The 114,239-nt window shown below is 39.3% G+C and overlaps 1 protein-coding gene across 5 annotated transcripts; it reads right to left on the reverse strand.

The window, feature by feature from the left end:
* Window positions 1-702: 702 nt before the first annotated feature.
* FBLN1 (fibulin 1) lies at window positions 703-82,478 on the reverse strand. 5 transcript variants are annotated; one of them, XM_055711634.1, is made up of 17 exons: window positions 81,739-82,474; window positions 68,107-68,206; window positions 60,256-60,391; window positions 53,987-54,158; window positions 51,402-51,461; window positions 49,084-49,185; window positions 47,631-47,768; window positions 45,216-45,353; window positions 42,934-43,077; window positions 42,002-42,130; window positions 41,371-41,496; window positions 40,677-40,796; window positions 39,716-39,847; window positions 38,858-38,981; window positions 25,345-25,487; window positions 23,225-23,356; window positions 703-3,102 (listed from the first exon to the last, which is right to left on the reverse strand). In XM_055711634.1, the coding sequence occupies exons 1-17, from the start codon at window positions 81,812-81,814 to the stop codon at window positions 2,963-2,965; spliced, it is 2,112 nt and encodes a 703-aa protein (XP_055567609.1). In that variant the 5' UTR covers window positions 81,815-82,474; the 3' UTR covers window positions 703-2,962. The 5 variants fall into 5 exon arrangements, with proteins under 5 accessions (XP_055567609.1, XP_014135477.1, XP_027661344.1 ...); XM_014280002.3 differs by lacking the exon at window positions 81,739-82,474 and adding an exon at window positions 80,889-80,975; XM_027805543.2 differs by lacking the exon at window positions 81,739-82,474 and adding an exon at window positions 69,213-69,335.
* Window positions 82,479-114,239: the final 31,761 nt, after the last annotated feature.

Genomic DNA, 114,239 nt, shown 5'->3' on the forward strand with positions numbered 1-114,239 from the left:
TTTCCTGCCAGAAGGCTTGTCCTAGGAGCAGTCCCTGAAGCACACAAGAAGTCTTCCCATCTTTGCAGGATGCCTGGTTTTTAGCAGAACAACCTGAGACCTGCTGCTCCCCTTGTCAGGAATCTGGCTAGCACCTGTGAGCCTTTGCTTATTCAAGTGATTTTTGTCTCTCCATATTCATCTAGTGTCAAATAAGATAGTGTATCAGGTAATTTGATCCTATGTATCATCTGTACTTGTGTGGTATTATTACTTATTCTTTTAATGGTGTATGACTTTTTCCAAGGCGTGTGGTATCATTCTGTGTACAACTGAGCAGATCACTCTTAAAAAGCAGACTACTGAACACTCAGCAGTCTGTGCTTGTTCTTGTCGTTTTCTTCTAAATGCTCATTTACTTGTGATTCTGTTCCCCCACAATTAGAATGATTTGAACTTAGAACTAATCAATCTGTAGAGAGCACAGCAAAAGAAAAGCTCTCAAAGTGAGTGGATCTTGCTGTCAATTTCATAAGCACATTCTCCCACTTGAACAGCTTTAATGATTTGCCAAGAAAAATTGCAGTTTTACTTTGTCCCCCCTGCAACAAATGAAACATTATTGTCACAGGTTTGGATGAAAGAAATATTTAATATTTCCTATAATTACTAAATTATCTAGTTTTCCTGTACTGATCTATTAAAAGTCAAGACACGTCACAGTGACCATGGCACTAAGCACTCTTTAATTTATTATACACAAACCATGAAATAATCTACTGGATCAATGTTCTCATATGACATCAGGACTATTTAAAAAGCTGCTTGCAATTTTCAAAGATTACTTGGGACAATGTAGGAAAACAGTTTTCCAGGAAGTAGTGGTAATCATGCTGTATGCCATTTTTACCCAAAAATGCAGACAGAAGAAGGGGAGAGGTGTGTGTCTGTGGTGGTATGTAGTTTCTCCTTTACAGAAAGGAGAAGTTTGTGAATTAGTTTGTTCATCAGTTTGATCCTAAAATTAGATTTCTGCTGTCCCTAAGTTCTTTTCACTGCAACTAAATACCACTTACAGAGGAACTAAAGAATCAAAAATTACAGTCTAGAAAATCAGATGGAAACATTTTTTGTATTTTTGGTACTGAGGCTACTCACTTTTCCCACACTGGCAAGAAAAAGAACGTGATGATATCAGGAGAGTCTTTCATCCTCCTCTTCTTGGAGTCTGTTAGCGTAATAAAATGTTTTACTTTCCAGTCTAAATCAGACTTATATAGGCTACAAATTCCTGAAGTCAACAGTATCTCCTGTAATCTGGAGTTTTCCAAAATCTCCATCAGTTATTTGAATGATGGAAGGTCACCTGCTACAAATACATCTGCTTCACATCATTTTTCCACAGAAATATGGTAATTATTCATTGAAATTTTAAGGACTGTAGAGGAAGCCACTGACAGCACTGAACACTTTTTAAGCTGATGGGGCTTAAAACCAGGCTGTGGGGCTGGAATGCTCTGTGTGAGGGGAACAAATACCGTCATGAGGGTATCCTTTAGTCAAATTTTATTTATGAGAGTCTGTTATCATAAAATCTTAATTTAAGAAGTAAGGATGCTGCAGGCAAAGAAGTATCCCTGCCACAGAGAACAGAATGAAGACTTCTGTACATATACAGTAAAGTTGCTATGGTCTTTTGGACCATAAAGTTGCAATGGATCAGAGAGGATAATCTTTATTATTCCTATTCAAAGATCATACCTGTAAATGGAGAGATTCTCTTAAACTTCAGGGGCTTCTGTATAAAAGGAAGAGACAAATGCCTAGTGCCAATAATGACCAATGAAATGGGAATCTGTATATATATATATATATAACTGATTTGTTTACAAGAGATATATCACACAATTTTTCTGGCAAGCAGAAACCATAGCTTACTTCTTAGTATTTCCCATCTGTCTTACTTTATTTCCTCATATCTTAACAAACTGAAAATGGAGCTATTTATTTTCTGTTCTGTATTAAAAAAGATGCGTTAACTTTGATACCCAGATAACACATTAAACATTCATTTATTTGTGAGAGTTTCATTATATTATTACATATGCCTTGATTTGGTGCATAGGAAGTGTAAAGTTTAACATGCTGATTTTATTACCAATTTTAAGAAGTTGTGGAGCTTTACTCTATAATAGACAGGAGATATAGGTCTGAGTTTCCCATGTATTCCTGGGTACAGATGAGACTGGAATTTAAGCAATATGCCTTATCCTTGTAACAGGTTAATTTCAATGAGAGGTACTTGTTTAATTAGAACCAAACATAATCTTACAATCAAATAGTAAGTACAAAAAAAGGAGTAATTTTTTAATATGTGCAATAGCTTGTTAGCCTGTTATTGTTTCTAATTCCTTTTGCACTTCCTCTTGTAGCCATAGCTTTTTAAGTATCTAGGCTAAACTTTTCAGAAATTATTAGCAATTCTGGGCGCCTATTCAGAGTTAACCTATTGGGGCCCAAAAGCGAATGTTTAGCACTTTCTGTGATTCCTTCAAGGTAGTTAATATTAAGGCAAAATTACTAATCCTTACCAAACTTCTCCCATCCAAAGATACCAAATGTTCATCCCAGTGAACTCTGACATCTATTTCATTCCACATCCTCAGTCACTCTGGTTATCTGGCCAAGGAGCAATAGTTAAGGTCTGCCTAAACATTTAGAGAAGTTTTAAATTTCACTAGGTAGCTGGGCACTTTTACACGCTACTTATTTATACAGACTACATCAGGCTCATTTAATTTGCTCCACCCTATGTCTAATCAACATAATAGCTTGTTATTTGTCTTAAACTATAAACCAAATATTTCAAAATAAAACAACAAAAAAACCAGTATTGGGTTTTACAAACAAGTATATGACATAATAATTTGTGGTAATGATTTAGGTTGGAGCAGCTTGCTTGTCTGGGATTTTAAATGCTCTCTTAGAACCAGTACTCAGAGACAAAGATGTGAACATTGACGATGTTACGATGAGATACCACTCCACCCATGACGTAGTTCATCTCCAGTTTCAGGATGGCATGGAAAGGTCCAACAATGGGCCTCACTTGGCGAACTACACCTGTTGGGATAGAAATAGGAGAATCAGATGGGTTTGGATGAACTGCACTCCCCTTCATTTTTAGTATAGCTGATTGAAAGTTATTTTATCTATTGGTTCTATAAATAGCTTGCAAGAAAGCTTGCAAAATAAGAATAAAATATAACTTTTCAACCAAAATACATTGAAGAATATTTAGAAAGAACACTAAAATGCTAATGGTGGAAAAACTATATATGCTGAAATTACTAAATTATTTTTTTTTACCTTTTATTGAGAGACATAAATTCTGTAAGCAGTCTCTGACCCTGCTTTTTAAGCAGAACATCAGGAGACTTTCCTTAGGTAAACCAGCACACATTGCCCTGAGGAGTACATGAGGATGCACACCTGGGAATGCTGTGCAATTTCTGGTACCATGTTGAAATCTGATTTTCATTTGGAACAGTAGAAATTATTTGTAATGCAGTCAAATCAACACTTTCCCTATAAACATCAGACAACACTAATCTGTAAATTGTTAGCGTACCATATCATGGATGGACAACCCCACTGGAAGCAATGAGAATAAAAGCAGGGGAGTTTAAGGAGCAAAGGGGGACTATCACAGCATCTGTTCCTGTGTCATTCCTCACATGAATGCTGGCCATTCCATCACCAGCATCAGGGCTTGATAATGAGGAAGGAAGTGGCAAGGGAGAAGTGAGCCGTGTCATCCAGGGCTCTAGTCCTTTGGTTTGTTTTACATGGAGGAGCCCCAGTGCCAGGACACAGCAGGATGGGGACTGCTGGGGGCTGAGAGTGGTGGGGTCCTCAGACAGGGCAGGGCTTCTCCAGACAGACAGGACGGGGGGCAGCCAGGTTCAACCAAGGGCCCAAATCACCAGGCAAAGTCATGGTAATGATGCTGCACCGAAGTCCGACCGTGGAGTCAATGTGTAGGTCAATCAAAGACCTACAACTTGATGGAGCTGGAGACCACCCCTCTTTCAGCACTGCTCAGGCAGGGACTGAAGCTGAAATGGGGCTCCTGGACTCTGGGCGGGGTGTAGAAGAGGACCTCAGGGAGGCCCATTTGGGCCATGAGGTCTTATCGGTGCCTTGACATTAAGTGGCTAAACAGAATAGCATTACAGCTTCAGACCTACACAAAAGAAAGTCAACAGGAGCTTTGCCATTGACCCCGAAGGCTCAAGATTAGATCATAAACGTGTTCTCACTTTGTGGTTATTTTCTAGATCCGGTGTACAGAGCAGGGAGCTACCAAACAGCTCTCATTGGAAAGGATGTATCCAAAATGTCAAACTCATGTGAACCCAAGGTCATCCAGCAGGCACAGGGAATCTGGTGGAGACACCCCCCCTCAGACACCTCCTGCTGACAACTGACTTACCTAGCAGGGTGTTTGATTCAGAAGGAAATACACAATTTAAGAAAGGCTTATTTAGATGTATCCCTTCTGCATGCTGGGGGTTATGTTTCATGAGCCTGCAGCACACCAGCGCCTTCCCAGAGTCCCAGCCAAACTCCTATAGCAGTCCCCTACAAACACATCAGCTTGAAATCTTATAGGAGGGATATACATTTGCTTATGCAGGCTGTCAGCACCTTCTTCTAAGGCAGTGGTGACATTACAGTTTTGTCCTGTTTAAACACTAGTATCTTCATTATGCAGTGAAATTGCAAACTCTTCACCACATTCACTTTGCTTTCCATATTTAATACACTTTTAAAGCATCCTTCTTCCTACAATTTATATGTACATACATACATAAATACATACATACATAAATATATATGTGTGCTTATGTTATTAATTTTTTTTTAGTTCTCTGGGCTACTCTCCTGCCCCTTATAAAAATGACTGGGCTTGGCAGATGATATATTGAAAAGAAAAGCTGTGATAAAATCACCCTCTCTTTAGGGTAGCATTTAAAGCATTTTGCTAACAACACGTCACATCATTGCAGGCACTTTTTCAACTGACAACCACAGAAACAGGCAGCATTGGAATCACTCAGTGCTGGCAAGCTGTTTCACTGCTAGCAGCTCATGAAGTGATCACCAAGCCTCGGATGGCGAAGGTTGCTGTTTCCATTCAGCAGCCTTTTGTAGTGTTGTCTACACTTTATTGCTATACTCTACTACCCTCTAGTCTAGAAGTGGGATTGCAATTTGGTTTTTTTCTGATGTGACGCAATTCTACTCATGATGGCTTATGCCACAGTACGGCATCTACCCGTTCATTGTTGATGTAGCATTCAAAGCAATTAGTAACTTTCTCATTCTTGCTTGGATGCGTTCTGCTAATAGGCAGAAAAAATGGAACATTTACTTTTAAGGTGGAACAGGCAAACACACTGTGATCCACGTGGCAGTACTTTTCCACACAGTTCTCTTGCTGCAGATCTAAAATCAAACCTAATAACGGTCTGAAAAGCAAATGCTGCACATTCTAAGACAGCTATACTGAAGCAAGAAATGGAAGAAATGTACAAAGAAACACAATACTCTTGTTATATTTATTTATCCTGTTTGTTGTGCCAATGTCCTAGATGGTCCTGAAATGACCACCAGTGCAAAAGAACTATTTCCTTTCCTCCCCTATAAAATAAATAGGGTGATGCAGTCAGATGGGTTTGTGCTACAGCATGTGTAGGATTGTAGGATGCAATTGTTCTAAATGGGCAGAAGGGGGTGGGGGGTGTGTGTGGGGGACGGGGGCAGGAAGAGTAAGGAAAAAACCTTGAAATGTTCTACTAGACAAAAGCATATGACAGGTTTCCAGCTCTTGGCAGATTTACTCATTGAGAGCTTTCCAAAGTTTTTTGGTGAAAAGCGCTAAAATATAAAACCTGGCTATTGTTTTCCACCAAAATGAATGACAAATGTGAGTGGAAGCCATGCAATAGCGAAGCTGCTCAAAGCCTGAAACCTGGCTACACGCTTATCCAACTCCCAGTGATCGATCCTGTTGCAGTGGTCCTAGGATTTGTCTCAGAAATGCTGTTAAAGGCTACCCGCTACAATGTGTCACTGCCTTTTGATGCTACCTGTGTCTGATTCTCTAATGTCTTGCACCTTTCATGTCAGGTACATAGGAGATGCAGCTATTTCAAACTCCAACAAGGCCAGCAGTTCCATATCTAATAATTCTGGATGTTTTTAAGTGACATGAATTTATCAGTTACTGAAACATTTGCATAAACATGTTCCTTTTGGCAGACTAATGCTGGGTCCAGATTTGTGGTCTGGCATCCTTCAGCATTTAGAGCTGAATATTAAGTATAAAACCATACTTCATAGAAATAGGAAGGTTACAATTTTTAAATGTACTGAAAAATCAAAAAATGTAGAAATTAAGCAGTTGCTTTTGATCTCTTTTTTACCAGTCTAAATCAAAAAAAGCTGGATGGCGCCACTCAGATTTGACATAGGGATAACTGCAGACAGGAACCTGGTCCTGGACCACTGTAGCAGTGCACACTGTCCTGTGAGTCACACTATAGAATATCAGGAGAACAATGGTGGTGTTGCTCATTGAATGACCTTAAAACAGAGGGCTTTCAAATACCACCATCAGCTGGCCCTCTCTGCGACCAAAGCTGCAGACTCTACAGTTGGTAAATGTGGTCAGTTTATTTAAGCAAGTTCACCCAAATCTTTTTCCAACAAAGTTGGATTTCAGTTAGGTTAGCATTTTGCACAAAAAAAAAACCCACAGGAGAACATTTGTCTATATTAAACCAGGGTAAATCATTGATAATAAATAAACAAGGAGATCCGCACTTTTGCTGAATTCCACGTGCCAGGTAATCCTGAGCGTCTGGGTTGTCTTGCCTTACAGGCACCTCTGTGCAAGCAGGTGCTGTTACCCTCCAGTCTGATGTGCTGCTGTTGCTGTTTATACTCTTCAGTTCACAACCTGTGACCCAAACACAGACTCAACCTACAGAAAACCCTATGTGTCACAGGCCAGGCAGACTACTTTCCATCAGTTCACCTTTGTTTGGTTTTGCTTTTTTGTTAACTGAGCAGAGGTGTTATTACATGTCCCAAATCTGCCTGGGTATCTTCATGGTTTGCTGACCTCCTTTTAGAAAACAACAGTAAGACTTCTTTTTTTGCACACTTTGCCCTTATTGTAAACACGGTCTACACCCGTCCTTTTCATCTGCTATCTGTGTAAGCAAACAGCCCTGGCTTGAGAGGCAGTAAGTTTTTGGATGTCACAGTTATTTCTGCAGTGGTAAGTCTGACCATGGCCCAGAACTTTTAAAACTGTGTACTTAATACACAGAGATATACATTACATCATTATATAATATTTATATAATTACATAGTACATGTTATTATATATAATAATTATTATATTATAATTAGACATCATCATAATATATTGGTGATATATATTCAATATATTACAAGATATATTAATATCTTGTAATTCATACACAAGCGCTGTTCTCTTGCCCTGTTTCTTCTTCTTTCATGTTTCATATTTAAATTTTGTCTAACGTAAAAGTATGTCACCATGTGTAGTGAAGACATTAACCTAAATAATATATAACACTTATTTTGAAGTGAGAATATTGACAACAACCAACAGTCTTAGAGCCACGGTCACTGGATTACTGAGGCTTTGCTCACCAAAGAAGATGGAATAAGTAAGACAGCAAGGTTAATATTGTTAATCTTCCTAAGCTTTCAGCAGAATTTCTATTATTGTAATCAGATGCCACAGGTATTCCTTGGCTTGTCTATACCTCTTTAAGATATCATTACATTTCTCTGCTTTGAAATATGTGAGACCCTCAGGCAATTCACCTCTGTGTCTCGTTTCTGCTTGTATTTTTGCATTAGGCAGCCAATTTGCTAAGAAGCTGGATTTTGAACTTAGGAGACACACTGCTGTTTTGTTACCACATTAAACCACTCTGGATGACAAGTCCCCATGTTATAATGCATTAACATTCTGTCTCCAGAAATCCAGACTCCTGATCCTGACTCCCGTTCTATGCTCACTGCCCAGTATGCTGAAGGAGCATTTGCAAACTCTATAAAATACTTTTTAAAAAAGCACTTTTCTTCTTTTTTTCCCACTGTTAGCCACAAAATCTGCAGCAATTACACTTGTAATGAGTCTGGGTTACTGTGCTCCTTACACCTCTTGCTGAACACTGCATTTGCATTTTCTCTAGAGAAAGTTCCTCTAACAGGGCTCTCCATGGTTTACTGGAAAGCAAAGCAGAGCCAAAGAAGCTTATTTTCACCCTGCCACTAAAAAAGGCTGTTTTGCGTTGGTAGAGGAGATGCATTATGTTATGTTTTCAGTTCCAGAGATGAAGGTTGCAGGATTTCCCACAGGGAAATCCGGGAGTGATTCTCGTCTGTCGTCAAATATTTAAATCTGTACCATCGTAAGAACATAGTACAGATGTAAGCTGCATCCATTCCTCAAAAAGAGAGCTCCAGATAACCTAAACTTTTAAGGACCCCCACAAAACCAAGCTGAGAAGAGTTAGTGGAGCAGGCAAGAAATCAGAGGCCGAAGGGAAAGGCAACAGGGCCTGCTGATTACTGGGGAGCTGTATCTGATGACTGCTGGAAGAGGGGATGTGCTGAAGTAAACCTCCCCTTGCCTTACCTGCATGTGCATATGCAGGCATATATATCTGTGTATATATAAACAATCCAAACTACGGCCAAATGAAAAGTTGTTCTTCCAAATAACCTGTGGGCTATGCTCAATAAGATACACTAAACACAGTTATCAAAAAAGCGATCAATTCCCTCAACCACATTTCAAGCTTTGTGTTAAGTAACAAGGACAAGAGTTCTTCCCCTCTCACCACCTTCCCAGCTTTCCCCCCGTACACGGGGTTACAGCTGTATCGCTTCGTTCCGCTCATCACATGCCAAAGGATAGTGGCATGTGCTGACCAAACAAAATTACTACTTCTTTTTCCTTTGCACTCACAGCAAACACACAGTCTCCTTTCTGTGATTCTTCTCAGATGGCAAGTTAACAAAGAGACATGTGGCTTTTTACTGTCAGTTGAATCCAACAGTTTTGCCCTCTTTTTCATTAGTGCAGGACTTTACACTTGACAGTACAGGTGGGTACTAATTTAGACAGTTTTTTCTGGGAACAAACAATTTATTTAGGAAAAAATGCTGGTTTTTTACATTGTAATGTTTTTTATGTTTACAGTTTTTTACATTGTTTAATTGTATGATCTATGGTCAGCTAAAAACTGACCACAAACTGCCTAAACTTGGGGTGGATGGTGAGAAGTTACTGAGAGAGCATGAGGTGGTAAAAAGAACAACCTACTTTTCTGATTCATTAATCTATAGTTAACATATTAATCCTGTCCTAAACAGAACAAAACACATCTTTTTATTCATTCTGAGACCTATTTTAAATTAAACAATCTGTAAAATGGTATCTAAAATAACAAGAATGGGATATACATTTGAAATACCACAGGCAGACAAACAAGTCTGAGCATAGCTCATTGTTCACTTTTCCTTCAAAATAAGCACACAGTGCTATTGAATTATTTTTTTCATATTTGCATTCTGGCCATGAATTATTAAAATTAATTTTCACAAATCAGAAACTAATAGGACAACTGAGAATTAGTTTTCATTCACTCTACTGCAAGCGGAACTACTGACTGTACACACACAAAAAAGAATATTTCACATTAGTTAGAATTAACAGCAACTTGGTATATGAAATATGATATAAATTATCATGTGGAATACAGTTCCACAGGAATGTTAATAGAAGCTCCATTGTAAATTACAGTCACAGACAGCAAAGGGTCTAAGGGCTGAGGAAAGCTAAAGATTCTCCTAGGATCTTCCTGGAAATTCTTATACGTGATGCTGTTTCTTTGCCCCTGATAACACAGCCTGTTTCACTGGCTGCCTCGCTCTGAGGTCCCCAGGCAATTTCTAACCAAGTACACCCCAGCAAGGCAGGCAGGACAGCAGAGTCAAAAAGCTGAGCAGGGTACGAGGCTTAACAGTTGAGAGGCAGGAACACAGACCAGGGCTGAAAAATGCATAGCTTGTTCATGCAGAATGTATGACATTTCGGTAGCAATAGGCTCATTTCTATTCTTGATGAGATAAATAAAATCCCATGTGAGGAGCATAAGAGCCCAAGCAAATCAGAATTTCCCCTAAATGTCCTAATCCTTGGGCTATGGGTCTACAGGTCTGCTTGTAAGCAAAAGCTAAAGTCCATCACAAAATGTGCCCCCTTTGAAAAAAACACAGGAAGGACTGGCAAGTGAGTGTGCTATTACATAGTGAGAGTGAGTGCCATCTATTTTCAGATGGAACTTTTGGGATGAGCTGCTAGTGACACCTACAAGAGAGATTTCAATGACACAAAAAACACCTTATAATTTTTCCTCTAGCTATTTTCCTTGTGTTTTAAATGGATTCTTGGAACATGAAATGATTAATTTGGAAAAATTCAAGTACCAGAATGTGGTAAGAGCTGTGGAACTAGAGCCTAAATTCAACTGAAACTCAGGTAATTTATTGGGCTTTATATTAACTTCCAAATAATCACAGCCTATGTTCTGAAGACCTACATTTGGCTGTTCCTTGATCTCTGTTTACCCACAAAAAAAACACTCTGGTCCTTTTTACAGCCTTGTCAGAGATGAATAGTCCTAGCTGCCACAGTGCAACAATAACTACCCTTTTTAAAGCAATGGATCTTTGGGAATCACAAAAATAGCCTTCAAATAGTCTGCTAGTCTGTGTCAGGCCACGAGTATGTATGATTATATACAAAGGATGGACATAGGCTCTCCCCTAATATTAGCGATCTTCTTTGGTGCCATGTGGATGTTGCAGTAATGAAGCCGAGGGGTTATCACCTCAGCCTCCTGGAACCTAAAGGCATTGCACAGCTATTAAAGAAAAGTAGCCCAAAACACTGGCACGCTAGCAGTAATGTGTGGTGAACAACTTTTTGTAGGGGAAAAGCATGCTGAGTTTCCCTTAAGCAATACAAGAAGACCAATCTTCTCATGTTAATGCAAGATCCTGGACTATAATTCAGTAATTTCAAGTTTGCTTTTCTCCTCAAGGCCTCTTCCTTTATACTGCTGGCCAAGATTTTCAAAATTACGAATAAACATCTCAGATGCATCAGTGTTTCTTAAGAGCCTAGTCATAGTTTCAAAAGAGATGTTCAGGCAATTAGGAAGTTTAGGACCAGGGAAATGATCATTGCAGTGGCTATTTTAAAAGGTAAAGTTGATACAATCATTCCAGAAATGAACAAGAGGAAAAAAAAAAAAAAAAGCAAAAAAAAAGCCATGAATAAATGCTTCCTTGGATCAAACCATAGACAATGAGTTGCAGGTTAGGCTTGAATACCAGACTATTCCAGTCTACAACATGTAAATACATATCTATAGCATGAAGCCAAAACTATATAGCCAAATTGGGTTTTGGCTCTGTAGCCCTCAACTCAAACTAGTCATGTTAAGATTTGCAATAAAAAAGTTATTTCTTTTTCAGTACTCATTACAAATATACAAAGTTCATCAACAAGGTTGAAAAATAATTCACATCCTGGTCACAAACAGAAAAAATATATTTTAGGCTCTTTTATCAATTTTTTTCTGTAAAAAGCTTTGGGGCTTTGCATATGTTAAAGTTTAATTAAATTCCTTTCCCAAAGGCTGCTCTTTATTCCAAAATGTTATGTCAAAGTAATGATTCTTAATGTTTAAATTGCTCTGCCAGCATAGTTACTAGAGTACTTACTGACCTATACCATGCCAGGGGAGATGGGAAGTGAATAAACTGTTGGATAATTCCACAATGTATCCTAGCTTTGAAAAGATAGTCCTTCAAACATTGCACATTAGGGAATGTCTTACTACATTTGGTAGAGTGAAAGCTGCAAAGTTTCCCCTTTAGTAGCAATCCAGTCCTGTCATGTTTTCAACGTCATTGCAAACCAGTATCAGAACCACATAATAGTTGAGGCAGGAAGCACCTCTGAAGACCGTCTGTACAAGCCCTTGCTCAAAGCAGAGTCACCAAGAGCATGTTGGTCTGGGCTCTGTTCACTCTGGGTTTGAGTATCTCTAGGGATGGAGATTCTACAGCTCCAGGCAACATGTTCCAGTGTTCAACCACATTTAAATAAAGTTTTTTCATATGTTTAAATGGAATGGCTGGTATTTCAGTTTGTGCCCTTCGACTCTTGTCCTTTCCACACCGCTGAGAAGAGTCTGTCTCTGTCTTCTTTATTCTGTCCCATTAAATTGATCAGATTCCTTGAGCCTCCTCCAGGCTGAACAGTCCCAGCTCTCAGCCTCTCCTCAAATGACAGATGCTCCAGTACCTTAATCATCTTAATTGCCGTCTTCTCTCCACTCTGTCCACGTCGTTCTTACACCAGGAAGCCCAGAGCTGGACACAGCACTCAGTGGTGACCTCACCAGTGCTGGTAGAGGGGACGGATGACCCCCTTGAGCCTGCTGGCAACACTCTTCCTAATGCAGCCCACTGGCTGCTTTTGGCACAAGGGCATGTCATCAGTTCATGATCAACTTAGTATCCACCAGGATCCCCACGTCTTCCTCTGCAGAGCTGCCTTCCAGCTGGTAAGCCTCCAGTGTGTACTGGTACACAGGGTTATTGCTGCCCTGGGGCAGGACTCTGTATTTCCCTTTGCTGAACTTCATGAGGTTCCTGTCAGACCATTACTCCAGACAGCTGAGGTCCCTCTGAATGGCAGTACAACCCTTCAGTGTATCAGCCACTCAGCACAGTTCTGTTTCCTCTTCAAACCTGGTAAGGTGCACTCTATCCCATCATCCAGGCCATTAACGAAGAAACTGGGCCCAGTATCGATCCTCTAGATACACCACTGGTGACTGGCTGCCAGCTGTGCTTCTGTTCACAACGCTTGCAGCCTGGCAGTTCAGTGTTTTCAGTTTACCTCACAGTTCATTTACCAGGCTGCCTCTAAGGACATTAAGGAAAACGGGTGTTGAAAGCCTTACTACAGTCAAGATAAGCGACATCCGCTCTTCTCTCATCCACTAATCCAGTCACCTCTTTGCAGAAGGCTGAGAGGTTGGTCAGGCATGATTTCCCCATCATTAATCCTTGCTGACTACTCCCAGTCACCTCCTTGTCCTTAACATATTTGGAAATGGTTTCCAGGCAGATTTGCTCCATCACCTTCCCAGGGACTGATGTGAGGCTGACCAGCCTGTAGTTCCCTAGGTCCTCTCTCTTGGCCTTCCTGAAGAGTGCAGTGACATTTGCCTTCTCCCAGTCCATGGGAACTTCTGATCACAACCTTTCAAAGATAACTGAGAGTGGCCTTGCAATGACATTGGCTAGTTCCCTCAGTGCTTGTGGTGGCCCACCTCAGCTCCCATGAACTTGGGTATGTCCAGCTTGCTTAAATGTTCCCTAACCTGATCCTCCTCCCCCCAGGGTAAGTATTTCTTGCTCCAGAGCTTCCTGTTGCCCTGAGGGCCTCAGGACTCCTGAAGGCCAGTCTTATCAGTAAAGAATGAGACAGAGGCGGCACTGAATACTTCAGTTTTTTCCATGTCTTTTGACACCAGGTCTCCTGCCCCATTCAGAAGCAGGTCCACATTTTTCCCAGTCTTCCTTTTGCTGTTGATGTGCTTGTAGAAGCCCTTCTTTTTGCTCTTCACAGCAGTGGACTGCGCCTCCACAGGCAGTCTCACAGGCATTATGTTCCTCCAGTCCTCCTCAGTTCATGACTGTGCCTAAAGGCACAATCTAGCTGTCAAACTGCAGGCATTTCCCAGACCACCAGATGTCTGATGACTTCAGAAAGTTAATGTACACCTTAGATTCTTCCATCTCTCAAAAGCTAAACAGTCATCTTCATTTTTTTTTCTCTCTCTTTTTTTTTGTGCAAGCTATCTATATTTCTCTCAATTATTTGTGACAATAACAACACAGGCTCCTGCTATGTGGTGCTCTATAGTTTCTGATATAATCTGTTTTATTAATAAGTGGCTGCTCTTTGGAAAATGAAATATATCTTGGTAATCATCACTGCAGGCATCATATCATATACAGAAAAATAGCTCTGAAGATATCATTAATCCTTGAGCTGCCACACTTGACAAAAATAAATACGGTTAAAGGATTCAGAAAACTCATTAATCAAAATACAAGTAGTGAAATAGATTTCCTCTTGCTTTGAAGTATATTGCCCTCATAACGTTGTGAATTAGACCTTCGTTCAAGTTTGATGGCGAACACTTCACAAAGTAACAGATTTGGAGAATCAAGTTAGAGTTGGATGTTAACAAGGTTTCTATGCTGACGGAAAACTGCTTCACAGCAGTGTGGCTGGCAATACATATCTTTGCTGAAGTACCTGGGGACAAGATTTTCAACATCATGACCTTTTCAAACATGAACCTCCCAGATCTTTATTCAAATTCCTAAGAAAATGGCCTAATTATCAACTTTTGAGCAACCAAGTGCTTATAAAAAAAAGTCAGTTTGGACACAAAAAAAATCTCACTTTCATAAGCTACATGACGTTTAGGGTGATTTCACTGTTGGTGTAAGCTGATCAAAAATAGTGGTCCTGCTATATCCTCCCCCCTTCTCTTGGATTAACAACTGAGAGAAAAGAACCAAAAATGTAGCTTGCTGCACAAGCACTAACACTGACAACAGGGAAAGGGCTGGAGCCTTTGTTCAGAGGTAGGTGGGAAAGGGGGAACTCCCTTTTGAGCACCAACAAAGCTCGAGGTCACTTAATACAACCCCAATGTTCCTGATTAGGGAACAGAAAGGCAATGGTGACTTAGGTGCTGTAACAGTGAGTATTGCACCACTGGCCTGAAGGGGACTCCTGATGCCTTGGGCCAGTTGGATTGCAGTGCTGACCACGGTGGGGTGGCATGTTATCTCAGGGAGAGACAAAAATGCCTGTGTCCCTGCAGCAATTCAGTAACCACGACCCAAAAGTGCAGCTCCAAGCTGTACTGTATCCTCCTCTGAGAGGTGTCATAGAGCAGGGGGGTAGGACAAGATGCCCCTCAGAAAAAAACAGCAGTGTAACGAGGTGGGCCTGCGCCTGCGACCATAAGCTACACTTATTGCTCAGATCCCTCCTGTGCTCAGAGGATCTATTGATCACTGTAATCATTTACAAGGCACATAAAGACAAAGCTCTCCTTTAAAGACTGTCCAAACAATTGTGTCTAAAACTCTCCAGGTACTTGTAGCCTTTGAAGTTTCAACCTAGGGTGCAAGTCTTAGTTTATATTTAGCTAAAACTGAATCTGCTTCTCTTTTTGCCTTTCCTTTCACCTCTAAAGAAAAAAAGAAAAAGGAAATTACAGCACAGGAATTACATTTCAGCATGAAAAAGGATCTTTCTGCCTTATTCAACAGATCAGAAATTTGGGATTCAATTTACTATAAATGTTACCCTTCAACCACTCAATGAAATTTAATTTTGTTAACACTTGGGCTTCTCTAGAAAGCTTTGATTGCTGAAATGCATCAAATAAAGAGGCAATAAAGAGGCCTCATGGTATTAATACAATTTTTGGCCAGAAACAAATGGTAAATATTTTCAAAGCTATTATCTGTCATGTTGGATCATATGGAGCCTTGGTATTACGAAAGAATTAAAAACAACCTTTGATTTTACTGAGGTTTGGCTAGTTTACAAATACTGTGATCTTTATTAAGGATACCAAATAACTTCAGAGAGATGTGCTCTTATCTTGGTTTGGCAAACTTGAAGTGCTTTCAGATCTCTGGTTTGCCTTCCAGCCAAACCTCGCAATGGGTTTTAATGTTGACAATGCTGCGAAATCACTCATGCCTAAAATGCAATAACTGTACTTGAAGTAGCCTCATTAAAAAATAGTTTCCACCATATATTTTTTAATCTTTCCTGTTCCACCTTTGAGAACGTGACATGCTTTATGCAGTGTAAAAATCACATATTACAAAAACAGGTGGGAAAACTTCAAGGCTGAATGTGCAAAACATGCAAAATCACATATGTCAGCCTCCTGATACTTTATTCCCACTATCTTTTTACAGGGGGTTTAGTGTCCATCGTGGTACACCATCACATACATGTTCTCTCTCCATTTAGTGAGAGTGGCTTAGTTTACCCTACCTGTCCCACAACCTCATTATTCCATTTCAGCCAAGCTTTGATACAGTAGCATATCCATGACACCTGGGCAATTAATTATTGTAACCCTAAGCATTTCTTGGCAAAAAGCTACATTATGGCACACAGCACGATATGGCTCTGTGATTCAATTTACCATGGAAGAAAAAGTACATAATCCTGAGAATTTGACATGAAAGCCTTTATATAGCTGCTCAGTCATCACCTAGAGGCGACAGCTCTGCTGGTATTGTTAGCAGAACTTCTGAAAAGGGAAGCTTTCTGAATCTTAATGTGTGTTAATCCCTGACCAAATTCTCAAAACAAGGCTGAAATAAGGGGTCACTTCACCACATTTGACCCCTTTAAAAATAAAAGTTAGGGTGGCTTTTTTGGGTTTTTTGTTTTTGTTTTTGTTTTCATTAAATTTTTTTAAGCTGTGCATCTTACTGGGAAAGATTTACGACATGCCTCGAGTCTCTTATCTTCTGTCTCTACTTTTATAGGGTGTGTAGACGCTACTGCAGGAATGATATGCTTGCTATCAACACACAAAGTCAGGAGTAGCAGCAGAAGCAGCTGAAACAGTTGCACAAATATTTCACACTTGGAGAGCCTCAGAAAAGCATGTCTCTGGCTACTCTAAACCAGGCAAAGCACCTCAGAAGGCTGAATTCACACAGACATTTCTCAGAGGAATTGCTATAGTACGGTTCTTGGTGTACTGGATTCCAAACCTGTCTTTATTTGTTCATATATGTAGTATCTCATCCCACTGTTTAAAATTAATACCAAAAATGCATGCTATGTAATCTGAACCAAGGACCTTTGCTGGTCCCCTTAGCTGTTCCCTGACTCAGTCCATTTCTTTCCTAAGTTGGCAGGTTTTATACTTCAAGTCACAGTTCACAAAACTTTGTCAAGGTTGCAGTGTGATTTATTTGTCTGCTGGCTTTATGGAAACTGTAACCAAAGGTGGTCTGTATGAATGTTTTTCTAATACGTTACACTTTCCTACCCGAGGGGTGAGATGAACATTGATCAAGGAGGAACGTTTGATTAACCAGATACTTGCAATGTGCTCAAGTGAAATTTGGCATTAGGAAGGTTGTTCCACTCGAGCACGAGACTCATTCTCACCAGAAAGGCACCTTCAGCATTTCTCGGATACAAAATGAAAATTCACCTTCTGCTCGAATTACTTGTTTGCCTCCAGAAGAGCTCTCCAGGCTGACATTTTTTCTGGAGGGGAGGGAGGGTGTTGAGAGATTTGACTACCGCACAGTGCAGTCATCAGCATCCCGAAAGGGCAGGTTCAGGCAATAAATCTAGGATCCCGTTTACCAAATGGCTTCTGGGTACCCTTGTCTCAAATGCATAGCTACTAATTTCGACAGGGCAACCTGGCATACAGAAAAACTCACAAAATATTCTTTGCTGAAGGGCTCCTCTCGTGAAAGGGGCAAGTGTAGATGAAACCAGCACAAAGATACTGAAAATAACTGTGTCTTTTTTTAATGTAAGGCTCCAAAAGCCTGTCGAAAAACCTACTGAATTATGTCCCTGCTCTGTGTGCTGACTGTGAATGACTGGACAGCACGGGTTTTGTATCACCAGACACCATTGTCATTTCATGGTAATGACATTATAGTCATAACAAAAGGTGGCTATTGTTGCTTACTTTCTAGTAGAAGTATCCACAAGGGGAGATAATGTATATGCTGAAATCTGCGCCCCAGTGAGCAGCGGAGCTCTCCTGGATGCCCTGGCTCTGCCTATACCTAGCTGCCATTTCCCCACAGAAAAGCAACTGTAGATGAACTACTTTTAGCATCACAGCTGTGCCAGGAAGCCCAAATCAGTCTGAGGATCTCATTATGCTAAACACCGTAACAAATGCACAGTAAGAGCCAGCCAGCCTCTGGCCCAAAGATAAAGAGTCTAGAGCAACAGAGGATAAGGGAGAAGCAGAGAGGAATGTGAAGCTACTTGCCCAGCACTGCAGAGTGGGTCCAGGAACACAGTTCAGAGACAAATATTTTGCAATCCAGTGACTCTGAATTCAATGTCAGACCATACAAGCATTTGCGTGGCAGACTGAAAAGACTTTGCCACACTGGGAACGGCCAAACTACTTATGAGATACAGAACTACTACCCCTGTGCTAGGGACAGGTTGCCCAAAAAGTCAAATAAACCTCCAGCCTCCTTCTCCTGCCCCCTATCAATATGGGATCCCACAAGCACCCTTTCTATGGTACCTGCTTTTGTTTACCTTCTGACCATTCTTTAAAAGTCTCTCCCTAGCCTCTGGAACATATGAATGATGATACCATAGTAGAAATTAGACTACTAATAAATCCAGTGTTGCACTATCAGTAGTTGAGATGCTTTCTGTAATGGTTCAAAGGTAAAATCATGAACTATCACATGTGTAAGAGGCTGGAAAGTCAGGACAGAGGTAGCAGTGAAATCCTTCCAAACAAAAGTGGAGATCAGTAGTACATACCTCTAAAATTATAAGCAATTGTTGACACCGTGTACTCAAGCACCAGCACCACACCCCTGAGAAGCTCTATAGGTACAAGTGAAATTTTATAATTTATTGGCTCTGGATATTTTTGGTAAGAATAGTATCAATCTGCATAAGAGGTAAGAATATATGCTTAGGTTAGTATTAAATGCAATATGGAAGATTTCAGCCTATCAAAACTACTTTTAGTAGTTTTTACATTTTTTTAGCTGTATTATGAATTTTTTTAATCTTCCTGAAGTTTTCCAGACTACAAGGTGGTATTACAGTCACCTAAGAAAATGAATGCATAGCTGAGGGGGGAAATGTTTTATAGTATCTGATAATACCCGAGGCATTGATAGGACATTTTTGTACAGGCTGAAAATGCATTCTTCATTTTTCACTGACAGCTGGTTAAAGGAGGAATGTAGTGAAAAGTCTATAAAAGCTTAAAAAAACCCACAAACCTGGGTAAGTCTGCACTTCTGTTTTTCCCCCGCCCATGCTAGTAAGTGATGTACAGTTGTTAACAGTATCTTTTGGATTCAGTGCCACCTTGGCCCATCACCACGCCAGGCAACAGAGAGTCTACAGCACTTCTTGACCCAGGGAAGAATGGGGTTTCACATGTCTTTAACACAACGGGGTACAAGTGTTGGAGGCAACTTTTGACACAATTCTTTTTCTTCAGCTTGCATGAAGTCTATGCAGTGCCACTCCAGCAGGCTGGGTTTGGTTCCTTCTCTTCCACTGGACGTTATTTTCTGTAGGTCAGCACAGCTAGTTTTGGAGCCTGTTTTTATGTCTTTTGGCTCTTCTGTGTCTGATACTGCTGATCATTGATTCCCATCTGATATATTTTCTTCCCCTGATTTTGCAATACTGTCATTGTCTCTTTCTTCTCCTACCTTTGTGCCTGCTCCTCCTTTATCTCCTTTGGGAGACTGTGTTCTTTCTTTTTCTAACATTCCCTGGGGCAGCTCTTCACTCTGTTTCTACTTTCTCTTTCCTTCCTCACAACCTGCTCCTACACACTTACCTCCTCCTATGACCTCAGCTGCTCTCTCTCCATCAACAACTCACAACCAGCCTGATCAGCCACTCTCCATCCAATCCTACCTATTTCTCATCTTCGCTAACACCTTCTCCTTGACGTCTTGGTGTCAACTTAAAGGGACAATAGCTAAAACTGATGACCTGACTCTCTCCAGTCCACAATTCTCTGTCAGTGTTGAAGTCCTCATTTCTCTTCTGCACCTCCATCTCTAGCAGCTCCTCTCACCCTCTAGACCTTTACCAAAAGAAACCTGTAGCTTATCACTCTTTTTTAGTGTTATACTTTTGAGAGCATCTTGTGCCTTCCCATTCACACAAACACAGTTTAGATGCAGGTCCTTCTTAAGGTGTCATCTCTTTTCTTGTTTGTGACAACCTAGAAAAAAACTGGTTTACTACTGAAGGACTTCCTGGAAGAGCATCCTCACTGATCTGTCCTTTCTACCCCGCTTTTCCCAGTGCTCCCTCCTTTCTTTGAATCCCTTTGTTGGTTTCCTTTGTTCTGACATTGTCAGGCTTTATTACACTCGGCACTTTCAGTAACACTGGTAAGTATTTTCCTACTTTTTTCCATATGCTCTTACACATTTCATCTCTCTCTGAGCTAGTCCAAGTCTTGCCTTTTTAAAAAACCTCTCCTATAGAGGTTTTTTACCTTTTCTTTTGTAGAGAAGATTTGTCTTGTAGAGTAAAGGTATTTGGTGATCTAATCTCCATTAGCAGACAAAATAGCTTTGATAATCCAGTCATTTCTCCTAAAATATTATAACAGAATGAAACATGCTTGTTATTCCTTTTACCCATGCATCTATGATTTATTATCAGAGTAAATGTATACTTTCCTCTCCATTATCAGCTGCAAAAAAAGATTAAAAAGTAGGCTACACAGATTCAAGAGACATGTCCATGAGTGGTCATCAAGCATGATGGTCCAGGTGTGCTCTCCCAGAAGCGTATAAACTGACTACAGCAAGTTGGAATATTATATTTGGAGAAAGATTCCTGCATACCTGTCTGTTACTGGGCCATATGTTGGACACTGGTTACTGGGCTAGTTGGGCATTTGCTCTGCTGGAATCCCTAAGTTACATCCCCACAGTTATGTTCCTATGATTCAATGGGATAACCAATAAAGCTTTCTGATAACCAATAAAGCTTTCTGTTACCATTTATGTCCTTTGTCTTTTTCCACCCTTATACAAACACTCCCCCTTTCTTTACAGAAGGGACTTACTTTGTGAACTCCTGTGGACTAGGATCCCATCTTACTTATTTGTCTTGAGAACTTCCCAGAACTTTTATGGGAACACCTAACGTTCTGATTATTAATAACAAAAAAAATGATATTATGATGAGAGCAGCAGAACTGCTGCTGGCAGAATTATTTGCAATCCTAATTTCACACATACAACATGCTGTCCTGAACCACTGCCCCTCCAGGTAATACCAACTGGGGTTTTGTTTTGTTTTTCCTTTTCCAATTCTGCTGCAGGCAACTACTTTGCAGCTTCCATCCATTAATCTCAAAGTACTTTTACATAGAGGAATTAATTAAGACACTTACATACAAGAATTAATTAAGACAGTAGTAGGCATGTTTTATCATCTCCATGTTGCACATGGGGGAACTGAGGTGAAGAAACAGTTGCCTAATTCTTTTGCAGAGCGGGGAATGTACTTGGGCATATATCATACCCTCTAAACCTGGGGTATAAAAATATGCTTTCTCTCCTAACGTTGTGAGGCAGATATCCAGTTTACCAAGTAAAATACCATTGACATGCAGTCCTATTATTCAAAATGGAAACGCTTCCCTTAGGCGAATACCTTGGCCAGTCAAATTTCTAAACACATCCTTCTTTCTTATTTCAGACAGAAAGAAGCACACAGCATGAAAAGCAAACTACTGTAACTACTGTGGGATCTGATAACATTTATACTCTTCCGAAGAATCAACCCAATACCTGAAATCTGTAATCTTACCATCCTGCTTTAACAGACTGTCCCTCTTTCTCAGCATTCACATGTATACTTCTGTGCGATAAAGAAAGAAATATAAACCTAATGACTTATGATTTTTATCTACGGTTCATAAAACCTTTGCACAGCTGTTGTGCTACCGTGCTTCCGCAATGCAACAGTGCCACCTTCAGCTCATGCTAAATATGACTTTGTCACAAACCATCAGTATTGAAGAAGCACAGCAGAGATTTTTCTTTTCATCCGGACAAGTCCTGCTAGAAAGCCCAGAAACATGTGTATAAACCTGAGCAGAACATGCACACTCAAATACGGAAGCACAAATGTTCACTGGGAACAATGGTCCTTTTTTCATAAAAAAACATTATTAAAGATCAATCAAATACTACTTTTTAATACCTGGCATTTTCATTCTCTAAACATGAGAATCACAGCACATTCCCCTGCCAACTGCATTAGCAACTCACACTGGGCAGAGCAGCCCATCAGCTGGGACCTGCTTCTGCTCACACCAGCCTTCCCATAGTTTGCCAGCTACTCCCGGGTATTTTGCGTTGCAGAGTGAGAGCCAAGCTGCAGTACACACTGGAAATATGTATCTGTATGCATGTATGTATAAATACCACATACACTCTACACATTACATACTTGATACAGTATGCATTATATCCCCTAAAAGGGCCCTGCTGTGAAGGACACCTCCCAGAAAGCACCATTGCAGGTCGTGCTGCAGCCCCTCCCTGCTACACGAGGAGATGCAGGTCTAGCGCAGACCCATATACATGCAGGTCTAGCACAGACCCATATGCACAGCTGTACCTCCTGCCCTGTCTCCTCCCTGCCAAGCTGAGACTGTAAATCAAATGGGTATGTTCCATTCTGAAGTTTCTTTTAAACCACAGCATTTGACAGATCCCTTTAACCCTCAACAGAGGTATTTATTTAAAACTGAACCACCTGTCATTAAACATTAAAACAGGCAACAGTTTCAGTAAAATCAGTCCTGCTTTAAAAAATTTGTTATTATCCAAAACCTGGTGCAATGCTGTTTAAACAAGAAAGAACAGTTAATTAAATTTACAGTCTCTTTGCTGACATACTACATATTTTATATTTGGTTTGATTATAATGGGCAAACCTCACCATTTTAAAACTAAGCCATTTGCATTTGTAATTAGAACCCGTTCTGAAAAAAGTTAAAATACTTCTCAAATTAAAGTTTAGGCCTCTGGTATTTTGAATAAAAAATTACCTGTGGTATTAGCTCAAATTACACATACAGGACTGGAGAATATTAAATCAATTCAGGTTTGAAAATCAAGGTGGGAATTAATGACTTCTTCAACCTTGTTCTACAATATTACTGAGTGAAGAAAGTAAACAGAAAATACTCTACTCACCCACTGTCATACCATCCATGTAACGCTTGATGATATCAAAGGAATCTCTTAAATTTCCTTCTGTTATGTCAAATATGATATCTGCCTGGTTGGCTGGATATGTAGGTGTGATGGCACGAAGAAAAATAATCTCTGCAAATAGAGTACCACAGAATGAACTGAGCAGTATTTGAAAACATCACTGAAGTACCTGACAGAATCTGATCCAAAATGACTTGTCCTCAAAGCTGGTGGAGGACACCACCCTCCCACACCACTCCCAGTTTGTCCTCTGAAATGGAAAGAAAGAAAATCTAGGGGAATGGAGGATTTGGACAGATTTATTTTCTTCTGCACCACCCAAGAAGCCCTGAAGCCAAAACATTATTACTTTTAGAGTCCAGAAAGACCACTCTTAGAAACCAGTCAGACTTCCAGCGTGTACTCAAAGAGGACAACACTGAGGATCCACGGGGTGGGTAGTGGAGGGGGACCAAACAGATAAACGCCTGAACTCTTGACTTCCTTAGGCAGCTTCACAAAGTATTGCTATTACAAATTACAGGGTTCTTTTGAGTATTGGAGGAAGGTTTTAGTTGTTTTTTTTTTTTAAAGTTAGACTATTTTTCAAGCCCCTTGTGAGGAAGGTAAGTATTATAGTATTCTCATTATTATCCTTGCTCCACAGATGATGAAACTAAACCATGGGGCTGTAAGAATTCACCCAAGGCCATGCACTGAATTACAGTTTAGGAACATCTTTTGGGCCTCGGTAGTACTCTCAGATCACTAGGTCTCATCTCTTTTTATTAAATCATGGGGATGGACTAATGAGGGAACGGTTTGGGAAGCATCCTGGGCCAAATCCTTAGCTCTGCTGCCAGTACACCTGGTAAAGCTGAAGGGGTGTGTATGGGAGTTGAAGTGGCTATGGGGCATTCCTCCACTCCCTGTGAAGTAGGGCCAGCCAAAGCCTGACGCAATCCAGAGCAGCTTTACGCAGCTAAGTTACTGGTGGTTAAATTGTTCCTATATGAACAACAATTGGGATGTCTCTTGCCCTACTTCTTCTGCGTGGTACAGAAGTGAAGAATCGGCTCTGGCTTTTATTTAGGACACTTTCCAGAGATCACAAGGATGAGACTCTGGGTGCATCAGAAATAGGGATTTAAGATCTTTAAAAATCCCTCCAAAATTATCTTCCTTTACTCTGTTCCCTTCTCTGTCTCTGTGCCTGTGCCACACAGTGAGCTGCTGAGTGGCTCACCCTGCACAGAAGCAGGGCTGAAGGCAGTCATCCCACCTATGCATGTGCATGCAATCCCCAGTGAAGCTGCCAGAAAATGAATACAAATGCCAAGGAGCAAAACTTGGCTTTTGATCTGTAAGTTTATACGTGAACAAAGCAAAGTGAGTGCTGTGAAACTGCAGGATTTAAAAACTCCCAAGTACTGCAGAGGCTGAAGGAGCTAAAGAAATACATGAGCACCCATGAGAGTGCAGCATCTGGGGCTGGGAACTCACTTTGCATGACTGGACAGCCACTCACTTGGATGCTTTTTCAAAATTGTAGCTCAAAAACTTTCTGTCCAGTCCTTGGAATTTTCCTTCCTTTAGCCTATATTTTAAAAAACAACACATTTTTTCCATAGGACAAAAATCAGCAAATCATAGCACTAGGTAGTATATTTAATACAATGTATTTTGTGACTAACGTTTGCTTGCAGATAAAGGCTATATTCTTGGAAGAAGCCACTTGTCAATAGTGAACAACAGACCATAAACAGATGAGAGAAATATAATCAGGACCTACTTGCTATGGCAAAATCTGCAAAAAAGGGAAGAAAAAAGTCATGGAACACACAGCTGTTATGTGAATAAATGCGGTGAATGGGAATTCAGACTCACTGTTTCCTTAGACTGGGCAGCTGTATGAGTTAGAGCTCAGAATTACTCTCTTTGCCCCATAAAATTAAAACTCCTGGATATCGAAGGTTTTAATTAAATGAATAGTACACTATAATTTGGAACCGTACAAACATTTTACTGCACCGGTAGCTAGTCTGGCTTTAGGCAAGGATTTCCGGTGGAGGTTTTATATGTTGTAGTCTATTAAATGGAACAAGGAACAAACCACTTACCTTCAGGTCTTGTAAATTCTCTGAACGTGGGCAGCGAAATGACAGTATGGGAAATTGTGTGGACCGGATCCAACACACAGCTGACATCATTTGGTCGACAAGACTTAATGCAACGGATAGTGTCTGTCTTTTCAAGTCTGACACTAAGAGAAACAAGAGAAAGACGCATATATATCCTGAAAATGAATTATTTTGTGTTTTGCAAGCTGGGGAGCCAGAAACTGTAATTGATGTAAGTGTTCATTCTTCACCTCAAACACTTAGACAAATGCAGATCATCAGAAACTGCTGGACCACTGAAAAATTTGGCTTGGCTAAGCGTTGCAGTCAAAACCCCTTCAGACCCAGTTCTTCAAGCCAGGCATGTACAAACAGGGAGAACTGTAGTGCGTAAGCTGGCATGTAAAGTCTCTTTCCAAGTACAAACAGGACCAAACCACCAGGCCCAGATCCTCAGCTGCAGTGCACTGGTGTGGTCTCACCATTTCAGTGGAGCTGCACTTCACAAGCCTTTCTCTACTCCATGTGATATCGTGGCATTATAAAGTAGAAACAATTCTTTCCATTCTGGAAATCTGGCAGGAAATATCTGAAGGGCCAACTTTCTTTCACGATTTTCAGTAGGAGCCAGAAAAGCCTCTCTTAAGCCTTTTTTTTTTTTTTTTTCACACACCCCCTTTCTATCTAAACTGAGAAAATGGAAAGGAATGGAAGCTGGGGGAGGAAAAAAGTTAACCACGTTATTAAAAACCTCAAAGATTGAATTCTGAGTTTGGGTAAATGGTAAGGGTCATTTCATATTCCATCTCAACCAGCTGCTCGTTCGTCCTTGAAAGTCTATTAAAAGTTAAATGACTTCTTCTCACCCTTGTCCACTAGAGTGAATTTAAAGTCACTTACAGTTCAAGAACTTCACACAATACCCAGTCTGTGTTCATGAGAGATGAAAGGGCTATGCTGGGACTTACAATGTGACTAAGCCCCACAAATGATCTCAACTTTGACCTGCCCATTTCTTCATATTTCTAAGTCGAAAAAAGAAAAGACTGCAGTGTCAGAGGGGGGGAATTAAAAGATTAAAAGGAAGAAAAATTCACTGAGTAAAAGGGAAACAAAAATGGAAGCTTTAGTTTGTCAGATACCTCTAGAAACAAATGGTTCTTGCTCTTTTCAAAATGTGTTACCCAAGTCCACACCTAAAAGCCATCTTTCTTCAGATGTTCAAAGGGACTTCATGGCTCTATTAATAATAAATACATCAGTAACTTCTTATTACATGCTACCCACATTTGCTCATCAAAGAAAACAAAGCCAAACATGCTGATATTGTATGAAGCTAAAATAAAGATAAAACATGAATCAACATTAAGGAAATCATGCTTCAACAGATGTGAACTGGCATAGGCCATGGGAAGGCAATGAAGCTGGGTTCATTTGCACCAGCTGAGTCTGGCTTGTTATTCTTACTCTGGAGTTGTTTTGAGACTGGCTGGGAGATACAAACCAGAAGAGACCTTTTACTTCTCACCGTTATCTGGGTACAAAATTTTGTCATTTCCTAGACATCTCACAGGGAACAGAGCTTTCTGCTGAAATGTCTCATGCTGTTCATTTTAGAACAAATGGATTCTGGATATATGGACATAACAGTCTGATCTACAATAACAGGTTCCATCTTCTTACTTTAAACCTCAGGTGCCAAATTAAGCAAGGACTTCCAGCTAGCTGACCCCCTCACCTGTGAAATACGGATCAGCTAAATCACCGAGTCTAGCTCCAGCGTAAAATATCCTATTTCAAAATACATAACAAACAGAACTGAGGCAAAACGTACATCATTCATATTTGTTTCCCTCTCTCCCTTTTTTTCATCCTTACTCTGTATAGTTCAGTAGAGATTTAGATCTACAGAGCTACACAAACACTGCATCCTTCCTCAGGGTCCTGCTGAGCTGGGGTCACAACAGCCAAGTCAGACTGGTTTTACTTCCAATAACGTGTTTACAAATGCTGAAAAAACTCTTTGAAAGCTTTTCTCTTTGCATTATATAACATAAATAATAACTACAGCATCATCTAAAGGATTCAGGGACACCAATGAACAGTAGCTTGCGTAACTCATTTTAGGACATTACTACTAATGAAGTACTGTTGCAATACATACAGCATCCTAAATTTTCGTAGCTGTATTTAGATAAAGGAATTTGTAGGCAAAACATTGTGGTGGGAGTGTCTAAAGGATTCAGTATTGGTCTGCAATTCCTCCTTCCAGGGAAGTGAGCTTCACTTGTGACTTCAGCTGGAACAGAATTTGACAAATACAAACATTTCTGAAATTCTCATCCAATAAAGTCATGAATTTGTTTTAAGATTAAGTCCTAAGTAAGACTTACATTCATAATTCTCACTTCCGATTCACTGGAGTAAAGCATTCTGACATGAATTAGGTACCCTGCATACAGAAACAGAGGATCACAATGACCACAAGTGGTTTGTGTTAGTTCCTAACTAAAACCAGTTTCTAGATCCATCCCACTTGTGACATACATGTGACAGAAAAATGTTTGTCAGCTCTATTTCTTTGCACCATTTCTCTCTTCTCTTACAAATCCCACTTTTTTTCTTTTTGCATGCTGTATCCACACTACTAAACTTGAGTTTGCGTTTTCATTTTCCCCTGCCTAAATTAATTCTGATCTTTCTTTTGATATCGCTAATTGCTTCAGCATATCCAAAGTGAGGTTGGTAACACTTTGTTCTCTCATTGCTTCAATGGCACATCTTTTGACATCTTCTGGCGTAATTTCTTTGACAACTAGCATATATTTCAGATCCTGATATTTGCTATTAATTATGTGCTCTGGTCTCAAAATACTTTTTAATTTTATCCTTAAACGTCATCTTTGCATTTGATCTTCTGATGAGTTGATGTTTTCCTTTTTGCTCATGTCCTCCTGTAGTGGGGACTGTACCTGACAAAAGTTTCTTCCTAAGTGCTGAGAACTTTCTTTCTTTAGGTTTTTCCTTCAAGTTTTCCCCCTCTAACAAAAATTGCAGCTTTGGAGCTGGTACCCCCTCCAGGCCTTTTTCATTTAAAAGAGAAAGATGTTAAGAAACAGCTCAGTTGCATTATTTTGCAGATAATCCTTCCCTGAATGTAATAGGTCCTTTCTTCTTGGGTCCTGGTGTCATTCCTTTTCAATTTCTCTGTTGGATTCAATCAGTAATTTTTTTGGACCAGAAGCCATGTTTTCATTTTCATTTGGAAAGAACAACACACATAAGTGTTGCTACATAATTACATACACGTTCTTGAAAGTACCCGCTACACTGCAGTATTAAAGTATCTAGATAATACAGGAGAATTTGAGCTCCATGTTCTTAAATGACTTGCTGAATGCAATTAATATGGTAGCACTTTACAATACCGAGGGCCAAATTCTCACACTCCCTCCTTTTCCTGCCAAACAAATGTATATTAATGCTTGCAATACTGAAGTTTATTTTTGAATCTTTATCCTACGTAATTATGGCCTTATAATGAACTGGTAGCCAGAGGGCATTTATATACAAGCGTCTTCTGTGGCAGTAAGAAAACCCATTAGCTCAAGTAGCATGGGCTTGTGCCTTCAATATTTAAAGCTGGGTCTCTATCCCCACTGGCAATTTCTGGCAGCTTTATAAGTATGTGTCAACAGACTTATTAAACATTGGCATTCCTCGTGAGACTTGAACTCCTGTCAGCCAGCTGGGATAAACTTTCCCTTAGGGAACATGTAATACTCTGGCAAAGTGCTGCGATCGTGCCCCAATCTAGTCCTTGTCTGATGATGAGCCTGCGCCCGCAGCTCACAGCTAACAGAGTCATTCCTTGTGTTCAGGTGATTAAGGCTTGTGATCTTGGTTTAGAAGGTTCCCAGTTCCTAAACTTGTACCTTGCCTGTGCTGTCTGTATTTACGTAGTGAAGCATTTTTTTTTTTCATATATGCATTCACATGGATTATTCCTCATTCATCTACAGACTGCCCATTCTGCCTATGTACCAGGCAGCAGAGGTATCTGAGCCCAGGATGGTGTAAAAGAACAGTAATTTTTACATCATACCTTTGTGACTGAGCTTTTAATATTTATCAATACAAGGACTGGAGAGTAAAATAAATTCTTTTCCAGCTCACAAAACAAAAGAATTCCAAAGAAATTCCAGTTATTTTGTCTATGCTGTTTTTAATTGCATAGAAGTAAAGGAAGAAAGTCATAAAAGTAAAGTAAGAAAGATTTGGATATTGGAATTCTGGCTGACCTTTTACGGCTGCCAGGGTTTGGCTGGAGTTTTTTTGAAGGTGGTGATGGGTAAAGTCTTTACAGTTACAAGTTTATCAGCTTTGATATGGAAGTTGCAGAGATAAAAATGTTACAAGACCAATTAAATGTATTTTCAAATGTTCCTGTAGACACATCTCGGGATATAGCCCGTGAAATAGAAAGGGGCTCTCTGCTAGTAGCTGAAGGCTGTTAGGAAGTGCATTGCTGTTTTCCTATCATTAGTTTTTTAATTCAGTGGAAATTCCACAGAAAGGAAGATGAAAAATCTCTAAAATAAATGTTCTTTAGAGGAGATTCTCTTCTGCACCATGCTTGAAAGTTAGAACTGGGATCTGTAACTGGTGGAAATCAGCACAAGCACAGTAGCTACAACAGAGCAATAACTAGCACAGCTTGAGAATCTGGCTCCATGCTTTTGAAGTGACTTGTGTGCTGGGGCACCTCTGATGTCCTAAGGGCCCAAGTTACCCCTGTTCAATAGATTTTCAGAAAATGCACAGTATTTGCCCCATAAGTGATGAAACTCTCTAAAGGTGTCTCAGTTGAGACAGCTCAAATTATGTACCTATTTTATTTTGAAAATTTAGAGCTAAACATATGCAGCTATATATCATCAAATGAGATCAACAACACTACTGTGTGAAGTAAATGAATGGTTTTCCAGTCCTTGGTATATTCAGGTAATAAGCTCTTGAACACCAGTTCCTGCTTTTTATAATGATGCACAGTACACCTAAGAATCTCCCCAAACTGAGACAGTCAGTTACAAGGGAAAATTGAGAACTGTAATGATGATGGCAAATAAAATGCAAGTGCAGCATGCAACAGATGAACTAAAACTTTATTAAAATTGGGGGGGGGGAAGCTACTCTTAGTAGAGAAAAAGTAGCCAATTATGCCTGTAAGTTAGGGATCAAAGCTGTGCAGAAACAAAGATAAAAAGTTTGGCAATAAATGTGTTGACAGTTCCATGGTGGGAAAGTTGCATTTGAATTGTCAGAAGAAGGTCTCTGGGCTCTGTGATTTGCCGCTGCATGACCACAATGCCACTGTGGTTGTTCACTTTTTTTGTGGTGAAAAAACCCTCCTGGTTCCCGCTGATGATGGACAGCAGAATTTTATCCCCAGGGACAGCATTGGAAGGGCCCATGCGGAAAATGTCGGTGGGTACTTGAATGTTGGTAGGAAAAGAGAGGTGATAGTAGGTTATTCTCAGAGGCAGGCTCTGGCATTCCTTATTTTCATTACAAGGCAAGCGCTCACACCGACTGCAAGAAAAGTGAGAACACAAGACAAGAGGAAGATTAGCGTACATTTAGCAAGCGTGATAGGAGAGCAAGGGCAGTGGGGGTGGAAAAAGATACGTTGGCTTGCATACTGTATCCGTTCTTCAGCCTGGCACCTCAGTCATATTGCAAAGGGACATTTATTGAATAAGGATGAATTTGTCTGTAGCTGGTGCTTTTGGAGAAGCATTGCTATTTTCAGAAGCATTGCCCTTTCCTTGCATGCACAGGTGCATTGAATCTGGCATCTCAGCGTGTGTGAGAGTTTATTTGCATTTAGATCAGCTAAGCTCTCCCTAGGGAGAACACAGGCTTCCCCCCACAGCCCCACCCCCCACCCCCAGTTTTATTCTTTGTTGATAGGACATATGTTGACTAAAGAAAGAGATCCTAAGTGGATAGTGAGTTGACTGTGTGGATGTCTGGCTGGATTTTAAGACTGAGCAAAGTATTCTGAAAACCACAAATGTACATGGAGTTGGTCTTTCTGGCAGAGAAGAGGCACTCTAGATACTGCGCTATGTATGTTCATCCTCCGGCAGCATACAGAGCAATGCAAAAATTATTTCCAACACTGCCTGCCTGTTAAGGTTTATTTGCTTTGAAGACAAACCTCCTTCCTCCTGATGTGGCAGAGTATTTCTCTGTGCTACCAGGAGAACCAGCCTAAGGCAGTCTAACACCCATCTAAGCAAGCACTGAAAACAAGATTCAACGGCCTGATGTCTCCAGCATGTGCCCTACACATTCAGTCCACTCTTACCCAGCCTCAAGTCACAGGAATGATGCTGGTGAGTCAGAATGTTGCCCTCTGCTGTTTCCTACCCTTATCACCAGGCACTGTATTACAGTGAAAAATCCAGAGAACTAGGAAGAGATCACCCATACAAGGTGAAAGTGAATAATGAACGCCAGCACTACAAATCATGATCTCCATGGAGGGAGTAATCTCCTCCCTTTCTGTTACTGAGAACAGTGAAGTCTGTCCAGCAAAATACAACACAGACAGGTATGGGCATTAAAGTCACAGCTATTAAAGAATGTTGTAGTTTACCAGCACATTAATGAAGATCTGCCAAGTCGTGATACCTGGTGGGTTTGAGAAGCATTTAAAGCATTGCATACAAGGAAAGTTTATATGAATTCCAGATTAAAGCTATACCCAAATCACCACATTCAAGTTGGTATATCTGAACATCCTCCCAAGACAAGTGCTTGGAAGTAGAGGTAGACATGACAATCTCAGATGGATGCTGACTTTGAAAAATTTGGGGATGATCAGGTTGTGCATTTACCTCCAAACCTGCCTCACGCGCAACTACGAATCAATTAAATTACATACAAGAGTCTCTCCACCCGAAAGCAATATTCAGTCCCCAGGCTGAGGTTTTGGAACCTGAACTATTTACTTCTTTACTAAGAAATGTTCCAACATGAAAGCGTGGTTTGCTTCTTACTACCTCAAGGAAATGTGAGTGGCCATTTCATTTATTTTATTTTGACGTGTAAAACTGAGCTCCTATCAGGACTATCAACAGAACTGTGGCTCATAAGCAAGCCCCACTTCATTGCCCATGTACAGTGGCCTGAATTCCAGGAACTTCTCATTATATGCAAAATAAACATTTTCAAAAAGAGTAGTTAAAAGCACCTTCAGTTCTTCAATTAATGTGTTCTATGTTTTCTTTTAATACCACTTGCAAACGAAAGTACAAAGCAATTCTTTGAAGACTTAAATGCATTCTGAGTTTTATTCATGTGTGTAAAGAGCACGCACAAGTCTTCACAGGATGGCCGGATAATTAGGTGTGGATACTCTTGGAATATGTTCAGGTGTAGTGAGTTCTGCATTCTTGTCTGAAATGTCATCAATAACTCCACTAAAGAGAATTACTTGGTTTTGTTGAAATCACGAGGCTACTTGGTTTTGCTGAAATCATGAAGCAAGTCAAGACAGTTAATTTCTTAGTTGGAAATGCCTGCTTCATGTAAATCTCTTTGGAAGCTTGTACATGCTCATGAGCACTTACATGCTCATAAAAATGCCCCGATTTATTCTTTTACAAAAGCCAAATACCTTTTATAATAATAGCCAGAAATTTCTAGGGGAACAAAATACCAATGCTCCCAGCTTCCTAAGATTTGAAAAAGGACATTCTGCTGATTCAGAAAGTTATTTGTGGAGACAGATGTGCCTGCAGCTAGGAGCTAGAATTATTCAAAATTCATCATCTTTTATCTTATTCTTTGGTGGGGCACACTACACACTGCACACTTCACTATAGGTTTTGTTAATGTGCACTAATTGTTCCATCAAATAACCACAAAGGAGAGATAGCAAATATTATTGCTTTCAAGAACCAGAGTTCATTCTGGGGTCATGCACCACAAAGGCAATAAGCAATGAGCATTTAAATCCCAATGTACTCTCTAGACCTTATTTAAACGCTTCCCTTCAGTGGGCAGAAGAAAATCATACAGCGGGGAAATACACTAACCTACTGGTAGTGAGCAGGCAGCTCAAGAGCCCAGCTGCTGCTCCAGCTCCGTGGCACCTCAGGACGGACGAGCTAGCCACACAGCTCCCGCGGCCGGGCCACCATGCCACATCGCTGTGGGAGAGAGCACGAGGGACCCGGCGGCAGAAGGGAGCGCTGAGCAGGCAGCGAGATGCTACCAGAGAAACCCAACCTGGAGGCTGATAAAACGTGCTCCGCTTTGCAGTGAGGCAGTTGTATATGCATCTTCGCAAACCTCTGCGATTAGGCGCATGGGCTAGAAAGATAGACATACACTGCTGCTGAACACTTGTTCCTGAATTTGCTTCTGATTATTTTAGCTCACTTACTACTCTGTTCTCTTATGTTTATTTAAGCAGCTGAAATACTAGTTTCAAATTACTCTACTTTGAATTTCACGTACCAAACACCAGTTACTCATAAAGGAAAACTATCAAAACTAGAGTGATTCCGTTTTTAGATGATGAATACAACCTTTCCTAATGGAGAAATGAGGAGAAAATATTTTCTGCCTTTCCTCCTGTTGATTTCTGAGCCTGGTGTTCACTCCATTGTGCTCAAAGGAGTTGAGTGGTACACAACAACTCCTCATGTACTGAAGGGAAAAGAATGTTTTATTAGCAGGATTTATGGCTTTGTAATTTACTTCATACAGGGAAACCATCTCAACACGCTGAAAAAATAACCAGGTCTTATTACCAAACTATACACCACACATCTCTGAAATTCAACCCTGTAGATTTCCAGGACTGTAGCAATCTTCTGGGCCTCTTAGAACATACACCCCTCCATGGGCACTCGCTCAGGCTATCGTTGGTGTGTACTTCTCTTCAGTCGGCTGCACCACACCTTGAGGTCCAGATGAGCCATCAGCCAGGCTGTATCACCACATCGTGGATCTCCACATGTATGGTAATACAGCAGCTGTGTAGGGAAGGAAGATTATTTTGGTCTTAAAGAGACCAGAACTTCAAGGGAATGAAACCAACTGATGGTTGGTTTTCACAGATACTTCTTAACCAGCAGAAAATCTGGAGTCCTGCTTCAGGCTCAGGCCAGAATACAGTATACAGCAGTACAGCAGACAGGGTGGACAAACACCCTGCGTATTCCTCCCGTCTGGAGCTGGAAAGTGTCAAGGAGTTTTCAAGCTACAGAAGACACAGACCAATCTTCATTTTGCCCTCAGCACCGAGCCTTTATGTCCTATCCTCGTCTCCATCTGTCTCTCCCAACCTGGCTCCTCCTTCCCATCCTCTTTCCTTGCCTACTGCCCTTCCTGTTCACTCACACGTCTGGCATCAGGACTGTCTACTCAGTCAGTGCCAAGCCTACTCTTACTCCATCCTCTCCTGGCTGACACGTGGTTCTCTCAGTTTCTACTTCACAGCCCTAGTCACAAGGCACACACCACTATCTTCAGTATCTTTATGCAGCCATCCCAAATTATTCCTTGCTCCGACGGTCTTCATCCAAACCTGGCATCAATCGCCCTTAACCATAAGCTCTTGACTCCTGTGGCTGGCTGGCTTCCCCCTTGTCTCTAAATTTTTTTACCCAATTTTACCTTCCACCCTTCAAGCATCTCACAGATTCATTCTCTGCACCTGGCCATACCTTCAGACCCTTCCCTCCCTACACCCAGCCTCCTTATCCCTACGTACGCCCTTCCTTCTTACCAAGTCGGCTCTTCTCTCACCCATGCTAGGAACAGCTTTCTTATCTGTGGAGTCTGGGTGGTCTTTGAAAGCACAGAAGAAACAGGCTCTGGGGTTGTCAGGGCTGGCGGCACCTGGCCCAAGACAGATGGGAGCTGGCATTATGGGGGAGATGTGGCTATATGTGGGAGCAGACTCAAGACAGTCTGTGGAGTTGGTACCTGCATTTTAGACCGCTTTGAAGAGCTGTAAGAAGCTCAGGTCTGCTAAATCAGAAGAGAATTGTTTGTTGCCAAAAAAGAAAGACCTTTCCACTAATATGAAGAAGTAAAATTGCACTGAGGAAGATAGTAAAACACAAAGACAGATTGCCACTGAGGCTATGAAATCCTTACTGTTCAAGGACCTGAAGTACTTAAACAAACAACTCTCAGAAACTAGTCCAGGTAGTCCTGACTGTTTTGGCAAACAGGGATAATTAAGATTACCCATCAGGGTCCTAATTTCCTAAGGTTTATGAAAAAAGGCTAAATGCAATTTTATAGTTTGTAGTTTCAGAGGGTTTTGGTAAGGATGACAAGAAGTGCAAAAGTAATCTCCTAACAAATCTCAGATTTCTGCTCCAAAACATGACAGCAAAAATAAAGAAAAAAAAAAAATCACCAAAATGTCTTAAACACAGAAAACAATGGGTTCTTCATTACCATTATTCTTGGAAATGAGTGAACTGCTTTGGATGAAATTTGCCAAAACTTAAGCCTGAGTCAGACACCTGGCACATAGATTTTCAGGTGTTTGTTACATTTTGGCAAAATTCTAAGCAGTTAAGAAGAGGTCCTAATAATGAGAAGTGACAGGCAACCTTAATAATACGCAGACGTCTAGAATATAACGATATTTGCCTATCTGGCTCAATGCAGCACACCTTTCTGACATGCCGCCATAACTGCTTCTTTATCTTTTCTACTATTTTTCTTGGCTTAAATATTACAAATGTTAGACTTCAGTGTCACATAAAAAGAATTTAATTGTTATGCAATTTGAAAACAAGAAGCGTTTGGCAAGGCAGTACAGCAAGTTAAGTCCTATTGTGAATAGCAGTAGATCTTAACTATCCTTGGAAAAATACCAAGCCTATAGGCTGATGAAGGGGGGAAAAAAAGCAGAATTTAAGCAAAAGAGGTAAGACCTTCAATAAAATTTTTATCATTAAGGTAAGTTCCAGGAACTTTGCTGGTCTTTGGGGAAGGTTACACCACCTGTTTCATCCTGAAGCTCAGAGTATACAGCATCCCAAGCTTTCAGTCTGTAGCATGGAATGATCCTGCGATTGCTTCACCTGATGACAATCGCCACTGCAACAGCCACCATGCAAAAATCTCTGCTTTAAAAGTAATGGGTAAGGAAGGTTCTGGATCACTGAGGGCTGCTGCCTTACATATGGATTTTAAGGAATAATAAGAATGAACAAACTCAGATTTGCAGGACTGAGGCCTATTAAATTATAGCTGTTCCAAAGAAAATACTGGAGAATAGGCTAAAAAATCCCATGAGGTGCCAACTTGATGGCAGTGGAAAATGTGTTGTCTTTCTTATGATGTGCCAAGTAGGTGAAAGTGGAATGCATTTTGAATAAAAAGGAGAGGAAAATGGTATCGTGATAGATACGATGTTATGAGAAGCCAACTATTTTGATTGTAGAGTCCTGGCACAAGGTTGGGTGAAAAAGTGATTTAATGTCATTATCATGCAAAATCTAACGAAGATATGCTAGCTATCAGCTATGTTGGGTTAGATATGCCAAAAATAAATGATTCAATAATATGTAAATTAGTTTGGATGTAAAATGGGTGCTAAAAGAGCTGTCTAATGAAACTGCTCTCCAATGGGCACAAGGTAATCCAGTACATACACCCTGATTCTGGCATGCTGGTGTAATACTTGTATACTGGGTACAAACGAGAGTAACTGTCTCCCCACTGAACTAACTTGGACTTTTTGCAACAAAGATAATGAACTCATATTCTCTTTGGTTTATGCAAACACATTTTTGACAATAAATTTATTAACTGTGTCTGTAGCTGTTGAGAGGGAAAAACCTAATAAATGCAACAAGATAATAACTCAAGGAATTAAAATAATTAGAACTTCACTGAGCAGGTACAGGATTTGTGTCTGACTCATAGCATAATTATAGCCCTAGCACATCAGAAGAATCTCTCCCTATGACTCTGAGTTAGGCAGAGTAAGCCATTACAGGGCCCCAACAACACAGACACAAAAAACTCGATTCAGACATTCTACTACTTCCCAAAAACACGCCTTACATCTCAAATAGCCATTAACTTCAAAACATGCATGAAAATATAGATAAGAAAGAGGATGAAATGGAATGTGTATGTAAAATGTGTATTTCATAAACTGAACTTTGCAGCTCAGAGATGTCCATAAAAATAGAAATCTGCTGTTTCTGCTTAGTTGCCCATTGCAAATGACTTTTTTTTTAATTAGGATATGAATGAACCCACAATATTACAAATAAAGAGAGTATCTGCATCACGAGGCACTGCTTGTTTCTTGATGTGATGAACACAATTTAAAATTTATTTACTATTGACAACTGTCGGAATACAAGCATATTTTATAAAGATCTGGGTTTGTACCATGAACTCCCTCTACTGCATTCTGATCAAATACATCTGCTGTGCCACTTTTATGGCATTTCACAGATTATGGTTTAAATAGAAACTAATCTCCAGGAAGTCCCTCTGATGAAGATCAGCAGTAGCTTCATTCTACCAAGGAGGCACAGAGTACTCAATTTTATCTAAAAGACAGTAAGCATATGAGCACTGACTGTGAAAAGCAATAGCAGGCTGATGACAAATGTCATTTATCAGCTTTCCTCCCTAGCTGGTGGAGCATACACTTACCTGGGTATGGGGCACATGGGGAAGACCATGGAGCAGCCTTTGGAAGAATCACTGGAGTACAGGTGGTCATAAAGCCACAGGGTGGGATGAAAAGCAGTCACCCACACCACCCATAAACTCTAGCTATGCAACTGAAATCTTGCAACAGCTTCACCACTTTGCTAGCACGACTTGATGGCTCTAAATGAGCTGCCAGCTGCCCCTCCTCCCAAAGCTGTCTCATATTTTCAATACCAGACTGCACACACTTTCTCTGAGCTAGGTTAAGAGACAGAAATATGAGCAGCAGCAGCTAACACGCCACCATTTCTAGGATATTCCCAGCTTTTTTTAACAGAGGTGAAACAGTGCTAAAAATAAGACATTCTTGCAATACTTTGTAACAGCACTGGGAAGAAGTCAGAGAGGGGAGCTAACAAGAACTCTCTCAGTGGAATGTAATAGTAATGAAAGACGATGCGTGAAAGGAAGTAAAAGTGAGAATTTTGAAGCTGAATGTAGCCTTCCTAACAGGCTGCCTGCAAGGCAGACAGGGAGAACGTCTGCTTATAGCTCTAGAGATCATTACAACACGAACCACTGGCATGTGGCATTTTTTTAAGTGAATACCTTTTTCTCAGACTGCAAGAGGAGCATGAGAAAGGGAACAGACCTGTGTGTGCAAACCATAGGGAAGGCCTACCAACAACATACAGATTTGCCAGAATCCATTATGTATTCAGTCAGCAGTGGCACGACATAAAGGAGATCACTCACCAAAAAACTGTTCAACCTTGAAAAAGAAATTACTTACGTATCTCCTGACTTGCGGTAGTTTTCTGGGCATTCCAAAGACAGACAGCGAAAGCCCCCCTGGATGTTAAAGCAGGTCTCATTGAAAGAGCAGTTATGGCTTTCTGCAACACATTCATCAATATCTGCCAAATGGAAAAAGGTGGGTGTATTAAACATAAGCCTTTCCTCTACTTGCAGGTGCCAAATGATTAAAGCAGGGGTCCTCAAACTTTTTAACCAGGGGGCCAGCGTGCAGATGAAGTGGCAGGCAGTCATCTGCGGCTGCTTGGTTTCCTCCCCAACCCCCGGCGGGGAGGGGGGGCGGGGGGGGTTCTGTAAATACCGGGGGGGTGGATTGAGGACCCTGGGGGGCCGTATCCAGCCCACGGGCCGTAGTTTGAGGACCCCTGGATTAAAGCATCATAGAGGTACTACAGAACATGGGGTGCAACTAAACATTATTACAGGACTGGAAGGGAAGGGCAGGAGAACAAAAAAGAAGAAAACTAACCCAAACAACAGGCAAGAACAGGAAAAGGAAGAGCAGCAGTGCCACTAAGTGGACAACATCTAAATATTTGCTGTAACATTTACAGCATGGTATTTCCTTTTAATAGCTAAACTAACTCATCATACCATTTCACAGTGGGAATCTTCATCTTCAGACTTACAAAGAAGTATTCGCTACTACATTCTACAGTTTATAAGAGAAATTTTCTGAATATTTATTATAAAATACTGGTTTCTTCAGATTTCAAGCTCTTCACGGCTTTACCTATAATGTTGCCGGAAAGGCATTTTTTTAAACACAAACACTTTCTAGAACTTTTTAGAAGTCCACAATCCAGTTGGGTCTCCCTGCAGTTATTGAACTCACCTTGGCAATTTCGTGCATTGGGTGCCAACCTGTAACCAGTGGAGGGGCAAGTACACTGAAAGCTCCCAGGAATATTGATACATCGAAAGGAACAGATATGCCCTCCAGTAGGTAAAGCACATTCGTCAATATCTGCAAGAAGAAAACCACCACTAACTTACTACGTGTCCAAGACATTCATCCAGGTGCATACATACAGTGTTCCCACTGCAAGCTTCAAACACGATTTCATGATTCTAATTGCTGGGCAAGGAAAAGGATCATCAGATATGTGTGGTTCTAGTCAATATAGGCAGTCAGGAATAAGGGGAAGTGTGAAGACAATTAGAAGAAATATAAGGGCCCGAGAGACAAAGTGATGGCTAAGCAATTTACAGTGACATGTACCGTAGTACTTCACAAAAAGGAGGCAGGGAAATCGTTTTATTTTCCTTCTTACAAAAAGGAAATTGAGATGAGGTGTTCTGCCCAAGGTCTTTCTGTCTAGTAAGTCCTAGAGACCTAAGTCCAAACTCAGAATCTTGCCCACGAGGTCACACCCACATCCTTGTATTTGAGGAGAACCTACTCTCACATTAGTTCAGAACCAGCCAAAAAAAGAGGATATATAAAATACTGCCTAAGTAATATTATATATTACATATGTAACATGTAAATGCATTTGTATCTTCACTTGTTGAAGTGAACTAGAAATTCTTAGTTCCTCAGAAAAAAACCACATTTCTGGCAAGTTGCAAAAGTATGCCAAGCTACAATTCAGTGTAATCAGCACAAGCAGAGATATTTCTAGACGAGGACAAGGGTGTGACACCTTCATTAAATATTGTTTCATAGTTCCACAGGAAAATACCAAAGAGAATCAAATGTTAAAATGAAACAATTACAGGTATATGGAATTGTTCACGTATGTTATGGTGAGAATAAGAAACGCTCACTCATCCATCTGTGTAACAACACTTACCTTCACATGAAATCCCATCTATGTCACTAAGTTGAAAGCCACGGCGGCAGTAACACTGATAGGAACCATACACGTTAGCACACTCTTGACTACAGGGGCTGCTCTCACATTCATTTAAATCTGAAATGCAAAATTATATACCTGAATACCAAATTTCTTGCTTTATTCATCACTCCTACTACAGGACTAATACAGAAGTTTGGAAGACCATTTTTTTAATTGAAAGAGGATGGTATGGATGTCACTGAGTAAGCTGGAAATACAGGGCTTTGGGTGCATTGCTCTCAGCAAGGTCTGGCAGTATACATTAATCTGCGCTGTGCTATCATTTCCCACTGTCCCTCAATGTGTGTGACTTGAAGGGAATCTTTAGGACCACACTTGCGTTTTTATATCTGGGTATCAGCAAGGCTGGTATTGAAGGTCTTGAATCTGGTCTAGCTGAATGACCCTTCAAAATGCAGTAAACGCAGACCCATACAGCTCTGCATGATCCAGACCAAGGGCAACATATTTGAACTGTGGGCTGCACTGGCTTTGATTAATCATAACAGCATTCATGTAATCAAAGACACCAACTGGGCTGATTTCTCATGCCATTCCAGTGCAGTCTTACAGGCTAAAATCAAACAGAAATGGCTTAACAGCAATGAGCTGTATCTCTCTATATAGCCAAGGCACATGACAGTCATACCTTCACATGACCTGCCGTCAGTCGAAAGTTTGAATCCCATAGTACAAGTGCAGTAATAGGAACCAGGAGTATTTTCACACTTGTGAGCACAAAGGCGGCCTGGATAGCGTCTGCATTCATTGATATCTGCAATGATAAATATATAGAGAGGTCTATGTATTGGCTAGCTTTACTGCAGTAGTAGTCTGAACAAGAATGTGGTCCTAAAAGTTTGATTTTTATTTTCCAGATCGAAATTTCATAATAGAGAGGGAAGGACTTGCTCAAAAGACTCATTTAGAAGCAACCCAGTGCATAATCGAATTAGATCTATAAAGAAGAAAGATGCTTTGATCTTCCAAAGGAATGTTTTGCTGTAGGTGCATATAAAAATATCACAGAAAACAATTGCACACTCTCAACATCTTAACTTTTAAAAGGGTAACAGATAAAATGTTGACAATACTAATACAGTTTCCTTTGAAGTATCAGCAGTTCTTTAATATGATATTAGATATATACAAATAATACAGTAGTCAATTTTACATTCAGATGAAAGAGGTTAGGCAGAAAGCAGTAACATTCTTTATGCAGGATCTTTTTTTAAAAATGCGATGGCTGCATGTATTTTAAATCGATAGGTGCAACTTACCGATACAAGTTCTACTGATGACATCAAAAGAATAGCCAGATTTGCACTCACAACGGTAATTGCCTGGAGCATTTATGCAAACATGTCCTTCTCCACAAGGCTGATTAGAGGATGAGCACTCATCCACATCTAGAAGAAGGAGAGAAGTGATCGAAAAGTACACTTCTGAGCATGCAAGTTGAGAAAAGAGCAACATGTTTGTGTCCCCTAGTAGTTATAAAGTGTTTTATAACAGCAAGATTTTGATCTAGCTCTCAGCTCCCACAAGACGATCAGTCACAAATCCAAACTACTCTTACCGAAGCAGGTTATTGCTCAGGTGTCCTGTTAATGTTGATGGACTTAGGAACGAAAAGAAATCAGGAAATCAGACAACCTTTGGAGGAAATCAGGTGCAAAACTGTTTTATTATGCACACTCAATATTCATGGATCAGATCTTCAGCTGATGTAAGATGCCAGAGAGCCACGGTCAGTAGTGCTTTGATAAGCCATTTACAAGAATTGAAGACACATGCAAAACATACCTCTCTTTGCAAAAGCCACTTTATTTAAAAGCCAGCCAAAGGCATATATGCCTTTCAACATTACTAGAATGGCTTCTAAGGGCATGGGCCTTGTGTTATACCTCTGTACTGAGGAGATTTGAGACTATACAGCATTGTTCCAATACACCAATATAGTCACAATGTCATGTTTTGGAGGATGATTATCATTTCTCCTCAGAATACAGGGTTTCATTAGTTATATGAAGGTCAGAGAGTGGATCCTTGTCATTCTTCACTTGTTGGGACTGCCATGAGGGAAAGAACAGAATCAAGAATTCACTGTGACAATGAGAAAAACTTGGGCAAAGCGCAAGAAACTAGTAAACAAATGATAGATGTGATTTATTTTCTTCATACTGTTTTTTTCTTCCAAACTGCTACTTACCTACACATCTTGTTCCATCTTCATTGAGATGATAACCTCGACCACAGCTGGGTGAGATTCGCTGGCAGGTATATGAACCATCAGTGTTGATACATATCTGTCCAGCTGGGCATGGCGTGTTGGTGCTGAGGCATTCATTGATATCTACAAGAGCACAACAAGTCAGTGTAACTATCTGCTGTCTGAAGATGTTTAAGGCAAGATGCTTTCCTGATGTAATCCTTCAGAGGTTTACATCCTGATGTAACCCTTCAGAGTTCAAAAAGTTCTGCCCATGGGAGAATACAACTATTCATGCCATTTAGCTTCACCAACATAACGCTTCCAGGGTGAAGATCAGGAGAAATTTCTGCCTATTGTCCAGATGTCCAGTTTGAGAGGCTCAGATCCAACTGAAAAGCAGTGGAAATTGGGCACAGAACTTGTATCTGTTTAAAAGCCTTTGAAAGTCTCCCCCAAACACACAAGAAGATGATCAACAATTCTTTTCACCAGCTCAACCAGTTATGCTGGGCTCTGTGGGTTGCGGCTCACAGTGAATGAGCTATTTGGTAGTACACGCTCACATAAGTAGTAGCTGACTCCATTTTTGCAGAGAGATAAACCACTGTTCACGGGTATTCACCACGAGTACCTTACCTTGTCTTATGGTAAGTTGTCCATGTAAATACATAAGAATGTGAATAGCTTATTTATGTATTCACAAGACTATGCAGCCCTCTACCATCCATCAAATGGATGTCTGTTTTTTTACAAACCGGACATCATACCACTTTGTGACAAAGACAACCTTTGCCTGGAAGCTCAGAAAATTTAACGAGACTAAGCTGTAATTAGTGTGATCTGGTATGGTGTATCTAGCCAAGAAGGTAAGGAACATCAGCAAAGTCCAGCTTCACCCAAATACTTCTCTGCCTCGAATTTTCCCAACTATTTCACCATCATTTTACATAGTGGTACTGTTAAGTGTTGAAGAGGTACTGCTTTCCAGTTGGTACGGTAGGGTGTTAAGTACAGCATCCAGCTTGCAAAGTGTTGGCTGCCTGGAGATGGGGCAGGGGATGTAGTATAACATGAAACTTTTCAGCCAGGCCTATCCCAGCTCACAGAGTGTACAATTCTCAAGTTACAAAGACAATGGAAAGACAGGAAAGTTACACACTTTTTCCTTCAACAGCACACAGGGCAGCATTTGGTTCAGTGTGTAAAATCAACCTGTGAAATTGTTTTGGTAAATATTTTGAGCAGATGCATTTTAGGGGATATAACTATCCCTGCTGCAAACTGATATGGCTTTCCTGATGTCAGTGAAGGCAAGCTAACTAGTAAGTGCTGTAGACCTGGCGCTAGCTATGGCAGATACAAGTCTTCAAAGGGTTTGCTGCGCATGGCCCCCCCCTTCATTTTAAAGGCTGCAATTTTGTTTTCAGTCTCAGGGCTTCCAGTGTCAGATTTCGGCACTACAGGGTACAATATGGTCAGGAGAATGGCGGTTTGACAATGAGCTAGACCTGGCAGCTGCTGCTGCTCAGCCAGTTCCACGAGTCCAAGACACGCTATGCCGATGGGGGAATTCAAAGTTAAGTTGAGACTTGAAAATACTACTCAAGGGAATAACTGATAGATTTGTAGGTCACATTAGACCATTTAGAGTCTGCTGGAAACCAGTAATTCTAACATATTTATATGAAGGTTATAATTCTGTTTTGTAGGAGATTTGGAAACAAGGCATTAGTCCAATAGATTGTAATTTGTCCTTAAAATAAAACTCCTCTCCGCAGTGTGTTGTCATACAAAGTAAGATTCTTGATAGGCTATAACTAATGGAGGACAGGTCTGGAAAGACCTACATACCTGTAAAACCACACACACTAATATCAACAAAGTGTGTTACAGAGGATGTCATAAATTACAGCTTTCTATACTAAGCTTTAGCTAAAACATTTTGGATAGAGGGAGATAAAACACATCACAATTTTTTTTACAGATTTTGTTTCAGCTAAAATACCCAAAGACTTAAGGAAAATGTTCAAATGTAGCTAAGTACCTTAGGTAACCAAATCTAATTTAAAATAGTTTTTAAGTCTTTAGGTAAATGGTTTTCGTCTGTAAATCTTACCTGTGGAACCAAGCCGGCCTTTAAAGGAGCAGAAAAAGCACATAGCAGAGCAATGCATAAATGCATGAAGAATGACTTGAGAAGCTCAGAACTCACCCAGTGAAACTACAACTTATCTCATAGGCAACACTTAAATATTCACTGAGATAAGAACACGTCTTACCAATACAGTTGCCTAGTGCATCTTGTATAAACCCATTCATGCACTGTAGCTTGGGTCGGCAACGGAAAGATCCTGGAGTATTCTGACAGATAAAATCGGGGGGGCAGTTATGAGTACCAGTCTCACATTCGTCAATATCTAGTACACCACAAAAAAAAATTGTTAGCAGGAGTTTGACAGAAGCTTTACCTTCACACGTAAAACAAACACATAAAAAATGAGACAAATAATCCTCAGCATACCTTCATGCAATTCAATGCAGTGACCCAGCACCAATCTGACCAACCACCTCAAACAGTATCTCAGTAAAACCAGGTATGATAAGTTAAGGGGGTTTTGTTGTTTCATTATTAACATTATATGTAGGGGGGTATATGTGTTTATTATGCTTTACAAGTTTAGCTCTCACAACTAAATGATTCAAACCGATTATAGATCACCTGAAGCATCATGTTCAGCCGTGTTCAGTCTCGATTCAGCAGTGCACTTATACACAGGCTCAGCTTTGAAGTCAGTGAGATTTAATTGTATGTCCATGTGCAATTTTAATTTTAACCTTAGATCCAATGCAGACATTGTTCATTTCTTTCATAAGTGAATTAATTGGCCTTGATTCTTATCCATGTTAAGGCTTGCAATATCCTTGCATTATTGTGCTTTAAAATGCACATAAACATGATTTCTCCTCACTTTAATATTCCGTTCTGGTTCGGAACAGACAATAAATACTTGTAAATAAATGATGGTTCAGATAAAGCAGACAAAGGCTAATGAGGCTTGGTTCACAAATGTAACCCTGTCCACATAAAAGCAACTGAAATTAAATGTCTGCCACCTTGCAACGGGATGAGATCTCCTAAACCTATTAAAATACAGAAACGTTCTAGCAACAGGATGCCTCAGCTTTCCCATTTATGCAGTTGGCAGAACAGTAGATGCAACTGCTTATCCCTAGAGCTTTGTGAGACATAAATAATGATTGTGGAGAGCGTTTTTAAGTTTAGGATGGGTTAATACTGAATTGGGTTCAGCAGGGTTCTACATCTTGCAAAACTCTGTCATTTTAATTGGCATTTAAAAGTCATAATGAAGATTATTCATTTTCTGTTTTAATCACTATTAACATAACATTAATAATTAACATTATTAAAATATCTTATCCAGATAAGAAATTTCTAGCATTGATGGCACGCATAATTAACTCTATGTACCCCTTTTTTTCCACCAGAGAAAGATTGTTTATACTTGCTTGTAAGCTATCTGTTGGCCTAAATCTGATGTCATTCAAATCAGCAGAAATTTTACTTCAAAGGGATCAAAGTTAGACCACGATACTTTGGAAAACGCTGTATGTTATGCAGGTTTTGCATTGGAATTTGTTCATCAGCTTTTTTTATTCAACCTATTATTCATCATTGATAAGTTCCTACAATTAAACCTTACCTAGAATTTTGGTTGAGTTAATTTACCTGGTGGAATGAAATTAATCTGTTTATAAACAATTCTAAGCTCTGGGGGAACAGACTTTCTCATAATGGAAACCAATTCCACATCAAGTGGAGTTTGCTGCTAATTCATATCTCTGCAAAGGTAGCATGTCAGGTGAAGTTCTGGATGCACACAACAGCACACTTTGAGCTAGATGCAACTTGAAATCAGTCTTTTCTTTAGTAAAAAAACCTATTACCCTTGTTTTCAAATACAGCTAGTCAAGAACGGTGCTTTTAACCTTTTTCCATTTTTAAATCCTTAAGGCTGTTGTGATTAAGAAATTAATCCCTTTGTAACAAATTTAAACCTCCTGAGGATAAAGACTTACATTTTTTTAAAGATGCATCTACTTTAGAGTTTTCAAATTTAATCACCTGGTCACTCCATTTGCCACACTTTGTTTCACCCTCTGAAGTGTGCAAAATTGATTCTTTCAGGTGAAACCAAACAATTAGGTACGCTCCAGGGGCAGGACTCAGGCACTTCACTCACTAACAAGCCACCAATTCGCAGGACCAGACTAGAGCTAGCCAGAAGTAAACGCTAAAAAAATGCGTATAGTGTGAGGCTGGGCCTTCAAAATCAACTGTTTCAGCCCCCAGGCCAGCTCCCACTGTGCAACACAACTGTGCAATACAACAAGCCACTGTCAAATAGATGTAGTTATCTCTTCTATCCTTTGTAGTATCTCTTTGTAGTACCTTTGTAATATCTCTTCTATCCTTTGTAATAGCCCACAGAGAGCCTGATCAGGTATCTACAAGGTGACAGGTGGAAAACTACTGTCCTGGAAGAATGAGCACTGTCTGTGTGTCCCTGCATAACTACAAGTGTATTTACCAAAAGTAGAAGAGCATGACGTGATGACATACTTATTTTTTCACTTGAGTATGGAAGATTGCAGCTTCTCTGCACAGGACGTACCTTTGCAACGACTGTCATCCGTTAGTTCGTAACCAGTTCCACAGCTCGTGTCCCGCTGACAGCGGAAGGATCCTAATGTATTGACACAGGTTTGTCCAATCCCACAGCTGTGTGTCCCCGTGATACACTCATTAATATCTAGAATATGCAAAATTATTTAAAAAAAAAAAAAGGGAGAATATATAAGAAATATGAAATCTCTGGGAAGATATGAAGTCAAAGGCTGCAGGCACACCTCCAACCAGTTGTTACTTTGAGCATCAGGATACAAAGACTGGTGTGGATTTGGCCTCACACTCTCAACACAGCTACTTATCTTGTGGTCAGAGTGTGAACCAGTAAAGGTATTTTGGCCCTGTTGGTAACAGGACTTACGACTGCTGATTTACTGTACTTAAGAAAGAGGAGGGAGTTGTCCTGAGTGAGAGCAAAGGGCTAACATCATCTGACTAAGTCCAGTAGCAGATGATTGTAGTGACTATACGAATAAGGCAAACTTTAACAAATCCTTCCCTTGCTCTGCCTCCCACCAACATATGGCTTAGGGACTGCCCAGGCCACAAGTTGCAAGTTTCTACTTTAGAGCTACTGGTACACATTTCTTCTGTGATTTTTTTTCATTTTCTCTTTCAGTGCATAAGAAAATTTAGCATCCATGTGTACCAAATGTAAAAGTTCTTCCTTTCTGTATTTCACACTAGGTTAGCGTTAATCTGACCAATCATCAGTATCTGTTTTACATTCTGAAGTTTGAGAGCTTCAATCTGAGCTACTTACCTAGACTCCCTTTTCAGTCAAGGACAGAAAAAGGCACTCCTGATGAGTAAAGCTTTTCATCCTGGAACAGCTACATGGAACAGGCAAGACGAACTGTGCCCTGGAAATGTTTATTGCTCTGATAGCAACAACAGCTAGGCTAACTATCTAGGAGCGAAAGACTACATTGCACATGTCTGAAGTCAAGTGTGATGAGCTCTATCCCAGCCCATTTCATTTGATGTCCCTTTAGCTCTTCTTCTGGGAGAAACTTAACAATTCTTCTCCTTTGACTATTCCCATGCTACTCATGATATCCAAAACTTTCATCCTTTCTGTCAATTGTGTCCTTAACAAGCTGAGGAATCCTACTCTCTTTCATCTGCCTTATCCATTACTACCTACTAATAAAAGGGAACCAGTATTTTAATTTGGTTTTATTCACAACAATAATTCAAGATCTTCTGCCTCTTCTTCACTGTAAATCCTCCATCTCTTCTACTGATTCCTTCCTAACTCCACCTTCCCACAACTCTCACTCCAACACTCCATTAAAACCAACTTCTTATGATCTCACCTCTTTCTCCAGCTGGCATAAGCATACTCTGATCTCTCCTGTCTGCATCTTTTTTTATTTATTCTTGCTCTTTTAAAACAGGGATGTTGATAATTGAGGCAATGGTTTTATTTCTTTTACCTTCACAGTTGACACCATCTGGCTGAAGCTGATACCCAACAAAGCACGAGCAGACGTAACTGGATCCTGTGTCTCTGCACTGTTGAGAACAGGGACCACCACCTAATTGGATATTTTAAGAAGTCTTACATAATTAAGAGGTTCTTCACCAGCACTGAAACAAACCGTTAATTTACAGGACACTTGCTGTTTTATTTTAAAAAGCAGATAGACACACACATACACAAAAGAAGGAAAGGGCTAAACACTGAAATTAGTGTTTGTAATCACTGGATTCTTTTAGTTCTAAAAATGAATACAACAAGGAAGTAAATCAAGGAGTTGTTCATAGCCCATCATTGTTAGAAGTTGAAGGGAAAATGCCGATGAGCTGAAACACCTCCTCAGGTTTTGGCTGGGAAATTAAAACTTTGTATGGTGATTACCATAAAATAAGAAAGACAAGGTGCATCACCATAAGTTAATGCAAGATTTTAACTATTAGCTGCATTAGGCTTTATTTTTAGCCCATCACTATTAGGACCATACTCCTGAATTACCTATACCATATACCATTTTCCTATTCAGCAGGCAGGAAACATGAAAGGGAGAAGGAAGAGGGTATTGTGGGTGACAAAGGCTTCAGGGAACTTGAAGGAACCAAGACTTACTACTGGGGTACTAAGGACCTAGTGCAGGAGTCACAAAGGGTGTGAAAGAGAGCTGAGGTTATTTTGGCAGACAAAGAGAGAGAATACTGTAGGAAATTTACACATCATCTGGATCATCATCAAGAAAACTTACTTTTTTCCTGATCTTATTAAAAGATATATTTATATTAAAACCATTCAATATTCTCACAATAGAGAAAAGTTTATATAGTTCCAAATGCTTTTTGTAAGAGTATTGATATTCTTAGCACAAATAGAACCTGTCATCTTCCGTTTTTCAGAATGGCTAAATAGGCATTGAACAAAAGGTCTGAGATAAGCACAATCAATGTGGGCAAATAGAGCTATAATACTTCAAATTTTTCAATGAACTAAAATATTTTTTTTTACAGTGCATGTCTCTATGAGGACAGGACCATTAAACCACCACAGAAAATCAGTTCTCTATGCAGTACTGGCAAAGACAATGACATGAGAAAGAACCATAGTTTTGAGGTTGAGATGGACAGCTACCACCTTCTGAACCTCTGCTAATCCTGTGAGCTCCTGCTGGCCACAATAAAACCTATTGTGGCAGTGCTGGAAGAACAGAATTAATTTTCTCGTATACCATGAAGGTGCTCCAAAGCAAACTGCTGGTAATTCCATTGCCTAGGAAATTGAAGTTTCCCCTGGTGAAGTTCAGAAAACCACAAGTAATTTTGACATGCCAAATTCATCAGAAAAGACACTGTAGACAGAAACTCTAATTTGTAATTAGTCATACCAATCCATCTCTTGCAGGCAGCCGATTAACTAACAAATCCAACAACTGATTACATAAAGAAATAATGCTAGGAAAATATGTAACACATTTTTCTGTGTCATCTCTTGTAATTAGCAGCTGAGACAAGGAGGAAAGCCAGTGCTGGCTTTGACTAGCTAATGACCTAGCAGACATTTCTATCCTCTCTAGAGTGTAATAGCTGTACCACATGCAGCACAGTAAATCATCTCTCAACTGGAATATAAGTCTATTAAATTGATTTTATCCTAAATACATTACTTAGTTCTGAAATGCTTGTAGAAAATAATAAATCACGGCTGTTTTAAGTTTATAGACATGTAAATCACATGTGACAAGCAATAAATCAGAATACTTAGCAGAACAATATCCCAATAACGCATTCTTCCCAGGAGGCAGAACAGCCTGACTAATGAGGACAATAGCTGCTTTTCTTCCTCTTTTTCAGGTGATGCATCTCAAAAGGAAACAAGTTTCATTTCATATTCAGTCATCCTGATCATCCCAAGAGGAGAACAAAAGAATGCACGTATTTAATATAGGATCCCCATGTTCTGAAGAATCCAAAGTAATCCACGGGTTCAATGGGTAACACCTCTGAGGTACTGCCCACTAGCAGTTAAATGAAAGTGAAATGTATAGTCTAAGCTTCAGCTGGGTAAGAAAAACTGCACTATGGGAGACAATGCCTCCCTTGTATTTGAGAACTATTAAGGCATCACACGGTGGCCTACTATTTCTTAGAAGGGATCTTCATTTTGTTATTTTTACCCATAACTAGCCTAGGCAAAAGGTTTTGGCTAATCTCTAGATCTAAATTTGCTTCACTTTTACTGCAGGCAACCACAAAAGAGCTAGCTAACAGGACTAGTCACCTGGCTTACCTCTGCAGCCATCATGCAGATAAGGATCTTCTTGGTCTAGTTCCTCCTTTGAAATTTCAACTAAAAAGAGGAGATATAGGCATTAGAGGAGAAAGCACTTTTCTTCTCACAGTAAAAAGCTGCTTGCTTGAGATGGGACTCAGAGCGGGGTTTTGGATAAACCAGGACAAAATTAAAAAGTGTTATTTACATATTTTACGGCTATTTCATACTTAAATTTGACATTCAAATGCATGTGGCCACAGGGCATTTTCCATTAGACTGATTCAATACGCAAGTCACGCTGTGATCATAGATTAAATATGGACCAACATTTTCAAATGCAGGCTCTTAACACTAGGCTTTTAACCAGAGCTTAACCTCATTTTCATAAGACACGTTGTTGAGGCATGCTTGGCTTCCACTGGCTTTATAGTAGCTTGGGGTACTCACCGTTTTAATGAAAATCAGATTAACCTCAGTTATTTATTTAGACTTTATTCCAAAAAGAACTCCACACCCAACTTCTGGGTACCTACTCATGGCATTCTTTCAAATACACTTCATATACCTTAACTCAGAGAGTTTTGATCAGCAGTACTTCTTACGTGCATGTGTCCCGAGAGCTCTTTCTCTCCACACAGAGAACATAAAAGGGCTGAACACATCCACTGCCTGACCCCACTGCTTGCCCAAAGGGCTAGCTAATGGACTTGCTCCAATCCTGCCACTCTGAATGCAGGGGAAATGGTAGGTTGACAGCGAGATGTGTAAAAACACAGTCTCAGAATACTCTGGTTACTGAACAGGAAGCTTAGCTGCATTTCAGTGATTGTCCATAAGCCTTTCCAACCAGCCATCACTTACAAGCAAATAACACATCACAGATGTGAAAGCAAGATTTTGTGCAGTGGCACAAGGCTGGGTTGGTACACTGCGTCCCTCCAGCCACAGGGGTACATTTTGGTCACACAGAAGCTAATGAAATCAGTTTGCCCAATCTAGTCTGATTTTGTAGAAGTCTCTGGGGACACTGTACCAGAGATTACATGACTAAGAAAGTGTCCTACAGGGAATCAGTCAGCTTACCGCACCCTCTGCAGCAGAATGCCTTGCGTATGTCCTGCTTGCATAACACAAACACAAGGTGTTAGTCCAAGAAGCTGCCTTACAAAATGGAGACTGATCTGCCCTTCATGACTAACAAAAGTCTATTCATGTTGCTTGCTCTGCCTTTCAACAGGCAATTTTTATTGTTGATAGGGAAATCTGACATATGTTCAACCACCTGCTTGTCTCTTAGTTTAATGATGAGAACATTGTCCTGCCCGGCTTGACACGGACCCATCTTTGCAATGCATAATGGTTATTATGTCTGCCATAACAATCACACTAGCCATATACATAATGGTTATTTGTGTGCCACTTGCCCACAAGGGCAGATGGGGAAATACTGTACACTGTGCTCATAGTTCTGGATTTTCAGGTGCTGATATATTTCCCACATCATGCAGATACACCGAGTCTGCAAATTTTTTGTCATTAGCACAGTGGTCTAAGTAAAAGGTATGTACCAGTCCAGTCAGTCCAACCAGTGCTACTGGACAGGGGAATGCCCCTGCTAAACCACAAAGGAATTGGCAGGGCATTTCTAAATGTTACTCGATACACTGACATAAACCAGGTTTTGGAAGACCTGAAGCAAGTCCGATAACACACTGGCTCAAGCAGACCAACACAAGCTGTTATGGTGGGGGTTAAGTTTAAGTGATTGGTCAGGATGACATCTCCCAAAATCTGTCACTGGTGATCTCCAAGTCAGACTCTGTGTTTTCAGGGCTCAACTGCCCATGAAGGAGGCAACACTACACAGCATGACTCCTCTGCAGTTTCAGATCTGCCTGCTAACTGAAAAAGGCAAAAAACCCACCACACCCAGGTCTGTAAGGGTCAGTATGTCCACGCTCGTTCTCTTCAGCTCTGTGGACTAGGTATGGAGAAGGGTATCAGGAGCTGCTGCCATCTAGATGCCCCTTTCTTTTGATAATATTGAAAGAAATAAAGATACCATGCTTCCTAGAAATGTTCAGTTCTCCCAGACAGTCCAGGCATTTCAAACGCCCTCAGTTCGTGAGCATTTGCCTCTCACACAAAAAGCAATATTCGAATTCTGCTGAGCTGGAAAAGGCCACCTGGCTTTTAAATCCAATTAAAAGAACTGGTCGTTGATTTTCTGTTTAATTAAGGCTGTGGGCAAAATAATTACATTTTAATTATTGTGTTTATTTATAGATATTTTGATATTAAAATAAGCTATTAAAATTAATACTCAGTTTCTAAGACAAGACCATTAGTGGACAAAATAATCTGTCTTACAGTTAAGTTCTGACACCATGAACTGAGTGACCACTTTCCAGCTCTTTTAGCCTCCTGTGGTATGCAGTGTTACAGCTATCATTATAAAAAAAACCGAGCTCCAAAACATACATTATTGAATTACTCAGAGGAGATCTCAAGTTAGAAGAATTCCAACAGCAACAACCTAAAGTACAAGCACTCCTTGTATCCCATATCATTTTGTGTATCAAACTTGCAACATAAAATACCTTGCTCCTTTTTAGGAGCATCATCGCTGATGGACATATCAAGGCCTTCTTGACCCTTCACACAGCAAGCTCTGAATACAATTCCACACTGGTATCCTATCTTCAGGCTGGGCTCACAACTCTGTCCTTGAATTTGGGCAGCCTTTCCCAGCAAGCAACAGTAACAACATGTCTGTTAAGAAAAAAAAAAAAGAAGTCAAATCCTAGCCTTGAACAAATCAATGCAAATGTCAGCAGTCAAAAGTGTTATCTCACTTTGGTGAACTGATGGAAAACTTTCCGCAAACTCTTTAAGAATTCCTGGTATACTTAAGCTCAGGCATTTTAATCTGTAGTTGAGTTCAGTGAGCTCTGCATCTGGCCTACATAGAGCCCAGCACAAAACCTGCATCCAGTTCTCACAGATATTGCATACGTGTGAATGTGTGTGCAAAGTGAAGTGGAGGACCAGAATGGTCCACACATGTATATGAAATTTCACTGCTCCCTGCCTGCATAGCCCAGTTTCAAACACCAGCAAACAGTAAGAATTGTTAGCACCTCTGCTTCCCCTTTGTGTCCAGGTCAATTAAAATGGAACACGATCAATGAATGCGTAATTCAGTTTATAATTAAACTGCCTACTCAACTTCCCAGCAAAAAAATACCCGTCTGAGCTAACAGACAAACAAGCCAGAAAACATGATTCATCCAAGGGTAGTGTTAACAGGTCATAAAGAGAAGCTATTCTGCTCTGAAAAACAAGACTAATAGTCAAACATTATTTAAAAGCATCACAGTCCTGACATGGCTTTCAGCAACAGAACACGACCTGCCTCTTCCAGACCTGCTGAACTATGGCCTGGGAATACACCACAGTAGTGAACACAGGTCAGGTCAACCCCATGGAGGTTACCTTCAGTTTTAAATAGCGGGGACACTGCTGATTTATTCAGTTTTCCTCCTTGCTGTTAGAAAGCAGTGAAGATGATTGGTTCTATGGAACTGGTGTCTGCCAGCTGCTGCTGTCATGTAAAAGCAGATTTAAGCTTTTATTGTTAATTTTATTATTCCTTCAGACTCTTTTTTTGCTTGAAGAAGATAGCCTGTGCCATTAAACAGAGCAGATGGAATATGAAATAACTAACCATTGAACTAAATTCCTGTAATTTGGTGTTTTAAGCACCCCATCTATTGAAAAGAAAGCAACTATTAAATTTCTTTCATTATTCTGAGATGTATACCCTTGCCTATATTCTAAGTTTCCCCTTATAAGCTATTATATACGTTTCTCTCTGTACTGCTGTGAATTTTAAAACTGCAGTTTTAAAACATAGAGCAGTGTGAATGTAAAATAATAAAATCCTTTTTCTTGTTTCTTCAATATTTTTTTTTTTTTTACTTTACATCAGTTTGAAGTATTTAAGCATGCTTTGTACTTTGTCTTTAAATACACAACTGAATCCTTGCCCTGCTGCAGAAAGCTGTACGGCAGGAACTCTCCCCTTCTGGCCACTGCTGAGGTCTTGTTTTCATGTCCACCATAACATTAAGATACATGTTTTCCCTTATCAACTACTGTTTGGTGGGATGGTTCCTCACTACTTTTCTTACTTGGTTCTTGAAATACTTCCATTCAGTGGTGGATGCTCTGCTTTCATCACTATTACATCTGGGATATTTCCATCTTTTCTGGCTTTTCTGGATCACTTTAGAAACAGATACTCGATTGCTTCCAAGAACTGCAACATTTCTGAATATTTATTGTGTCTAATGTATCTAATATTTTCCCGAGACATCCTTCTCAAAGTTTTTAACATCTGTCTATAATTTCATTAGATTTCCAATTTTCACAATCATAAATTAGAAGACAGAAATTAAAACTGAGCTGAAGATTCGTTGTTGCACTTAGGCTTGCATATTTTTGACATCCAAATATTATTCAAGTTACTGAATACAGAAGATACCTTGCCTAATTTTGACATTATATACTTATGGATATCCTCACTGGCTTCTACTGTTAGGCATATGAATTGACGCAATGTATTTCTTCATCTTGTCACACGATGCTCAAATTGGTAGTTACAGAGTTTCTCTGCATTTTTTTGTAAAGACTGATCATTAACCTTGCCATTCTTGACATGCCGAATAACATTATGTTCTTTAATTCTTCCAGGTTGAGCCACCACTTGAAAGATCTCCGTCTCCAGCTAATATGAATATTCAAGTAGAGAGCTTGTTAAGTCTTGCAATGACTGTAAGAAACTTTATCTTCATTTAACATAATTGTATGCACTGAACCATTTGTTCCAACCTATATTTATTCTAACCATGCATGATGCATCTTGATTAACATCTTGATAATGATAATAACTTATGTTGCTATACCACAGCCAAAATGGTCTAGAGATGGAAAGTGTCAAATGTTTTCTTAACCGATGTTTATGGTAACTGGGTTTTAATATCGACCCTAGATGATTCTGCACTGGCAGTCCTAAAGGCTAACATTTCCTATTCAACTAAAGAAAAAAGATGGAGAAGGTGATGAATAGCCTTGTGCCCAGAGCACTCCCAGGACTTTGTAGACCTGCATATGTCTCCACACATTTCACATGTGAACTTGCAAAGTCACCTTTTCTTTCAGCTCTCCCACTGTGGAATGGTACTCATATAGCAGTGATAAAGCTAGTTTAACTGACGGTCATGGAGCACTCCGGTATTCTGAGACACAAAGCACTATGTCATTGTAACGATCGCTGTCCTGGTAGGATTAATCTCAACATTTCTTTTTTCACTCTCACCGTTTCAGGGTTGTTAGCCTGTTCTGAAAGTTTGGATCCTTTCGTCCTGCGTGCAGTCTAGACTCCCTGCCAATTCAGTTCTTGATGTGTTTGCAGCCCTTTTCACCAGGTTGCCAAATGCCCCGAGGCATGCTGCGATGGCCCGTTTGCTAGAACCATCGCTGCCTTCAGGGGTAGTACAACCTATATTACATACTTTCCTGTAAGCGTGCATTACACACTTACTGCCTGTAAGCCTTTGCTGCTTAGTGATTCCAATAATAATCTCAAACATTTTTTTCTTTTGCCTCTCCCCTGTTATTAACAAAAGCCCATGCAAGCTTCAAAGCCATGCCTTTATTTTCGTGTTTGGATAGGAAGCTGTGTCCTACTTGAAGTCCTCTGATCCCTTGACTGCTCTTACACCTTGCCTTTTCACAGAAAGGAATAAAGATGGAAGGCGTAAAGGAATTAAATAGTTACATGTGAGAAACTTGAAGATTTATTTTTGCTGTGATTAGGAAACACCTGGAATTACTTTCATCGTTAAGCTCTCTTAATCAGTTAAATTTTATAATTGTTCTTTATTACTTGTATCGCCATTTAAGTTACCAGATTTGAAAGGGTGAACCATGCATTAAGACTGCTTTTGCCTATCTGTCCACAAGAGGTCTCTCCCTTGCTTAAATCCAGACTAACTAGTAGATGCTATGAAAAACACTGAAAAAAATACAAATAATTCAGTGCAATTTTTCAGAACTTTTGAAGATCTAAACAAAACAAAACAAAAAAATGCTCAACACCCGAAGCACTGAAACTTTTGTGCTTGCCTAAGATACACAACAAAGTATTCTTGACAAAACTGGGGAGATAAGGCAGTACCTTGATCTTTGGAAAAAGAAAGTGCCTATGACAAATTTTTGGGAAAATATCCAAGCGCCTTAAAGAAGGTCAAATTTCTACAAGCTTCTCTCTTCTGCAGGGCTACTGTGGTAGAAACTTTCAGAAAAGCATTTCTACATCCCTGTATCAGCAACAAATCTGGAAATGGATCACTGTCTTTTGATGAAGATTTTAAAGATTAATATGTAGTTTTGCATCCTTTTTTTCAGGGCAAGAAAAGCTACGCTTCCAAAAATTGGAGTAAAACTATGCTCATCGTTACCTATGTCTACCGCCTTTAAGTATGAAAGCTGAGGCAAGTGTTTTCAAAATATGGTCTTTTTATCTTCTTTCCAATCACAAGTTTTGGATTCAAAAGAAAGATTAGCTGCCTCATTTGCTGCAAAGTGCTGTGATTAATCCTCTTAATTGCATTACTAAATTACTAAATCGCTCTTTCTGCTTCCTTGAAGGAGACAAAGAAGATCCAAAAGATTTCCTATGCTACGCTAAACAAAAATGGACTAACTCGGGCAAAATGAGATTCAAATGAGACAGGTTTGCCACCAATGTAAAAGTTTGTTTACCAGAGCATGGCACAATTGCCAGATACATTGTATGTCTCAGGGTCATCAGATTCAGAATGTACTCAACCAAAGAAACTATGAATTGTTCACTAATACTAGATCATGAAGCACCTGTGTCCATCATGGATCAAAGAGATTACCTGCAAAAATACTCTTACACCTACCTTGGTACAGTTATTAAGTGTAGGATATTCCTATATTCCTGGGGGGAGGGCAGAACATAGCTCACAAAGATTAAGTAACACCGACTGTGTTTGTACCAGTAAATTAAACAGGGACAGAATATGGGCTCAGGCGTTGTCCCACAATCGTGCGTAATGTTTAAATATTAGCAAGCTCTAATGGCAACTAACATCCTCCCAGACAATGCTGGAGCATATTTTGGGGTTAGCACAGGCCAGGGAGCATTCCCAACGCCCCCCCCCCCCCCCCCCCGCACTGTGTTTTACAGGGGAAAGACATCAGTGATGTGACATGAGCTGTGCTGAGACATTTATTCTCAGGGTCAGAGATCAAGGCCTAACCCATTTTGTTTAATAATACAGCTGTCACCATGAAAACTTGCCATCTATAAAGAAGTCTGGCTATTTAAAAAACCCCACCATCATTAACTGTTCTTCCTCATGCTGACAAGCCCACATAGGGAAACATCAGCCAATTGATGGGAAATGGGGTTTCCTTAAACAGTTGCATTCTGTTTTAGAGTTGTCCCATGACAGGTGTTTTAAAATAGCGTTGCTGTTATAAACCTGTCTCTGGTAGCAAGCACTTGAATCTGCACAGCACTCGCCATCACAGTCCTTGTTCATCTGTTCACAGCCCTTCAAAGCACTGACACAGGGCGCTAAATATTTTTTCATGCCACATTCAGATTGAGGTGGACAGGTTTCCTAATGGAAAAAGCTGCACAGAGGTATCTCCATGCTAGGAGCAAGGCATACCCTGGACATGGCCAATAGGTGACCTATGTCCCCTCTGGGGGACACACTCCGCTGTGGGACAAAATCATGCTGCACTTGCAGACAAGTTTATGACAACCCAACAATGCCAGCCTCATCAGCATGTGTTACCTTTCTTCTGCCCACAGCAAGAACATGGATTACTTCACAGCCCTGGCACCAGCAGCATCCTACTGCCAGGAACATGATCAAGCCAGCATTTTTAAGAGGTAGAACTTGTGAGTCAGACATTGTCTGCCATCTTCTGTTATATAGACTTTTTAAACTGTATGAACCAAAACATTCAGCTTCGAGCTGTGGGAAGAATTAAAATCACTCTCATCTATTTCCACCACCACTGGAAGAAATGTGTTAATGGGTCAAAGCTGTTCATGACTGGGTCATTGTCAAGGTCACTATCTTACTGGTGGAACTTTCTTCCAAAACCACTGCACAGCGGTATGGATATGCTCCTTTTCAGAAAATGAGGGACAAAATAATAAAGGTGGAGGGCAGGGCACAGATTAGCTAAAGATGCCAACAACAGGCATTTTTTAGTCTAATATGAAATGCTATTATCACAAGCTAACAGATGTCTTCATTCAACTGTAAATCGAAGTCATGTTAAGTATGGACACATACACCAGCAGGAATTATAAGTATACTGAGAGGATTAACTTCAGTCCCACCCCTTTGAACCACCAATACTAAAAACCACTGAGTTCAACCTTAGGCCATGAAGTTCTAATGAAAGCTAAAGTCTGAAACAGGTCTCACCCATCACTTCCTACCCTGTTGATGTCTTCTCTTCATGCAGAAGTAGTTTCCTAGTCAATTACCCATTCAAGACTTCCCATTCTTTTGCATCCTACCCTCTGCCTCTGCTAAAACGCGATGACACAGTCTGCTTCACTCAGCCAGAAACTGTTTCTCCCAAAGCAGTACAAAGCAGACAGCCTCAACGGAGACACAAGGTGTAGGTAGGAAAAAACTGTTTATGCACACCAAACTGAGTACAGCGACCTTCAGGTCAACCCTTAATACTGATCTAGACAGTCAATACAATTTCTTAAAGATGAACAGGAGCAGCTCTGATGTCTTACCTTAAAGTACTCAGCTTCACAGGTGGAATTGTCACCAATATGTGAATCACAGTCCTCGCGCACATTGGCAAATTCCATCCCGTCTGAACAGTACTGCTTCTCCAGCTGACTGCGGCAGCACTGCACCTGCGTCATGCTGACAAAAGGATGGAAGCCATGGGAGAAGAATGTCACATATAGGTCAAGAACAGGTAATGCGAGTTTTAACAACTAGCACTTCCACTAGTCTCACTGAAAGAGGCTCCTGTGGGCACACATTTTAGTTACAAAGTAGAAGTATTCTCTAGGAGTAGGCAGAATGTTCAGAAGATACGTTTAATACAATTTAACTGCCTATCTACCTTGCACTCTGTCATAACATTTTTTTTAATAAATGAGTAACTTCAACTACATTTGCCACAGGGCTCAAGGTCTCCGGGACTTGCACTCTTGCACATTTTGTGACAACTGGTAGCTGAACAGAGGATGGTGAGAACCAAACCAGTACTCTGACTGACAGAAAGGAAAAATCAAGCCCTAGGTGTTGTGAGAGCCTGCAACCCCACGGCCAGCCTACCGCTGGACCTGCTGCCCCTTGCTCAAACAGGTATGGCATGCTGAAGGAAGCTCAGCGTGTTGCTCTGTGGGACAATTAGAAGTGAAAATACCAAGGAAAGTCATAGCGAGAAACAGAGTGTATTGTAAGCAAAAGGCGAAGACAGACAAGGGAGAGAAGAGCATTACAGGGCAGGAAGTTGTGGAGAGGAGACAGGATAAAAGTCTGCAGGAAATTCAGGTTTGGCAGTTCCACTGTTCGTAAAATCATTCTATTTAATCTCGGTTTCAGTGAAAAAATTGAAAACTCCTTCCTGTGGAAAAAAAACATATCTGTGTGAGGAGGCTTTAAACTCCTCTACTCCTGTTGTTACTGCCACTTGAATGCAAAGTCCATTGAAGGAGGTACCTTCTCTCTTTACACTCTTACACTTTGCACTCACTGTTTTCATGCGTAACTCTGCTTAGTTTGACAGTGTTGGAAGTGGAGCTTGCAGTTTAAAGATCTTCCACCACTACCTCCTGTAACAGACACTGGGAAACAGAAAAAAAATTGAAGAGGAGTAACAAATCAGATTACACATACAAGGATATAAACATATCCATGTGTTTTGTGATAACCCAGTTTCACCAGGAATAATGTTACCTGGGTTGCTAGGGGGAAAAGAAACTATCCCAAGGGCAACCCAAGCTGATAAATTCTATTTATAGTACAACAGGGATACCTAAAAGGCATGCCATGGTATGTTACAGCTCTATAAGAAATGCACAGAAAAACTTTATAAATTCACTTTTATACTCATCAGCTTGGGAAATCTTACACATCTTACAGACCAGCAACACAGAATGCATTCTCTTTGCTGTTAAGAGTATTCACCTGCTTTTTTTCCCCCTCAACTTTAGGTATTTGAACCGATGAGTAAAAACTTTTCAAGGGTTACCTAGAAATACATACAATTATGCAAAGATATCCAGCAAAACAACACCCTTTACTCTTAAAAATCCTTTATCTACACCATTGGAAATTTTGCAAGTATAAGGAAGAGAGGTGGGTTAGTTGCACCACTGACCTACAGGGTTCTCCTACTGTCATCTGAGATAAGTGGATTCCCATGCATCATGTCTGAAGGAGCTTCCCTGCTCTCCATGACCATAGCATGAGCTCTCTGCTCCCAGGCAGCATGAGGGACCCCCTCGCTCTAAAACCAGGCCATCCAGTCCAGCCCATCAAAAGCAGGGGACACGTGGGTACTGGGTTCAGTTTCTCCGTGCCTATTGGTGAGGTGAGATTGTTGAGCTACATTCCTGAAGATTCCCGATTCTTATTTATTGGATTTTGTAATGGTCTGACTGTGCAGTTCTCACTCGGACAAAAAACAGCTATGAGATTTCAATGCATAGGAACAAAAAACAGGATAAGTTCATGAACAAATTGCTCAAAAATAGACTCTAAAGTCATAGCAAGAAGTTAAGCCCAGGACAGTAACTTTATTTGGCAGAATATCTGAAGTTTTTTTATATTTGATTTAGTTCCATTTGGAAGAATATGTAGCTTTTTTGTTGCTGAAATTCCCTCTGAAACAGAATTTCCATTCCCGGCCCAGCTCTGGGGTGGTCTGAGTGTCAGGACTTTGGAAGCCTGTGAAACCTGAACTTCAAGCCCAAGAGTGCAGGAGCTGAGACTTTCCAGCTCCTTTAGCCTTCCAAGTCCTGTTGAGAAGCTAGATATATTAGCCACAGACCAACAAACAAACAAACAGCGGCAGTCTTTCAGTAGAGCTGTTTGATTTCCAGTGTGGCTTTTTTTTCCCCCCAAATACAAGTAATCTCTTTGAAATCTCTGACAAACTGGCAATTTCAACCAAAACAAAAAAGTTTCTTAAAATGTTTCCCACAGCTGCATTCACAAGTCATGTGGCCCACCGAACTGTAATAAGGAATTAAACATCAATTGAATACTAGATTAAAATACCATTTGTTCATTCTCAGAACAACAACAATAAAATCACACTTCATTGCCCAAATCCTAACAGTGAAGTTGCACTGGTAGCAAATATTGCTTGAGACTGTAAATGCCTGTGTGGCTGTAACAGAGGTAGAAATCCTTGAGAGATGGCAGAGAAAAATGCTAGAAAAATCTGCACCATACTAGTCTTCCAGCTGCAACTCAGCCTGCCCAGCTGACCACCCCTTCCCCTTTGCACACCAGCCCACGTGCTGATGGCCGCCAGAGCGTACCACCACAAACCCTTCAGACTCCAATACTTCTGAGACAAAGAATCCCTCTCCCTGTCTTTGCTAAATTATGGGCGTCTCCCAGGCTTATACCCTCATATAATACATAACCAGTTTCTGCTTCTCAGTGCGGTAAAGGAGTCATCCCCACTGGCTAATAGGACATCTAGATTTGTCTCTGTGTAAAACCTTTCAACTCTTCCTGTGTAGCACTCCTATTAAATTCATGTCCACAGACAGCTGACAATATTGATCTCTAAAAACCCAAAAAACTATAAGAGTACTTTCCTGTATTTTTTTTAATTACTCCTAATTTAAAAAGTCAACTACTTCCTCCTTATCTGCCATAGTCTGATTTTCAGTTAATACAGTCCAACAGAACTTTACTGAAATAGTTATATGTTTGCAATATGGTTGAAATCTTAAAACACTAAATATGGAATCTCTAGGAGCATGAGGCCTCATAACTGACATTCACTCAGGATACGTCAGCTAAAATCATGCATCTCTGAAAGATGAGTTTTATTCATAGCTCACTAGTGAACAGGAATCACTCAGACTTTTTTTTTTAAAAAAATCATTATTCTTTGCTGCAGGTGCTGATCTAAAATTAAAGTTATTTCATTACCAGGTAATTTGATTATAAATCAAGTTAAGAAATCATGTTTTATGTTCTCACTTTTACTTTCTGTTAAAATTTAACCAATGCTACTGATCTTCATGAAATGAATTTCCAGCTGAAGATCTACATGCCCATCTACCACCACAATCCATTCACACTTCTTATTCTTTTTCCCCAGAGGATGCACTCCTAAACCAGCACAGATTTCATAATCACCTCTTTTTCCTTTCATTTATTTCCATAAAGGCATTAAATTCTACTTGGCTCTGAAAACAATGTCTTTGTTGTCAATCTAATTTCATTAACCTTTGCCTCTCTCCTACTTACTAGCCCACTTTCAAACTACATCAGTGCTATTCATGTGCACAGTGGAAGGTCTTGGACAAAAACAAGTTTTAAAACAAAGAAAAGGGAATGATTCCACTTCAGAATTATTTTGCAAAAACAAGCTGGGTCTTCCACCCTTAGACCTTTCAGTTTGCAGTTTAACATGCTACAGAAATGAACTTAGAAAATTAAGAGCAAGACCTCTAGTATTACGAGTGACACTGTATGACAAATGAAAATAATAAAGAGCGCCTCCACAATGAAAATATATACATTTGATCATGAAATTAGCAAAGGGCTCAAGTAAATGATTCAACAACCCTCAAAATTAACCAGCTGCAATCCATAAACAACCTTTGTAGGTTACATAACAAAAATTATCTTGAAGGAGAAGGGTAAAATTACATTGATATCATATATTATGTAGAGAAACAATACTGATAATCTTGTGGCAGAGGAGGACCAAGTTTGACATTATTCACAAAGTGAAGTAAGCAACTTATCCTAAATGACTGGCAATAAGCCCCTGGCAACACAGCAGACTGTTCTATCCCTCCAGCTGTGAAGCCCAAAATCTTGGTGATGGCATGGCACACTTAGCATGCTACAGAGAAGAGATAATAATTAAGACAGACAAGTTCTCCAAAAATTACTTTTAAAGAGCTTTTTCCAGCATAAAACCGCCACAATTTTGATGTCCAAAATCTCAGGCTCTTTCAGACTTATAATGGCATAATTCACTAAACATCTATCAGCAGTTGAGCATCTGGTGCCTATCACTCCAAACACTCTTCTTGCCTTATCACTTCCTCGTGTTCCCATCTGAGTCTGCATCCAAGTGCTGCCACTTGTCTCTGCTTGATAACACAGATCACCTTTTTGTTCTGTTTTTGCACAGTGCCTAGCAGACTGTTCTGTAGCTTCTTCTTTCATGCATTCTTGCAACACTAATAATAAATTATGTTATTCCCAGTGTAACTCCAAAAAGACTTTACACAGTGCTGAAGGCATGCAATTCTCATATGGAGGCATGCTGTTTCTGATCAAGGAGCTAAGTTCACTTGCTAAGAGCTCTGGGAAGGGGAAACTCTTCATTATGAAAAAAAGAAGATTTATTGGGTGGGTTGAGTTCCAAAAATAAATGGCAGCTCTTTCCAGCTGCTCTGAGTTTAACCATATCACAAGAAAATGGATGAATGGGCAAAAAGCTGCTGTTAGGACAGCCAAAGATATTATTAAAACTCAACACTCATATTTACTTGAGTCATGAAGACACAGCAATGAGGCGTACTCATTTCTGGGACAAGCAACCACAGTAACTGATTGCAGACATGACTGGATGTTGAGCCCAGAGCCTTGTTTCAACTTAAATGCAGCTGAGTAACAGCAGCCAGATTGATCAGATGAATCCTTGTGAACTTCAGACAGGGGGCTGCCTCACCTGTGGTATAGGAGAAGAAAGCGAGCACAACTGCAGTTTGAACTGTACCATATTCAGCAAGTGTCACTCACATTGATGGCAAGTCCCTCAAAAACCACAAGAAAATTTGGGGGAAGGATCCTAAAAAGATGCTAAACCCCAGAACTGTCAGCTTGTTTTTAGGATGCACAGCAGGTAGGAGAACGTCAGCGCTTGCATGGAAACCCTTCTTGATTACTACAGATGTGCTTTAAAAGTGGTTGGGAAAAGGTCAAGGGGGTGCAATTCTAATTCAGTAAGGCAGCTTGTTCCACACACGAACAAAAGAAAAGCAAAAGAAACCCCAGCAGTGGGCTTTCTTTAAGGGGAGGACCGAATCTGACATGCCATTAGGTTATTACTATTCTAAGCAGAGGATTCAAAGCCAGCATGGAAGTTCTTGCGAAGTGTTGGGGTACATACTCACATCCAACCTGTTCTGTGTTGCATAGTCTTTGCAAAGTAACTGCACAACATCATTTTTGTTTCAGTAACTTCATCCAATCTGCTCACTTCACAATGTATTTTTCCCTTGCATTCAACTGCTAACCTTGCAAACCCAGTCTCAAATACGCAGGGCAAACAGCTCCAATTGGCATGAAGTAATATCTGTTTGTACATACAAGAGGCCGTGGTTTTTTACAGCACTCAGGTAATCTACAGTGTCCAACACTGTGCAGCACTAGACAGTTAAAAGACCCCAGCTGGGGTTTAAGCAACCACATAAACAATACATTATTGCTCCCACTGCATGTAGGTGTCTAAATAGGAAGCAAGGTTTTGTGAGAATCTGTGACCAATGAAGCATCCTGTGCCTTATTCTCACCTGCCCAGACCTCAGCAAGTGCAGTGAACCTGGTTTTGCTCACATCTCTGTGCAGCAGGAATACATGTACAAAATCGGTGCCATTACCCTCATGTGCTTGCAAAGGGAATTATGCTCTCTCACTCTTCACTCTGGATCCAGTTACACCAGCAATTAGGAGCAGAATTTGGCCCTTACTTTTGTGTCTGAAATGGCACCATAAAGTGATGTTTCTGTACCTCTCACAGATATGCCAGTTTGCAATCATAACAGGAGTCAAACAACACTGCCATTAAGGCTAGTAGTCAAAGGTGTCAATTTTACTTAGTCATTTTTACAGTGAAGCCAAGCTTCAGGGGGAGCTGTTTATTTATCATACAGTCATGAACAAATGCAACTGAACTGCATTTATCCACTTCTTTGTCATAAGCCCTCAACACCTCTCATAGAATATGTACCTTTACCCATTTCTGATTTACCATTACATCACTCCAATTTTCTTAATTGCATATCAGTTATGCAGAAAAGCTAGATGAAGCATTAGTAAGCTTTTTTCAGTTCCTACAAAGTCCTAAAGACTCTCCAAACCAGCAACCTTTAAAAGAATAAGTTACATTTACAGAATTGCAACTCACATTAATCCAATTATCATTAGATCAAGATTCTCACTGACAGATTGTTCAATAAACTTGGTTTCCTGGTTTTTTTCTGCCTCTGTTTTGTCTGTAACTCTTCTGACTCTTCAAGTATTTCCTAAACTGGGATTTAAGTCCTATCTGTCAATTCTTATGCGTAAGAGACTGCCTTCAATGCCAATATAAATGCAAAAGTCAGAAAATATGGACAGGCTTGCCTGCAAGACACATTCTTTCCATAATAAAGATCAATCCAACACTTCTACAATTACCAAGCTTAAATCACTTTGCAGTTCATTTGAATAGAGGGAAGCAATGCAATATGTTTTAAATACAAAGTCCTCTGTGAAACTGCCCCTCAAACTAGCAATCACAAGTTGTTAGCTCCACAAATTAAAAGTAACTAGTGCATTTAACAGTAAAAATAATGCAAACTATCATTGACATAAAAAATACAAATGCCCCAACCATATCAAAGATTCAGTATAACCAAAATATTACTGTGCAAATAACTTTAACCTTTAACTTCATTATTTCATTTGCTAGATTATTCAATAGAAATTGGTATCCTCTTAAATGTCAGTAGAATTAAGAAATCTATTTATTAACTAAAGTTACTATTTTCTATAGTCAAATACATTTGACAGAAGTTGGGACACTCTACAGTCTCCTTGACTTAAAGTTTAAGCTCCCACACACAGCAATTCAATGAAGAACTACAGGACAATTACCTGTGTGGCACCACACAGGAGAAGCAGTTTTAAAAGGCTATCTTATATACATACATGTGTACATATACAATCCATAGATTATTCATGTACAGGATCTATTGTGTTTCTTTATCAACTTTTGCCGGAGACTTTGGACCATCACTAAGAAATATTCACAATCAGTCTAAACTGAAGAAGCTTTGCTGACATTAGTGGAGCCACACTGAGATGTATTGACTGTAGGCAGAGTCCAAGCCCTGTGAGTAGAGCACAGTGGAAAAACTTTCAAAGGACAGAACATTGCAAACAGATTAGAGCTGGCTGCCTCTACACTAGACCAACAGCAAAAATTTAAAGGACTTAATGGAAGAAAAGTAGGTACTCCCCAAGGCTAGTTGTGGATTCGAAAAACTTATTTAAGACCTGGGTGCTTCAGCTTCTAAACCAGCTTTCATACCTGCCATTCCCATGGTTTTACATGGAAACACAAACCATAGTTTTATATATAATAGGTAACTATGTACCTGCATTCTCTGGACTCGGATATTAACGGTAGAGAAGTACATATTCTGTTTTTATTTGCCCATTCGATACCCTTGTCACAGCACTCTTCCATTGAAAGATCTGCAGAAATGAAGAAAGAACACAACAATATATTTAATGCAACCTTAGTAAATAGTATTGCATCTGCCCGTTAAAAACCAAAACAAAACAGAAGAGAGACAGTTTGTTTTCCTCTTGCTAATCTGCAGACAGAATAGCGCACCCATAGTCAAATGAAACATCCGTTAGCACCTTGCAGTAAGCCCGAGTGCTGGAGGTATTCTGTCCTCAGTGAAGCAAAATGCAGTTTCCCTTAACCTTCCACATAAAGTCACAGCCTAGGGACTGATATTACAGCACGGAACAGTACAGGTAACAGTCCTGCACAATAAAAGGATCTGTCGGATTGCACTCTTTTATTATCAAAAGTGGCAGCAGCAATAAGCAACCTTTTAAAATCCTGAAGAATAAAGGATTAAATCAAGTCTGTCTGATATGAAAGACAGAAGAATCTCCTTACAAGTTAAACTTGAGGAACTATTTTCTTCCTGTGGTTATTGTCCAATTAATCTGTTTTGATCAAAAGTATGTCTGTAAATCCAAAAGCATTGCAGAGAGAGACAGAAAGGTATATGGTATTTGATCGCTTAACATATGAAAGAAAAACTAATATAGATAACAACTTACATCAACCCTGAAACTAAGGGGAAAAGCATACTGAGGATAATTATTTGTACGGAGCATATTTTTGCAAAGGTCTCTAATTTAATAAAACTAAATACTGTTAATGAACTGACAAGCACTACAGGTTTGCTTCATATTTCAAGTGCAAAAGTTCACTGCACAGCAGGTGTATCAGAACTTGGAATAAAACACGAGTCACATTTTCCTATTATCTTGTAGTCCGGACACCGAATAGCTCCTTGTATAACAAATACCCAATCTGTGTAATAAAACAGCTGATGATCAAGAGGGACAGCTTTCTAATGTTTTCTCTTTGTTTCCTAAGTTTTTTGACTGGTGGCCCTGACAGGCTGCACCCACGAGTGCTGAAGGAGCGGGGTGATGTCATTGCCAGGCTACTCACAATTATCTCTGGGAAGTCACAGTGAATGAATTTCCTGAAGAATGGAAGAGAACAAATGCCTCGTCTTCAAGGAGGACAAGAGAGAAGATCTATGAAACTACAGGCTGGTCAACCTCTTCTCACTGTCAGGGAAGGTCATGGGGAAAATCCTCCTGGAAACAACGTCCAAACACATGAAGGACAAGAAGGTGACTGGGAGAAGTCAGCTTGTATTTATGAAGGGGCTACCATGTTTAACTAACCTCACAGCCTTCTACAATGAGGTGGCTAGCTTGGTGGATGAAGGGAGAGCAGTGGTCGTTGTTCACCTTGACATCAGGAAGGTTTTTAATACTGTCTGCCATGACTTCATCACTGACAAGCTGACAATGTACAGGTTGGGTAAGTGGACAGTGAGGTGGATGCTGGGAAGGACTGCACCCTCAACAACTTCACAGGTGATACAAATCTGGGAGGAGTAGCTGATGTACCAAAGGGTTGGGCTGCCATTCAGAGGGACCTCAACAGGCGAGAGAAATGGGCTGACAGGAACCTCACAAAGTTCCACAAAGGGAAATGCAAAGCCCTGCATCTGGGGAGGAATAAGCCCTATGCACCAGTACACACTGAGGACCTATATTCCCAACGAGTGATTATAATCCAACAGTTCAAAGCACAAAGGAAAGAGCTAAATGAGATTTTAGGATGCATCGGTCATCTGAACATGGTTACTCTTAAGGTAGTTATCAATTCTACAGGGCCAAGCTCTGGAGTACTGAGCATAATTTTTGGCTATCCCTCTTTAGGAAAGATTACATCAAAATGGAAAATGTGTAAAGAAGTGCTAGGAGGACAGTCAGGGGAATATCAAAGACCTGTTATATGAGGAGAAACTGGAAGAAACAGTCCATCTTAAGCTGAAATAAATAAAGCTCATGAAAGGATGTGGTTCCTGTCAACAAATAATACAGCAGTAAACAATAATCAGAATTATGGGATCAAGTAAACCAAACATTCTTAAATAAGAAAATCATTATACTTAGAATTACATTAAACATTAGTTTGTAACAGAGTTCTGTACTTTGTGACCCAGGTCAACCTTCTGGTCTTACTTAGATACTCCAAATAATGGTCAAAATTCTGTCATGAAGTCAAGGCAATATTTCTCTTGAATTCCTCTGGGTGTCCAGAATTCATGCCAGTGTCTGAAAACTAATTGTAGTTTATAATGCCACAGAGAACATCAGTCTTTTAAATAAATATCTGCCTGTGGTAAAAGACATGAATTTATGTCTGACCTCTTCTTTGGGAATAGGGACCCTGTCTGGTGCTCTCTGTCTGCCAGTGCATTGCTAACAAACATTATATGCACCAGATCTCATACAATGTGTTACAAATAACCGTATTTTTAGTGCTGTTGTCTGCAATCAGTCTGTGTTGAAAAATGATACACATTGAACTGAACTGCAGAGCTGGCTGCAGGTTTTTGCGGGGCTTTGTACAAATGGGTCTTTGGCCAAGTTCCTCCCCAGAAGGACAATCCCTGGCTCTGGACACCAGTTCTTCCCTCCCAGCTCTGGCAACACACCTCTACTCCAACCAAATAACTCAAGAATTCAAAGCAGGCCAAGCTAAGCAAGCTCATCTGCAGGAGTGCATCCAGACAAGGAAGGATTTTGGATAGTTTGTTGAGAACTGTGGTCCAGACTCATTGTTTTGGTGACATCACAATTCATAACCTCCAAAGATCCTGCCAAAAATCTCTTGAGAATAGAGGGAAGTGAAAAACAAGCAGTAGAAAAAGGCCTCCACCCTCAAGGCCATTCTTCTAAAACATAACAATAAAACAGTGGAAAACATTTTCTCTAGCTTAGCTTTGCAGTTTGCTTTTAAAAACAGACATTCGTGGACCAATCTCTACTCCTTCACAATCTCAGAACGCATGTCTCACACCCTGGGTGTCAACTCCTGATTGCACTGGAATCAAGTCTGACTATTTTGGCATTAAGTGTTGTTAACGAGTGTTCAGAAACAGGGCAGACTTATCATCTCACAACTGTATTTTTCCAGTGTTGTGGATTCAACCATACACGTGCATATTCATGTGGCTCCCAGCTGGAAACCTTTGGGCAAGCAGTTCATACCGAGGACATTTGTGCCTCCTTCCACCCTGTTCAGGGGACCAACAATGGGGGGGGGGGGGGGGGGGGGGGGGAATGGCCTCTCCTCAGTTTCTCATAACCAGATGTTTGTAATGTAGGGCATCTGAAAGGAAGGGATAGTAGGAAGCAGATGGTAGAAATTACTCTTGATTATGACATCTCGAAGGATCTCACTTACTGTGCAGAAAGTGATGATTCTTTTTTCTCCGAATACGACCATGTGTCTTTTACTGCAGCGGATGGGCTCACGGCACCCCTCAGAGCTGGCATGCCAAAGATGATCGAATGGAAATTACAGTACCGTTCTTCTGAACCTAGCGCCCCTTCAGCTGTTTTGCCAAGTGCATAATGTTTCATGCAAATCAGCCAGAGACATCTCAGGCATCTGAGAGACAAAACACTTCTAGGAAAGGCCAATGACATTGTCTGTATTCAGCTGAAATGTGCCGTTTTATTTAGAGGAGTATACAGGAAAGTTGTAACACGCAGGTGTACACTGTCTGGTCCATTTTTTTAAGTCTGTGAAGGAATTATTCAGCTTTCTGGTAACATGACACAGAAAAACATGAAGATAAACCAGAGATCCGTTAAGATGGCAGCATGTTTACTTCCTTTTCACCCAGTAATTCTGCATGCTGAGAAAATCCAAGCCTATTTTGGATAAAATTAAATGCAGCTTTATCACTAATTTGTCCATGTAAAAAGGTATGAGCAGCAGGGTATCCAAAAGGACACACATCATGTTAGTGTGATAACAGCAAGGATGCCTATCCTGATGTTAAGGTAGTATGAATACTACGTACATAAGTTACAGAGAGATTTCAGGAGTCTCTGGAAGAGGATTGTAGAAACACAGCTGGAACTCAGATCTTTAATTTTACAAAAGCTGTCATGAAGACCTATCAGATAAGTGATTAAAGGTCACACAAATTCAAACATTTTCTGCACATGATTCATGTGCTAGCTAGGAACTATGCTTACACAGACAAAATGTGTACAAGCATATGGTTGTTTTTAAAAAAGGTAGTTTGCTAATCTTAACGGGATTGCCATACCGTGTGGGAGTTCAAAGAAAGAAATGTGGTTAAAATCTGTATAACCTTGGACTTCTATGATGTAATAATGGCTTATTCAGCTGCTACAGTGAACATTTTCTGCAAAAGAAAGATAAGCTTAAGAATGTTACCCAAAAGCATGATTCCTGGAATGAGAAACCCTGAATTGTTTCTGGGAATTGTGCAAAAAAAAATAATCAGAAGTAAAAAGGACTGGGTAATTTTCATGGCAGTAGCATTCCAGCTAGATCAAAAAGGGACAGATTTTTTTTGAAGGAACAATCTACAATAGCAGCTATTCTGTACAGCTCGTGATGATGGAAGAGTCTATGTACAACCCAGGATTAGATAGCTGTTCATTACTCAGTGCTGATCTATGGAACAGTTATAAAACTGATGATATCAAACCAAAGCTACACCTGAGCCTAAGTGGGCTTATCAAGCTAGTGCTAGCAAAGCTTTCCAGTTCTTCAGTGCAATAAGCGATGTGGCTATCAAAGTCATTGACCTCCCAGTCCACATGACCAGCTACAGTTGGGTTTGGATTTGGAAGTGACTCCAGGTCAAGGGGTTCAAAGTCACACCTCCTTATTATGATATTTTCAATCTTTTAAGCACATTAATTGATTAAGTTTGTAAAATGCAGTGCAGGTCTTGCCCTTTACTCAATTTACTCTGCAAGAGACTCAGCACTGGAATGTGAGAAAACAGAATATGATTATCGCTTTTCAGCATATGCAGATACAGGCAGCAGATGGACCCTGTGAAAGTTAAGCACTAGTCCAACATGTTTCAGTAACAGTATGTCATCCAGAGTTTTTGGAACTCAGGATTATGACAGACATGCATTGGTTTAGGTTTTCAGTAATAAAAATACTTTCAACTTTGTGTTATTGTGTTTAACAATGTGTTATTGTTTAATTGTGTACAGGTACAGGAAGTGTACCTTCCTGGCGAAACCTTTCTTGTGCTGTCAAGAAAACTCTTTTACTATTAATGCTCATCCATCTAACTGTCAGCTGAAAAAAAACCCCAAGTCTACATAAATAATTTGATCCTCAAAAAGACAGACTGGCCATCCCTATTATTCGGAGTCACATGCTTTGCCTTCCAACCTGCCTTTACATCTGTAATCTCCTGACGCAAAACCAGAATAGCTGCATATCCCTTTTGTCAGGGCTCCACTATGCTATAGGTCCAGGACAGACAAAGTGTGTTTGGCCTGATTTGCTACACCAAAGCAATTTTTCTTGAAACAATGACACTGGGCTAATATTAGGTGGACAAGTCAACTGCATTTGTAGCAGGGATGGCAGTCAAGTGCTGGCAGCTACGATTTGTAGTCTTGACTTTTTGGCTGTCCTTACAACAAACTGTGGAAATGCTGTTTCTAGCAATGCAAATACACTCTGGCTGGCCACTTCTGGCATCAAATAGACCCAGAGACACATTAAGACAAGAGGGAAGCCAGCTGACTTCAAAGGTTCAACTGGTAATAGGTTAACATGGTAAGTACAGCCTTGTCGCAACTCAATCTTCTGTGTAAGCCTAGGTATTAGGCAGAAGACGACCTGAAAGTATGACAGAGAAAGACATACAACACAAAATCTGGCCTCACGATTCCCTGAAACAAATGGTTTGAATTGGGAGTAAAGGAGCAATGCCATTCTCCAACCAAGATGATGTATTTGCTCTATCTCTTCAGACTGGAGTCAGAATGAACATGTTCCTCCTCCATTTCGTATGCAGAGAAAGAAGTGAAAAGGAGCTTTTTATTTTCTGCAGAGACATTCCTGTTTACCAGAAGACCGTACATCAAATGTACCAATGCACTGATGGGGTAAGATGAATAGACACAGCTGAGCTGTGGCATTAATCACCTTTGGACAATAAACTATTCTCAGCCCTTCCACTAGGTTGTTCTTACAGGTTCCCCTAAAGAACATACCAGCTTGAACTTCGTAACAAATGCATGAAACGTGAAGCCAGGATGCCCTCTTGGAATACCCACAAGAGCAGAGCACAAGCCAGGAGACAGTCTCCAATGCATCTGCTGTAGCCTGCAAAGCTGCGTTCATCACCAGCAGTCCCGCTCCAGAACTGCTTTAGACTACTGTTTTCCCTCAGAAATACGACAACAGTACTTCTCTCTTCCAAGTGTGGACATCACATTGGATCTTTATGGACTGACAGGCAATTACTCACAGTTTGTGTGCTGCTAAGCAATACAATACTCTCTCTAAACAGGCTTAAAGCGTTTGAACCTTTACCTTCTGATAAATTCTTAGCTGAGTGTGATTATTTCAGGACAGCTGAAATCACTGAAGAAACCCAGTTAGCACACTAAGTACAGCAGCAGCACCCTAAAGGAAATGCCTGGTACGTTAGTGTGTTTTGTGGTTGGTTTTAAAACAGCCAACATTTTACTGGAAATTTTCTTAGGTCTGGAGAACACTCATTTATGGGGAATGTGGCTCTGTTAGCACCAGCAGTGGCCATCACACAATTAGGGGGATTTTTCAGATACAGCCAAACCTCATTTTACGAGGTGTCTGTTTGCAGTTTATGAAAGAGGCTCTTAAAATCATTCGTGGCAATAGCTGATGATGAGGTAGCTGTTATGTTTGGTGATAAGGACAGGCCTAAGGGAGGCAATGCTATGTTGCAACATGCCTTATTTTCTGTGGTGAGGAAAGTAAGTGCTTTCCTGTGGGTTTTTTATTTTGTCTCAGGTCTAACAAAAAAAAAAAAAAATAAATCAAGAATGTAGGCAACCAGCTACTAAAAAATTAGAAAAAGACAACTCAGTCTATTTCAGGAAGACTATATCATATCAAAATGCCACAAAAGACAGGGATGTAAGACCACTCAAGAGGTTGTCTTGTCCTTTACTCTCAAGCACAGCTGATAAAATCTGGCCAGTTCTAGGCAGATTTCTAATTAGTTGTTCAAAACTGTATCAAGTGAGGCTGATTCCACAACCTCTCTACGCAATGTGCTCTTGTGCTTCGATGTACCATATAACAGAGAATTTTTAATCATGTATTACCTCACTGTCCACTCCAAAAGCCCATTTAAATCCATTCTTTTGTTACTACCTCTAATACACAGGCTCTTACACACTTCAATCTTCAATGTGTCTGAAGACTGCTACTTCATGCGGATGTTTTTCTGTGCACAAATTCACTTGAATTTTTTCAGCTTTCCAGACAGGTTATTTTTGGGACTTCTGTGAGGAGGCTGGAGTTCAAAAGTTACTAAGACTAGAAGACTGAAGGCTGTTCTGAAGATTCCTAGAAGACCTGAAGATATGGAGAGAAACTTGATACTCAGTCCGCTGAGTCAGCATCACATAAACAGTAACGTGTAAGTAATGGTTCTTCACACACTCAAAGAACATGAAATAAGGGGTGCATCCACATCTCTGATGGATGCAGGTGGCCTAAAGAACCCAGTCTCACCAAGATGACATGGATGGACCTACAGAAAAGGACTCATAACTGGAAGAACTACAACTGCTCTTTCTGACAAGCACATGCTAAATTTTGTCCTTCACTTCTCCCTGTATGAAAAAAACCATGCGAATAATGAAATTACTTCACAGGGTGTTGACAGTCCGAAGTAGCACTTTTTCTTTCTCATTGAAGAACGTATTTATCTTCCCTTGGTTTCTCATTTCAAATTTTTTTTAAAGTGTGATTCGAAATTTCTATACAAGGTGTTACAATTAATCTATTGTTAGTCTTGTTCATTTGTACAAAGGGCATGATCCAAAATACACTGCAGTAAATGACAGTCTTTATATAGATCTCAAAGAGCTTTGGATTGAGTCCAAGTATATGTATATATTCACATTAAAGCAACTAAAATAGGAGGGATATGAGTATATGACAAAGCAGGATGTCTCAGTATCAAACTTTCCTATATTTCCTCATGTAAAATGAGGAAAAACATTTGCACAGTAGGATTTTTATATTTTCAGCTGACCAGAAAATCAGTAAGAATAACTATGCTTTTATATACTGCTTAAGTGAAACACATCTTCTCTGCAGGCATGTTTATTGCTGAATATTTAAGAAAAAAAAAAAAAAAAAAAAAGATGGACGATGATGAAAGATCCTGATATTCTACTACTGCCGTATTTAAAGACTAGTCTGGAAACACTAAGTAGATGGGACAAAATTTATAACACAATGGGACATGGTTCCAATATGTAAGGAACCACAGACTACAGAGAGCAGGGGGAAATAAAGACCCATATTTTTTTGCATATAATTATTTAGCAACAATTTAGGGAAGGTTTCCTTTTGGAGAAAACATTGCTAAAACTCTATCTTATGTGATATTTTCCTCATTTTTTAAATTAGGTATACTGAGCTGCAAATTGCTATCTACCTCTTCCAGATTTTCTGCCAAAGTATTGATATTAGAAGTACTCAGTACTTGACATTTAGTCAGTGATGAGAGCTTCAAAGCTAGAAGATTATAATATTTTGAATGGACATACTGCTGGTAGCATTTGTACTGTATATCCTTCCAGTGCTTAGTAAATCCTTGGAAACAGCCTAAAAGCTGGAATATACCAGACAAAGTATTTCTGTATCCATACACTTATTTCGGCATCAATACAAACAATTTTTTTAGGTATTGCTTTCTTTATTACTAAGCTTAAGGTCTCAATCCAGATTTTGACTAGACTTAAAAATAAACCCTTTAGCAGGGAATATCTTACAACCTTGTGCAGCATGTGTCATTTGTGGGTGCTACAATAATCCAGAAAATAACGTATTTCCTATACTTGTGTAGTAAATACCCAAAACTTCATCAGACGTGTCATTCATGTTTTTTCAATGAAAATTTTCAAATAACCTGAAATCAAATCAAAAGAAGAATTTGAATGAGAATTCCTGAAAATCTAGAAATTCAGTTTCTTCTTAATATCCAACTACACTTACTTGAAATCCAAAGGACAATTTCTCAAAACTTTTAAGTCTAAAGTAGGTTATGCAAAGTACAGAGACAAAGCACTCATGAGTGCTGGGAGGGAAAAAAAAATTTTACTTGTTTAGAAAAGTGGAAGCAAGAAGCTTCATTAACTGCACTAGCCAAAGATATGTCAGCATGTTCAGGAGAGCATTAGCACTGGAGATCCTTCTTTAGAACTGCTGCATCCTGTTGATCACAGAAGGCTTTCCACACAACTTTTACTGGACTGTCCCAGTGTCTTGCTAGAGGTCATTTCAGCAGGACAAGTATCCTCACCAAGTCTGACAACCAGGCAGGTCACTGTCACAATTTTCCCCTTACTGTACACGCTCTCCCTGTCACTGTAAACTACCCAGTACAACAGCTTTTAGGTACTGCTTTGACTATTCCTTTTTTCACTTACTTAACATTATTCTGAGCATTTCTAAACTAATTTTCACTCACACAATATTGTGGATGGTAATTCTTTACATTCTTCCAGGGCTCTTGACTGATCTGTACTTGACCCTTTCTCCCCTTTCTATTCTGTCTTTTTGCTTCTTGTGACCTCTTCCTCTGTCTTCTCTCTTGATCCTGATGATCCTTCATAGACTTCGAGGACAAGTTTTCTATTTTTTCTCATGCTGCAGTCTTCTGAATCCTCTGCCTCCACTTCCACATCTTATCTCTGAGCAATGTTATCTGGGAGAGTCAGTTTAATTATATATGATAACTCTTAAAATCTCAGCACCGGGCCTACTTCTTCCATTGAAACTTACATGTAAATACATGTGCCTCACATTTCCCAAGTGCTCTACAAAAACTTCTGCCTATTCTGACTAAAATGACCTACTTATTTTGTTGTTTCTTAACTTTACTCATTTTCTTTACTCCCTGTCACTGTCAACCATTGCTTTTCTGTTACTTTTTTAAAGAAAGTTTTTATTCTTTTATAAGAATAGTAGTTTCTATACGAAACTACTCTATGCTACCATTACAATTCTTGTCTGTACCCTGATGCGTTTGTTTTTCGGGGGGGATTTCAGCTCTTTCTCATCTCCTTTTATTCTCTACAGATATTTCATTACATCGAGTAGACACACTTCTCTATTTACTGAATTGATTTTGCCACCTACTTCTTTAGATCTATCTGTAACTGACAAAACCAAACTTAAATTCTTTTATTGTCCCAGGTAACTATTTCTGTCAAGCTCCAGAGGCCTAAGATCCATCTTTCATTTCAGAAAATGTTAATAAAATTACTGTAGAACAAGTTGGTCTTAACACAACTATATATTAAAAACACATGTAAAGTTGATATGAAACTTGCAGAATGGGCTGAAGTGCAACCATAAATAAATAACTTTTGAAAATGCATTGACCTGCTATCAAATAATGCCTGAAATCTGACAGAGCAGTATAAACATACTGCAGTAACTTGATAAGCTAGTTTATGGATTTTCATCTTGGATTTCACTGACACGTCTGCTTTCAATTACACAGATGAAAACCAAGAGTTTAACATCTTTCTCTTCCCCTGATTGCAATAAAATGCCATGTCTCAAAATGGACTATTAAAACAAAACTCAACTGAAAACTAATTTAGAGATAGCACTCATATTTTAGAACAGTATTTTTGGCTAATATGTGATTTTGGGGAAGAGATTTTATCTATGATAGCAGGCAAGAAAGCATACATTTAGCCTTTTCTAAGTCTTACCTCCACCCATATATTTCTTACAAATTTACTGCTATAAAAGCACATGTAAAAATCATAATCTTAAAATAAAACTCATTCCACAAAGCCAGTGGAACATTTTTTTTTATTACAAACTGTAAGCTCACACTGAATAGACATGTTTCCAGATGTTTAGTGATTTAAACTGTCTGTGCCTGTAGTACCAAGACATGCCAAAGACACAGCTAGAGGATGACCTATTCATACACTGACTGGACAAAATTACGTGAGTAATTTATCTTCTTCATTAGATAGCAGTTTATATCATAACGGAATTTTTTTTAAAAAAATGCAATGTTTACAATAAAACAAAGTTGCATTATAGAATTTAGAAGGTTTTTAAGATGCTTACTCTTGCCGAGAACGATGCGCACATCTCTATTCACATACACTGGGCACATTCACTGAAGGCAGTCCCTTCTGTTTTTTTTCAGAATGACAACTTTAATTAATAGATACTGATGAATTGATGATTTATTAGTAAGGAAAACAATTAAGAAAACTAAGGGTAACAACCTTGGGAGGAAGCTGTATTTCAGAAACATGTTGTCCTAGTAACTTGGCAAATGTCATCACTAAAGCACTTAGGAGCTTGTCTTTGCCCCAGGTCTCCTTGTTCTAGTCATATGCAGAGGAACCCAGGCTCTGCCCCAAAGAACCTGCACTTGACACCATCTTACAAGGTCATTACTTCATCTGCCTGTAAAACACAGATGGCACATGAAATAATGCAGAAAAAAGACTTTTCTGACAGCAATTACTAGTAATTATTAAATATTAATTACAATTACTAGTATTTCACCTGAGCAAAGTCTACGATCCTCATTTGCTTTTAGATGTTTAAATCTAATTTTATCCAGTGTACTGTTTTCAAAGTTCTAAGGATGTAGAAATTCTCAGTGAAATTCAAGTATGGATTTTCATTTGAGAATAAAAAAATGATAATAACTTTTATTGCCAAATTTGGTTGTACTTTGTATTAAAAAGATTTCAAAAACCTGAACTTAGATATCAAAATACTTATCATTTTTTCTTACAAAAAGTAGTCCAGTAATTAAGGTCAAGTGTACAGAGGTCACAAAATGAAATTCTTCAGTGTTTTACAATAATGTTGAATGCTTAAAATTACTATGTCTGTTCACCATGATACATCAAAGCCACAGTTTTGCTAACGTACTCTACTGTTTGAGAGAAAACTGGAGCTATCTTGGGATTCTGGCATTAAGTGTTGTTTTTCTAACCTTCTTTCTCCTGTCCCTCCTTTTTGAAAGGGTGTGCCTAACATCTATTGAAAGCAAATATTTTAAAGGGTATCTGTGACAAGTGCTCTGCTACGTGAAAATCGGAGAGCCAAACTACTGCAACAGTAACAAATAATTTATTTCACTGGCTTTTGTCTGCCATCCTTAGGCCCAGGCCAGACCATATGTTTCTAAATGTTTGCCAGGAGTGCAGCATAATCAAAGCCTCCACTCAGAAGGGCCCCCTTGGGGGTGCTCTAATAGAAAGTCACTAACCTGTTAGCTACAATAAATTATCGCCATATGAAAAGCAGTTTCTTTGTTATAACTTACCAGTTATACTCATGTTGCATTGCTATGCTGAATTAAGTCAAGTGAAGATCCCCTTTTTATATAGCATTAATAGAAAAGGAAAAAAAATCGGCCCGCACGGGAAGGGAGCCATGGCCCTGACCCAGATCCCCGATTTCAAAAGCAACCCCACCACCATTCCTAAATGTCTCATAGGTTGTTTTCAAAAAGCCTGCGTCCCTTACTTCGTCATTCCCCCCGCTCCACCGAGATCTCAGGTAACAGCTGATCCCGTTCCCCACGTTTGGGGGGCGTGTGAGTCGGTCCCCAGCAGACCCGACCCGACACCTCACCCCGCCGCTGGGATCGGGACGCGGTGCCTTCGCGGCGTGCGGCCGAGCCCGCTGCCACCACCGGGCGCACCTCGGTGCGCGGGGGCACCGTGCGACGTGTCGCCGCTCCCGGGACGCCGGCCTGCAAAAGGCCCCAGAGGCGCCCCCGGCGGCCCGACCGGCCCCGCCGCCAGGAGCCCGGGGGGCAGCTCGGGGGGCGCCGGGGAGGCGGGGGGCCGCCGGGCCGACAGCGCAGCCGAGCCCCGTGGGGGGAGACTCACCAGCTCCCAGCGGCGGTGTCCGTCCCGGCGGAGCCTCGCACGGAGCCTCCGGCGCGGAGCGAACCTGCCCGGGCGGCAGCGGCGGGGCCGGTGCACGCCACGCCTTTCTGCTCGCTCGAACGTGGTAGCGGCGCTTTAAAGCCTGCCCGGGGCATAGGGAAGGGGGGTACCAGGGGAAGCCCAGCTGCCCCGCCACCCTACCCTCGCGGGACACAGCTCCCGCGCCCTCCAGCCACCAGAGAGGGAGCGGGCACCGCCGGTGCCGCCAGCCCGGGGGGCCGGCGAGGCACCCGGCAGCCTCCCAGCCGCCTCCCGGCCAGGCGGGGCTGCGCCGGCGTCCCGCAGCTCGCCGGGGCGCCCGGGACCCTGCGGCGCCCGCCCCGGGGGCAGAGCCGGGCCCGGGGCGGCGGCGGCGGGGGGGAGAGCGCGGCGCAGCCCGGCGGGTGCCCGCAGCTCGGCTCGGCGCCGCTCCCCGCACTTACCTTGGCCCCGCAGCGAAGGCACCAGCGCCAGGAGCAAGAGCAGCCGCAGCGGCCGGGCCCCGCGGAGGTTGTCCATCTGCCGGCCGCAGCTCCCCGCCGGCGGGAGCACTCGCACCGCCCGGGAGCTTGGCTCTCCTGCAGCAGCGTCCAGCCGGCTCCCCCCTTTTCGCTCGCTGCCGCTGTTTCTGATGTTATCCCAGCCGCCTGAGACCGGTTGGAAAGGAGCTCGCAGGACCCCCCCACTCGGTGGGCTTTACAAAGATTTAATTCACTGCCTATCCGGTTAATTATACTGCCTGCAAGTGCTTAGCAGAACAGAGCCGCCACCAGAGCTGGGAGGCAAAGACCCCGTTGCTTCTGATACCCCTACCTCTCTGCCCGCCGCCCCCCACACGCTGTGCAAGTGACTCCTTTTAGCTCGGAAACTTTACAGATACTCAGCGTGAACCTAGGGCCGGCGTGACTGATTCCGCGAAGGAGAAATGCAGCGACTTCTCTCGGTGCCAAGGAGGAGAAAGCCACAAACAAAGGCAAAGCAAAACAAAACAAAAGAAACCACCTAGCAGAGAAGGGAAGGTTTAACCTCTGGAGGGGAGATTTTCAATCCCCGTTCTCTGTCTTCCCGTGAATTTTACTGCAACCCAGCTTTCGTCAATAAAAAGGATTTTAAGAAGAAGTGATATTCTAGAATCTTTCAATGAAATTCACCGGGAGGGGGGCGGGGGAAGTTCTTTTTTTCCTCCCCCTCTTAAAAAAGTTAGGATGAGAATCTCACCCTAAATGAGGCAGTCAGCTCTGCTCTTTCTCTCCCCTCCCTCCTTTTTTTTTTAAAAAAAAAAAAAAAACCAAAAAACCAACTCCTTATCTTATTTAAACAGGAACACAAACACTGATAGTGGTCAAAGGAAGAGCTGGAGTTGAAAGCACCCAGTTGGCTATGCTGTTGCCAAGATCTTTAAGATAACATGGGGGATAGTATTTGCAAGCAATGCACATGGAAACAAATGGAGAGTTCATCACCCCTCTGTACTTTGCCCTCAGTTTTACTCAGACAAACAGCTGGAAGTTAGTTTGTGTTTACTTGGTAGTTGTGCCACATGGACTCTGACTGATTATTCCTCTTGTAACTACTCATAAAGCAATTTAATCTCTCTCCTCAAAATGTCCAACTGGAAAAAGTATTAAGGGCAGGAAGAGCTGAAAGTGTACATGGTGGTTTCTGCACCAGGTTACTTGCTCTATCCTTTTCTTACACAAGAACATAAAAATGGCCATATGGCCAAGGGTATGAATATCCCAATAACTGATCTTCAGCAGTGATTTAAATGCTCACCAAAGGAAGAGTATGAATGAGGAAGACACACATCATAATTGTCCCAATTACTCTCCCAGCCTTCAGCTGCTTTGAGTTTGGAGCATTTCCTCAGTGGAATGCGGTTTCTGTGTACTGAGTAGCCCCCAGTGAACTTCTGTTCCAGGTATTTATTCTGTCTTCCCATGAGTTCTTGTAAAGCTTTATCATCCAAACTATCCTTTGGCAACAGGTTTCATGGATCTACCAGTGACTGTGTGAAGAGTCATTTCCTTCCATGCCTTTTGGACCTGGCTCCACCAACCCCTTCTCATGGTGCCTCCTCACTATTGCAAGAGGCAGGAGGGAACTGACCCCTAGCCACACTCTTAATGACCAGGTCTTCTTTTTTCAATTGCTGTTCCTTTTTTGGTTTTGGGTTTTGTTGGTTTTTTTCCCACCACTATTGTTTTGGGAAGGGGCAGCTGGAAAAGGGGAAGGATGGATGGCTTGCTTAATTTGGGGGTAGTTTTTGCTTTTTTTTTTTTCTACACATGTATGTCTGTTTCTGTCTCTTCTTTACATGCCCTAACTTGTTTTACAAGGATCTTATATCAGTTATAGTGGGACCTTGGCAGTGTTTCATCACAACCTCCAAGCTACTGTTTTCAAGTATCAGACAGCTGCAGGAGGCAACTAACAAAGATCCCACCTTGTCTAAAGTTTGTACCAGCTTAACTGAACCAGTGCAGTCCCCTCTACAGAAACTCTGAATTCAGTTCAGTATTGGCTTATTTGACTTTACTTTAAAACCTCTCCTAATTGATTAAAGGTGGGTACAAAGAAGTTCACCAGTTTGACTAAAACAGTGTGAAGTCACACATAACAGCCTGTCCACACATGGAGTTACCCTGATTAACAAAATGTGTGAACATTCTTACTCCAGAGTAAGAATTCCTTGTTCCTGTTTAGTTTGCCACCACAAGCTGTTTACCCGAACTGAAGCAAACTCAAGCAACAGTTTTAAGAAATATTTCTAGAAAACATCATGGCTATGGTCATCTGTAGATCTGATAATAGGTCTTTCCTTGGTTTGGGGTGGGGTTTTTTTGCATAATATTAAAACACATTTCCAGTATAAATTGGCACTCTCACTTACAATCAGATCCAGTGGCCTCAAGTACATGTGATTCTAATTAATGACCCCAAGCTTTGTAGTGAGCTAAGCCGTGCATTTCAGGCTCAATGCAAAGGTCCTGGAAGTCAATGGAAAGCAAGGGCTTATGAGAGGGAACATTTTGCATAACCACATTTTTTTCTTCCATCTGTTTGCAAAGGCCCTGAAATCCTTTGTGTAGCTTTTAAAACAAACAAATTCTTTAATGAGGATTTTATTTTTACTTCAGAAGAATAAAAATCATTTGCAGAAGCTCAGATTAATGAGTAATGACAGCATAACAAATCATTGCTCAAGTAATTTCCAAGGGTCTTGTTGAGAGTAGATACACGGAAGTAGACTGACAAAGAATTTACAATGACTTTAACAAATCAAACCATCTATGGCTGCAGGTTCACAGTTGTCATTCGGCTACTTAGTTTCAAGGGAATAGGAATTCTTAAGATGGCCTGAATAAGCCTATATAAGGACATCAACCTCTGCCTAATAAACAAAGCTGCCTCATAGTCCCAGCTGTTGTGCCTCCCAGCTGTTTTACTGCAGCTCCCAAATCCTAATTTTTTTCCCTCTACCCATCTGTCCCAAAAACTGAACCAAAGAGAGGGAAAGTAAATTGTCGTATTTCCCAGTTTTCACGAAGAATATTTCAAGGAAGAAAATAGATTCACCTAGAAATGAAATCTAACTGTAGTTACTAAAGCGAAACTCCTTGGGCCCTATAGCAAAAAAAATGAAGCTATGTATTGGCTCTTGCTGCAGAAATGTGCCACAATAAAGATGCATAAAAAGGCCTCTCTTCTTAATAGGAGGAATACATCACTGACTGCAACAGATGCACAAGGATTAAGAAAAGCCCATATAGATCTTACCATCTCCCATATAAAAATAAGACCCCAAACTCTACAATAGGCAAATCCATGGCTATTGGAATACAAATGACGTACTAAGCTTGGATCCAAACACTAGTATGTGTGAAGTACAACTGGCAATCGGCTTCTTTCCTGGAGGAAACACTACCTGACTCTTTTCTGAATTAGAATAATAAGGAAGACCTCTGTCCAAAAGATATGTGGCGCCAACTGTGTCACATAATCATTTTAATATTGGAAGTTTGGGAATTCTTTTGGTTTTAGCATCTTAATATTGGAAATGGATGTTTAAGGTTTATGGGCACCATTCTATCTTGTCTGTCCTTCTGAACAGTATCGGCAGGTTTTTCAATTGAGCTAGAATACACCTTTTACAAAAAAAAAACTTCTCAGAGTTTTCAGAGATGGAAGCACCATAATCTTTGGTCATTTTCTGAAACTGTTGATGGCATTACAGATAACAATTTGTTGCTTATTTTTAATCTAAATCAAACTAGTTTAGTTTTTAGTAGATCTCTGGGCTTGCATTTATGTTGAAGTTACTGTCACTACATACTCAGTGTTTGTGCATCATTACTGACCATCAGCACCTCAAGGTAGTGTAGCTTGTGGACACTTCACATGCTCCCACTATATCTCTGTTAGGGATTAGCTTGGAATAAAACCTCCCCTTAGATAAACCAGTTTGTTCCCCACACTGCAGGCTCATCTTCATTCTCAAATCCCAAACTAATGACTAACCACACCAAATAGATACCAGCCTGAGTCATGCCAGGCCCTAGATAAGCAAAGGAAGTTGGGAGGACTGGGAGCCTCCTCTGTTCCCTAGAGTGTACAAAACTGTGCCTCCAGGTCTGATCAGGAAGGCTGACCTAGCCAGCACCCTTGTGCCATCTGGCTTATGATGGCATCTTGTAGCTAAAGTCTGACAAAGAAGCTGGCTCAGGACTCCTTCCAGAATAATTACTATGTCAGACGGTATTTATAACCCTCCTAAATCTGGACTGCTTTTATATAAATAATATTACATACATATAATTACATATATAAGTACTACTACATATATGCCTATATTAATTATGCCAATAACTCAAGCCACTTATAACATATGGGTAGCAATATAGATGCTTGTATCCAAACCAGGGTATCTACCTGGGCTTTATGTTTCAAATACCGAAAGACTGTTAGAAGAGGCATAGCTTACTTTATAGAGCTTTCCTTGCACAGACAAACCCTTTCACTGCTAGACTAATCTCTGAACTTTTTTTTTCTCTTTGCATGGATCATTTAAATATTCCAGACTGGGACTCATAACCCTGAACCCTTTTCAACAACATTGCTTCTAATTATTTTGAGTTTTTACCCATTTTGGAGTTTGCATCCATTTTGTAAGTGTTGCCTACATTTTCTCTTTCCTGTCTGATTAAGAAAAATATATGTAGCTATCTCAGACAATCAAAACACACTGGTTTTCCATTAATATGTATAGGTTCTGCTTCTAAGACAAAGAGGAGTTTATTGGGGCATAAAGGAATGCTTTGATGATCCATGTCATTTCCCTTGTGGCATTACTTGTAGAATTCAGGAATAACTCAATCTGACATTCATGGGGCATTTCCTGCCTCTCCTTCTAGAGATGCATCCTCCCAGTCTCTCAGATCTCCCCTTTCCCATAAATTTCCTTTCCCCTTCTAGACTCTCTCATGTCACTACAGGCAGATCTAGTCCTATGAGTGAAAAGGCAAAGTGTTTTCCAGGACCTGAGCCCTAGGAAGTCTGGGCTCCATTTGGATAAGCTGGAGAGCAATGTGAGTCATGCACACATCGGTTGGAGGGGACAATGGCATCCACCTTAGACTCTGCCTGGGGCCTCCACAAATCTAACAACAGCAGGGATCAGTCATTATTTTGGCTTCAATCTCTCAGAGGGTGACTCTTTAATTTGTCAGTCAGCATCTGTACCAATGGGTCTTTTCACTGTTCAAACAAAAATAAAATCACTGGGGGGGGAGGGGAAGCCATCAATAAAGTAAATGGCTATTCTGGCAAAACGCCATTTTCCTTCCTGACATCCCCGATAAATCTGATCACCATACCTGCCAAACAAAAATAATATCCAAGTATGTGACCAAATGATCTTTGGGAACCAGAAAATATACAAGTGAATATAAGACATTTCAGGTTTGCATAAATAAAATTCCAGAGTCTGCTGTATCTACTTGGTTAAAATCAGGAGCACAGTTTTCTGTTTCCTCCTGACCACTTGAAATTGGCTTAATTCAGTGCTATTTAATTACTGTTTTATGAATTTGCTGTATTATTTACAAATGTTTTTCCATGTCTAAGAAAGAAAGAAGCCATCCTACCCATCTCCAGACAGTCCCAGCCTGCCATAAAACTTTTACCTTACCGGTAGACACTGTGATTTAAACTCAGTATAATGCAAGCGGACAGACAGAAGAAAAAGTATGAACACTGATAAAGCTCTACAACAAATTCATGTAGGCTGGATTTCCTTCTTTTCCCTCAGCCTCGTAAACAACCTCTGCTTCTTTTCCTCAGTCTCCATTTCTTTAACAGAGGTTCCCAAACTTTATTTACCCATGTACCACAGTTTTTAGACTTTACAGCCTTGGGCTGTAATCTTTGTCCCAGGAACCCAAAATCATCCTTGGTGGCCTGATCTACAAACACATTTTCATAATACTATACACAGGCAGCAGAGCTTGCATTTACAAAATGCTTACACAATTCTGATTAGTGGCTATGGAAGGGTACCTTAATACAAATTAATTTAAAAGTTATTGTAGTGTAGCAAACTGTTCAGAAGGAAAACATTATAAACTTACTGTATTTTCTGGCACAGTTCTAGAGAAACTGGCTGACATCTGGCATATCCAAAGTTGGTGGACACTGGCTCTTAACTGGAAGGGTGGATGGATCAGAATATCTTTGGACAGCTGCAAAAGGAAAAATAAACAGATTAGCACTATTAAATGAACCTAATGGGTTAAGCTGTTCTGTGCTGCATGTACCCTGTGGCTCCCAGGTCTCAGGGCAGACATTTTGATTTGTATATACTACATGATTAGCCACAGCCTATCTAGATGAGGAGACTGGCTCGGAGTCTTTGCAGGACAGCTGTAGCAATCTTTTAAGTTTTGCACTGAAATTGAGTTTTCTGTCTGTCAGGGATTCTACTCTGCCACTCCTTCCTTAGCTCCTGGCCAAGCTCTGGAAGCAAAGCTAGCAACAGAATTTAGGTTCCATGTAAAAAACATTGAACCAACCAGCCCTGTATGACCCATTTATTTCAGAAAACCCTTTCCCCCCACTCCTCCCTGTGATCTCACAACTGTTCTTAGATCCAGTCATGGAGTTTGGGACTGGGCCAACGATATACTACAAGAGGGAAGAACAGTCCCCAGTGCAACGTATAAAATGAGGATGTGACAGAAAGACAGACAGCAGCAACTGACACCAAAGGCAGGTAGATAAAACATCCCATTTGCTCTCAAAAATGACCCCCTCCCCCCCCCCCCCCCCCCGCCCCTCCCTGCAAGTCCTAACTATTTAGAAACTAAATATCTGGGAGAAATGTGGCCTGCTAAAGAGCAACTTTGAGCAGACTTTAGCAGAGGTTCTGTTTCCAGCTCTCTGTCTGGCTTATGAGATGCCTTTTGGCACGATACTTTACCTCTCTGTGCCTCATTTTATCTGTAAGAATAACCTGGTTTGTAAAAAGCTTTGAGCTCCATAAAATTAAACAAGCTGTGTAACAGTTATCTGTTATAAACCAGCAACCTTGAGGCATTAACTTCCCATGAATGTGGTATGAAGTAATTTAGGTCAATTTTAGCTTAACTTCCATTTTCCCTGTTTAAAAGCAACATCCTATATAGTCATCTGTATTAGAATTAGTGTTCAGAATAGCTCACATATTCTTTTCTCTAAACTTAGAAATGTACAGACAGGCAATTTGCCAGCTGAATAACAGAAATATACATTTGTTTTGATAGTTATTCCATAATTTGTACTTTACTTCTGAAATGTCTCACAAACGTACAGGCCAGTCATTACGAGGATCTAACTTGTGCATGTAAGTAACAGCTTCATTGCAAGTCAGAAAACGGGATTCTTTCAAGATCTTAGATTTCCTGTTAAATAGGTTTATTCTCTGTGTATTCAGAAGTAATATAAATCGTCTTAAATCTCATGAAGCAGATAACTAGTGACAAATGCATTTGCAGAACCATTAACATGAATCCACAAAAAGAAGTTTATTTGTAGCTTTCACTTTTCCCCTCAGTTTATGCAATATACTGTATTTAATAGCTCTGCTAAAGACGAGTGAAATCTTGGCTGTACGGAAATCATTGGCAAAATTCCCACTGACTTCAGTGGGGCCAATAGTGCTGTTAACTCTTCCCTACAAGGAAAATCCAGATTGCCTAAGAAACTGGCCTGCCCCTGTTAAGACCACAATCCAGACTGCTTACAAGCTGAACTGACCTTGTACAATTACTAAGGCTGTTATTCTTGAGAATTTGCCAATTCCTTAAGACAAAACTAGCATAATAAATTATCCCCAAACTTTTACCCTGGAGTAAAACAAACTTCACTTTATAAATGAAAGCACCTATGCAGACTTAACATCTTCCAGTGGTTTCACTGACAGTGTTGCTTTTATAGAAATTAAAAAAAAATCATTCTCAGTTTCAGAAACTCATGCTTCTTAAATGAATGCTGATGCAATGTTTTGCCTTCATGTCTCACACTTCACTATAAATACACTAAAATATACAAAATTTTGTGAAATATTGGTATATTGTTTTGTATCTCCTGAAACTATCAGAATTAAGGATGACGTTTACATCAGACTATTCAGCTTGTTTGGTCCCATCAAAATATAAAAATGACTTTGTGAATAGAAAAAAAAAGCATTTAAACTCAAAGAACATACATGCACCAAGTACGAAGACATACAGATAACACTTCCACACCTTCCATCAAACACTTAGCAATCTACTTCAGTGATCTACCGAAGTTTATATACTCATTTAGTTATAATGTGCCTTGCTCCTCAGATATGTTCTGCCTAGCACCAGCAAGACCAAAAGCCAACACTGTTCTGTTTGTTTCATTTACTGAAGCCAGGGTATTAGTATCAATCATAACTTGACCTTATACTGCATATTCTGCTGCTTAGGTAAACATTACAGTCATGACTGGTTTGGTCCCATCATGTTTTATATGATGCATATGGTGTGTAACTTAATTCTGCCCATTCCCTGACCACTACAAAAGGACTGAAAACCAGATCCTGAATTGTCACCAGGTAACAAAAAAACTTTGCATTCAACATGTAACAGAAAATTCAGCAACATTGTCATAGTGCAACGAAACCCCTACAAATCCAACCATGGAGATATATATGTATATGTATTATATATATGTGTATATATATGTATATATATATATGTGTATATGTATACAATGATATACTGAGATCTTCCATATTTAAAATGCTTTGCTAAACATACTGAATGCAGATACATGTTAGTGGTCATTGAATAAATCTCTGTGTCCCCTTGGTATGTTTTTCTAGCCATTTAGATGCATCTATCTTTTGAACTCTGGGAAGTTTTGCAATAGATGCTACAGTACCACTGTCCTGTTCCTAAGTGAAAGAAATTTCACTGTTTGCTCTGAACCAGCAATGTTAAGAATAGCTTTAACATTGCAAGTAACTGCCACTGAAGTAAATGGTAATATTTCTGTTGGAGTACTGTTAAGACTTGTTCCCATGAGATGGTATGTAGTCTGACTTCAATATAGCAAAACACTTCATCATTTTTTAATAGTCTATTAACTTCATTGGGATTACTCACACACTTTATATATGCCCTTAAATTCTTCACTGAACTGGGTTATATAAAGTGTCCTAAACAGAAAAGGTCACTCATGCTTTTCATTTTCCAAAGTATATGTTGGGAACTGTAGTCTTTCACTATTTCTTAAATGCTATTTAAATGCTAGCATTTGCCAGACTCCATCATGGGTCAAAAGAATCTTTTCCACATACATGCTACTTATGCCTCCTTCTGTATTTTCTGACAGCTCCAACAATTTCAGGCCCTTTTGACTTTATTTGTTGTTACAGTGATCTATTTCCTTTTTTAGAAAAGCCAGCCTCACTGGAAATGTCCATATATTCTCTCCTGTTTTGCTGTTCTGTTTCTAGTAACAAAATTAATGCTGGAGGTTCCTGAAGTTTTCACTGCTAGATTTCTATTCAACTCAGTATTGTGGAAGAGGGCAGGAATAATAATGTCAGTATTGCTTTTGTATGTCTAAAACTAACCTTAGAATTTGAAAAAGTTGGAACAGTCTGTTTCTCTTACATTCTTTGATGAAGAAGAATTTATTCCTTCTGTGAAGGAGACAATGACTGTTCTTTTTAGAGAGCTAGCTAGCTTGTCATTAAATTTTTCATCAGAAATTACTTTCTTGGAGAACAGAGAAGAGTGTGTTTTTGTCTCTGGAAAGTGTATCCCAATCTTAGTTCAATCAGGACTAAAGACACAGTAGTAGGGACTTTCAGTAGACTCCAGGGAAATATACTGTCACATCACCATGACTGTTGCTCATTGTGTTAGCTAAATGTAATCCGTTCCAGGCATGGTTATACATGGTAGAATCACTCCTTTATTTGATTACGCAGACATTAGCTGTATACTGCTAGCAGATCTGGCACTGGCATCCCATTGCCACATGGTATATGTACTTTCAATAAAAATCGAGGGGAAACCCTTTTTGATGATAGCCTAAAGAATTCCCTTCATCTCTTCTCTCTTCCTACATTCCATGGCTCCTCTTTACACAATATACTTAATATTTGCCTTAGACACCAGTTAAAATACTCGAGCTTTAAGCTGCCAAAGTTGCTAACAGTTTCTCAACAGATTGAGGGCTTTTGAGATGGAAGATAAGCTAGAAATCTTCCTTGTTGGAAGGAAAAGCCTGCTCTTAAGAGCACTGCCAGGATGGACGTGAGACTTAATTGTGTATGTGACTGTATATAGTCCTGACTATTCTGCTAGCAGGATAGCAAGGTCAAAAAAGTACTTATCAGAAAGATTTTGTCAGTTTTTATACTGCTTTCAGCATGGGCTCTTTCAAGCTTACTGTATTTACAGCATTTTCTAAATGTTTTCCTACAGTCTTATGTCCTATATGGCCAACCAGATATATTATGACAGGCAAACGTCAAAACACTTTTTCCTAAAATTTATTTCTTTGAAAACTAATACAGTTCTAGAGAAAGCTTTTGTCATATCTATGAACAACCATCTATAAAGCTTTCATTTAAGAATACAGTCAAATAAAGTAATTTATACTTTTCCTGTTGTTTTAATTAGTTCATACCTGCTATTCTTTGGTAGTTTTGCTATTTTCTTTTCTTTACAATCATTCTGATGACTGCCTTGGCTGTCGTGGAGCTGCTGTATTCCACGGTTATTCTCTGCTTTTGTGACACACTGATTAATAAAGTCACTTAGAAGTTCCTTTCTTCTGTTTAGAGTAATGCAAAAGGGTTTTGTTTACAGTCTCTTTCTTATTAACAGACACAGTTGAGCAACATATACAGCAGCCTGCAGCAATTTTAAGTTATACGTTATGACTGCAAAGGCCATGGACCATGTGAGAACCAGAGTGCACACATAATGATTTCTGTCTATCTCTGTCAGTCCCATGTGATGCTGTTCAAAATTTATACTGCTTTTTTTAGAATATGAGAAAATGCCAGTGTGAGCTTGTCTGGCTCACATTCTACTCAGATTGTACTACTTTTGCCTTTGGCATTCCCATTTACCACCCAGGTTGTATTTTATTTGGAGGCATTTTCATGGTGCTCCTCTCTACTTCAGAGGACTCTTACTAACAGAAGTAAAAGTAATAATTGTTTTCCATTGTACAGAGGACAGGGGACTGACATTTCCTCTGCAATGTGGGATTGGAGTTGTCACTATAGCATGCATAACTACATTTATACAATGAATTGTTTAAGCATGCTTAATTATCACAAGAGCAGGGTATGTATTTTCTCGGGCACACATACAAAAAATAGTTAAATTTACTTAAATTACCACCTTTACTTTTGACACTAATACATATGAAAAACACACATAATTATTTGTGCTAAGTTTGAGCCTGTATTTCTTTGCTTGTTTGTGTATGTATGTATATATGCATGCACTTTTATGCTGGTCTGGTTTTTGGATCAACACATCCCCAGTTCCAGCTGAAATGCATGGGAGGTTAATGTTCAGTGTCTCAAAATGAAGAATTCTTGTTTAAAAGACCATTTGCACTTTTTCAGCAAGTTAGATGTTTTTGCCTCAGGACTTCTGCGCTCCAGCCATAATTTCAGGGAAAGACTGAACAAACACATAGCCTAAAAAGTCATCCATGGCATGAAGAAAACCAGAAGACATATAACCAAAAATGCTCAGGAAGTATAAATATATATGTGTCAAGATTCTCCACTGTGTAAATCCTCATGGCTCCACTTTTTCAACAAAACTGTGCCAATTTACAATAAAGGAGGATTTCCAAATCTTGGAAAAAAAGGAGGTGTAGTATCCTACATATTTCTGTATTTCTGTATGTAGGATAGGAAGTTTACTAGTGTTTCTTCCAAGATATTCTACTTCACCTCTTTATTAAAAAAAAAAAAGCAAAAAAAAAAAAAAAAGCAGCCTTTTAAGAAATCCTAGCCCAAGTTTTGAAACTTAGACTTTGAAAAATACCAATCACTGTAAAATCAGACCTTTAACACATCATGGTATAAAGCACTACACTTAGGTGTAATACTTAAAAATATTCTGACATTGCTTGTAAAATCATAAATAGGACTTGGATTTAAAGTTCTTTCTGTTATTACATTTCCTGTCTCCTTTTCTTATGTCTTTTTTTTTTTTTCCAGTCAAAACTTCTTAAAGCCTCTGCTTCAAATGAAAGAAAATCTGTTCCCAGATGTCACTAATTGGGAACAGGTTAGCAGAGATATTTAAACATAGATGCCTGAAGTTACAATTCATCATGTGGGATCTGACAACAGCCTATTTCACTAGGCTCTTTCATTTAGTTTGTATGATAATAAGCTTTAACTAGTACCACGCAAAACACAGAGAATACATTTAAGCAGGAAAATTGCATTAATACAGGTCTTTCTAAATGCTATTAGTGTTTGAAATATACTATATACCATGTAAACATCTCCTTTCTATCGATAGGTTTGGCATAAGAACAGATCAAAAAAGATATCCATTAATCAAAGTATTTTGTTCCTCATATCAAGCAACCTTCTTGTGATGTTTAAAAAGTATATTTAAATTGAAAGAGTTAAATGTCTTTTGCCAGATTATTAGTTAAAGAACATTATAAAATTAATTTTCTGTAATAAAGAAGATATTCTGAGAAGGAAGGAGGTGTAGAGGGAATTGTGGTTAGTTGCAATGTAAACTCGTTTTTTCTGCTGGAATCAGTGGGAATTTTGCCATTAATTTCAATGGTAGAAGATCAAGCTAACTGTATTACAGTTGCACTAAACAAATCAATGGAAATACTTACTGCCACAGGGTTAAAATAGGCCATACTTAATTTGAAATCTAGTCTTTAAAAAAATAAAAACTCAAGACAGTTTTGTACATTTACGTGCAACCTTGGTCAAAAGACCACTGAAGTCAACTACCAATTCCTTGACACATTTCAATGAGTTGAAATTGCCTGATATGGCTTACTATCTGATTGAGTAAGACACTAGCACTCGTGCTCAATTAAAAATGTTGAATTAGTATTTATAAGTCTTTTTTCCTACAACACAATGTAACAATGTAAGCAAACATATCAATTCTGGCATGCTCCAAATTACAGTATTTTGTAAGCCTTGTTATCCATTGTCCTATGTCTCCTGCTAGTCATTAACACAGATGCTAACTGCGATTAAGACAGACTAATAGTGGAATTTTTCTTTCATTTTCTTTGCTTTGTCTCAAGTGACTACATAAGCATCTGGGAAAGAGTTAGGTCCATTGAAATCTATGGCAAAATTCTTCTTACTTCATAAGCAATAGGATCCGATTCAAATTTTGTGAAATATTCTATGTTGTGGAGATTAGACATAGTCTATACTGAAAATGAAAACTAGCAAGCAGTTGGTATGTACACATATACTAATTAAAACTAAATTTATTATTCTAGGATGTCATTTATTAATCAGTAAATTCTTTTTACTCTTGATTTCATCGTCTTGTGGAGATTAAGAACTGCATTTGAATTCTGCACTTGAGATATACTCGTTCTGAAAAGAAAGGTTGTAAATAGTGAGATTGCATTTTTTTTTTCAAGATCACTTTTTATTGCTGGATCCATAGCTCATTATAACTAATCTGATATAATAATACTAAAAATTGACTCCCTTCCTGTTAGTCTTTAACACACTGTGATGTATTGTGGGAGCCAGACAACCACTAGACATTGAGGAAGGTGTTGGAAACCTCGGCTCAAGAGAAGAGGAGATGGAACTTAAAATTGAATTTCAACAGAAATTGAATTTTTCACTTAAAAGAAAATCAATGTAAAATTTTCACTTAGTTAACTGGCAGCTGCACCTGAATTGTAACATGGAGCCATCTTCCTGTTGGCTTGAAAAGATGCTGTAGTTTTTCTGTTCATTTAATCCTTTGTTTATTTAATGGATTCATATAAAGCCTCTGAACATAAAAGCTCAGAGGGCTTAACAATGTAGGTGAAATGGAGAAAGCAAACTTCTGTCTTCTTAGAACTGTGTGAAACAGGCAAGTAAGGCACAAGTAAATTTTCACCGATTTGTCTTAGGGGATATTTCAAGATCTCAAAGGAAGTGGCCAAAATAACCTTTCAAGTTCAGAATGTCTTACCTTCAGCGTTTAGTGAGGAAACAAAATGGTATGCACCCCCAACAATGGTAGGAGTGGCAACTTTGGTTTGTGGAGGGAGGGAAAAGAAGGAAGCTGATAGGAATCTGCCTTATGTTATGTAGCTGTACACCTCCACACCGGGCTGGGACAGAAGCAGACATAGCCATAGACATTTTCAATGCACACAACAAGCCTGCATTATGGCATATCCTCATGACGCAGAAGACTGAAGTGGCAACGTGCAGTAGTATTTTTTTCCCCGATGAACTGGAGCAGGCAAACACCAACATAGGCTACTCGGCTCCCATCAAATAGTAAATATACACATGCAGTGTGATCAGACACTGGAAATACATGAAGTACAGCTGTTTGAAGGGTTAGCCAGACATATCCAGCGTAACCAGAGGCTAATGTCTTATAACTAGTAATGCAGGTATACAAACGGATGGGAGCAACTCATTGAAGTACTTGCTGCTGCACTGGAATTTGGAGCCTTCCCTTCCAGCACTGTGACTGTATCAAGTCTGTGAGGGTCTAACAAGTCCTCACTTGAGTCACTAGCAGAAGTGGAACGTGATTTTACCATGGACCTTGAAGTGGTCAGAATGAAAATTGTTGGAGGCGAAAGGTACAAATCCTATTTCTGGTTTTGTGACACCCATAGCGTGCTCAAAGCATTACTGGCAGTTACTGTTAGTTATGAGTTGTACATTAAATTCATTATGGAAACACGAAGATTACTATGAAAAGGAAAATCAACATTATAGCATTTTTACAATTCTTTCAGTCTTCTAGAAGTACTAAGAGAAGAAGAAAGAGACTGTAACTGTTGGAAGAAGGGTTCGCCGGAGTCAAGAAGACGCTCAATATGAGTAATGCATCTTGCTCAACTTTATTAGTTTCTAACACTGCTTATATAGAACCGATGCACATGCACATTCGTAAAGCAGAAATATAATTGGTTAGTAGTCTCTAAACACGCGTGGTTCTCACACCCCTAATTATCATGACTAAAATAAGCATTCTATCCATGTAGCTAATTGTGTTGCTGTGCTTCAGCCTTGTAGTTTGTTACTCCCTATTTTCCCATACCGCTCCCTATCTTTCTCGGCCCTGCACCTGCTTTCCCAGCAGCTGTAGCTTGTTACAGCCACGGCCTGTTGGCACAACATAATTACTTGGTCTCAGGATTCAAGAATAGCTCAAGGCTACCTTTCTTGTTAACTTCAGCACAGCAACTTCAGTACAATTCTGATTACAGGCCTATTCTAATACCAGGCCTGGATTGTGCAGATCTTCAGAGACTCTAAGGCCATGCTTCTGCAGCCATTCTTCTACATGTAACATCTTGAAGTAATTTAAAAGCAAATCTTTTTGTTTGTACCTGCTGTGCCTCCTTTCAAACAGCCAGTTTGGCTTCCCAGTATGGAAGAGGAAAAATAATTCTACTGTGCTGATCAGAAGTACAATTTTCAAACTACATTCAGTTTATATTAAAAGATATCCGAACAGGCACAGGTCTCGAATCTGTCCTACAGGGCTAAAGAAAACAAGGCAATGCAACTTCTGCTGTAGACTAAAATTTTCATTGCTTCTAAAATAGCCATTTGCAACCGCTTTAGAATCTGAATTTCAAACAGATTTGCCTATACAATTGCCCTCTGATGTACTAAGGGCAATTTTTTAACAATATGAGAAAGATAATATAGTGGAGCCTTTTTGGCAATTTGCCTGAATCCAAACCTGTATTATCTGTTGGCAAGACAGAAAATGGTTGGTTATGTCAAAAGTTGCATACATTAAAGAAACAAATCTCCTATGCAGCAATGAATTTAAAGACATGCATAACTTTTAAGTACCTGAACAATGCTCTTAAACAAGTCGACTTCTGTTTAAAGTGACAATGTTACACATCTTCCCGAATGACGCCCAATACACAGGAAATGATGCACTGTCTTATGATTTAAGTAATACGCTGAAATACTAAAAATTCTAAATGCCATCAAGCGAACTGGCTTAGTATTATTTATTAAACTAGAGGATGAGAGAAAAAAATAACAAAATTACGATCTAAACTGCTTGTATTTTTAGACTTGAGTCTTGGATGCACTGATGCTGGTAGAAAAATTCTTGTTGAGTTTTCCCTCCTTCATTCAAAACTTCAAAACTACTCTTACTCCAATTCAAAATTTTTGAATTTTTGCAGTTTATTATTTATTAGATGTGCAGATCAAGAAACAGGCTGTTGTCTACTACATGATATTGTTTTATTGCACATTAATCTGACATTAAGAGCTAAAGTGATGTGCTCACTTTACAGATTATAATATTGAGGATTAATGTACACTGCAAGCAACAAATAATATAAGCAAAAGCCTTAATGTAGTAAGAAAATTTCTAATTTTACCAGAAATCTTGTACTAGTTTGCTAGATATACTTATATACATATATCTCTCTATAAATGTATTAATTTTCTAATCAGTCAGCAGGAGTCTTTCGGAGAAATTCAGAGTCCTAGTGTGCTAACTAGAAGACTCAGCTGTGAACTCAGTAGGCATGTTAATGATGGACAGCATGGCAGCATCTAGATAGTGAATTTTCACTGGATAGACAGTGAATAAGTAGTGATTTCACTATTTATCCCTTCATTAGTAGCCTTATGCTAATATAACAATACTATTTTCAAAATTCTAAACTTGCATAAATCTCATGAAGTTGAACAAAAAAGAGGATTAATTGCTGTTAATAGCATTAAGCTCAAGTTAAGAATGTAAAATATACTCTTCTTAAATCCCTGGAATTCATTAAATAAAATGTTAGGCATTGTAGCTGTAGTGGACTGAATGTTAATCTAATGCATATGCTTTGGGAATGTCCATTCATACATAAATTCTCAGATTAAATATTTGAAAGCATTAATCTAACCTTGGACAGCAATATTCTTCTAGATCTTAAACTGTTTAGTTTGAGGTTTTAAGAAATTAAGCATTAATTAATTAAGAAATGCATTAAGAAACCACATACTTTTTTGTTGAGTTTGAGTTTTAGCTGAAAAAAACCACACAGTTGATTCTTCAGAAAAAGACACTCTAAGGGGTTACACATTCTGGAGTGTTACAGGTGCCTCAGTGAATCAGCAAATGCAGACAGCACTATCCTGCTTGAATGGGCAACAATACATTTATGGAAAATGATGTTTCCTGGAAAATTATACTTAACATCAGCTTGGTTTTGAACCCTCTGGGGTTTTTTCTCTTTTTAGGCTTTGGGGATGAAAATTTAAAACAGAAACACCAGTTTCTACTTACCCTGTATTGAAAGTATGTATGGCAGCTTAATAATCTCAAAGAATAAGAGAAGAGATGAATCCCTAATTAAAGTGCAAAAGTCAGCATAATTTTAACTGGAATCATTACTCTCTACTACTGCCTGTATGTTTTCAAGGATAACAAATACAATCAAATATCTAATCCTGACTGCAATTCAGTCAGATTTGGAAGCCAGGCTCCTTAAAGTTTTATGAATATATCAGTTCTAAATCCTTACTTAGGTATCTAAATAGCCTAATAACACAAACACCACATGCCCAACAATCTCTGACTGGGTGACTTCAGTGTTTATTGAAAGAAACATATTATTTGCACTTCTTACATTCTTGGCATGAGTGCTCAGCATCTGCAGCTAAGCAAAAGAAATAAGGCTCATATAAGATCAGAAATGCATCTATGGATTCAAACCAGGGGTCCGTTTAGCCTAGTATCTTTTTTTCTAACAGCAGCCATAAGTGGATGCTCAGTGAAGAGCAACAGAGAAAAAACAGACTTGATTTTCCCTTCAGTAGTCCCCCAGTCTCCAATTATATTCAGGTCATGCAATTTCCTGAGCTTAATGTTTTTTCTGTTTAAGTAATCTTCAGTGGATTTCTTTTGTATGTTCTCATCCACTCTCCCCTAAAATACACATAAATATGAGCATCTACAATGCCTTTTGGTTAGCAGTTCCATGGGTCTACTACTCTTTGCATAAGAAACTACCATATTATATTTTTGAAATTGGCTTAGCCAGCTTCATTTGATGGTCCTCCGTTTTCCTATGAGAAGAGACAGTGAACAGCTGATCCGCATCAGCTGTCCCCATGAAAGCCAGGATTCTGTGGATCTGTCATCAGCCCTCTAAATCCAAGTTAAAAATGCCTAGCCTGCTAATTCATCCCTTCTGTAGAAACTCCATCACCTTTTTTGCCTTCTCTGAACATTCTCCAGTTTTGATATACTCCTTTCTGAGACAAGGGATCAGAACTTGCACAGTATTCAGAATGGTTAACTATAAAAGTATATGGTGGCACAATGGTGTTCTCTGTTTTGGTTTCAGTCCTGAAAATGCCTGACAGTTGATTTGGTTTTTTTGACTGTCGTTGAGCAATGAATCTATGTTTTATGAAACTAAAGGTCATGACCTCAGAATCTTGCTCTTGAGTGGTAACAGCTGGTTCAGTTTTACATATGACTCTAGAGTTGTTTTCACCATGTGTATCCCTTCACATCTATCTACACTGAGTTTCAACTGCCATTTTATTGCCCAGTCACTCAGTTCTAGAAGTTCTTCTTCACAGTCCTCTCTTCTCCTTTCTACCCTGAATAACCAAGTGTCTTCCACAAACTTTTAATCTCAATGTTCACCTCTGCTTCCAGGTTATTTATGATTATGTTGAATAGAATAGATCCTAGCACAGACCACTGCTAAACTTTGCAAATGACCAGTTCCATTGTAAAATTGACTTTTTACACTTACCTTCCTTTGCCGGTATTTTAGTCAACTGTTTAGCTACGCAAGGACTTTCCTCTTTGTTCTATGGCTAATAAATTTTCTTAAAAGCTTTCAGTATGGGATTTCATTAAATGCATTACATATCTACACACAGTGTATTGTCTAGCACAACATAATCCACAAATGTGTTGATCCTCTTAAAAGATCACCCAGAGGTCTGTAAGGCAGAACTTTCCTTTGCCGAAGCCATACTGAGTCTCATAGGTTTTCACTCATTTTAATCTTTGTTATGAATTTGTAACAGAATTCTGCATGGAACAGATGACTGCACATTATGAACACTAACAAATTAGTATTTCCAAACCCAAACAGGTAATGTTTTTACAGATATGGGGACAATAAGGCAAAGAAGGTAGTGACTTAAGAGAGTCAGATCACGCATACTTGCCATAGTCCCAATGGCCCAAGGTATAAAGGACGGGGTAATTAATACCTTACTGCCTTGCTAGATTGCTGGGGAAATAATTATGGTTCAGAAAATCAGAAATTCCTTCTTGCTGACTTGGCACATCCGAGCAATACAAACTGACTTATGGGCTGTGCTAGCTATACATTTGCACTGTCACTGCTAATGGTAGCTGAGCTCAGTGAGTAGCTCACCAAAGCTGCATTTAATTCTACCCATTTATGTCAGCCTGCCTGGTCTGGAAGGGGAGCAAATGAGTGTGTTGCGCCTTTTACTTTTCCATGTCAGATCCCAAGGTTGAGAAAGACATAGAATGATCTCACTGTTCTTAACCTCTTTGTACAGATGTGCAGCTGCATTGTTATCTTCTAAACATCCTTTCGGGTCCGAGAACTTATGAAACAGACCCTGTTACTCAGTAAGCAAGGTTCACAAAGCAGAATCTGCCAGTCTGTGCTTCTGAAACCTGCAGAGTTAGCTCAAACAGAAGACACTGACATCTTTGAGGGTGGAGAAATGGCTCTGCTATTTTTCAGTCTATACCACTGTAGCCTTAACAGTGGATATAGCCATGCTATTTCTGGTCTTTAAGCTGCCAAAATATTGGATTTATTAGTGTGCAAAAGCAGCAGCTTTTGAAGCTGTATTGATGTACATCAATGGTAAACTGAATTGCTTGGCTTTTACTTTCACTGGAATGTACCATTCTGTAAATCAAAATCACAGGTTTTACCAAAAATGTAAACCCAGATTATTAATTTTTTTTCTTTAATTCATGGGCAGGAAAAGAACTAATTAATTGTAATAATTAATTGCAAAAACCTAGAAACCTGGAAAGCTGAAGTTGCCTGGGAGTCAAACTCATACAGTTATTATCTGAACCCTTTCTAGCCAGACAAAAGGCTACTTAAAGTAACTAGGAAAACCTTCAAAGAAAGCATTTAACAGTGAATATTCTCCTTCCCTATGATAGAATTTTATTTTAAAATAACTGCATTAACTAAAGTTACTTTTTTTTAAGTGATACTCACAGCCTGGGTTCCACAGCCTGCTGCACTACCCTCTGTCCTCTATATGCCACATTAGTTTATAATCCCTAGAAAGCTCAATCTAAACAGAAATACCTCTCCTACTGCCTGGAGAACAACTAGTCTCCTAGGCCCATCCATGAAAACTCCCTACTCATCAAAGATGAGTGAAAAAATATTAAGGGTGGCTATTCTCTCTGAAATCAATGTGAAATAGCACATAAATATATTTAAAACTCCACCACATAGGACAAAATGGAAACCAGAATTCTTTTTAAAGGCCATACAAAAGTGCAATGTGTGCCAAAATATTCCTTATTAAAAATTATGACAGAAAAATACAGTAGGAGGTGAACACACAAATGGAGGACAGGCTAATAGATAGCAGTGTTCACATAAATTAGTTGTCTTGTCATGATAGTTGAGCTGCTTAGCAGCCTCTTAGTATTTTCAGTTTTTCTTTTATCAATAATGTCACTCATTAAAATAACTATAAAGTAAATTCAAGAGGTGTACAAGGACGACAGTGCTACTAGAGCAGCCACAGATTAATGTCCTGGGTGTAGGCAGCAGTATAGAACAATTGATTTTCTCCTGTTTTAATGAAGACTAGTTTACTACAGATCTTTTGCAAAAATGAACCGATGCAAGGAGTAAAGAACGTGAGTGAACGTGAGTTTCTGAAGATGTGTTGTTCATGTCTGTTGGTAATAGCCAGAATCTGGTCAGCACTGAAGTGTGGAAACCATATGGTAAGCTTCACAAACACTCTTGAAATACTGTGAAAACTTGAGACAGCAAGGAGCATGTTAAATTACAGCATTCTTACTGTAAGCTTTGTCAGCATGGATGAAAGAGGCAGCTATAGCAACAAGATGAAAATCAGAATATTTTAGGGGCAATTCCTGAGTCTTTGGCAATAGAAGCTGAGCGGAGAACTTTTTGGGCTTTACTGGTTATAATAATAGTTACAATTAAACCCTACTGCATAGAAAAAAAGTGGGATTTTTTTTTTTTTAAAGTTAGAATGTACTGTAATAATTTGAGAATGTAATGAGTTGTAGGTTTGATTTGTTTGCAGGGCATCTCAAACAAAAAACATCTTTAGCATAAATCCATTTTTTGTCTAAAATAGTAGCAAAACTCAACATGCATTCAACTTCATTCAAATACCTGTTCTCTACCCAATCTACTGTGAAGCAAGTAGACATTTGGTACTCCATAACCTTTTTCTACCTATATTTAAGAACTGGGTGTGGAAATTAAATCCTTTGCTTTTAACACCCCTGTGAGCACAGAGTTAAGGTACAATTCTGCACCAATAGTTACCCTTCTAGCTAAACTGATCTGTTAGGAATGCTTAGCTGTCCCTGATAAGGGAGGCTTATCTTCAATGCATGTTTGAAATTCAATTTTCCTGCCTCATCAGTGCACCATATAATGCAAGATTCAGGATTTTTCCAAAAGCGAAGAATCTTCTTAAGAAGAAACTTCTTAAAGGTGAAGAATCCCATTAGAAATCCAAATCCCTCCTTTCTCTATCCAAACACTGGAAGTACAAATACTGCACCTCAGCATCAGATAAAGACTACTCTACACAATAGAAAACCCATAGGTAAACAATCATGACTTGCTTTACCAATGAATGGCAAATACTTCCCACTGTGAACTGCTGCTTTACTGGGTACACTCAGATCATGTTACACCTTAGGGAGCTAATGTAAGGGGACAATGTATCAGGCTGGTCTTTTTAGCACACTGGCACATTCCCAAATTGTGACTTTTACCTCAGCAATTTAAAATGTCCTGCCTATAGCTGACTCTTGCTCTGTGTTACTCTAACTGCATTACCGCAATTTCCTTTTATATTTAACTCACCCGAGTGATTTCTAGTTGAGCTGGTATAATCTTTGTATATAAAAAGTCTTCTATGGCAAACATTAAAGAGGCAAAAAGGAGGTTAGATTGTCTAAAACATTTTTTAACAACTAAATTAAATTGCTGTTCTGTCTTCCTAGTGTGTTCACATTTCTGTCTCTTGTATGTTATATTCACAGACCGGGTCAAATTCAATAGACACATAAATGTGCGAAAGATTACTAACTTCCATTAAGACTTGTGTGACAATAGGTACCTGGATAAAGAGTGACCTTATCTGATCTCAGATCACTACTTAATTACATGCCAGAGAGTTATTACATGAGAGGTAGCAGGTGAGAGAGAGAAAGTACAATTTCTCAACCTTGGGCAAAGCTAAATTAACAGCTAGAACTTCGTAAGACTCCAAATTTGAGACACAAATATATATGAAGCCAGCATTATTAGTTGTTATTGTGGACATAATTTTACAAAAAATATTAGTGAAAAATTAGTAACTGGCATAGCAAACTGCAAAATGATCATATGTAGCTGCCTCAGAGATTCTCAGAAACAGAAAATATAATGCACAGATTGCTTAATTGCAGTTTTATATGAGGAAGATTGCATTACAGATGATAAAGAGATTTTGTGTCATGCTATAGGAAAGCTTATTAATTCCTCATAACTGGGAGTGAGCCTGTGAACTGGAATGTGACTTTGGTGAATATACAACTAAAAATAAGCTACTAGATCTTGGATTCTGTCAGTAAAGTAAGAAAAAACATGTCATTTGAAAAGATGGAAGAAAGATGGATTATTTTTTTCCCCACACAATTTTAAACAGCAAATTGTGTGGCATCTACACAAGTCTATGGATGCCTCATATTTTAAGTGATATGGTTTCCATACTCTTGAGGAGGCAGGAATCCACCGAGTCATAGTTTGCTCTTCATATTCCACAATAACCTGGAATATTCTGCCTCCACTGGGAGACAGCAATGTCTCACAGCAGTAGAGGACAAAGAACTACCTTCCCTGTCTACCAAACAACAGTACCTTTCCTTCTCTGTCCCAAAGGACTGTTTCAATTGCAGTTTATTGGTACTATTTATTATTTATTTATGCAACTTAGGGTGCTTTTTCCTATGTAAATGATAGAAAAATAGTTATTTTTCTTCCCTGGAGCTACCAAGAATGTGCAAGTTCTGAGTCTCTGGAAAACCTAGACTTCATATGTGTATATGGGTGGATTCATTATGAGGGTAGAATGATTAACTGTCCACAAAACCACTACTGAATAAATTTTGAACACACTACTGAGTAAGTTTTGGAATCCTAAACTCTTCCCAGAAGGGATTAAAACTTCCTGGTTTTGCACAGAAGAATTCTAGTCCATTGGAGCTTTTTGTTCTCAGTGGATAGCTGTTACTTTTATTATAGTATTCATCTACCCTTTTTTTTCTGCTGCTTTTTTCTTTCTTTTTTCTTCATTCTTTTTTCTTCCTCCTTTTTTATTTTATGGTTTTCCTTTCTCTTTCCTCTGTCCAAGACCTTTTGAGACTAATTTAATAACATGGAAGAACAAATGAAAGCAATGAGAAACCAATCAATGGAAGCTAACAATCTATTTTGCTTGTATATTACTCCATAAATAGCTTATATCTTTCCTTGATAATTATACAGTTATCCAAATGGTCTGCAGGTTGTGCTTTACATGTATGGTATGTATTTGACATACGTATGTTCCTTCTTTGTTTCACTGAATGTCACAGAGATATTGAGATGAAAAGATGCTTAGATACAACGATGAACATTTTAATGAAAAAAAATCTACTTCATATAGCTGCTATTTCTTTTCTTTTTTTCTCTCCAATCTTCAAACTTCTTTCTTGTTTTCTTCTTATCATTTTTTCTGGACACTAGGTAAATACTAAGACACATTAACACTAAAATATCAATACTAACATTTGGTTCCTGATGTGTGTTTTTTCCTGTCATTTAAACATTTCAAGATGTTTAAAAAGATACAAACTCCATTTGAAGTGTTTCCTGTGCCTGAAGAAATTACGATATTTTTTCTCCCATGTAGTTTTTTTGGCGATGAATAGAGCTGCAGGCTTTTCTTCAACTAGACCTTTAATGAATTAATCCTTCTCTGCTTCCTCTATTCAGACTTATGAGACCTTTCCCATTCATTTAAACATGAATGAAATTGGCTAAGGAGTGCTAACTTACTAAGGGAGCCGTCCAAACAAAATGACACACAGAACAGTCGCATACACTTTTCCCCAAAAGGCTAGAATATTATACTGTCTTATTTGGTTGCACCCACCAATTAGGAATGCTAAGACTGTCCCTTTGTTCTTTTTCTCAGTCCTTATCAGGTCCCAGCTGGAGACACATTGAGTACAGTAAAGTTACTTGCCTCCTCTTCGCCTGACAACTAATAGGTAAAGAAAAAATGAAGGACAATGAAGAAAATTGAGAACAATACTAACTTTTCTGCATTGGAAACGTTGAAAGTTTTTCACCATAACATATTGAGTATCTTCACAAAGATAGCTTTGAATGCTACTATAAACAGAACTCTTCATCTAAACACCAACACATATATTCCCTTCTTTTTTTAGAGGCAAGAAATGAAATATCGCACAATGGTTATGGTTGGAAGGGACCTCTGAAGAACATCTGGAGGCTCTCTAATCAAAGCAGGGCCACCTAAAGCTGGTTGCCCAGGACCACGTCCAGACAGTTTTTGAATTATCTCCAAGGATGGAGACTCAACAACTGCTCTGGGCAATCCATTCCTCTCATCCTTGTGGAAATGGCTTCCATCTCAAGTACAAAAGGACAGCCCCATGCAAAAACAGTACTATACAGTGTCATAATGAAATATAAATGTTTAGGTAAATCCAGAAAATCTAAACCTGAAAATTCATGTTGGCAGTCAAGTAAATCATCACAAGAATATGCTGCTCATTCTACTTCATATCTATTTTTATATTTGTATCTAGTATTAGATACTATTCTCAACTAAAAAGTTTCAGTCTTTGTTTATTCTCTGTAAAATGAATATGAAGATAACTCTACATATTTGCACTCAATACCATCATATCCTTTGACAAAATTATAAGCACTCATCAGAAAATAGAGAATACCAAAAGCACTGAGATCTCACTATTGACTTCACTGATTGTGGATGTGGACATTAACCACTTTGAACTAAAACTCATGATGTCTTTTCAATGTACATCTCCTTCAAGGTTCCAGAAAGACAGACATCAGTTTGATCAGATCAATAAACCTGTATATTGATACAGTATAACAACTATTATAAATATTATAAATCTATTTTCTCGACATTCAAGAAAGCACAGCTAAAAAGAAACACAAGTATACTTTCCATGGAAATTAAGAACAAAAAAGGACTTCTGTGGTATCTAATTTGTGCATAACTTACTCAGGGCCTGAGGCTTCAGCATTTGAATTTTCTGTTTCTCTTGCACATAGTCCTAATTCAGATCACAGTATGACAGTGCTATTTAGTCAGATTATCAGGATTTGATTATTCTATGCATGTAGGACCTCACATTTTAGCATACTAAAACTATTAACATGGCTCCATTCTAAAGATAAACAATAGTTTCTAGACACAACAGCAGCTTTTGCTTGCATAAATGCTTTTTACTGAATCTGAGTAGCATTTGAAAACCATACATTCTTTGTTTAATGTTACTTGCCAAGAATGAGAACACCATTTGGGCTACAAGCTTAATGACATCATTGCTGAAGAATGAAATGATTTTCCCATCTACTTAAAAAAACCTGGATGCTATATAATGTTTAAAAAAGGTAACCCTCATTGTCTGTTCCTCGTATGTACATTTCTCATAATTTAAATTTCCTACTGGATACACCTCTTCTATTTTTAGAGGTTAAACAGATCATGCAGAAGATAGGGCTCATAATTCTTTCTCCCATGCATCACACAGAACAAAACTAGCATTGAAAAATTGCTAGCCACAGGAAAATGTAAGAACACGAACTACCTATTGGATCAAAACAGTTGTCCATCTATTGTAATACCCTGGCCTTTGACAGTAACTTAAGAGTTTGTTTTACCGGAAAAGAAAAAGACATAATAGATACCTTCCAAAGATCCTACCCATAGTTGTATTATCTTTCCACAACTGAACTATTAGGTCCTGAGCCAGTAAAGCACCTACGTGCATACCATCTTTAAGCATGAATAGTTCCATTGCCCTAAATGAAACCATGCATGTTCTTAACATGCTTCAGTGATTTATCAGATGGTGATCTTACTAATTGCCTTAAGCCCTGAAACATGACCGTTTACATAATAGTTTTCACACCATGCCCAAAGTAGCGCAATAGATTCTCACTACCCATATAAAGAAAATATTTTAGATTTTATTAAACCATCTCAATGATTGTTTCCTTACATTATGTGTTGCTTTCTAACATTTCCTTATACAATTTTAAGTGTATTGCCTTCCATTTTCACTGCCTTCTATCATATGTTATCAGAGAAGAAGATGGCCCATTCATTTTGACAATGTTCTCAGCTATACTATTTGTAGAAAGCTCAAGTGCCTGGAGACACCTGCGCTAGCCCAAACCAGGTCTAATTTAGGCTGCAATTCTATAGGAATGCAATTGCTATACTTTCACAGTTGGCTGCATTTCAGAAGCAGTTGGAGTTATCCCATGGCATGGAAGGCAGTTACATCAGTCTCCACAAACCTGAGAGGATGCCCACAAGAACTACAGAACTAGTAAGTCCAAATAATGAGAGAACTGTAATGGCTCAATTTATGTGCATATTAGCGGAGATACTCAGGCCTACCAGTTGCTCAATACAACTTGAAGCCTGTTGTACCTACCAATTTATCTTATGCATTTTTGTGTCTTTCAATAGTGAAATAAAATCTTTAGTATGTTTTCTTGTTCTAGTCAGTTCTTCCACTTTAGCTGTCTTTAGAATTTGATGCAATTATTTAATCTTATGATTTGACAGTAGCACTGTAAAATAGTCTCTTCAAATTTCAAGTGAGCATAGAAAGTAGGAGTAGATCTAATCTAAGTATTTGTTTATATTATTTACTATAGAATTACTCTCATTTTGCAGACTGGAAATTAAAGTGGAGAAAGCTTAAAGAATGTTCCTGTGGTCAGATGTGAAATGTGTGGCAGACCAAGGATATGCAATCATGGTCTCCACTATCTAAAGTATTGCACAAACTGTATTTCTGATATTCAAACTTTATTTTCATTCTCATCTCCAAAATGCCTCTCTCTATAATATTTTTGACAGAGGACAATCAGAGCCAATAATAATCCAATACCTTATACGTTCTTGAGTTATGCAATTTCTTAATCTGCTTGATTTCTGGGGGAGTGTCAAACTGGCTATAAACTCTCCCCCATCTGTCTGTACTTGTCTCAGATCTTTTTCTTCAGTGGCTACAATTTCTACTTGATAAGGGTCATTATTATTTATAGCACACATTGTTTTTCACTGTGTTTAATATATTACCATGCTGCTTACTGACTGACTTTGTCAGCAAAGTGTTCTATATAGTTTACTACTATACAAAAATGCTTCCTAATGTGTCTTATGTTTTCAGAGACCTGGGTTAAAGAAGATATGTTTATGCTATGTCCATAGATCACTGTGACTTGCTTGCTTTCTATGGAAATAAGACTTGCACACAGTGCCCGTATCACCTATCTTGCCTTCCTGCCTTCTCTTCACAGTAACACACTGAATCTTTCACCAGTTTCTACCAAAACCAAAGAAGGGAAAATTTTCAAATATAAATTCCCTTGAATGTCACAAATTGAGCTTGGAGAAGATAGCAAGTACAAAGCTTGTCATCCCATTTAGCGAAAGGATGCAGCAGCAGCTCAATACTTCAGCTCAGTGTGGCTTTGTAGCTAGTCTGTCAGCACACTTGTAGGTTTGTACAAACCACACAGCTTGTGGTTGGGTGACAAAGGAGGGAGACGGAGAATTATACTGCAAAATTGCATCATTGGAGGCTAAATTGCAATATCATTATTTCATTTATTAATTAGGTCTTTTCTATAACTGTATCATACTATCAGAATACAGTAGTCTCATATGCTACAGACCCATTGTACAAACTGATTTTAAGTCAAGATGTTAGCGTTACTCAAATACTTTCTCTTACATTTACCTTCAATAGAACATCAACAATCCAATATTTAATCCTAGAGTAGCTAGTCAAAAGCTAAAAAAATTTCTAGTAAACTGAAACATATGAATGAACACACACAATGCAACTGATCAAACACTTAAATACACAGCAAGGCAGGTCAATAAACCCTGGGACAATAATACAATGATTGTTATACAGGCATCTTTAACAGTCCATCTTACTATGAAATAATACTAGAATAATTAGCGAGCAGTTATTTGCTGTGCTGGCCAATCTTGGTATGCATTTATTGTTCATTAGCTTTTTCTAATAAGCTGATCTTTTGTACTGAAATATGACAATAAAACAAGTCTTCTAGGATTTACTAAGGCACTGAAGAAGGCGGCTGAGGCCTCTCTTTTTCCCTGAGCATTTAGTATGTTGAGCTAGATTAGTGACTAACTTCAGGGCATATGGGTTTTATCTGACAGAAATGCAAAATATATTTTCTTTAGCAGAAATCACATTTCTCAGAAAAGAAAAATGTGTGCTATTTCTTTAAAATCTTTACAGCCTTACTTATGTCTAACAGAGGCTTCTTTCTACTCTACTTCCGGGGCCTTTGCTCATAAACTGAATTATTTGACAGCTCTGTAGCTTATTTATAGAAAGGCTAAATTTAAAATGGATGTTGTATTCCAGACTTAATATGACAAGGGCTTTTGTCTTCAGTGAGGATGCAAAATCCTTTGCTTCCTCAAGGTATACAATTGAAAACTTGAGTTTTATCAGGAAAAGAGAAAAGAAAATTTTAAGTCAGGAGAACATCACTGTTAGATCCTCTCTTTTTCTACACTATTCACTTTTTGTGCTTAATTTATTTCAGCATCGAATGTTACTTGAAATACATGCCCATTTGCTAGCCTGTGACTCTTCCATCTCTACACAACCTGTTTCTTGAATATAATCAAGCAGAAACTTGAAGATTTCTGTTAAATGTTCAAAAAAAGTAACCAGATTTTAAGAAGAGTAAGTCTCTCAAGTGTCCTGTGCAGAAAGCGCAATTTCTTGTCAGACTAGCAGGTATAAACAACTAAATCAGGAATAAGCAAGGAAAATATTGTAACAAGTGCATGGCAAACCATGACATCTTTGCAGAATACTAACGAATCGATGCACCTTGCAAACTACAGAATAACAGGGGCAGACTTATTTAGAGTGAAAGAGAAGTTACAGAAACTGTCACCTTCCATTGTCTTGAGCTTGGTACAGGCTGCTTCTCATGTTTTGGGAGAGCGGTAACATAGCTGTACATGTTCTCACTTTCACATCATGGCTGCAGCCAATAGTGTCCAGAACCTCAGTGACCTCTGCTCTATTTTGTTCATAAACTACCTCTCAAGAGGCTCAAAGGTGCAAAAATAAGAAGTAAATTCACTCAGATTTTCACACAGTGATGCTTTGCTGTTTCTGATATTTTGTCAATTATTATTTACTTAATTCTTTTTCTATTTTTTCTGTTTCTTGGTTAGGTAACTGAAAACACAGATGATTTAATTAACTAGCGTGAAATCTGTTTTCTCTTGTGTAAGACAAACCTTGCCACTAATATCAGTGAAATTCTACCCCATCACCTTACAATAAACTAGTTGTATTCTACGTGAGATGTTAACAATGGCTTATCATCCTAATACTGGGTGGCAAGTCGGAATGAAAAAAAACCCTGCTGTTTACTCAACTCCACATTGTCTGTTCACATTTTTCAGGAAACACAATGTTTTTCAAGTCCACACACAATTTTGCTAACTAAAAATGTGCAGTAAGTGAACAGTTTTTAAATGAGAATGAAGTGTTCTTCAGCTTTTAAAATTGAAGTCTACATTATGTAACAGAAACTTTTTCCTCCTAACAATATTAGCACTTATGTTAATTTGGTAGTTAACTTAAAATCTGTTGTAAAAGATTCTTGCATTTTTGCTTTACTGCCATTTCTTGATTGCTTAGATACATTTCCCATGATTTCCAGATCTTAGAAAGTAACATAGGTCTGGAAAGTAAAGAGTTTACAAGCTTTTCCCTCTGTTTGTGTCTTTAACCCTTCATGTTTTCTTCCATAATTTTATAGGGACAATCTAACAAGTGGGGTTCCAGTAATGTAGTCTCTTCTTTGTTTATATAAAATATACTTACATTGGGGAGGGGGGCAGAACAAAACAAAAAACAACAGGGAGAAATACTGGATAAAATTTTGGTTCCACTCAGGGGTTAAGTTTTCACATATTATATACCTTTCAAAACTACACAGGTATACACCACCAGAGAGCACCTGTTTGAACAATACATGAGTAATCCTCTTAGTTTTTAAGAACTGTTATACATTCTACAAAGGTTTCAATAATAGAAAAGCTAAGAGCCTTTAGACTGTGCCTTAATGCAGTTCATCAAAGACATAAGCCATTTCCCAGCTCTACACCAGCTGTGTAACACTTGGCTAGCATTAGCAGAACTTCTTTCTTCAGTCATTTAAGCTTTCAATGAAAAGCATTTTCTTTGTAGAAAAAAGCTTAAGATCTCTGTTGGAATGAACTCTGTTGCTGGCCATCCTTCCGGAAGCCCAGTCTTTTATTATTTTTTTTTTTTTTTTAAGTCAGCAGGAGCTAAACAGATGGCTTTGAAAATTGCACTTTCATTTATGGGCATGTATATGCATCTACACTTACACATAACATGCTCATATATATAGTGGTAGGCCAAAAAAATAAAGCCACTGCAATTTTGGTTATCCCGAACCTAGATTTAGTACTTAATGAATATAGAGATGAAAACTAATTTCCATCTCTAAATGCTGTGTCATAAATAGATAGCTAGTACTTACAGTACTCTTTTCTTTTTTAACATATTTCAAACACCACCACTGTAACAGTAAATATCCTGTTAAGAAAGCCAGAACACATACTTGAGTACTGTTTTGCTTCAAGTTGGTGTGATGATGGTATATCTGGATACTCAATAGTTCCACTCTATTATTGCAAAAAGGCATAATTACATCACATAATAACAAAATAATTACTTACACTTATCCATCCTTTCTAAGGATTGAAAGAAGAGGGCTATTAGTTTTTGGAGCTGAGCATGAGTATTTTTTGCTGTTAACTGCAATTGTGCAATTTCTACTATGACGTCTAGTGGCTGCCATTTATTTTCTGTGGTTTCTTCTACATGCAGGATTTTTGTGGTTTCTTCTGTGAAGAATCAGGGTTACTAATAACAAGCCACAGGAATTATATTTCTCAAGGTCAGAGTTCACTATAATTTTGCTAAGCAGCACTACATTTCTAAGTTTGAGCATCAACAGCAAGAAAAATTCTATCAATAATGTCCTCCTCTCCTGACTGGCAAACACTTGTGCAAATACATCACTGATGCAGAGAGAGTAAAGTAACTACTGCATATTTTTCTAGACCTTGGACAAATATATATTCATATGGCACTCACTTTTCATGACTGGTCTCCTCTATACATTTTGATCAATTCTCCTGGCTGGTAGTCAAGAACTATGGATTCAAACTGCAGTAAGGAATATTTTTCTGAAGCAGACTGCATAAAATACAGTTAGTACAGACAATCAGTAAGGTATCTGGCTGTGCAATGCAGTCCAATTTAATAACTCTTGTAATATATTTAGAAAAGGACAGTATATTTGAAGAAGTACTTAAACCTACAAAAACTACGCTAAAGTCCTAAAAAAGTATTCAAAGATTCATGCAAAAATAGGCACAGACTGTAACAACAGAAACTTACAGAAGAATAGCTATAATCTATTCTAATAAAGTTAACTAAAAAATAGCTAAACCAACCTTTAAATAAATTCATATTTAGATAAACCTGTTTCCAAA

Source organism: Falco cherrug, chromosome 5 (assembly GCF_023634085.1).
Source record: "Falco cherrug isolate bFalChe1 chromosome 5, bFalChe1.pri, whole genome shotgun sequence".
In the NCBI taxonomy this organism is placed as follows: Eukaryota; Metazoa; Chordata; class Aves; order Falconiformes; family Falconidae; genus Falco; species Falco cherrug.

Coding starts and splice junctions, on each gene's coding strand:
- FBLN1 (XM_055711634.1), bottom strand. CDS start 81,814: ATGGACAACCTCCGCGGGGCCCGGCCGCTGCGGCTGCTCTTGCTCCTG. Junction 47,769..49,083: donor AGATGGTGTCAACTGTGAAG/GTAAAAGAAATA, acceptor TGCATATTCTAG/ATATTAATGAGTGTATCACG. Junction 42,131..42,933: donor AGATGGAACAAGATGTGTAG/GTAAGTAGCAGT, acceptor TCCTTCTTCTAG/ATGTGGATGAGTGCTCATCC.